Consider the following 134,250-nt stretch of genomic DNA (forward strand, 5'->3'; position numbering starts at 1 on the left):
ACGATCAAGAAAACGCAAATCTTCGCTATTTTCGATGTTGATGCCCGGGCTCTGAATCACACACACAGAGTTGTTAACATGAATTGCTGTGTCTACTGCGTTTGGATCTTCTTCACTATCATTTCCACCGTCATCAAAATCCGAAAAAAAAACCATCGAGCAAATCATCTACACACGGGAACTCGTGATCAGCAACGGCCATTTAGAATACCCATGGAATACCGTAGGCGACACTCATCAACGAAATTACGCAGTCCGCTTCATTGATTGTTTAGTTTGATAATTTATAAACATATATTCAGTGTGAGACTGTTGCTTTCAAGTTGTGTTAATACAAAGATGATTTAAACTTGTCCCTTCCGTTACCAACGTATTCAATGTACGGAAATAGCATGTGTGTGCGTTTGCGTGAGTGAAAGATGCAGGCGAAATTTCTCGTCATTTCTATACATTTCGAACGCGCGTGGTCGGCGCCTTTGATTGCGTTTATTTTGTTCTTTCATTCGCGAAATCTATCACTGGCACCGTTTATTTTGTCATGTTTCACAACTGAATGTCCAAGCTGACTTTGTTTTGGCTGTAGTTTTATGGACAAGGGAGGTCATCTTGGTTGCCTAATTAACTAATTAAAATACCTGTCAGGCATCTCTACCTTAACGAGAAATCGAAATAAATATTTAGTTAGTTAGTTTAATTCAGCTTAACCCTTTTCCAGGCTACCCTGCTACAATAAAATCGCTGGAGTCGCTTGTCCTTCCTACTATATTGTCTATGGTTTAACTCCGGGGTTACGTCCAAACGCCACCCTCTTGACTGGAGTTCTGTGTTAGAAAATAAACCTTTGTTGTTGCGGTGTACGCAAGAAGATGAACTACTTATGTTTTTAACATCACTTCACCTATTAACAATTCACCCCTAGACGTGATAATTTCATTTCAATAGTAAAAATCCGTTCTCAAAAATCCAAATAATCACAACCTCACCGAAATTCATTTTCTATTCTTACCCACAAGCCACACCCAGACCATTCATCAAAACGAGTGGTCTGGGGTATACTAGTACTCTGACCCATGCCGAGGACTTCCTGTTTGTAATGCTATATGATAAATCAGATTAACTATCACGTGAAACCAAAGACAATTGTCTTTGTTGAAACCAAATGAAAATCATTCTAAAATAACGTACTTATACCCAATTGATTCTGGAAAAAAAGGACATTCGCAATAATAATCGACGAGCAGGTACGGGTAGTAACGTTCGGTTGACGAAATAGACGATACAACAGTATTGATTGGACCTACATGAATGCTACTCTATTTCACATAACCAAATGTTGTTGTTTTTTGCTGTTGTACATTATCTTCGGTAATAACTCCGAAAGTGAAGTCTTATATCTTCAGCAGAACGTAGCCGTTAAAACTTGCAAAATGAGTCTGTTTCGATCGATCATCGCTTAAGCAGCATACAATTTATTTATTTTTTGACTCATTTAAAAAATACGAACGGTGTCAATATTTAAAACTGCATTTTGTCTGTCTCTAGCGTGCCTCAGAATGACATAGATCTTGGCCGATCGTATTTTTACAAAGGACCTGAATGTACAGCACTAATTTCACACAACCTCCTGCTCGCTTCTGCTTTTCGATTATCATTTTTAATCGCTTTTGCAACCGCCTGTTGAATAATTTTCGCTTATTTTTTCGACCGTGCGAACCCAGAAATATCGCCCGTCTGCATGCTCGCATTTTAAATACATGGCCGTGGCATCAATATGTTCCTGGTGTATCTGTTCCCTGCCCTAAGGAGTTAGCATTGCATGTATCACGTAATTGTCTCGATAATCATGTTGTTGAAACGATATAGCAGCCCTGGATTCAAACGGAACACAGTCCCGCTGTACGTTCGCGAACGAAACAAAGTATGATGGTTTGGAAGTGTCGTTCGAAATTAAATAATAGTTAATACTCATTGAATCTTCAAACTTTAGCACTAAAACAACCATTTCGACAACTCGTGTGTCAGTGTTCAGTGTTTGAACAAGCGGTCAGTGTTTTTAATAAGCGAGTGAGAAAAAAAGGGATAAAAACATGGTCGTGTTTCCGGTCGGAAATTAAGTGATATGTTATAAAATGTTATAAAAGCGAAATATTGGGCGAAATGAGTATTGATGCCCATTTATAGCTTGACATGCGTCACCAAATGGGGACATGGTTAGAGTTGGTAGTACCATGGAGGTAAAATGAGATCTCTTTTTAACTCCATGGTAGTACCATGGAAGGTACTAATCCATGGTAGTAACAGTACTAGTATACGCGGGGAGGGAGTCCAGAGAGGGAACAGCCAGCATCCCTTTTACGGGAAAACGTGAAATCTCGACGGATTTGTTTGGTTCTCACTTGTAATACTAGGTTTTGCGGGCTTCTGAGTTCAAAAATGATGACTAAATCAGCTAAAAAGCAAGCGTTTAGAAACATACCTATGCAGAAGTTGGTTTGCCAGTACTTAATCCATTTTAACACCTAGGCTACTCTATTGACATTGGTTGTTTATTTCATGGATTTGGCACTTGAGGTAGCTGATAAGCCGTGTCGAAAACGTGCACAAAACGACCATTCTGTGCACGTTTTCAACACGGATTAAAAACCAGTTGTAAGCACAATTTTTCATATGAAGTCGTGTATTACGTGGGGCATTTGTAATTGGTTTGAGCGGCGTTCCGAGGGGCTGGTAGTACAAAACGATTTTTTCCTTTTTCATGACATGCCCGGCATAATTCTCTTCATACTCGCATATCCCCACACGAAATATACTGAGTATCCAAGAATGATTTCCAAAATAGTAGTTTGTATGACAACCGGAGCCACATCTCCACCCACATTAATAGGTTGATTGACGTCACTCGTTCATATTCTCTTCTCTGAACGTGAACTTGAAATCAGCATGACCACGACAACTCTTTTTTGTTGTGGCCAGTGCTCTCTCTATAAAAATAATAACTCGAACAGTTCCTATTGAATACCGGTATAAGAACACGGGTACTTGTAACGATCTTTACATTTGCATTTTTGGCGAATTAAAAATAATTAGTTACCAAAAAATATAGGAATGTACTATCAGTCGAATATTTTTTTTAAACAAGGAAGCATAAGCCATTCAATTCAATGTAATTGGACTGTATTGCATAACACCATCCAATGACAATTACCGTATAGTAAAAATACAAAACACAATATAGCCTGGAAAATGATTCAATATTTAATAACAATATGCGACTTGCATGAAAATATAAATAAAAATATAAAACAGGATTTGGAGTTAACCGATGTGATTTTGTAATAAAGAATTTAAACTGTACTGTAAAATACTTTATTTGAGCTGGAATTATTTTTTGCTGAAAAGACATTTTGGGTGTTTTGTATGGAATTTATTTTCACTGATTTTTGACGATTTGGATGTAAAATATAAGAAAAAAAGGTATATTCGCTAATCATTCCTTCAGCGAAAATTAATTCCAAGCGAAAATAAAGTATTTCACAGTATTTACTCTCCCTGCTTTTTGTATACGCCGATTTTCGACAGCGCCGCCACAGTTAGCACATCTTATCACGTGATCAATTAAATCCTATTACTTATTCAAGTTTTTGTTGCGAACTTCCAGGAAGACATATAAGTTGTGTTTGGTGATTTTGAGCCAGAATCTGACGACTGTTAGCACTAAAATCGACGTCGAGGGCTCGTATTCACCACCGACATGACACGGCTGTCAATTCTGGTAATCGTGTGTCTGCTGAGCTACGTGTATTCAGGTAAATAGTGTCATGGTCATCGATGACGAACGGACTTGAAGTTGAGGAAACAATTTCCTGTTTCAATGTTTGTGTTTGCAAGGTTTATGACTAAATGATCTTTATGAGTGTGGGTGAGTGATCTGCAACAGAACAGAATTTGCTTGTCATAATGAACACTAGCTTTAAGTATTGTTATATTTATGGCAGTCAATGCACCGGGAAATGAACGTTCATATTTATTGTTGACAAACTTCCTCCTTTGAGTGGAGGGGGGGGGGGGGGCGCTATCGCGAGAGTGCTTTACTGAGTTTTTTTCTCCTTTGTGTTGTCATTGCCTTATTCATCAACGATATAAAAAGTCGTATTACTCAATTTTTTTTTTTCAGCATATATTGTTTTTGTTTTTTTCATATACAAGACTCTTCGCGGTGGGCGCCTTTCATGGTCAGTAATATTTACGAAAATATGTGTTCACAATATATAGACTGACTTGGCGATTCCCACCACCATTTACTGTAAAATACTTTATTTTAGATGGAATTAATTTTTGCTGAAAAGACTTTTTAGATGTTTTGTATGGAATTTATTTTCACTGATTTTTGATGAGTTGAATGTGAAATATAGGAAAAAAGGTATATTCGCTGAATTTTATTTTCACTGATTATTGACAAGTTGCATGTGAAATATAGGAAAACAGGTATATTCCCAGGATTTTATTTTCACTGATTCCTCCCTTCAGTGAAAATAAAGTACTGTAAAATAATTTATTTTAGCTGGAATTAATTTTCGCTGAAAAGACATTTTGGGTGTTTTGTTTGGAATTTATTTTCACTGATCTTTGACGAGTTAAATGTAAAATACAGGAAAAAAAGGTACTGTGGAATACTTTATTTTCACTGGAATTAATTTTCGCTGAAAAGGCTATTTGGGCGTTTTGTATGGAATTTATTTTCACTGATTTTTGATGAGTTTATTGTGAAATATAGGAAAAAAAGTATATTCGCTAGATTTTATTTTCACGGAATCATCCCTTCAGCGAAAATAGCGAAAATAAATTATTCTACAGTATATTCGCTGGATTTTATTTTCACTGAGTCATCCCTTCATAGATAGTGTCTCAGCATTTCGGCTATTTTTTTTTAACAAATCCTGAATCATCTCGATAATTTTGTTTACTTTGCATGTGTACTATGATTGCTTTTGAAGGTTTGATAATTTTAACAGGTGTACATATTTTATTAAAACATGCATGTATGCTCACAAAAATACCCATAAAATATTAATAAGAGAATTCATTATATAACCTTTATTTTTCCTTGTCATAATGATACATTTTTCCGATCTGTGTTGCTTCATGTGGAAATCCTAATAAATGAAATATAAAGTTCGTAACTGGCGGTTTTGTGATATTAGGGGTTGTCAACTTGTCCATGGGGTCTGCAGGAATTTTTTTTTTAAATATTGTATTCGCTGACATTTATTTTGTATTTACTTTTACTATGAAGTCAATAGTATGTTTTTCTTACTGATTTGACTACACTGTGTAGTGTACTCAACAGTTGTTTTGTTTTGTTGATTCTTTTCAGTCATTTGTTTTGTGTTCTTGGACTTTTGTACAATAAATCAACAATGGTTAAATAGGTTTATTATTCTATCTTCTATCTTCGGGGCCTGCTTTCGATTCAGAGTCTTGACTATGTCCCGGCCCGTTTACTTACTTACTGTACTGTCAATGTCAGACTCGTATATACAAAATGCGACAAAGAAAACATCAGAGCCACAGAACCACAACAATCTGTCAGCCGTCGCCCACAACAGCGATATGATTTATACATATAGAACTTGAGAATCGCAAGTGTAGAAATATTACATCCAAATGAACACTAAATACAGCTATCCCTGCCAGCAATCGAATCATCAATCTCTGTGAGTGATGTAACTGACATTTTCAGTTGTTTTTACTAATTGTAATATTTTTTTTTCAGACTCTTCCACGGGTGTACGGTTTCCCAGTGGTAAAGTTTTTGAACCGATCACATTGGAGGGAGACTTAGCAGTAGAGCATGCAGATCCTTTCAACACTGGGAGCGAGCTTTACGACTCTACAGGTGAAGAGAACTTCAGATTGTCTTTGAACTACCATGTTCGTGATTATAAATCCACTGCATCTCAGTATTACCGAGCACATCCAGTGTTGATGCAGTGCCTCCAGAAAGTACGTACTGCCATGTACAAGCAAGGAGAAAAGGTAGGTAATTTTTTCTTGTGCTGTTAAAATAATTATAAGCCGACCTAACCCTTGTGATTCTCTGTCAATATGATACAGTGAAGGGCAAAAAGCTGTGGTCATTATGAACATTTTATAAATATAGATTTTTATAAATCGAAGTGGATGTTAGAATTAAAATTGGCCACTCTAGAAATTGGATTTTATTATCATCATTCATTCTAATTAATAATAATAAGACTAATTTTCACATCAATAAATGCCTTTTTTTTAGAATTAATTGCTGCTTCTGAAAGTGGAAGAAAAAATAATCTACCCAAAAGTTCTCACCTTCCACCCCGAGCAGAAAAAATGGTCTGACCCTTAAGTGTGTACATTTATACCCAGTATAGTTAGATAAATTTGTTGACCATTGTTGCACATGTCTTGTAACTCCTTGACAAAAATTAAAAATTTTCATAATCACTAGGAATAAACCACATAAAACACTTATCGGTTAAAATATGCTATAATCATAGTGCAATTAATTCATTAATACTGTTATTGCAAAGGTAAATGGAAAAAGTTTATTCCAAAAGTGTACAGATCCCAGGTCTGTGCTCCCACGCTGTGGCATTGTGCCAAATTTACATAAATCATCTGATTTGTCTGGTCCTTTGTTCGTTGAACAGTAACGGGTGTGGTTCATTTTAATTGTTCTTATACATAAAAATACACACAATTTATTCATTATGCAATATATTGTACCCCAGAGCAATATACTGGTTTAAAAATTGACAAAAAATTATGGGGGTCACTAGTTTAATTTTCGAGAAAATGAGTTGTCCTTTAGTGCATAGTTGCCATTTTTGCAGTATTATAACGATTTTACCATAGGTTCCTATGGCAGAGATATTACGCCATATCTTAAAAATAATATATACTTATGCAATTAGCATATATTGGTAATAATGATGTACTTTTTATTGTACTGAAATATTTGAAAAATCTGGGTTTTAAAAAGTGTAAAAAAATGCAATTTTTCCCTGTTTTATTATTGTGTTCTATGAAATTGTTCTAAAAATAACAATTTTTGAAAAATATTAGAACATGTTTCTCAAAATAAGTCACTGTAACACAAAAAAGAATGCCATTTCATGGTTCCATGGGACAATAGCTTCATGATTGTACATAATAAACCAATCAGGAACATTGTCATGCGATTTATGACTGACTTTCTGTAACGTTATGATTAGGCGTCTATCTTAAACAATTCCTCTATAATTATGGAGAATTTTAATATATAGTTTAAGTAATATTACTCTTCATCAAAGATATTAATTAGTGGAACAGAATTCTATATATAATACTGTAAAATGACTAATTTTCACTGGGTTTAAATTTCACTGATTTACCATTTAAGGCATATTCAGTGGGTTTTAAATTCACGGTTTTATCATTTATATAATGTGTTCTATGCTAAATTTTACATATTCACTGGGTTAGCGCATTTTCCAGTCTGCGAAATAAGCAAAATTAAAACCCAGTGAATAATTAATCCTTTTACAGTATATATAATTTTTTTTAAGCCAATTCAGTGTGAGACTGTCTGTTTGTCTCTGTGGTCTCATTTAATGACATCAATTAAAAATTGTGCCTTTATATGTAGTTAAAGCCAGTTGTCAACACTGTACTCTGAAAAAATAACCTCAGACCAACAATTGATAGTTTAGCAAATCTTATTATACAACATCCATGTGTGGTATCCCAGAAACATGGCTGGGTAAAGTCTGGTCTCCAACAGATTATAAGATAATAACAATATTAGTGTTGCCTAGTAACGCTAACAATGTTGATTGTTCAAGTAAAACTTGCATACCTACACATACATTTGTACTGTAAAAGTTTTATAACTTAGGCTTCAGTTTTATAGCATTAAAATTTGTCTTGGGCATAAATTGTGGAAGGGTTTTATTGCCATCAATAACTTGATCAAGAGTATGGTGCTCTCCCACGACTGTGTAAATGATTTGATTTGATTTTGACAAAGATTCATATACTGAAAATACTCTGACATCCAATCAAGAAGGTGCATCACTCGTGTATATTTATGTATGTTTTTTAATTGAAAATTGGTCAAAATGAACTATTGTTCATAATTAAAAAAAATACTAGTCAATTGTAGAAATTGTAAGCTGAAACAAATAAGTTGGTAACACATGTCCTTAAATGATACTTACTGTACTTGATCTACTAGTAGCCCATGCACTTAAATAAATTACAGATCAAGATAAATAATATTTTAATGATTCAGTGTACGACAAATGCAATTATTGGTTTATATGTGCTTCAAATTGAGCAAATATGGTAGCACATATTGATTGATATGTTGCATAAAAAGTGAGAAAGTAATGCGTAAGTTTTTCAATTTTTTTTTTTTAATCATTTAATAGTATGGTATGACAATTAACATCTCTAAAATCCATGCAATATATACTTTACATGTTACCTCAGGCAGTTTAAAATTAATATCTTGTTTTTTTTTTTTATTTCAGGTGATAATTAAAAGTGGTTTTAGGACGAAGACTGAGGCATCAATATCAAGCGACAAACACATACAGTATCTACGATCAGGCTCAGCTGCTGTTATTGAATTCAAGCAGCCTGCTTCCAAAACAGTAGAAGATTTGTTGCAGAGCGTCGTGAAGAACTGTATAAACTTATTCCATGTGAGTCCATAATTTCAGTCTGATCTTTGTGTATTTTTCTCTATTTTCAAGGATCAAGGCATAAAATAAAATATTTGCTTTTTCCGAAGAGATTTACAATCATTAATTGTGGAATATTGGGCCCATATCACACATGATGTTATGTAATGACTGTGGAATTTTTCAAACTTGTCAAATTCTTTAGATATGTAAGGATCCATTGTTATGTTAAGTTGGAACAACTATTCAACAGAGATTTGATTATTAATTTCACGTAATTTGCATATTGATCTAATTAGAAAACCAGTTCAGCACAATAGAAATAATTAACCTATCAAGTTTCAAAGCCAAACATGGTAAAACTGGCAATGCTTTTGATGCCCGAAGGAAGAATTTTGGTTAGCTTGTACTGTATTCGCTCTATTAGTAGTATACACTGTATATGCTTACATTTCACGTAAAAAACAAGATTGAGTCTATGGTCAAAATAAGTCATACATGTATGTTAATAATAATCCAACATACAAGACATTTAATTTTTTGTTTTTATATGTGCAATTCTATTAGAGATACAATTCTGTAATAGAGAAAATACTGCAAGTACATGCAGAGCTCATAACTATAAACGTTTTTCACAAAAGATTAAGTAAAAGTTGACACTCCATTTGTGTAGTATGATATATACATGGTGTATTATAAAGTGTGTTTTGGTAAACAATTATATTTATGTACAAAGAGGAGCCAAGAAACATTGAGTGATCTAATATGATATATATGATGATTGCTTTACAAATATTTTATGTTTTACAACAACATGTATGTACATTATGTGCTGATTTTTGTTATCCTGCTATACCTGCATTAAGAAGTAAATAAATCAACTCTATTTTCGTTTGTTTACTTTTGCAGGCCATGCATCGAGACATTGGAGTGGGGTTGTTTGCTGATAGTGTACACGTTCATATACAAGGACGTGACGAAGATACTCCCTACTATTATGCATCACAAGATGCTGCAATGAATGTCAATGAATTAGAAGAGTTTGTTGCCGTAGTAACTGATGAAGTTTATGGTAAATATAAATGTTTACCCTTACCCTTGTCAGTTGGATAATTGTATTGATTTTACACACGTACATTGTATGCTAAGACAAAGTTCTATGAAAGTCTGTGCTACTCACAGCGACTTTAATAATTTCCATAGTTTTTGCAAATTCTTGAAAATTTGTCACTTGCTTTTAAAATCTAAAATTCAAATTAGTGAATTTTATAATACCGGGTATAGCTTCTTTTTTGTACTTTAATATTGAGTCAACTTTATCTACTGAATTTTCATCACAAAACCTTTGACTGCATTCTCTATTGGGAAAATTTGCATTTTTCAAAAATTACTGAAAATAAAATTTCAAGTTAGTGGCTCTTAGCATGCATACATACATATATATTAAAATGATATATGAAATGGTAACTTGGGGTTCTCCACAGACAAAAATTATAGCATATTTATTTGCATATAATTTGCATACCAATTTGCAATGCTATGTGAGATGAGCAATTGATTATTATTCTAAAATGCCAATTACTTTGTTTCTTCTTGCGATATAAAGAGCCGATGAAGACTCCCCAATGTGATGTTAATCAGCACATCTTAAACAATGGTGAACACTACCCAAGTCATTATGACTCCCCGGAAGCGGCTGTTGGCGCTCTAGATACAAAAGTCACTAGGAGTATGGAAGAAGATTTTGCAAGGTAATCTGGATTACGTTGACTCCAATGCATTTTTTACTGTTAATATAAACTTTTTTAGAAGATTTCAGAAATACTTATTTTCAGTCAGGAAAAAATCATCAAACTTACGGTAGTAGCTGCGCACGTTTAACTGGTTTTCTTAAGATTGAAGGAATTATGGCATTGTTGCTTTGGGGGAATTTTATTGTTAATTGTTTAATTTATTATCAGGGACAAGTTCTCTAATTGATTTCACATTGCTAACAGGTGGTGAAATATATCAGTAATCTCAAACACCCATTGAATCAATCATAGCTGCTACTTGATTTGACTGCAAAGGTCACATCATTTTTTTCTTGTCACAAAAAGCCGAATTTTCAGTTATTTTTCTTGACTATAATTGAATCATTTTTCTTGAGTAAAATCCAAATGACAACACAATGATTTGGAGCTATACGCGTATTGTTCCATGCCAATAAAAGTCAGTTTGCCTCTCGTCATATTACACAACTTAAATTTATTATGAACATGAATGAATGACCCTTTATTGATTGTTTTACTATACTGTGGAATACTTTATTTTCGCTGGAAAGGCTTTTTGGGCGTTCTTTATGGAATTTATTTTCACTGATTTTTGATGAGTTGAATGTGAAATATAGGAAAAAAAGTATATTCGGAATCATCCCTTCAGCGAAAATAGCGAAAATAAATTCCAAGCGAAAATAAAGTATTCTACAGTAACTGTATTTGAGTGATATGACAGCAATCATCAACACACTTTATTAAAATCATCGTCTTATATAAACACTACTGCAGCAGAAAAATCATAGGAATTTTGGTTAATGTGAACTTCATAATGACTCGTACTCTACATATTTTGATCATAAAAACATGATCCCGCTAAAGGCATGTAAATAGCATGTGTAGCTACATTGTGTTTGAAATGTTTACTTGAATATGAACGCATGCCATGCACCAACTATGACGATTACCAAAAGATTGGATGGTAACATGATACACATTGTTGTCACGTTAATCATATCCTAAAATATAGTCATATTCGGGTTTATACAGGCTTATACAGTATGCTGGTAGAAACGTGAAATTTGAGAATTCTGAGAAAGATGCCGATTGGTGTGGAAGTGAAGATCGTCAGTGTGTTGATTGCACAGATGGAATTAAAGGATCAACTCCAGCCAATACGTAATTATGATTTTTATTTTTCTATCCGATGTGTTACCATGGTTGCACTTGTTTTATTCTTCTTCTGAGTAAAAATATTTTCAACTGTATTGATAAAATATGTCATCAAATTACAAAATATTTCCTTTATGTGAAGTCAAGAAGTGTGAAAGAGGATCCAAATTCAACAAACAAAACCTGATCTCATTTTATGCTATATCAACCCCAAAACAAACAATATACTGACAATGCATTGTACTTAGTGTTTTTTTTTTCATATTTTGAACATTTGTACATGTAGTAGGAAAAATAGAGTTGGCTAATGTTACTTTTACATTTCAGCTAAAAATACTTTCTCTGCATTTTTAGCTCCGCTGTCGACTTTGTCGAGCCGAGCTTATCATATGAGTGATTGTTCGTCGTCGTCCGTGTCAATGTTTTACTTTTTCGACTTCTTCTTGAAAACTACAAGATTGAATGCTTTGATACTTGGTGTATATGTACCTTGGGTAGACCTCTCTCAGATTTGTTCATTTCATGATCATATCTTCAATTCTCTAATATTGGTGAATATTTTTGTCATTTTTGGTAAAATGTGATATTTTCAACTTCTTGTTAAAAACCGCAAGTCCAATTGCTTGTGGACCACTCTTAAATTTGTTCATTTCATGATGATATCTTGAATTCTCTAATTTTGATGAATATTTGTATCATTTTTGGTAAAAAATAATATTTTCGACTTCTTGTTAAAAACCACTATCATTTATGGTGAAAAATGATATTTTTGAATTCTTGTTGAAAACAGCAAGTCCCATTGCTTTGATACTATACATATTGTACATTTTCTAATGATATCTTCTGTTCTTTAATTGAAATGTGCATTGCTAACAGCGGAGCTATCTCAGCCGAGAGGCTGCTTGTTAGTGTAATTAAAGTAGAGATGCAGTTTACCTGACAGGTATTTTAATTAGGCAACCAAGATGATCTCCCTTGTCCGCAAAACTATATATTTTCAGAAAGCTTATTGTATGAATTTTAAAATTTTGTAAGTATTTTTTTTTATGGACACTGTAGTTTTAAATATGCACAAAAATTTGTTTTTTTTTGGTCAATGCCTCTGTTTCCTGTCAAACTAAAGTTCTGGGATGTGCACTAAAAAGAAGCTGAGATAATTGCTAATTTGCATATTTTATAGTTAAGTAAAAATATATGCTGATTTACATCGCCATTGGATTTAACAGAGTTCCACTTATGATTTTAATTTCAAATTTTTACAGAATACAGATGTTCATACAATGCAATAAAAAATAAAAAAAAAAGTGAAATTTGTCAAAATTTGCAAAATAAACTGCATCTCTTGTATATTCTTACTGCTTTTACAGTGATATATATATTTCCTCCATCAAATCTGTTTTTATATTAATCTTGTATAATAGTTTGAACTATAATACAAGCATGTTCACACATTGTGACCAACAGGGAGCTAGTTCACCTTGTATATATTTCTTATCACCGGACTAAACCAAAGGCAATAGAAAAGAGTTTGTTATTGTCTTTGGCTACACCTATGTTCTGTTCATATGTTGCAGTTGTTTTTCTATAGATTGAGCTCAGCATTATAGACTATTCTCTTACAATTGGGTCACTTTTAAAAGGCTTTGTTTCAACACATTACTCGTATCACAAAACTCTAGATCAAGCCCATGCATTCCTCCATTTGTATAATAGGGAGTTTGCACTTGTAGCAAAATGTGGGGTTTACTCCAGAATTAATTTTAACCCAATGTTGAAAACCATGTGTGCCCTTTCTGAACTGAAATGCTGATGATAATAGGCTACATCGGTGTCAAGACAGGCTAGTACAGCTGAGACTCAGCAGGCTGGTCTCAACCCTGAGTTCTGCATTACCCCTGCAATGGGATGTCCATGAATGATGTCTCAGGGTTGAAACAGTGCCCTCTAACAGTGCCCCAGTGGTAAATAAATATGGCATAAATCTGTGAATCACTGAGCTAAATATAAAAAACACTTCAATGTACGAGAAGAATGCAGGTTTAGCCCACTAATAAGAAATATTTACAAAACAATCTAACCCTCTGTATAAATAAGGCAATAGAGAAAATAATTCCAGATACACTAAAATCCAAATGTATCGTTTTCCCACCAGCATTTTGCATACATTTGGTGTATTTCAATAATTTCTGTCTTTGCAGGTGTGCAGATCGTATGATGAGTAATCGGTTAAATAGTGCTATAAAGTATCTCCAGAAAATGGTGCGAAATCAGTGGACTCCCGAAGGTGTGTAAATTAACAATATGTGTCAATTTGTATCTTGTTACATGCATATAGCTTAAAAGTTGGTACCGGTACTCATTGCAATGTGTTGTTATGTGGGTCCCATGCTTATGTATACAATGTGTGAAAAGTACATTGCTTGTTTGTCACATGCTCCCCAAGGACTACCACTTTTTAATTCTTTGAACAAAATTTCAGAAAAGGTATTACAAAAAATATGTGTTTTACAGGTGAGAGAAGTTCAGTCAGTGAAACTGAATGTTAAAATTCAAATATACATTCAAAGATCATAGCGTTGATGGTTGATAATATACACACCAATGAAATGGAAAAGAATGTTAAACATTTCGGCACATGTTCATAAAAATGGGCATTCTATACTTGTTAGTATCCATAGCAATACCTATTCATTTTGACTGCTATCATAAATGAAATTTTATATGTAAAACAGTGGTCAGAGAGTGTCTGGCTAAATTTGCATATTTGCACATATCTAAAAAAAATTATAAAGCACAAAGGTAATTGTGAAATATTAATAGAGCATTTATTTATAGGCTTTACCAATCTACTTATTTTTGCTAAATATAACAAATAATTGGCCAGAGAAGGTTTTGTTTAAAAAATCAGTGTAACAACTGTTTCATCTCTTAATGTGCAAAGTAGTGTTATCTTCATTCTAATTCTGCCACTAAAATTGATATTAAGGAAATCAACTATCATGCTTCCCTGTTTTTGTGATTTTGCTCATTTTTTTTAAATATTAGTAAAATTAAAGTTCAGAAACAAAAAGTGTCATGTGTGAATCTGATATGAAAACAGAAAATGATACAAGGGCGAGATTTAGATTGATGAAGTTGAAATGAAGTGCATAGTTTGTGAAGTATATTAAATATCGCTATTAATTTTCTGTACTAATTTTTCTCACAATTGAAATCATGTAAAATATGTTTATGCAAATTTATTTACTTTGATACTGTTGTGATTTTCACAATATTTGAAACAAGGTCTTTCCAAAAATATATTAATCTTGTTGGGTTTGAAGTGACATTTGTTGCCATGATAAACATTGAAAATATGTGCACCATTCTTTAAGGCGTTTGCATGTGAGTGTAGTACATTGTATTCCTTCATGTACATGTACACATTATTTTTTGTTTACTCTTTGTAGTTACGAAGGCTTAAAATGAAATATGTTTTCAAATTCAAATTCATGGTTTAACAAACCATTTTAACACATTGATTGCGGACTGCTTCAACAAATAGCTGTATTAACTGTAATAATAATAATAATAATAAATTCATTATTATAACTCATAAAAAAATTAAAATCTTCATTGGTTTGTATTTCTCACCCATCAAGATAAATTCACAGACACTGTGCTGTGTGCCTTTGCTTTTACAGGTCTGATCATTCATGTTAAGTATTCTTTTTGTCTTAGTGTACCTGAAGGTTTTGGACGCTTGGGATGAGGCATATGAGGGGGCACCTGATGGCGACCACCCAGCAGATTCTCTACATTATGAAGGAAGAGCTGCTACTGTAAAACTGGATGATAATGATAGCGACAAACTCAACATAGTAGCGTCACTGGCAATCTGTGCTGGTGCTGACTATGTGGAGCACAAAGGTGAGATTGTAATACTGTAAAAGGGTTAATTATTCACTGGGTTTAATTTTGTTAATTTCACTGACTGAAAAATGCGCTAAATTAAAACCCAGTGAATATGTAAAATAGAGCATAGAACACATTATCTAAATGTTAAAACCGTGAATTTGAAACCCACTGAATATGTCTGAAATGCTGAATCAGTGAAATTTAAAACCAGTGAAAATTAGTCATTTTAAAGTACGAGAATAATTCTCAGTGATGAAGAAAATTTGTCGTTTATACCCACAAACAAGTGTTTAATATAATTCATTTTTTTTCTCAGGTGACCATTTATTCCTGGCTGTCAAAAAACAGGCTGGTATCCTGCAACGATACGAGCATTTCCCTATTGCCGATCTACTATCATCGGAGTGTCCGGCTGGTGATGATGGTATTTATAAGTTGCCTGATGGTTATAGCCAAGATGAGAAGGACAAGATGTTGTTGTTTGATAGTGACCACAAAGTGAGTATCATAAATATACGAAAATATTGTGTCTTATAAATATTTATGTAATATTCTTAAGTTTTACAAGTTTATGTATTGTAGAGGGTGGTGTGCAGTGTAGTATCCAGCCCATTCAAATTTTACATATACATCACACATTGTATAGAACATATGCATTGCACACTTTTCAGATCAATTTCAGAATGACAAATATTGTGTTTCAAAGAATGCAATTCCGAATCCGGCATACACATGTACGTGGTCATATTAAGTTCAAAATGCACATCATATCAGACATATAAAACCAGAATTTGTTTCATCATGACTCCATCATGCTACCATTGACAGTTCAGAAAATCAGGAAAATACGTTTTCCATTGTTACACAGTGCAGTTGGTCACAATGTAATTCGTAGCATCTTCATATCCTTGCATACTTTTGTAAGATATCTCTGGGAGTCAGCACTGCAGTGTATGTCTACTCAACTTGTGAACAACATAGGCTAACAGACTCACAAACAACTTGTTATGAAATCACACCCCCTATTCTGTGATACGAAATACTCAGTACCTAGCATTCATGGAACTCACCTGGGGAACTTGAAACTTGCTTATAACCTTATTTTCTTTTATCTTTGTCACAGGTTTGGGGAGTTATTATTGTTCATACACGAAAGTCACGTTCAAGCACTCACACACAATAAGCACACTGTGGTACATTATATCATATTTATATACATAAAGCAAGAAAACAAAATTAACATACATAATGGTTATATTTCTGAATTATGGATTTAATATGCATATTGTTCATTTAAATACAATTGTACTCTCACACTCTACAGCCGTCTGGCTTTAGAAATAATTGCCCAAAGAACGTCACATTAATTATCAGTACTAAGTTCTTCCCACATTGCAAACCAAATTAATCTGTACAAATTCAATAATTACCCGGCCGGCCACGCTACCGTAACCAACAACTGATCATGCGTTATTTTACAATTACATAAATACAATTTACAATAAAATTACACAGAAACGCTATACACCACCACATACGGCTCAACACTGGACGGTTAATGTGCGTGGTCCCACACAGTTAGCGACAACTAGTGCGACGTAAACAGCTGTCTCTCTCTCTCTCCAACGTTTCCTGTATTGACCTTGCTAATATCAACTGCAGATATCCGCTCGTCACGTGCGTACATTCGCCATACAGTAGTTGATCTAGAGAAATGTAGACCCGACAGCAAGTTCCAATCTGAACCCCAGCATCTACAGCGTGCCCCAGTAAATCCTGCAGAAACCACCACACCTCAGCTAGGTTGTTTGTCAGTTACAACACAATGCGTTTCACACGACTTGCACAGGCTTCAGTTCATAACTTGATAACTGCCTGCATCGCATGGCTATGATTGCAAACCACTACCTGCTGCACATGATATTTAGTGTGCTCACTCGTCGCTGGTCCCCTGGCAAGTGACTAGCCAAAAGTCCGTCTTTCCTGTCTCGATGTACGAGCCCAGGTGGCCATTTGCTCAGCCAATCAAATTACATTACTACTCCACCAGGTGCTATTTAACTTAGCACAAGAACGACTGCCACCAAAATGTGACAATCGTCTGCTTTGGTAGATGTACATAATGAGTGAGTGACTTGCGAAGTATATTATACATCCCAAAAATCGGTAACTTAATGGGTAATCAAACTTAATTGTTAATTTTGTTACTGCTGCTCGTTCTAAATTGTTCAGTCGTTAATTGGTATAATTTTTTTTACACATCTGTAGGAAAGTAGGAAACTATCTGCCCATGCTTTGATTGGTGATATCAAATCACCAAGTGGTAGATATTTCAGAATCAGTCCACTTTTGATAGAATGCTATCAATCTATTGTGACTCGGGAAAACAAGGACAGAAAGGAAAACGGTAAGATAATTTCTTTCTTGGTACTTACTGTAAAAATCATAATTGAGGCCGCAGCTCTAATAGAAGCCGGAACCCTAACGTGAGACATTGTTTCTTGTTAGTTGTTTTCGAATAATAAACTGAGCATTGAAGAAGAATTTATCACTTTTTTACGATGATAACAGCTTATTGTTGAAACGAGGTTTACCCATTCAAACACCAGCAATTATAAACATCGTACTCTTGAATAGACGTCAATGACTACGGGAAAATCTACATTAGACTCTAATCTAGGCATCAACGAAAAATTACGCCATTCAACTTTGGAAATTCATGAGGTACTTTGTGGGAAAAGTAATGACAGATTAGCTGCACAATATGAATTTGATTGTACCTCCTAAATTAAACTAGATTTGTAAACGTTAGACTCTCTTTGAGCAGGAGGCTTCGTTTATTTTTGAAAGTCGCTTACAATAAGTTGTTTCACATCAGGAAATAAGGCTGGCCTTAGGTTAAAATTTTGTTGTGTGAACAAAAACCTTAAGTCATGACTGGTAAAGGTGCCAGGGCTGACCCTAATTTCAACCTTCAAATTACAGTATGAAACAAGCACCAGAGTATGTAATTACCAGGATGTTTACTTTTAATATATCATATTTCATTTGCCAAAACAGTATCATTTGAACGCATTTTTATCATAAATTTGAATGAGTGATTGTCCGTAGGCGTCCGTGTCATCTTTTTAGCTTTGCTGTCAACTGGAGCTTATCATATGAGTTATTGTAAGTCGTCGTCCGTGCCAATGTTTCACTTTTTCGACTTCTTGAAAACTACAGGTCTGAATGCTTTGATACTTGGTGTATATGTACCTTGGGTTGACCTCTCTTAGATTTGTTCATCTTATGATGATATCTTCGATTTTCTAATTGACTCCCGTGTGCGAAGCACAAAAGGGAGTCTTTGCAGTTACCCTGTCTGTATGTCTGTATGTATGTATGTATGTATGTCACTTTTTTTGTTCCACCGTTATCTCAAGAACCACTAATCAAATTTTGGTGAAACTTGGTACATAGATGCTCTGGGATAATGCGCAGAGTTGATTAGGTTTTGGTAAAAATCTATGAATATTAATTACCTAATTTGCATGATAATTAACTGATTTTAAGCTGTTCTATGACTGTTCCACTGATTTTTGAAGAACCACTCATTGGATTTCAATGAAACTTGGCACATGGATGCTCTGAACTAATGCGCAGATTTGATTAGTTTTGGGTAAAAATCTGTTAATATTATTAATTACCTAATTTACATAATGATTAATCAATTTTCGGCTTTTCCACTGATATCTCAAGTACTAATCATAACATTTCAATAAAACTTGGAACACTGCACATACCTGATAGTTTTTAGGGTAATATCAGTACATATTAATTACCTAATTTGCATAATTAATTAATTTTCAGCTTTTGATATTTCGAGTAGTAATGATCACATTTCAATGAAACTTGGTACATAGTTACTTGAGGACTGTGCAGAGACCTAATTAGTTTTTGGGTAAATATTTGTGCATATTAATCACCTTATTAGCATAATTAGTTAATTTTCAGCTTTTCACCTGATATCTCAAGTACTAATCATCACATTTCAATGAGACTTGCTACATGGATATTCTAGAACTATGCAGAGACCTGATTAATTTTGGGATAAATAATTGTGCCTATTAATTACCTAATTTGCATAACTAGTTAATTTTTTGCTGTTCTATGATGTCTAAAAACTACTCATTGGATTTCAATGAAACTTTTAAAAAGTACCCATCACATTTCAATGAACCTAAGACTATGCACCATATTAGTTTTTGGTAAATATTTATGCTTCTTAATCACCTAATTAACCTAATTAATTAATACTGATATCTCAAGTATTGATCATCACATTTGAATAAAACTTGGTACATAAATGCTCTAGGACAATAGACAGTCTGATTAATTTTGGGTTAAAATCTGTTCATATTAATTCTCTAATTAGTATAATAATTAATATTTTTTTGGTTCTAATCACATTTCAATGAAACTTGTACATTGTGCAGATCTTATTAGTTTTACACTTAAATCTGTTCATATTAGTTACCTTATTTGCATAATTAGTTTTCAGCTATTCCATCAATATCTCAAGTATAAGTAATTTTGAATTAATTTTTAATGTGTCTCCAAAACTCTCAGCACACGGGAGTTTTTTCGGCAGAGCTCCAGAAGGAGTACCTACACTTTATGCAAATTTTTTAAAATTATGCTAATTTATTCATGACGTAGCAGTTTCTGTGCTCATGAATATTCATTAATTTGTGGCTCAATACATTTTAAAAGGGGCGATATATTATTTTTGGGGGAAGAGTTAGAAAGGGGGATTAGCAATCCTTAGGGGGTCAATACAAAAGAAGGGACCCATTTGGCCATGCTCCTCGTGTCTGTTGTTCCACGTGACCTACAGCTGTCAACTGTGTTCGTTCTTCGACGACTTCGACTGGCTTCCATGTGGGGTAGTATTCTTGTGTTCTGTTTGACTTGAGTTTTTGAATCCGCTGTTTATGTTTTTAACGTCTTTCATGTCTTTTGTAGGAGTGTCCAATCCGTGATTCGAACTTGCGATCTTTGAGTTCCCAGCGCACTGTCTTGTCCTCTGTACCACGAGTGTCTTCACACAGGAGTTAGGATTTAAGTCCTATTCATAGGAGCACTGTCTTCACTAGCATTCAAAAATCTAACTAAACATACTGGATTCGAACCAGCGATCGCTCACATTGCTGACATAGTACAAATCAACTGAGCTATGTGGGTAGTAATGCAAATTAAATAATTTGTTGTCATATTTAGCTTTATTGCCAAATGGCGTTTGCGAGAAAAAGATGGGCAGGCAAGGTCATACCTGACCCGACCCTAACCCTAATGTCAAGACACGTTCCTGTTAATAATTCCGTTGCCCATACCTGACCCGACCCTTACCCTAATGCCAAGACACGTTCCTGTTAATAATTCCGTTGCCCATACCTGACCCGACCCTAACCCTAATGCCAAGACACGTTCCTGTTAATAATTCCGTTGCTCATACCTGACCCGACCCTAACCCTAATGCCAAGACACGTTCCTGTTAATAATTCCGTTGCCCATACCTGACCCGACCCTAAACCTAATGCCAAGACACGTTCTTGTTTATAATTGCTCAATAATGATACTCTGTTGTGCACTGTCTGCGGGTAAGGTGCATTGATGTCAACTGATTAAACAAGTCGCATTTAAGTAATTTCCACTATTAACAAGTGGTTAAATTGTGACAATAAATGTGTGGACAAATATTTTAGACTTATTTTGGTGTAGACAGCTCTCGTTTAATTATTTTACACCATTCCAAGTTGTTAAATTGAGAGAATAAATGTATGGACAAATATTTTAGACTTATTTTGGTGTAGACAGCTCTCGTTTAATTATTTTACACCATTACAAGTTGTTAAATTGAGAGAATAAGTGTGCGGACAAATATTTTAGACTTATTTTGGTGTAGACAGCTCTCGTTTGATTAATTCCCACAATTACAAGTTGTTAAATTGAGAGAATAAATGTGCGGACAAATATTTTAGACTTATTTTGGTGTAGACAGCTCTCGTTTAATTATTTTACACCATTACAAGTTGTTAAATTGAGAGAATAAATGTGCGGACAAATATTTTAGACTTATTTTGGTGTAGACAACTCTCGTTTAATTATTTTACACCATTACAAGTTGTTAAATTGAGAGAATAAATGTGCAGACAAATATTTTAGACTTATTTTGGTGTAGACAGCTCTCGTTTAATTATTTTACACCATTACAAGTTGTTAAATTGAGAGAATAAATGTGCGGACAAATATTTTAGACTTATTTTGGTGTAGACAGCTCTCGTTTAATTATTTTACACCATTACAAGTTGTTAAATTGAGAGAATAAATGTGCGGACAAATATTTTAGACTTATTTTGGTGTAGACAGCTCTCGTTTAATTATTTTACACCATTACAAGTTGTTAAATTGAGAGAATAAATGTGCAGACAAATATTTTAGACTTATTTTGGTGTAGACAGCTCTCGTTTAATTATTTTACACCATTACAAGTTGTTAAATTGAGAGAATAAATGTGCGGACAAATATTTTAGACTTATTTTGGTGTAGACAACTCTCGTTTAATTATTTTACACCATTACAAGTTGTTAAATTGAGAGAATAAATGTATGGACAAGTATTTGAAACTTATTTTGGTGTAGACAACTCTCATTTGATTAATTCCAACAATTACAAGTTCTTAAACTGACAGAATGAATGTATGGACAAATATTGACCATTATATTTGTGAGTAAATACCTGTTGTTTAATTAATTTCCACCTCTACAAGGTTGAGAGAATAAATGTGTCGACAAATATTTGATACTTATTTAGGTGTAAGAACTCGTGTTTGACCAACTTCCACCATTGCAAGTTGTTAAAATAATGAAATAAATATACTGGTATCATTGGATATTTGATTTAATTGTGAAACTTTCTAACAAAATGTTAACTGCTGGCTTCGAACCCTCAATCAACAATTCCGCAGACACGGTATAAATTCAACAACACCACAGAAGATATTCGTCTGTTGCCTGAATTGTTTTCGTAATATAGGGAACGCCATCGACACTTTAACAAAACTTACCTTGACTTGGGTCTTGTTTATCTCTTGTCACAATCTGGAAACTGTTGAACAAATTGCGCGTCGTCCAGTTTAAGACGTTAGTTATTTTATTATTTATTCATTCAGTTTTGTATGGTGGAGTTTTGTGAGGTTTATTATTTTTTTGCGACGTTCTTTGTTTACTTGTTTACGGTTTGAGAGATTTCAGTTTATTTGATTTACGTTTTTACGGTAGCTCTGAGCGGGACTCGAACCCACTGTCTTTTCAAGCTAATTTTGTTTTATTTTGATGGCACGCTTGTGTACCACGCCACGACGTTGGTCGTTAAGTGGTGTTCATTTTTCTAACTACTCCAGTGTTCCGATGAGTTGAACGGAAAAGCCAAAACGATTGCTGGTTTCTGATTGCTTCGGTTCTGGTGAGTGTGTATCTAGTGTGATTCGAACCAATGTCGTTTGTATTGGGCGTTTTTTTATTTCCCATGTTAGCTACGCCGTAATATGCAACCACTTCCCCGTTTTATTGTGATTTTGAGTGTTTAATGATGTCTTCCTCACGCGTCACGCCATGACCCAGTTTCAACCACACGGCCATTTTGCAACACAGTTCGTGACCCTCGGCGTCACCCGACTGATGTTCTCTTCAACTGTTAAGCTAGTAGGATTTATTACCGTTATTATCATTATATTGTCACGTGATTTGTTTTACCTTATGTGTAATGTCTTAAGTATCTTTATTGTAATTTGTATATACCAATTCGTATATACCGAGGAAACGACCCCGATTGAAGGTCATGTATTTTATGACGTCACCAATTCGTGTGTAGGTACTGCTTCTAGATCTGTGCCTTTTTTTCTAAGCTTTCTTTGATTTTGATGAATATTTTTGTCATTTTTGGTAAAAAGTGATATTTTCGACTTCTTGTTAAAAACCGCAAGTCCGATTGCTTTTATATTACGTATATATGTACTACATGTGGAACTCTTTCAGATTTGTTAATTTCATGGTGATATCTTCAATTATTTAATTTTAATGATTATTTTTGTCTTTTTAAAGTGATATTTTTGAATTCTTGTTGAAAACGGCAAGTCCCATTGCATTGATACTATACATATTGTACATTTTCTAATGATATCTTCTGTTCTTTAATTGAAATGTGCATTGCTAACAGCGGAGCTATCTTAGCCAACAGGTTGCTTGTTACTTAATCGACTTCTTCTTTAAAACTACAATTCTTATTGTTTTGATACTATACATATAGATACAATGTACCTCATTCATTTTGTGATATCTTCAATTTTCTAATTTTGATGAATATTTTTGTAATTTTTGGTAAAAAGTGATATTTTGATTTCTTGTTAAAAACAGCTATGATACTATACATATAGGTATCTCAGATTTGCTTATTTTCTAATGATATCTTCAGTTCTTTAATTGAAATGTACATTGCTAACAGCAGAGCTATCTCAGTTGAGAGGCTGCTTGTATGTTTTCAGATTGTTCTGAACAACATTTTTTATGTGTTTTCATATTCTGTATATTCCAAATCCAGTGACACTGCTTTTTACGGACTTGGTTTCCAGGTTATTTACCATATTTATCCGGGTATGAGCGCAGGGTCCTGAACATGGAAAATTGAGAAAAAATAGAGGTGGGCGTATGCCAAGACATCCCCTCCAAAAAAAAAAAAAAAAATTTACAATGCGCAGATCGAACTGCGGCAGGGAATAGAATGGCAAATGAAAACATGCTACAGAAATAAACGAACAATATGCGACATTAAAAGTATAACAAAAATAATTTATTGCTTATAATGTGACAAATAAACCAGAAATAATAAAAATTGACAGTGAGAAATTATTTCTCCACCGACAAACACGCTCAATACGCGTGAACTCAAAGTGAACTATAATGTCTGGGGTTAAACTGCGTAAAATTATTTCCGGTTTTGACAAATTATGGATCAACTGTCATACAAGATCAATAATATTTTACAAATTTACACAGTAAAAATTAGTTTATTGACATCTTCGTCGATGTCGTCGCACACAATTTGGACTTCGCACTTTTATTCCACGGATTTTGCTGTCTGCTAACTTGGCACTTTCAATTCATGTCTAATCACAATAAAGAATAAAAAAAAATGGGGTCACTCCACTATGTTAGTCAATTTATGTACCAGGTGACAGTTCTGGACATTGAATGTCATTGTTGTCTATCCTGAATTTTTTTATGTACATCTTTCTATCATAAAACAAAAACAATCATCTATAAGAACCTTAACCTAACCAAAATCGCATCCCTTACTGAATAAAACTCGGGCAATGGATTTAGCCTTCCCATTGAGTCTGTGGCAGACTCGCCCAGGGTAAGGATCAACTCTTTTGAATGTTCAACCCAAGGTAGGATTTGAACTTGGGTCTACCGATCATGAGTCTGATGCAACAAACTCTGTTATCGGTGAAAAATAACTAATTGTTTTGCCCGATATGATTGTGCTTTTTCATTATAATTATAAGTTTCAAGCTGAATTTATTCCAGCACATACTAATATGTAGTATTTGTGATTTTGTACCTGGTAACAAAGTTTGCATTGTTGTTGTCTTTTTATCAGTCTCCCTAAATTGTTTGGATGTACGTCTCTCACCATAGGAAATATTGATCTGCTTTTAACTAAAATCAATATTACAATCTGTCAGTATCGATCAAAGTTGATTAATTATGTATATCATGAACTCTGCTGACAACATGTGTTCTCAAATTTGTTTGGATCTAGGTGTCAATGGTTTCTCAGTTTGAAATTTCTCTTTTAAAAAGGAAACTCAATTAAAATGCATAGTTTCCAAGTAAATCTACCAAATTTGACGTGTTTGTTATTATCTATAGATCCGTTTATAAACATAATCATCGACCGTGCTTACCTGACCAATGATGACCAGGTAGTGATTCCCGACACTGATCCACGCTACAACCATCATGTGACCGGCCGAGCTATGCAGATTCGTTACAATCAATCCAGCGGTTTAGATGCCAGTGTATACACTCCATATAAATTGATCAAAAGAGCTATTCATAAGTGTGGATCTCATTTCACAGTAAAAGGTTACAGTATTGGAGCAGGTAAGTCGCATGCCATCTTCATTACTCTATGTTTCGTTAATAAATCTGTGATCCCCCAAAAAAGTTTGACCTTTTGTGACCTACACTTAATAATTTGTTTCTAATAGGTCTGTACCAAGATAGCGTATACATTGACATGCGTGACAATTTTGATGCGTGGGTGGAGTCTGATCAAGTTTTGCCGAACGGAGAAACAGAGGAAGAATTCAGAAACAAAATGGAATTGTGGCTGCAAAAATCAGTCGGTGAGTGAAATTTGCCATAGGATATTTGTCTAGTATATTTATTATAATTATTATAACACAAATTGCTAATATTTGGATTATGTGTTACTTCAGTCAACATCCACAAAGTCGACACAGCGGAGCTGTTAATATTACTGATTGTCTGTCGTAGCCGTCGTCGTCGACGGCGTCAACTTTACAATTTCAACTTCTTCTTCGAAACCGCAGGTCAGAATGTTTTCAAATTTGATATGCAAGTACCTTGGATGGTTCTTTCTCAGATTTGTTCATTTCATGTCAAAATTTCAAATTCTCTATTTTTGGTGAATATTTTTGTCATTTTTGGTAAAAAGTGATATTTTCAACTTCTTGTAAAAAACCGCAAGTCCAATTACATTGATATTACATATATAGATACTATATGTGGACCTCTCTCAGATTTGTTCATTTCGTAATGATATCTAATTCTCTAATTTTGATGATTATTTTTGTCATTTTTGGTGAAAAGTGATATTTTTGAATTCTTGTTAAAACAGCAAGTCCCATTGCTTTGATACTATACATATTGTTCATTTTCTAATGATATCTTCTGTTCTTTAATTGAAATGTGCATTGCTAACAGCGGAGCTATCTCAGCCGACTGGCTGCTTGTTTCCATATGGGTATACGATTATAATTATACACTTTCAATTCCACAATTTTTTCTCACAAACATTTTCATTATCACAGAGGGCCGTGTTATTGATCCTGACAACCCGGCGCGTGCCTGCCTATTCTCTGTACAACCCCAGAGACAATCACCAGATTACGAGCATGTCCATCCCGAGCCAGTCCGGCGACGTCGAGCTGCAGGTGTGGATCCTGATTCCTGCCAGCCAAGATCTGACACTCCATTTTGTTCTATTACCAAGAAACACAGAGATAAGCAGGTATATTGTCATATTTTTTTCACAAAAATAAATCTGCTATTAACAACATGTGTACCATAGTTACCTTAAAAACAGACCCAGCATGCATTATCCCCTGATTTTTCACATCTAAGTGCCCAGATGTAAATGCCAGCTTCTGTCGGTGTTCTGTGATTTCCTCGTTATAATAACTGACACATCATTTACAGGTTAAGATCATCTGGGAGCAGGTCACTCGGAAACATCTGTATCATGACAAGGATGAGGTTAAAGAAGCCCTGGATAATTGTTTTGGAGCTTGTGGTACTTGTCAACAAGGTAAAATGTTAATTGCAGCATATTTGCTACTGTCTATCTAGAGGGGAGAGCATAGATTAGTATGCATTCATAGTTTATAGCACTATTTTTATCTGATAATGTTCTATACATATATGTATATGTGTTAATATGACATTTTAGTCATTCTATCTGTGATCAGTTTGTGTACTCTGAAACTCAATCTCCAAACAATATTGGATCTATTTTCTTACTGTACTTGACCAACTTTTAGCACCCGTGCTTTTGAGTTTTTGAAGGTTTCCATTTTTGGGGTCAAGTTCAACTTAGCGGTCATCCCTTTCGAAAAACGCCCTTAAGTTTTGAACCTCAAGTCATAAAGTCTGGTCATTGGACATCATTTATCTTAATTACTACAGTGTCCATTGTGAATGTCTTTAATGGAATGTGAACAGGTTAACTCTGCTGATGTATAGGTGACCTGTTGACAACCTGGAAAGAGGATAAATACTTCTCCCATAGTTTACCATTAAAAATTGCAAAACAGAGTTTTGCAATAAAATCTCACTATTTTTAGCTCTGTTGTCGACTTTGTCGAGCGGAGCTTATCATATGAGTGATTGTCTGCCGTCGTCGTATGTGTCAATGTTATAATTTTTCGACTTCTTCTTGAAAACTATAAGCCTGAATGCTTTGATACTTGGTGTATATGTACCTTGAGTAGACCTCTCTCAGATTTGTTCATTTTGGAATGATATCTTCAATTCTCTAATTTTGGTGAATATTTTTGTCATTTTTGGTAAAAAGTGATAATTTTGACTTCTTTGAAGTATGATTGTTTTGATACTATACATATTGTTCATTTTCTAATGATATCTTCAGTTCTTTAATTGTAATGTGCATTGCTAACAGCGGAGCTATCTCAGCCGACAGACTGCTTGTTTTTAGCCTTCGCAGACGAAGTCTGCCGAAGGCTTATAGATTGGGTTCTGTCCGTCCGTCCGTCTGTCCGTCCGTCCGTTCGTCCGTCTTTTGCCTCCTATAACTTTGATATGCTCTGTCCAATTTTTTTCCAAATTGGTGCAAATGTATATCTCAATGCCATACATATGCACGCCAAGTATTTTTTTGATTCGCCAAAGTTTCATTGTGTTTTTCTGTGATTTTCAACATTTTACTAGTACAAATGCCGAAATTTGCCGGAAAAGTCCGAGTTTTAACGACATCTCGCAAGAGAACTGGCATACCGTATTGCGCATGCGCCAGTCCAACCGCTGAGGAAATCGTCGGCGATTTCGTCTGAGGATATTTTATTCCGGACTGTATCTTTCTTTGCACAAGGCTTACATAGATTAAATTCTATCTCAAAGGTAAGAAACTGTGCCAATGGTATTTATTATGAACTTTGATTTATCCTTTTGTGTCCTGACTTTAGTGAGAAACTAGCGATCGCACAGTGTCACATTTTGCCAGAAAAATAGTCCTGCTATTAGTTCAAGAACTGGTTATGAAACGTGTAAATCGAAAGTCTATCTCGTCATTTAGGAGGCTTGGGAATAACGTTTGGCATATAAAATACTGGAATAATAAAAACGTAAAAGTTTAGAACACGCTGATCGTGATTCTGTTATGTACGATTGCTATTTCCGTTGTTCATTGGCAACTGTAGCAGATTGAAACTTTGTTTCGTGACGACACATTAGACTAGAGTTATCGAGAAAACACAAGTCAAGTTCGGCCAACCGTGACTGCTTGAAAGCAATGATGAAATTGAAAAGTACTTTAATTCAATATCAATGAATCTATCATCACTTTTAAATTACCTTTGAAGTAAATATGATATCCGAGTGCGTTATTGCATTCGTGACCGGGACTTCCATGCTCCATGCGGTGTTGGAAGTTTATCGGTAAATCGAACCTCTGTCAACAGAGACACATTTTCCCAATCAGCTATTTATTTCGGTACAGAAGTCAGGGTGGCAATTTCAATGTTTAGCTACCATAATTTATCTCCATTATGAGCAGGAAAATAAATTACTGACCTCGATTGAGATGGATTTAACGGCGGCCATGTTTTTAAGGGATATGTGAAATAATATTAGGGAGGGGGTCAAATTCACGTAATCCTCAATTTTAATGATGTTGACTTAATATTAAAATTTTTTTTTTTCAAAACTTCGGATATTATTTTATATAATATTTTAATACAACTACAATATGTTAATTAGTATGCAAATTAATATGCAAATTAGCCAATCTGAGACAATGCAATCCAGTTCAAAGGAAATTTGACATACACTTAGGTTACATGATCACTACCTCTGCTGATTAGTTTTTTATGCACTTCTATCTGCTTTTATATTAAATATATTTTTTTGTATTTTTCTCAATAGTTTTTTTTTATTACTTTTGATAGCTTGGCATCCATTTGGTTCAGCTCAAGTGAAATTTTCGGCACAAGTACTCTGGCTTTTTGCACATTCTTAATATTTTATTTTTGCAGAATCCTGTGAATATTAATTTGACAACTTTGTAGAGTGGAAACTATTGAATTAGTTCATCCCAGACTTTGGTAGAACATGTTTAAAATAGTACAGTGTGAACTGCAATTTCTTTCTGGCTGGTATAAATTTATTAAGTAATATTTTTTCATACTAAAAAGACTCAAATATCTTTTTTAATTAAATCTTACAGCCAATGGGAGCACATATGCTACAACCTCTGCTTACTTTGGACTAAATGTTTTTTTTTTCAGGTGCAGAGCCAGATTTTTTTCTCAGAAAGCAAAGGCACTGGAACTACATGTATTACAAAAACATACCGGTGCTATTCACTGCGTGTCTGACAATTGTATAAAGTTTCGCAGGTCCTCTTTTTTTTTACTTTGAGAAGTTCTGTCAACCAAAGCATAAATATGTGTTTTCTCTGCACATAAAATTTCACACGATTTGTTAATATTAATGTATGATAATAAAAACTTGATAATATTCTTCTGGATTTTTGTATGAGAAGTAATCTTGTCCTTATTAGAGATATTGAAACTAATCCAGGGCCACAAACTAGTTTATCCAAACAGACACAAACACTGACTCTACATATTTGCAGATCTGATTTGTATACTTCCTTGTCATTTTACCTGTTGTACTGGTTTGGTGCTATCTGGTTTCCTTGCTGAGAATAATGCTGACCTGGATGGAGAGTGCTATAAACTTGAAAATGCCATAGAAATCATGTTTGCCAATTTATGTCCATGCAACTTTAGAATGACAACTAGCGAAGGCAGTGTCATTCATGACTTGTTTTATATAAATCAGTGTAAACAGATGTAGTACCTATTTAAACATTGCCATCATCAATTTTAGGAAATTCTCAGACTTGACCTGTACTCTGAGTACATTATTGCAGGTCAAATCATGAAGAAATGCATTATTTCAGAAATTACTTTGCATCAAGATGTTGAGTACAATCAAAAACATATGACGATGAAGATAATGATTTAGATTTTGACTTAATAACTGTTTTTCAACAGACCCTAATGATTTTTACATTTTTAATGTAATGTAAGTGTACTTATTTTTTGTAAACATTCCTGTTTTTTCATTCTAAAAGTGTTGTGAAAATCAGTGACAACACAACTCATTTCACAATTTTTATTTTCCCCAAAGAGATGTAATAATTAATTTCCTCCTAGTCTAGCATATGGTGAACGAAGCTTGGCATTTGTATAATTTTGCAAGAAAGTAGCTTGACTAAACTAAAAAACATTTTTTAAGCTGTATACCTTAAGTGCTTTGTCAAACAAGTGTGATAGTTATGTCTGGAGTTAATGAAGGTTTTTCATCAATTTAGTGTGCTTGTATCATTGATTTTGTTTATATGTGAGGGAAAAATAATGTCTTTCTTCATGTCATTGTCGTATTTTTCTTGAAAATTGCTACAATAACAGATAAATTTTATCCGATAATTTTAAAACCTAGAAATCTTATTATTCAATTTAAAATCTCAACCAAGTCCGATTTTTGTGGGTTTATTTCATTATCCATTCTAACACTAATTCTTAAGCGTAATTTTTATTTCATAGTGATGCTGCTTACTCACTATGAAATTTAAATAAATTATTATTATTATTATTATTATTATTATTATATATTGGTAAATCAAGTTATGATTTGTACTGTACTTAGGTGATATCTGGTGGGATAAAATTGAGAATTGTGACAATTTCCTCCACTGGGTTCCTTTCGATTTTTACGAGCAGCATGACGAGGTTGCTTTCTATGTGAGAACCAACACCAATCTGAAACCAGCCGCATGCAGAGGTCATTGCATCGATAAATCCCCACTATTTTCACTTGTTGGTGAGTATAGTAGCATAATGTTGTTTTGTTTGTGTGTGCTCGTGCATGCTAATGAGCTGATTTGCATACGCCAGGAGCGACTTCATTGTTGGAAGCCTGGACTTAAAATAGGAACTAGAGAAAATTCCCATATTCTCCAAATCATTAACTAATCATTAAATTTCCACAAAACCCAGATAAAAATATATGGTCATCAAACTACTTTTCACACAAAACACAGGTCAAACTATGGAAATGGAGCTTATTTACCATTGGTTTCTATGGTACACCAATCATCTCTCAAAATTTTGTTTGGTTACGTGTGGACATTTTGATTCTGTTATTTACTCGGGATGAACCCCGATGTTGCAATACTGAAATAATCCATATTTCTTTTGAGTACTAGTTTTCCAAACGGCAAAAATGTGATCGTCAAGTCGTGAAACCTGGTCATTGAACATCGTTTTACTTTCCCGAACAATCATGTCCATTGAGTCTATCGTGACTTAGGTGTGAACGAGCAAACTATTCTTTGACATGACTTGTTGGTGGCCGTGAAAGGTTTAAATACTTCTCCCACCCTCAGTTTACCTTTCGAAAATTGCGAATCAACATCTTTTAGGAAAAAAATCTTGTTTTTTTTGTCGAAATCAGTGTTAACAGATCGCATTTTAATATCATGGTAATTCACTTCCGCATTGCGTTGAAAAAATTACTTAGTCAATAATTGGAAAACTTCGTCTGTATGACACATCATTTTCATTGGTTAACGAAAGACGTGCCTGTTAGGTCAAAGGAAGTTGTTCAGGTCAAATCATGATGAAAAACACCATGGCGAAAATAGCTTTGTATCGAGAGTTTGTTTACGATCGAAAACATTCCACAACGAAGATAATGATAAAGATCTTGCCTTCAACCGTTTTCCCACAGACCCTACCCATTGTTGCACCATAAATTCAGATGGTATGTAAACCGTATTGTAATAAAATTTGTTTGTTTCTTCATTGTAAAAAGTGTCGTTGAAATCAATGACGACTCGTTTCACATTTTTTTCCGGCACTGTGAACGAAAAATGTAATTTAGATAATTTTTTGAGGTTGGGAAGATGGTTACAATTTCAAACCCACCAACAAATTTTCTTTTCTGAGGTCGTCCTCGAGTATAAGCCCACCCTCTAATTTTTCCCGATTTTACATGTTCAGGGCCCTGGGCTTATACTCGGGGAAGTATGGTAATAATGTTTTAACATGGCTTCCTATTGAAATTGTTCCAAAAAAGTTCATTTTTGCTTCGTTTACGCAGTTTTCCTCCAAACAAATATTTCATACTGGGATAAAAACCCCAACAAAGTGATGACAATCAATAATTATGTGACACTTATGTTGCCCTTATTTATTAGCTCTGCTGTTGACTTTGTCGAGCAAAGCTTTACATATGAGTGATTGTTTGTCGTCATCCATGTCAACTTTTTACTTTTTTGACTTCTTCTTCAAAACTACAAATCCTGTTGCTTTGATACTTGGTGTATATGTACCTTGGGCAAACCTATCTCGGATTTGTTCATTTCGTGATGATATCTTCAATTCTCTAATTTTGATGAATGTTTTTGTCATTTTTGATAAAAAGTGATATTTTCGAGTTCTTGTTAAAAACCATAAGTCTGATTGCTTTGATGTTATACATGTATGTACCTCAGATAGACCTCTCTCAGATGTGTTCATTTTCTTATGGTATCTTCAGTTCTTTATTTGAAACGTGCATTGCTAACAGCAGAGCTATGTCAGCCGAGAGGCTGCTTGTTAGGTTGAATACCAACAATCTACCTTAAAATAAGCACAGACGGATTCTCAATAAAGAATAACATCTGAAAATAATATTTTTGACCAATTTCCCTGTTTTGCTATATTATCAAACAAAAAAATAATTTAATAAGACAAAAATACATTATTTTCTCCTCCATGCAGCTCCATCCGTTGAACAGTTGTACAGACCAAAAGAAGACAGAAGTGTAAAAGAACCGCTTTACTCCGTGGCAAATAACCCCCTGCCGGTGTATGACCTGCTGTATAAGTTGTACGGTTTAACTGCTACTGGTTTAGTCAGGGTATATGTCAAAGATGAAACTGAACTCACTACTCTTAGGGGTCCTCTGCAGGTGAGGTTACTCTATATCAGTGATTGGTTGGTCATTCTCAATGGGAATGTAATCCAGTATTTGATTGGCTACTCGTTGCTATGTAAGAGGTGTTTACTTGACCAAAAGAAATTATGTTCAATAAAAAGTGGGCAATTATGTGTTATTAAAGTTATTATTTTTCCTAATTAGAAATGGGGATTTAAATATATATTCTCATGACAAATGAAGTCTATGGACCCCCCCCCCCCCTAATTCTGTCGAATATAGCCTTTTGGTTAGTAATTTTTAAAAGCATTATAAGCCAAAATAATTTGTCACAGTGAAAGTGGGTTTGGAGTGAGTATGGAGAAGTGGGTACATAAAAGGACAGCTGGTTCGCAGTAACTTTTTTCATGAATATCACCCGTTTAGTAAAAGTGGCTGATTTGCTCACCGAATATAACCAGCTGATTTGTTACTTTTACCGCAATATTGAGTTGTCCGTCTTTTCCACTCTTAGATGGCTATGATCTACAACAAAGATGTCACTCGTATAGAGTTTTATGTGGAAAATGAAAAGTCTGTAGAACCTGTAATCAGTGACCTAGAAGACATGCTGCTGGAATGGACTAAATCTACCTGCACTGATCATACTAGAGAATCTGTTCCTCCATTTACTGTGGAACTCATGCCAACAGGTGAGACCATTTTGAAATGATCACCAATTTATATGACTGTGGAATACTTTATTATCACTGGAATTAATTTTCGCTGAAAATGGAATTTTGGGCATTTTGTATGGAATTGATTTCCACTGTTTTTGATGAGTTTAATGTGAAGTATAGAAAAAAAAGTATATTCGCAGGATTTTATTTTCATGGAATCATCCCTTCAGGGAAAATAGCGAAAATAAAGTATTTTACAGTATACAAGTTCTCTTCAGCATAATTAATGTGTACACCCCCACCACCCCACCCCCCCTCACCCGCAATTCATTCAGTCTATACCTTTTGTCAAGGTCAAGATTATGGCTAAATCCTGACAGTTTACTCTGCATCCTTAGATATATGATAGTTTGAAGCTAGCTTTAGGCAAGGGCAATAGACACTGTATTTTATAGTGTTAGACCAGCAGCTGATGAGCTGATAAATGTTAGTTACCTTTGGACTATACTCTATCTTATCTAATCAAGTAACTATGAGGAAGGGGCAAGACAATGGAGTTCGGTATAGGTCAGTTTACAATTGAGTTCAGCTTTGCAGGCTAATTTATACCTGGGGTCTTGAGTTTCTAATGTTCACATTGGAGTAGCAGGCGTCTTGAATCCTGAAGCAATTTTTTTTTTATTATCCTTCATACATTGCAGGTATAAATAAAAGAAGTGCAGAGCACAATTTGAGAGAAGAGTTATTGGCCAAGCGTAGGAACTGGGAAAAGGATTGGTTAGCGTCGCATACATTCCTGTAAACGTGTATTAAAACTACATGTACTAATTTTACTAATTACTCAGAACTATTTACACAGATTTTATGCTAATGTTTTTAACAAAAATGAATTTGCAATGTAATATACTGTAGGTATTTTTATTCAAGAAGAACTTCTAGTAAGTTGTTTCATTGCTAAGATTAAGTGTCTTCCAAACTCACACATGTAGATTGTACAGAACATCTTATTATATAAATGGTATTAGATAACTAATAATAACCCATCTTGTAAATTTGCTTTTTAGTTTTGAACTATTTCCATCAATTGTCCTGCCAAACATTTTTGTCACTATCATGCCAGAGTCAAAAGCCAATTGTTCTGTATGTTATCACAATTATCTCAAAAGCCCAGGTGTGTCATTGCTGCTTAAATCCACCCACATGTGAACTTATACTACTTGTACTTGTCCCAAATACATGGATGTACATCTGATTTTATTTAAATAATAACTTCTGTTTGTGAGGGCAATAGCACGATTTGTTACCTGCTCAAGGGATGGTGGTCATTACCATAATATTATGATCATGACCAAATGATTTTTTGGAGAGGTATAGAAGTGTGTATATTGGGCTCCATCAACTTGTAATTATAATTATTTTGACATGTTTTGTTTTTTTCTCAGACCGTCCATACAACATTTTAGGATTAAGTAATAAAAAAGCCATTGAAAATAAGTCTTGGAAATAACAAACTAAAATCATTTTTTTAAGAGGCATGAGCTGTTTCTTTTTGACAGTTTTTTTTTTTCTATCAATACTGAACCAAAATAATTTGTTACCAAACAAGTAAAAACATTATAACGATTTACACCATGTTTATTTGTTTGGTACCAAAAAAGTCAGTTTGGCTTATTTCAATAGTTTGAAAAAAAAATGAGGAAAAACATTGCTCTGAGCCCATTAAACTGTTTGTGAACTGGGGCCAGTTTACTTGATTCAGACATAATTGTTATTTGGCATGTGATGTGACCTTGGTACAAACTTAATGTTCATACCTCTACAGAATAGAATAGAATAGAATAATGCTTTATTAATACCGTAAAGAAAGAGTTAACATTTCCTTTTAGGTTTTCAGATTAATAAAGTATATGTAAAATATATCAAGCTCTGTCTGCATTATAAGGCTTGTTAACATATTTTTTCTTTAAATAATGTACAAGATGGTCTACATTTGAAGCTTATATAATTGAAATGTCTTTCATTCCCTTTACGTTGATATAATAGCATTTCCAAGTCAAAAAATTAAAGGTGTAATATGGGTGAGTGTAATTTTTAGTATCATTATTTGATACTGGATACTGACAGATACTTTGGACTATGATTTATCATATTAAAAAACACATATTTTAGTATTCATTCAATGAAAAATTTAGATTCTCTAATACCCATATGCACTGGTTGTTTTGGTAGGTACATGTACAATAACAGTCGCTACACATTTGTTTTAGTTAGTTGCAAACTAAACATTTTTGGTTTATGATGAATCGTAATCTAATTTGTCTACATTATAGAGCATCGAACAACAATATTAAAGAAATATGTTTTCATCCATATTGCATCTTTCAGATAGATTGGCAACACACCAGGTACAGCCACTCCTCAGTGCTGTTTACACTTGCAATTGAGTTAGAGGGAATATATGGTTGTAAACACACACATGTAAATGTCATATGGCTATATGCAGAGTGATGTTTATAATGTGTTACAAAGTCTTGATCAAAACGTATTTTTTTTAAATGCACAGATCATGAGGAGCTGCATGCCAACAATTTAGACACTGCTATATTGGCCATTTAGGTGAAACATGAACAAGAGAACATTTCTTGTGAATATTTTGACATGCCTTCTATCCTAAATGATTTCATTCAATCAAACATCTTGTGTAGTCAGCTGTGATTGGCTGCTGTGCAAAGATCAAAGGTCATATGATAAAGTAAATGTGAGACATTTCATAATTGGAAATTTTAATTAGTTGCACGTGTATTTTAGTTTGCTTGCACTCAAAACTGTTTTTAACTGATTTTATTTTTTAATATTTTTGTTTTCTTAATTTTCGTATTAAAAAAAAATACATTTTAATATTCAAGAAATATTGTATTTACAATGCCTGGTGTATTAAAACTATTCTGCAATGAAATTGATTGATTGCTTGAATTTCTTTGAGAAATGGATGAAAACAGTTTTACACTAACTAAACATACAAAATTAGTTACAACAACTATGCAAGATGACATCAGGGTGGTTGCCGTGGTTAGTTGTATGAGATACAATCAGCATATTATTTAATCAAGATTATGTATGTTACAGCAAAATAATATTTCTATAAAATTGGGCAATATTGATTAAAAGCTTTAAAACTGAGCTCTACAGTCATTCCTGGTTCAGCATCTTGAAAATAAAGTGTTGGTTCAAATGGCACCTAATCCAGGTTTTGTCTAGTCAAAGTGACATCTACGAATTGTATTATTCCCATATGTTAGAAAATTGTATAATCCAGAAATAAACCATATTCATACTAAGTTTGAATAAAATCAGCAGAGTGCATGACCAAAAAATGATAAAAAAAACAACATTCAACCTCAGACTAGTAATACTAGTCTGAGATTCACCCTAGTCTTGTCTTGTACCAAATTTGTAAAAATTATTTCTAAGAAAAGGGGACTTGAAGAAATAATTGCTGTCATTCACTTATTTTTAATCATATGGCAGAACTAAGCACCATGAGTGATGTTCATGCCAAGCTTGAATGAAATCTGCATAGGATTGCTTGAGAAACATGTTTCTCATGATGATGACATATTCGATTTTTTTTATTTTATTTTTATTGACGGAAATGGCTGCCAGTTGGCTAAATTTCATCGAAATCCCGAAATAATGGACAATTAAACCCATTATGTTTCATACTTCGTTCAATTGAGACTAATTCGTGTTTCAAGGGACCTGGGATAGTATATATAACATCTATGATAGCCATAAATAAACGCATGAAGGAACTGAACAAGCACATATGGATAAGCATCAATGGGTAAATAAATACAGTATAGTGACATTCATTTATGACTTTTGCAAAATTTTAATAGTTACATCTTTATTACTTAACTTATCTACATATAATACTTTACTTTACTTACAATGATGTTAAAGCTGGGGAGTCGTCACCTGCGCATGCGCCGGATAGTTATTGTGTGTAATTGTTTACAAACAAGCGTCTACCCATGAGCCTTTGCGGTTTAGCGTGTGTTATTGTCGCTTGGGACTCGATTCCCGCGCGTGCGCAGGTGACGACCCTTCCGCTTTAACGTACGATAGTTATGTTATTTTTTAAATAACAAGCTGTTATTAATATTTCTACTCGAACCCATCGTGTTCAGATTACGGTATATTCTTTAACAGAACCTATCACATTTCCTCTACTGTAACAACAATTATGTTCGTACGTTTAGTCGTCATTTACATAGTGACGTGATAATGTTGCAATTCGTCATGGTAATGATGACAGGTACAGTCATTGTTCATTTGAAACGTTATTTTAAAATTGAATGTCTGGTTATGATGTATGTCTTCTCTTTCTCTTATGGGCACAATCACCATTGTCGAATAAAACTCAACACACGAGAAACTTAATCCCAACCTCCAACCATCATTTCCGTATCTGTCGGCCACGACGGTTTTACACTTAGAGCGCTACCACAACGATCTGTATACAGATGTATCCAGTAATGACAATGACGGCGATCGCCATCGCGATTAAAGTCGTGGTATCCATAAAAACTGTGAGGCATAGAACGGTCAGAGTTCTCTGTCGTTTCTCCATCGACTTTTTTAAAATAGGGCAGTCCGTATCGGTGACAGTGGTAGGGGTGTCCAAATTGTCGATGTTTTTCATTATTCCTGACGTTATTTACTTCGCCCGTCTCTGGGTGAATTTCCTTGTAATTCTCTCTAATCTCAGCCTGTGGTGGCCGATAACACAGGTGGCGTTCCCCTCCACCGTTCTTCACGGCACCGTCTTGTCCGTTATCTCGTGCGTTTGACAGCGAAGGCGGTGGGAACCTGTGACAACCCCACCTGCGTCTTCGTTCGCCGGCGCCAATGTGTTGTCCGTCTTCTTTTCCTACAGCTTGTTCGGTAGTTTTTGAATAATATTCCACATTGACATTCATTTCAATACCCTTGGCTGGACGTACTAGATCCTTGGTGTTCTTTAAGTCTGTCATCGTATTAACGCTGTACGGCAAATATTGAATACAAATCTGTGCTTTGAAACAGACGAATGGCCTCTTTATATTCGCTAATGGTGATGAAATGTTCTCCGGTTATTTCTATACGTTTGTATGATGCAAATTTGTGCCGTAGTTTCGTTGTTGTCGTTGTTGTTATTAACATTAGTCCCCGGCATTAGTCATACACGTTGTAACGTTCAGTCAGCATTGAATCATCGGGGCTTTTACTGCCGGTCGGTGCTATAAATAGAAACATGATGTCATCAACGGGGCTTTTTATTTTGACACATAGCAGTACACACTGACATCACTTGAACTCAAATGAAGGCGTAATAATGCGAATGATTTTATCTGAAATAAACGAGCAACTAGACTTCATTTACGTACCCCCAGGGGGGGGTGTACGGATATGCGCCGCCCTAATTGTAAGATTTATGCATTTTTTTTTGGCGAAACACGCAACCTTTTTGGCCTAGGTTCCAACTGACTGCGGAGCACACCCACTCAAAATCAAGGTGAGTACACCCCGGTAGGAAAACTGGAAATAATTCGTGGATTATTTGCACTTTACATTGCTTCTTTATCGATATCAAAAACCTGAAAACTGGGTGAGCTCTGCATTTGATGGTTAACAAGTCGTTGTCAACCATTGTGGTTCGACACGCGAAGAGTAATAACCTGATTTGCCAACGTGTCGTCATTTTAAATTTTCCCTTAGTATTTTTATGGTCCCTGATGTCAACTTGAACACATATCGACACGGGGGGGGGGTCCTTGCAAAACATCAAACAATTGAATGTGCACTTCTTCAAATTTCTGTGCGAGTTGAAAAATTCACATATCACGTAATTCCCCCATCCCCAAAATTTCAATTGGTTGCCCAAGTATAATGGCTTTAGCATAATATAGGCACAGACTCTCACGATAATACTGAATATATATAAATATCCACAAATTGATGATGTAATTAATATTGTATTCTCACAGATGAAGAAAACGTGAAAAAAACTTTAATACTAATGATATCAACGATTGTTCACCTTATTTAACAATCAGGAATGCACATAAGAACAACTCGCGGAAAGCACAGCAGCCATGTGATGTAAAAATAAAACCTGGCGAATTAATACAAATAAAGAAATGCAAGAAGAAACGAAAACTGGTCACGAAATGTAAAGAACAATACCAGAGTGACTTTTCAAACGTAGCTATATTTTTGTTAAAAAGAACACGACGCACGATTAATTTGGTTAAATTGTATCTTTATGATTCTACAACATATATTCGCAAGTAAATGTACAAGATTTGAAATATATTTAGACACTTCTAATTTAGACAGCTAAATCGGTATCTAGATTTTCTATCACTTAATCCTGAATGAACTTATTTGTCCTCCAGTCGTAGTTATAAATTCGTATGTATACTAGTTGTACACTGAACATATGACAACACACTTGGTGACCAGTTGTCGACTGATTCCATTGGCACGTATTGGTTGCAATAGCATTATTTGTTTTCACGACTCGTAATAACTGACTGACTCAGCAATACCATAACACAATTCCCAAAGTCTCTCGCACGAGCGGCTTTTCGGGTGCCCAAAGTCACAGTCATTGTGATAGCGTCACAGTCATAGCGGTTGTTGTGATTTAATAATTAAGTGTATTTAGGACATTCTGTATACGGAAACATAGGTTGCATAAAGCTATTCATGTCGCCCCAACACATTTCGGAAAGTTGACCTGGCCCTTAAGAGGGCATTATAGTATGGATCTCGTGCAATAACACATATTTACTTATTACTACTAAACAAGATGGGTGGATTTGTTTTCACACTTCCTTTAGTACTAAGCACAGGACGAAAAATAAACACAGATCAGAGGACAAAGTACTACCCACAGTCCCTGATAGAGGGACTGTGTACTACCTATCAACAGATTTGTATTCAAACATCTAGGTTCGGGTTTCTGTGGGCAAAACTGAAGTCTAAATTGCAAGCTTTATCAGATTTGTAATTCTGTCTTGAAAGAAAACTTTGAAAAATAACATGCCTACGGCCGATCTAACTGTATTACTACTTACTTTATTTTCGAGAAATTAATATATTAAGGATATTTTAAAAACATTAAACAAGTATTAAAAAAACGCATTAAATTTGGAAAACTGATAACAAAAAACCTCACATAAAACGCCATAGTCGTCGCATCGCGTTCTAATCGACATTAAAACCACGTGACATCAAAATAACCTAAAACACATTTTTTTGCATAGACACGGAGACTGAAATAATAACCACTTATTCACCTTCTAATTTGGTGCGATATTAACATTACACTTGCACTAGATTGGTTAACACAAACTTATTGCCCTGCAAACGGTCTATACTATTAATTCGTATATTATATACGACATGTTTAGACATAGATATTTTATTTCGGGCATATATCAATATACAAGTACCTTTTAATCTATAGTTACGTTCAAAGTACATAAATTTGTCACTATTTAGGTCACCACTAATTGAAACTTTGAGTTGCCATAGCACCAGCATAGTAGGGGGTACGTCAGTTAAGTAAAGTGTTTGCCGCAGAAACACAACTATGGCACGACCCTTGGAAAAACTAGTAGACGCAATGCCTGCTTAGTGACACTTCGTGTAAACTAAGTTTCCAACGAAGTTCATGGACTCCAGCAACTAATACAACCTATAACTCAATACAGATGTGAGTTGACGGTGAGTACTTCGGTGTGTTTTGGGTTGATGTTTGTATACCCTCCCCGGACAATTCTAACTTGGATATTTCACCATTTATTAATGCGCCAGACAAAGCCAAACGTACCACAGTACTACTAGCCTTATATATCATCTCGTGTTGGGCTAGTCTGTCTGTCAGTCTGTCATTAAATTAAAGCAGCGGCGTATATATAGTTTAGCTTCCCAGCGTACTGGTTTAGAGAAAAGACACAGGCGTTTTTGCAAACTGCCAATTCAAACTGTTATGTTAAAACATGCAATAAATAAATAAATAAGATAAATGTTGGCAATTTTTGTCTGGAAATGTTTTTGGAGTTTTTTGGGGTAGACGTGTGTAAATACACATACCTCGGTACCTATTTTAGCTTTATCAAGTAGGTTTGCACCAGACATGACCCAGTCAGTAATAACATTCCCATTATTCATAGTCGAGCACAATGGTGCACTGATAGGGGATCAATAAAGCCATGGTTTCATCTCTATCATTCGTTTAATTATTTTCAAAATATCAAGGTGTGTTTTGCTTTGACGCCGTGATATGCTAACTCGGTACCGTATCAACACAATTTAGATTTCCCCAAGACTCTGGTTAATTGCGTTACATTTATCTCAATATGGAATCCAAATAACATTGATTTCGGTGAAACATCGACTCTTCTCAAATACTAAGGATAGTGTATTGAATTAAAGTTGATTCAACGGAGAAGCGGAACAACATTTAGTCACATCTGAGCCTGAGGAAGAAAGATTGTATACATTTTTACATCACTCGGAGGAAGGTGCAGCTTATTTAGATTCGTATAACCGGAAATGTAATGCTTTACTGTTATGTGTGTGATAACGTCGTATACCGTACGTCGGGTGAGGGGGGGGGGATGTAACAGCCAACATTCAATTTCTGCGTTATGTTATGTCCTGGGGGGAGTTCCACTTTTAGTGGATAGGGGGGTGCAGCCCACCTCTTGTATTTCATAATCACTTCTAAACCATTTTTTTTTCTATTTATATATACCCACTTCTAAACACAAATGTGTCAGCGACCCCGCGACCCCCCCCCCCCCCCCGCGGCCGAAAACTCTCAGAAAACTTCACTTCTGGATAGTTGTTGAGACTCCCCTGAACAGTGTAACAAGATTACCCCTCTATGTGCAACAATATACATTTGGTTGTTCAGGATTAGCTCAAAGTTGAGTTTGTGCTGTTGTTTCGACTTGGCTGTTTTTACCGGCCTTCGACCGGAGTTCCATAGCAGCTTACACAGAGCCCATACATGGTAAAGCGTTGCGCGATTTAGCAAGGTAGAACGTTCTGTGACGTAGCTCCGCCCAAAGGAAATACTCTCATTATAATAGTAGTGTTCATGCTACACGAAGTACGGGCTAAGATTATTTAAGCTTATCTCACTTGTTTGCATTTTGGCTAGTTCCAATGGCGTCCACACACACATGGAGGGCCAGTCCTTAGCACCGGCTAAGGTGCGCCATCAGTCGGTGACCCTTGTTAAGCCGCGCTGTTTCGAAAATTCACATCACTTCTCATTTAGCTTGCATATCCTGGTATGCATTTTGTTCTGTTGAAGATTTCGCTGTCTTTCCATATACCCAGTAAAGCTGTTGTCTCTTCGTCGCTCCAGTTTTTGTGAGTGAACGAAGTTTCGTACACACTGAGTTCGGTTGCCATTTTGGAAATGAGAAAGTTGCATCTATATTTGATCACGTGCATAATATTCACACCCAAAGGTCTGATGTAAGAACTGCACACTGATTAGACTTTGGGAATGATTTCAATAATTTTGCACAGACCGACCCATATTCGAGGCGGAGGCTCCGTGTTGGGCCCTGTGTAGTACGTTGAAGGAACGGGTGCATGGCGTCGACTAACACTAACGTGTATACTATTTATTGTCTTCCCCCTGCGTCGTATCAGAGGTGAATTTGGATTACATAATTAAAATTAACATATAATCTATGTATGATCAACTACAGACTGCGTTATAAGTACATGTGTATCTATGCTATCCTGCGTTAAAATTGTGCCATGTTACAAAATAACACCTGTTCATACGCCATCAATCTAGTCCAGTGAACATAATCAAATTGCGTCATTTAACTGATCGCCATTGAACGGGATAAATATCTCATTACACCATGCAATTTTGATCTTGTTACTGGGTAACAAAAGTCCCTGGGTACAGTGTGTCTGTAGTTGCCGTGTTTCATGTTGATACAATGAATAATTACATTTCTGTTCCTGAATAACTTAGTTGTTCGGCAGTTAAATTTTCATGGAGCCAATCCACATTGTGCTAAAACTTAATGAATGTTATTTTAGGCTTAAACTCAAATTATTTAGACACTTAAATACACTTATATTACTGTTTTGATGTTCATTATTTGTTTGAACATTATTTTGATGTGAATTAATAAGAAGTCCAATGAAATCAAAATCAATAATTTGTGTACTACCCATATTGAAATATGTATGTCCTCAAACCAATTAATTCACACACATAATGTTGTAATTATATTTTAATGACAGGATGCAGATAACTCCGAGTTCTCAATATCAACATAATCCGTGCAACAAATATGGGCAGTGCAGCATCTAAAAACAAGAAAAACGTTGACGAACCAAGTCCAAAGTATGAAGTTAATAACAAAGGACTACAGGCAATACCCGATGAACTATTCGAAGACGATGACAGCAACATTAAGACGTTAAAATTGACACATAATAGGATAAACACGATTCACCAGGACATTCAACTAATGAGACACTTGAGATGCATCGATCTTAGCTACAATAACATTTCGTGGGTTCCATATGAGCTATTTGAGCTTACACATCTCAACACTTTAAAACTGAAGGGCAACAGACTCGAGGACATATTCGGCATTGAGAGTGCAAAGTATCTTCATCACCTCGATGTCAGTGAGAACAAATTCCGTAGTCTATCAGATGAGCTGTTCACATTACCTAGACTTAAACATCTCCTTGTTGCGAGCAACATGCTTGACATGTGCACATCCCGGAAACCATCAACCGTGTACAATTGTTCAGTCTTGATTGGAGTAAAAATGGAGTCACTGTTGTGGAGGAAAGAATACTGACAGGACAACCAAAGCTGAAAACTCTAAAACTTGGAAGCATGTGTTCACTTGATAGTAGTGTCAGCCTATCTATCCCACACAACTTGGGAAATCTTCTGAAAAGCGTTGAATATCTAGATATTAGCAACAACCACCTGGATATTGACATCAGCGAGCAAGAGGAAGGTATACTTGAAACAATCTGCCTTATGAACCGACTCACACATCTGAATGTGGAGGGAAACAATATCAAATGCATACCAAGCACTATTAATAACTTAACACAGTTACAACACTGTCTCCTACAAATTAACGAACTCAAAACGCTCCCCGTACTTGTGTTACGCAGTCTGAAGCATTTTAATTTGGACCATAACTCTCTTGGAGATGTTACAGTAGTCCATTTCAATAAGATGAAATTAGGCTATTTGTCAGTACGTTACAATGAGATTGAAATTCTGCCCGTGTCTCTTGCTCAACCATACCTGGAAGTACTCCATCTAGATGGCAATAAGCTGACAGATGTGTCGAATATCAACTTCAAGAAGATGGTCAAACTGAAGAAAATCTCTCTAAAAGGCAATAATCTGGAGTCACTTCCAACGGAACTGGTGAACATGAACTGTCTTGAAATAGTTGATGCCGAAGACAACAAGATCGAGAGTTTACCATCCACTGTCTCTTGTGAACAGTTAAAGGAAATGAAGCTCTCCAATAACAAGATAACAAAATTTCCTGACCAGTTGAGTGACTCTAAATGTCTTGAAATATTGGATCTGTCAGGAAATGAAATTTCTGATGTTAAAAATGTCGGTGATGATGTTGATGTAATGGAGAATCTCAAAACAGTTAACCTGAGTAACAACAAGATAGTTCGCGTTCCAATAGAGTGTTTACAGAGTCCGAACCTAGTGCATCTAGATGTGGGCGGAAATCAATTGGAAGCCGTACCTGAAGTTCTCAGTCTACAGAATTTGAAAGTGTTAAGTGTTGAAAACAACGACTTGGTTGTTGTGCCAGCTGCTGTTTTTCAGCATGATAATCTTGAAGTATTTCTTGCAAAAGGAAACCGAATCCACACCATATCAAATAAAATACCAACCCCAGAAGAACATTGTAGTAAAATCCACACATTTGATGTTAGTGACAACCGTCTCCGTTCAGTTCCCAGAACAATTCAAAATATGGAGAATCTTCAGAAAGTCAATGTATCAGACAACCAATTGTATTTCCTACCCGAGGGTCTGGCAGAACTTGAAAGCCGAAAGGCCACATCTGACATGGAGGCCCCAAAGGCACAAATCCTTGTAGGGGGAAATCTCTTACGGGATATTCCTGAGACGGTAGACAAGACTAAACCACTGACAGAAATATTAGGTGACATTCAACAGGCAGAGAATAGACCCGAACCACCAGATTTGTCAAAAATCAAAAGAGGGAAGATGTTCTTCATTGGTTCCCAGGGAGGAGGTAAAAGCACGCTTCTCAAGAACCTTCTTAGTAATAGTGTCCGACAACCTGGAATGTTTAAAGACACTGATGACAAAGTTAATAATAATGAGACTGATGTTGACAAGTGGTCAAATGAAGAAAGCTTTGGAAAGATTCAGCTTGGATATAATGGAGTAGCTTTCATGGATAGTGTTATCTGGCCAATAGCTGATGATATAGATATTTCCGTGACAGATTGCAGTGGTACCACCAACTTTCAATCTGTATACCAATTATTCTATGTACCAAACGCTTTGTATACCATCATTGTGAATCTCGAGCAATACTATCCAATCACAGATGAGACATTTCAGCTTCACATTGCATCCTGGATCAAAGACATTTTCACGTGCATTGGTGGTGAATTTATCATTAATATCATTGGTACCCATGGCGACAGATTGACTGAACAGCAAGTTTTAGAGCGTGCTTCTTTTATTGAAGAAAGACTAAAGAAAATGTTTAATGAAATGAAGAGTCAATTGAAAGGAGATTACTTGGTCTTTACATCTCCGTGTAAAGTATTACATAATCAGTATACCACCAGTGGTTTTGAAGGCAAATCTGCCATTAAGTATTGTGAACAGCAGCTGCTCGATACAGTTCAAAATCCAGATAACCGCCTTCTTCCTATTGATGATCAATCTCTTTTCAAAGACAACAAGCCTCCATCTATCACAAAAATGTTAAGATTTGAGAAGTTATTAGTGAACAAGAAAGAGGATCATGATCCACTGACAAGAGTTCGATTGACCTATTCAGAATTTGAAGCTATTGGAAAGAAATCTGGACTGAAAACACATGAAGTGGATGATGCAATTGAATATATGAGGAGAGTTGGTGTAGTTCAGTATTACTCCAAAATATATAGCCTCAACGAGTACATCTTTCATAACCTCGATTTTTTAACTGATATCCTTCAAACATTCCTTGGCAAAGACCAGAAAGATTTATTGAACCAAAACAACTTTCCACATGGGTATCGAGACATTACATTTGGTGTGGTACGGCAAGCATTCACACAGAAAGCTATTTTATCTGAAGATGTAATACGGGATTGCATCATCAATCATTTGGAACTTGATGAGGATGCTGTAAAGTTGGTGCTTGATGTGTTAGTAGGTTTTGGTATCTGTTATGACGTATCTCCAGAAGGCAACAATGAATCATTTCTTCATGTACTCGAGGATCATGAAGCTCCTCCCAGAGTTGTCAGATTCCCAATGTTTCTAACATCAACAATGAAATTACCGGTTAACTTCATGCCCGTGTTTGAAACCAAACTGGCATTTCCATGGGTGTTTCCAAAGAGGCTTATGAGTGAATTTGTGTGCATGATACACAAATATGTAAAGAAGGAATGGAAAGATGGATTCCACTGTGAAATAAAAGGAACGCCTGTGGTAGTAATGGTCCAAAAACCACGTGGTCAGAGTAGCAAATCACTGGTCATCCAAACACAATTAAAGACTGATTTGGGTAAAACCTTTGATGTCTTGAATGATGATGTTATTGGTAGACTGAGAGATCTAATACGCAATAAATGGCCACACCTGAGATTTAACAACCATTTGAGAGTGATCTGTCCCCGTGATACTGGATGCAGGGAAGAGTTAAACATGGCTGCACATGGTCAGTGGAAGGTATTTCCCCGAGAATTATCTGAGGTGCAAACAATGATGGATGATTGTGAATATAGAAAAGAAGGTTAGTGCAATGATAGCCCACCAAGAGGACAAAACTCTTGGCTCCTGTGCGTGTGCTAAGTTTGTAAATACAATGATGTTCGTTTGTATCGATGTTTAACAACAAGACAAAGCAACTTCCTGCTTTAAATAGATCGTACCTGCCATGTTTACAGTAGAATGCGAAGTGTGTTATCCTCGATTTTACATAGTGCATCCTCTACCGTCCACATAATCTCAAATTCAGGCAGTTAGTTCATGATCCGGAAACATTCATATTCTGTTTCAAGCCTCGACTTAATACTATATATTATATTATATTATATTATATTATATTATATTATATTATATTATATTATATTATATTATATTATATTATATTATATTATATTATATTATATTATATTATATTATATTATATTATATTATATTATATTATATTATATTATATTATATTATATTTGTGGAGTTAATTTAAAGTTTTAATCCACTCCATGTTTCAGTGATAGAAGAAGCTGCAATTAAGCGTGAGTATAACAATTGTATACGTCTCTAAATTAAAATTTCATTCTATAATTCTCTATATAAAATCTACTTAACAAAGTAATTGATATTTATATGATATTGACATAACTTAAATTTATTTCCTCTTAATACCAATTGAAACAGCATAGCAGTTGAGTTTATTATTGTCGTCCACACAAGATTACCTTACTGGTGTCTTAAAGGGCAGTGGTCGTCGCGCAGCGCGTGTTCGAATTTCATGTAAACATACAATGTATTTTACAGGCGTTGTATACGTCACTATGTGTCCCGTTTCGAACAGGACGCGGCGCGACGACGAGTGTCCTTTAATTGTGACAAATAAGCAGTGTATGTCTTCCCTGCACAGGACGAGAAGTGAACGTGGCTGTCGACATTGTTGTAGAGAAGCTGAAACCCGAGAAGTGGAAACTCCTGGCACCGAATTTAGGGATTCCACTCACGACCGTGAAAAGCATCGATGAAGAAAGTATGGACGATAAGCAGAAGTTATGGAAGTTGCTGCACATGTGGAAAGATAAATATAAAAGCAGCGATGCAATTATCAAAATGTCCCGTGAAAAAATGATCAATGCTCTTCGAGTGCATGGGGAAAATAGTTTGGCAGAAGAACTGGAACATCTTGGTATCGATAGCTGGGGATCTGTGTCGAGTAACTAATTGACATGATGACGTGGCACTGTCAGTCGTATTTGAGGTTTGTGTATAAGAAACGGTCGTAGTCGGCATACTGCACTAATTACTGCTGAATGAATTTGACTAAAAAAATCATGTTGAAATCATTGGACTTCGATCCGCGTCTTTTCGTGTCTTACACGAAAATCACATATAGCTATTAGAATGCAATTTCATCCAACATATACTGAGGTTGTTTACGAATGGGGAATTGTATTACACAATCCCTGTGCAGCTGAAAATATTCTTCGAAATTTTACAAAAGCTCTCGTGTGGTAATAAGACAGTCATCCCTGTACGTTCATGAAATCTGACATACAAAGATTTGTGAATATATTGACATTTACTGTATTTTTTTATTTCCATTTAAATTTCGCCAATCAAAGAGTCAAAATTACGGATGTAGTTGATAAAATCGGAGTTAAGCAGTAAACATGATAACTCCCATATTTGTTAAACTACATTTTTGTTCACTGCCGCCAGACATTCGCACATTCATGTGCTCATCAATGCACATCACGCGTAATAAAAAAAAAACGTCCATTTTTAAATTAATGCTCTAGAAATAACTAGTTGTGATACTGTCATATAAAATATATTGCATATTTAAATTGTTACCATTTTAATTTACATAAAACTTTGAAGGCTGCAAAGGTCAAAAATATGTTAATCGCACTCATGTTCGAAGTGAAGTATACTTACAAGTTCAAGGAAACCGGAATCTTAAAGTGGCGTTCCAGAAAGTGTTAGCTGTGCACTTTTAATATTTCGTCTCACAACTATAAGTGGAGCATATTTAACATATATATACTAAAATACCAAAACACAACGGTACACATGAATGTTAAAACTACTGTTAAAAACTAGTATTGTCATGATTTATATTCTTCAGTCGACACAAACCTAATATGTATATGCTAAATTTGTAAAACACAAGTTTGGAAAGGGAATTGTGAAAATTTGACAAACATTATAGCGACAAATTACATGGAGATTCCGGTATCGCAAATTACATTGTTCGCTGTGTATGACCTTGCAGTATGCAAGTATGCAAAATAAAATTTTTCACCTTTGTAAGCAAATTTGAGTGATTTTTATGTCCCTTTTATGTCAAATCTCCGAAATATTAATAGTGTGAATAGATCTTAAATTTCATGTACGGCATGGAGTGTCTTTCAACATGCATATATAATTTTAAGTATTAAAAGTGTATCTAATATTGTTTTTCACTCCACTTTTGTTCTACAATAAGACATGTGTTCTTTTTTCTATTACGGTAACCGTATTTATTATAAATTTATGACACGGCTTTAAGAAGTTGGCATGTTATTTTGGTGGATTTCTTATCGGTCTTAGTATGTTAGAGGAATGGTTAAGGTCACACGTCAAATCAGCCCAGGTATACCTGGTGATTTATTCCGCAAAGCTTGCAGTGTCAAGCGTGTGTATGAAGCCATGGAGTCCATACGCATGCTCGAAATCAACCAATAAGAAGAGAGTGAAGGGTGTTGCCTAAAACATGTCGTATAGTCAAAAACATATTTTCTACTTCAGACTAAATCGGATTATTTTTTTATATTATAGACTAAAAATGTTGCGTTTGCAGGTCACATAACAATATTCGTTAGATGGAAAATCAAAACCGCGAATACGCATGTGTAGTGATTGTTATTGTACGTACAAAAATAAGCATTGTTTCCTCAAATACTCAAATGTGTGCTATGTGAACAACGGTTTCGGTTATAAATCACAGTCCAATGTATCAATATCAACGTTGCATGAATTCGTACATATCGCATCTTGTTGGGGGAGCGGTATGGAGAAAATCGACGATGGGGCAGTTATTAACATTATTCGTTGCACATCTGAGCAGTACCGTCTCCAGTGAAATAGACAATCCCCAAACAAATCAAAAATATTCTCCAAGAAGGGATATGGCATTAAAAACGAAAATTATATTTCCGAATTTTGTTTGGTTTTGGTTTCATGGTGGAGGTAAATTCAAGAAAAGGTAATATAGACGAAAAATGTGTATTTTTGAAAATTTGTGTTAGATATTGAGTTCGAAATGGAATATGATTTATCGAAACATGTAGCTCGTTCAGCACTTTGTATCGTATTCGTCAACAGTACAACGCACACACATTTTTCATGTATATACCAACAAAAAGCCACGCACGTGCGTTTAGAGAATGTCATTGGTTTATCGAAAGAATATTTATCTGTGTTTTACAAGAATAGCATTTTAAATCATAATCCAATATATTCATCAACATATTTGTAACACTTGTATAACATTATGTTGTATCCGAGTTTGAATCTGATTGTTGTAACGTATTTATGTGACCAAATCACACGTTGTGTGACTGCTTCATTGCAGCATTTATATGCGCCATACTCGATAATGGATTTTTCGCGGCATGAGGGCGACCTGAGATTCCAAATAATGACGGGCGACAACTTGAAGGCAGTTTCGTATGAAGTGTATCATGACAAATTTTGAAGGTACACACATCGTCATTTTATATTTCTGATTTGACCCTCTGAAGCCAAGCTATCTCTGAAATGAAGTAGCTACGGAAATAAAATAAAAGGTCGTCAACCCAGACAACTTGGAATATACTTGTAATAACACGCGTGTAACGTGAATTTATATTGGGTTAATAATGTCTCTTTACATACATACTTGGGAAAAACTACGAGTTTACCCTGACAACTTAGCACACACACAACAACGGTAGTTCTTTTTTGAAGGATGTGGTGGCCCTGAAAAGGACCGTTTGATTTGTGTACGCCAAGGCATACGATTTAAGCACGCTCGCCACGGATACGACGGGCGAGTTGGATGTCTTTGGGCATGATGGTGACACGTTTGGCGTGGATAGCGCACAAGTTTGTGTCTTCGAAAAGACCGACAAGGTAGGCTTCGCTGGCTTCTTGCAGGGCCATGACGGCGGAGCTCTGGAAGCGAAGGTCGGTTTTGAAATCCTGAGCGATTTCACGGACCAAACGCTGGAATGGGAGTTTGCGGATCAGAAGCTCTGTGCTCTTCTGGTAACGGCGGATCTCACGAAGAGCCACGGTACCTGGCCTGTAACGATGAGGTTTCTTCACTCCTCCGGTGGCTGGTGCGCTCTTACGGGCGGCTTTGGTTGCCAACTGTTTACGTGGTGCTTTACCACCGGTAGATTTACGTGCGGTTTGCTTGGTACGTGCCATGTTGATGCAATAATTCTTCAAGACAACGGCTATTGAATTTCCAAAGTGGTGGCCGCTATTTATACCTGTCAGCAACATAAAAGGGATAGTCTAATTGGTTAGAAATTATTAGGCGAGGTGTGGTGATTGGTCAGAAATGAACAGCTGTGATTGGCTAGAATTAACGAAATTTAATTGGCTGAAACCCGGGAAGACTGAATCCGAATTGGAACTCAAGCTCAACTACACTATAATCGACAATTTTACTTGACTAAACATAAATTGTTGAATTGAGAAATAACGTATTTGAAAAAAAAACTTTCCACATTTTTACTGTAAATTCTATCGTGTTTGCCGTTATACTGATAAGTGTTATTATGTATACCAAACTTGACAACCGTTGCAAAAGAATTAACAAATAGGACATGCACGAGATACTAATATACCAAACCTCATTTGAAACCGTGAGAACTTCAACAATGTTCAACACTCGTCAACAACGACGAGGAAGCTGACGAAGTGTTAAACCCGAAACGTCCCGTTTTTCTGTTTATTCAAACAAATAATAGGTTTTGCCAATATTTATCAATGACCGCGTTTCACAAACCTTCGCCAAATACTTTCTTCTTAAATGGTGTTGGCGAGTTCCTTTTACCCTGGACATTCATGACTAAGGGATACATTTTGGATTTGGGAAATTAACTTGAAAACTTGATCTTCCATTTGCATTCGGCAACTAGCGGAATGATGATATGGAAACAAACACCATGATGATTTGGCACCATTTTGTGGCTACTTGTTAAAACGTTGACTTTCAATGGTAGTTGTAGGTACACGGTTGTATTGTTTCTGTAGTGATCGGCGTCTTAATCGTAAAGTCACGAACTATGTACTGACGATACGTACAATGTACCAGAAACCGTACATGAATGTGTCACTGTTCAAGGCCTTGACGATTAACGCCTATTTTCTGTACCTTCATGTTTTTAAATGTCCGGGAAAGACAGGGACACTCAATGAATGTTGTAAAAGTACTCATAAAGTATAAAACATTTAATGTTAATTTGTTGCATTACATATCAACGGTGATTTGGTGCTATTTTTTGTTACTTGTTGAAACGTGTACGCTGTGGACATGTGGGCATTGTTACCATGATTACTAGCTCTTAATTGTTATATCACAAACAATCGTGTCCAAAACGTACAATACACCGGCGAGTGTGAATGTGTTATCATTTCAAGCCTGAACGACCGTTTAACGCCCGCTTCCCAGGTACATCAGAATAACAAAGACATTCCGTTGGCAGCGTAGTTTAGTTGGGTTGATTTGATCTTTGTTCTATTCTTGATCAAAGCCATGATAGTGAAACAACCGAATGCATCAACTGGTTGGTTATATGTGAAATAAATAACACAGCGAATACTTTGGAAAAATAATATGGACGACTGTTAGTAACGATGTTTAAAAAATCACTTTTATTATTTTGTCTTGGTAGTGACTATATATGTTATGGCAGCGAACCTAGCAGTATTCGTAAATATTGTAAAGCGCAAATGCACGCAAATGCACGTCGGATTTTAACCACCATAGTTACAGGTAGAGCACGCATCGAACGAATACTGGTAAAATATCGGCGATTATTTTCTACTTTCTAAAATAGTTTATGATCAAATAGTATTAAATATTAATATTAATACCATTAGTATGCTGTGCTGTATCTGAATAGTAGCCATAGTCAGTGAATCCGTCGGCGAGGGCGCAGTAACTATCGTCGTCCATGTTGTTGTCACAAACTATAATTGCTTTGATTTGAAGAATTTACCATGCTGTATATTCGGTGTAGTTTACTTACACAACCCACGTTTTCTTAATACACAGCCACATTTCACATCTCGGCCATCTTAACAAATTCATCAAAATTTGCATGAAGTTATTAGAAAAACATCAAAGACCGCTTATAAGAGTCTAGTTGACTTCTAAGATTATAAAGCTATATTGATGTAATTCACTGTTATTTGAAAGATTTTTTGAAGAATCGGACGATAGTGCTGTGGTCCGCTGTATAGACCATTTTCCATCCATTGCGAGATCCTGCGTTATACGTCGAACATTAGAACAACGCAAAGGTCATAGCAGACGTTCGGTTTGCACCTTACGTGGAAAAAACTCTTATTGTTACTAGTAACGAATCGATTATTCGCTAGATTCTAATTTCGCCATTCTTCGCTGAGAAGTATAATTCACAGAATTAAATCAACGTGGACAATATAGAATAAACTGGAGGCCATCATCTTGAATCTCTGACGGACGGAAAAACTCTTGCAAATAGAAATAACACATGATATAGTGGTCCAATTCAGACAACAATGTCCATAGCAACGATATCTGCAAAAATAATTCATATGTGATCAGTTTTATTCCACAATGATATGATCTATATCAGAAATTTCAAATCATAACACAAACTTTGTCAGTTAGATTTAGTTAAACGTCACATAAAACATGACGAATTCAACAGAAATTGCGTGGAAACCAGGATATATTCATACCAGAATGAAGTCTGACACCTCACTATTCGTTTGATACAGTGGGTTTGTATTCACATTCCTTTATAGTGAAGAAATCATATTTTAATCACAAAACACAAAAACAAATTTGGCACCGTGTCGTGACAGCACCTCCAATTTGCATATATGCCTTCTCCGACGTTCGGAAAAATGTACATAAAAATCCCGACTCCATTGATAAATTTCATTCAACGCTGTTATTGTAGCGCCTCCTGATATTCCTATTCCGTCAAAGCATTCGTAGAACTTCGCCATGGTTGATTCCGCTTCATCGAAACCTGTCATGACGACGAAAGCAGTAGCAAGTCATCCTAAGACAATGGATATGGTTGTAGAAGCACTCACGACGCTAAAAGACAGAAAGGGAATTTCTGTACAAGCCATCAAGACTTATATTCTGACTCACTACACCACCGTTAGTCCTACTCACCTCACTTCTAGTCTACGCCGCGCTCTCAAAACTGGTCTTGAATCCGGTATGTTGGTACGTCCAAAGGACTCTCATGCCAATGGCGTAAGTGGTCGTCTTCGTCTCGGTAAACTTCCACAGAAACCTGAGAAGAAATCGGTTAACAAGACGACACCTAAGAAAAAGGCGGTCAAGAAGACCCCGAAGAAAGACAAAAAGCCGAAGGACAAGGTGAAGACAAAGAAACCCAAATCTACTACATCCAAAAAGATCAAGAAGGCTGAAAAGTCACCGAAACCAAAGGCTAAGAAAGCAACAACAAAGAAAGCCATCACGAAGAAAACTCCCAAAAAGATGGCGAAGCCAAAGAAGCCAGTCGCTAAGAAAGTGACTAAAAAGTAATAATGCATATAATGCATCTAAACAAAACGGCCCTTTTCAGGGCCATCACATCCTCCGAGAGGGAATACCGTAATAAGTCAATGTTGTGTTTTAATAAAGTTATGATTATTGTCGCAGTAACATGTTCACATAAGCTCAGTCGATTGCACGGGCGGTGTTGAAATAAACGTGTTATCAAACATGTATTCGTTCATATTCGTAGCTTCAAAATCGCGTGAGTTGCTACTACCGCGGTGCTCCAAACCCAAGTGTGTTGAATACTATGAATACCCGTGGGCAAAAAATCCTGGAATGGTGTCTTACCTGCCCGGATAAAATTTATTAAACGTGACTAAAATACCCCAGTGTAGTAAGTAATGTGATACACCATGATTACTTAAAAAGAAATACACATCGTATTTGTAGGATCACGTTTTGCAACAGGATAGTGTGTCATTATTACCACCTGGGCCACTTCCACTGTGACATTATTGCCTGTGCCTTATCCCCCGGTCACGCACAGATTATGGCGGAATTTCAGAATAAAATAATTAATTTGTTGGAACAAGTTTGACACTTCCACTTCTCTGTAAAATATGGGAAATATTTTATTTAAATAATTGAGTGTACTTTCAGATATGTTCACACCGCATCTCATATGCCCGAAATAAACACTAGTGATTATTTATTTGCATAGAATGATGTGGTATCGTTCATGAAGGCTATACCTGAGCGTTATGCAGTATTTTAAGTTGGTGCTACTGACTATGGAGGCATTTTTTTAGCTCCATGTACCAGAGTGTCATTCTTATTCTTGGCTATACACGACAGAGGCGTTAATGGTCTTTGAGACCCGCTGCAGTGACACGTTCGCACTTCATTGTGGTACACATTCAGAATTTGACATTTGTGATAGTGGTCTTAAAATTAGGACGCCAATCACCATAGCAACAATACCCATATACATACAACCACCGTTGGAAGTAAACGTGTGAACAAGTTCATTTGTATTCACAAAAAATGGCGCCAAATCCTGCAACTGATGTACTGTATACATGGTGTCAGTTTATATTTTTTGTGTATCAAATTTTGTTATTCACGATACTTCAAGACCATAAGCCCCATATATTACATACTCAGAAAAAAGATATCAGGAAACACAATCTACAAGTCATGAATATCTTTTCGTGATGCAACGAAATGAAACAAGTTAATAATTTATTAAATTTAGCAATACCAAAACCGAAACATACATCGTTCTCAAATGTTTAAAAACGAAGTAATACAAAATGTTATTCGTTATTTTGACAGACAAAAGTGGTCATATCAATGAACTTATTTTTTTCTGTCAATCTATATCTGAAGCCAGTGCGCCAAACAACAATAATGTACCGTCATACCGTATGGAAGTTATTTTCACGAGTGATGCGGTGTATCCTGTGGCCGTACTTTCACGAGCGAAGCGAATACACCACATCTCGAGTGAAAATAACTTCCATACGCAACGAAAGCCACGGGGAGGGTGTGGGGTTCTGTTATTATTACATATGTTCCATATTTGATTATTTCATATTAAAGAAAGAACGTGCAACAAATCGAATGGAATTTAGATCGGGGAACCACATTGTCCATTAATATGTTCCAAGACAGTGTTACGCCCTAGCAGCGCGTTCCAGTGTAGAACTCGTGTGGAAATAAAATAATTATATGTCTAATCTGAATCACTGTCCGAATAAATTACTCGTGGACGTTTAGTTGGGGCCACGACAGAGCCAGAACTTGAACTGGACGATTATGATACTATTACACAGTTTATGTTGAAGTTAAAAGTTCCTCCACAGAATTGTGCATTGGCAAACAAGCCGTGCAACTGGGTACTCCACAGACGGGATGACTTTCGTCGACAGCGGTCGTCGCTGAGCTGCAAGCTACAACTTCTTTTGTGATATTGCTTGCTGGTCGTGGATTGAATGAGTCTTGGTTACCGGTTAAAATGTTGCTCATTTGACGCTAATAATCTTTATTTGAAACTCAGTAACGCTGCAACGTCGCCAGCAGAAACCTCCTGGTATCTCGATGTTCAACGGTTGCGGCTCTATAGTAATCGCTGATTTTACTGCAGGTGGGTCTTTCCAGAGCCCTTCATGGTTTATATAACTCAATTTCCAGGTGATCAACATACACTAAGTTCTCCCAATCGTAGTATTTTATGTGATGTACATCTGACATGTTCATTTGCATATCGACCGTGAAAATACCGAAAACATTATTGCATGGGTGCTATGCAAATTAGTTTGACTCAAAATAAGTGACTGCCTAAAAGTACCATTACTGTTGTTCAAATTTCATTTCACTCGGCAAGTATATTCATGTACCCCAAGGGGAAAATATTGTACTTCTAAATATTGTTTATTTAGAAAAACGGTACTCCTGAAGGGACTACTTTGTTTGCTCTCAGACCTCATTTGCATATGGGTTGTGGAAATACCGATTTTGATTTCAGAGACGAATCAAAATAAACTGCAGTACATATGTAATATTGATTGAATATTGACCCTGCTTCTTTCGCAAATTGAATAAGCCGACATTTATTTTGCTACTCGGGCAATTCACGCTTCTCTTTAAATATTTGTTTATTGGTCAAGGAAGAATATCAAGCAGGACGCCATTTTGAATCTCTGACGGACGGGAAAACTCTTGCAAATAGAAATAAAACATGATATAGTGATCCAATTCAGACAACAATATCCATAGCAACGGTATCTGCGCACGTAATTCATATGTGAGCAGTTTTATTCCACAATGATATGAAATATATCAGAAATTCAAATCAGAACACAAACATTGTCAGTTAGATTTAGTTCAACGTCACATTAAACATAACGGATATATTCATACCAGAATGAAGTCTGACATCTCACTATTCGTTTGATACAGTGGGTTTGTATTCACATTCCTTTATAGTGAAGAAATCATATTTTAATCACAAAACACAAAAACAAATTTGGCACCGTGTTGACAGCACCACCAATTCACACATGTGCCTTCTCCGACGTTCGACAAAATGTACATAAAAGTCCCGTCTCCATTGATAAATTTCATTCAACGCTGCTATTGTAGCGCCTCCTGATATTCGTATTCAGTCAAAGCATTCGTAGAACTTCGCCATGGTTGATTCCGCTTCATCGAAACCCGTCAAGACGACGAAGGCAGTAGCAAGTCATCCTAAGACAATGGATATGGTTGTAGAAGCACTCACGACGCTGAAAGACAGAAAGGGAATTTCTATACAAGCCATCAAGGCGTATATTCTGACTCACTACACCACCGTTAGTCCTACTCACCTCACTTCTAGTCTACGCCGCGCTCTCAAAACTGGTCTTGAATCCGGTATGTTGGTACGTCCAAAGGACTCTCATGCCAATGGTGTAAGTGGCCGTCTTCGTCTCGGTAAACTTCCACAGAAGCCTAGGAAATCGGTTAACAAGACGACACCTAAGAAAAAGGCGGTCAAGAAGACCCCGAAGAAAGACAAGAAGCCGAATGACAAGGTGAAGACAAAGAAACCCAAATCTGCTACATCCAAAAAGATCAAGAAGGCTGAAAAGTCACCGAAACCAAAGGCTAAGAAAGCCATCACGAAGAAAACTCCCAAAAAGACGGCGAAGCCAAAGAAGCCAGTCGCTAAGAAAGTGACTAAAAAGTAATAATGCACATAATGCATCCAAACAAAACGGCCCTTTTCAGGGCCATCACATCCTCCGAGAGGGAATACCGTAATAAGTCAATGTTGTGTTTTAATAAAGTTAGTGTCTAACAAAGTGATGATTATTGTCGCAGTAACATGTTCACATATGCTCAGTCGATTGTATGGGCGGTGTTGAAATAAACGTGTTATCAAACATGTATTCGTTCATATTCGTAGCTTCAAAATCGAGTGAGTTGCTACCTCCGCGGTGCTCCAAACCCAAGTGTGTTGAATATTAGTACTATGAATACCCGTGGGCAAAAAATCCTGGGATGGTGTCTGGCCAGCCCGGATAAAGTTTATTAAACGTGACTAAAATATTCAGTGTAGTAAGTAATCCTCGCCATGGTTGATTCCGCTTCATCGAAACCTGTCATGACGACGAAGGCAGTAGCAAGTCATCCTAAGACAATGGATATGGTTGTAGAAGCACTCACGACGCTAAAAGACAGAAAGGGAATTTCTGTACAAGCCATCAAGGCTTATATTCTGACTCACTACACCACCGTTAGTCCTACTCACCTCACTTCTAGTCTACGCCGCGCTCTCAAAACTGGTCTTGAATCCGGTATGTTGGTACGTCCAAAGGACTCGCATGTCAATGGCGTAAGTGGTCGTCTTCGTTTCGGTAAACTTCCACAGAAGCCTAAGAAGAAATCGGTTAACAAGACGACACCAAAGAAAAGGGCGGTCAAGAAGACCCCGAAGAAAGACAAGAAGCCGGAAGACACGATGAAGACAAAGAAACCCAAATCTGCTACATCCAAAAAGAAGGCTGAAAAGTCACCGAAACCAAAGGCTAAGAAAGCAACAACAAAGAAAACCATCACGAAGAAAACTCCCAAAAAGACAGCGAGGCCAAAGAAGCCAGTCGCTAAGAAAGTGACTAAAAAGTAATAATGCACATAATGCATCTAAACAAAACGGCCCTTTTCAGGGCCATCACATCCTCCGAGAGGGAATACCGTAATAAGTCAATGTTGTGTTTTAATAAGGTTAGTGTCTAATAAAGTTATGATTATTGTCGCAGTAACATGTTCACATCAGCTCAGTCGATTGCACGGGCGGTGTTGAAATAAACGTGTTATCAAACATGTATTCGTTCATATTCGTAGCTTCAAAATCGCGTGAGTTGCTACTACCGCGGTGCTCCAAACCCAAGTGTGTTGAATACTATGAATACCCGTGGGCAAAAAATCCTGGAATGGTGTCTTACCTGCCCGGATAAAATTTATTAAACGTGACTAAAATACCCCAGTGTAGTAAGTAATGTGATACACCATGATTACTTAAAAAGAAATACACATCGTATTTGTAGGATCACGTTTTGCTACAGGATAGTGTGTCATTATTACCACCTGGGCCACTTCCACTGTGACATTATTGCCTGTGCCTTATCCCTCGGTCACGCACAGATTATGGCGGAATTTCAGAATAAAATAATTAATTTGGTGGAACATGTTTGACACTTCCATTTCTCTGTAAAATATGGGAAATATTTTATTTAAATAATTGTGTGTACTTTCAGATTTGTTCACATCTACACCGCATCTCATATGGCCGAAATAAACACTAGTGATACTTTATTTGCATAGAATGATGTGTATAATTCATGAAGGCTATACCTGCGCGTTGTGCAGTATTTTAAGTTGGTGCTACCAGGGAGCTGTAACTCATTACAGTTCCCTTGTGCTACTGACTATGGAGGCATTTTTTAGCTCCATGTACCAGAGTGTCATTCTTATTCTTGGCTATACACGACAGAGGCGTTAATGGTCTTTGAGACCCGCTGCAGTGACACGTTCACACTTCATTGTGGTACACATTCAGAATTTGACGTTTATAATAGTGGTCTTCAAATTAGGACGTCAATCACTATAGTAACAATACCCATATATCAACAACAACCATTGAAAGTAAACGTGTGAACAAGTTCATTTGTATTTACAAAAAATGGCGCCAAATCCTGCAACTGATGTACTGTATATTTTTTGTGTATCAGAATTTGTTATTCACGATACTTCAAGACCATAAGCCCCATATATTACAGATTCCAAAAAAGAAATCGGGAAACACAATCTACAAGTCATGGATATCTTTTCGTGATGCAACGAAATGAAACAAATTCAATAAATTTTGCCTGGGAAGGGAGATAGCGATACCAAAACCGAAACATACATTGTTCTCAAATGTTCACAAGCCGGAAAACGAGGTAATATCAATGGAATGCATTTTTCCTGTCAGTCTATATCTGAAGCCAGTGAGCCGAACAACAATAATATACCATCATCTGGCCAGGAGAATGTAAATTTACACCTATCAGATTATCTTGAAATCTCTCTGTTTTCGTTACCATGCATTACATGTTGTAGATTTGACAAAATAACATAATTCCGCGTGCCTAAGTAATTTTCATACAAAGTTTTAAAAAGCCGTATAAAATAGCTGAGCTAGAGTACAAATCCGGATTCTCTCTTCTCGAATGTCAGCCAATGACATTACGTTTATTATAACCAATCAAAGCTCCGCCGTCATGGCCCTGCAAGAAGCCAGCGAAGCCTACCTTGTCGGTCTTTTCGAAGACACCAACTTGTGCGCTATCCACGCCAAACGTGTCACCATCATGCCCAAAGACATCCAACTTGCTCGCCGTATCCGTGGCGAGCGTGCTTAAATCGTATGCCTTGGCGTACACGAATCAAACGGCCCTTTTCAGGGCCACCACATCCTCCAAAAAGAGAACTACCGTTGTGTTGTGTGTTTGGTTAAGAGTATAAACTCTTAGCTTAGAATTCCCCAAGTATAAAAGAAAACGCCCCAAAATAAATCTACGTTGTTCAGTTTTCCCTAAAAATAATCAAATTCCGTAATGCGTTTGCGACATTACTATTAGAACCGTAAACGAGGAACCCCATGCTATCACTTGCCACTGTAGAGGAATAACGACAACGAGGTAAAGCGTACGTACTGCGTACCAAACAGGCCAATAACGTTAACGAGGTTTTGACGTAGGCATATTTCATGAATATTGTTTGAAAGTATTGATCATAAGAAACCACAGTCACATATTCGGCCTCAACTTGCAAACTGACTATTGTAGTATTTAGAAGACTGTAAACGCTTCATATCATACATCATCGTAAGTCTTTATACGGGTATCAGTGGCAATCTACAAAGAAATTGTATACTAGTAGCTCAAAAATTGAATACTAGTAAGACGCGATCTCAAATTTACCTGAAATATTTTATTTGGCAAGTGTTGACCACGCTTCATACGGGCCATTACATTATTGGTATGAGATCATCGTCAAATATATTTAATTCGTTGCTAAAACGTAACGTTACGTCTTGGCTGAAAATTGACCCAAAGAGTGTGAAACCCGAAAAAAAAATGATAGAATATTTGAGTTTTCTGCTTACGGTTATGATAATAGATCATAGTGTAACAATGCGCCCTCTGTGTTTGACCATGGCATGCCACATAAACCCTAGTGGGCTTGGCAGTAACGAAATGAACACCGTAATAGTGTACTGTAGTACAAGCCTTCGTTCGTTCGATGAAACAATTAAATTCTAAATTCACGTTTGTGTGCGTGCAATAAGAATCATTGCACATGCGTATTAGTGATTTCATTACTTATCAAACATATATTCGTTCATATTCGTAAAAATGAAGCTATTTTTGGATAGTGCATTTTATTATCCTGACAGGGTGTCAGGCGACGTGCATTACACGCAGAAACGATTAACTTGCTGTGTGCCTGTGTATAAGGTGCTACATTCATTTTTCATCGTACCGACAAGGTATGCAGTGTTATAATTCAAATGCCGACAACAAACTTATTACTCTATTGCAGCTATTGGTTTGAATGGTTGTGTTGTTTACAAAGTTCTACGAATGCTTTGACTGAATACGAATATCAGGAGGCGCTACAATAACAGCGTTGAATGAAATTCATTACTAGAGTCGGGATTTTTATGTACATTTTTCCGAACGTCGGAGAAGGCATATGCTGAGGTGCTGTCACGACACGGTGCCAAATTTGTTTTTGTGTTTTGTGATTAAAATATGATTTCTTCACTATAAAGGAATGTGAATACAAACCCACTTTATCAAACGAATAGTGAGGTGTCAGACATCATTCTGGTATGAATATATCCTGGTTTCCACGGCAATTTCTGTTGAATTTCCAAAGTGGTGGCCACTATTTATACCTGTCAGCAACATAAAAGGGATAGTCTAATTGGTTAGAAATTATTAGGCGAGGTGTGGTGATTGGTCAGAAATGAACAGCTGTGATTGGCTAGAATTAACGAAATTTAATTGGCTGAAACCCGGGAAGACTGAATCCGGATTGGAACTCAAGCTCAACTACACTATAATCGACAATTTTACTTGACTAAACATAAATTGTTGAATTGAGAAATAACGTATTTGAAAAAAAACTTTCCACATTTTTACTGTAAATTCTATCGTGTTTGCCGTTATACTGATAAGTGTTATTATGTATACCAAACTTGACAACCGTTGCAACAGAATTAACAAATAGGACATGCACGAAATACTAATATACCAAACCTCATTTGAAACCGTGAGAACTTCAACAATGTTCAACACTCGTCAACAACGACGAGAAAGCTGACGAAGTGTTAAACCCGAAACGTCCCGTTTTTCTGTTTATTCAAACAAATAATAGGTTTTGCCAATAATTAGCAATGACCGCGTTTCACAAACCTTCGCCAAATACTTTCTTCTTAAATGGTGTTGGCGAGTTCCTTTTACCCTGGACATTCATGACTAAGGGATACATTTTGGATTTAGGAAATTAACTTGAAAACTTGATCTTCCATTTGCATTCGGCAACTAGCGGAATGATGATATGGAAACAAACACCATGATGATTTGGCACCATTTTGTGGCTACTTGTTAAAACGTTGACTTTCAATGATAGTTGTAGGTACACGGTTGTATTGTTTCTGTAGTGATTGGCGTCTTAATCGTAAAGTCACGAACTATGTACTGACGATACGTACAACGTACCAGAAACCGTACATGAATGTGTCACTGTTCAAGGCCTTGATGATTAACGCCTATTTTCTGTACCTCCATGTTTTTAGATGTCCGGAAAAGACAGGGACACTCAATGAATTTTGTAAAAGTACTCATAAAGTATAAAACATTTAATGTTAATTTGTTGCATTACATATCAACGGTGATTTGGTGTCATTTTTTGTTACTTGTTGAAACGTGTACGCTGTGGACATGTGGGCATTGTTACCATGGTTACTAGCTCTTAATTGTTATATCACAAACAATCGTGTCCAAAACGTACAATACACCGGCGAGTGTGAATGTGTTATCATTTCAAGCCTGAACGACCGTTTAACGCCCGCTTCCCAGGTACATCAGAATAACAAAGACATTCCGTTGGCAGCGTAGTTTAGTTGGGTTGATTTGATCTTTGTTCTATTCTTGATCAAAGCCATGATAGTGAAACAACCGAATGCATCAACTGTGGTTATATGTGAAATAAATAACACAGCGAATACTTTGGAAAAATAATATGGACGACTGTTAGTAACGATGTTTAAAAAATCACTTTTATTATTTTGTCTTGGTAGTGACTATATATGTTATGGCAGCGAACCTAGCAGTATTCGTAAATATTGTAAAGCGCAAATGCACGCAAATGCACGTCCCATTTTAACCACCATAGTTACAGGTAGAGCACGCATCGAACGAATACTGGTAAAATATCGGCGATTATTTTCTACTTTCTAAAATAGTTTATTATCAAATAGTATTAAATATTAATATTAATACCATTAGTATGCTGTGCTGTATCTGAATAGTAGCCATAGTCAGTGAATCCGTCGGCGAGGGCGCAATAACTATCGTCGTCCATGTTGTTGTCACAAACTATAATTGCTTTGATTTGAAGAATTTACCATGCTGTATATTCGGTGTAGTTTACTTACACAACCCACGTGTTCTTAATAAAAAGCCACATTTCACAACTCGGCCATCTTAACAAATTCATCAAAATTTGCATGAAGTTATTAGAAAAACATCAAAGACCGCTTATAAGAGTCTAGTTGACTTCTAAGATTATAAAGCTATATTGATGTAATTCACTGTTATTTGAAAGATTTTTTGAAGAATTGGACGATAGTGCTGTGGTCCGCTGTATAGACCATTTTCCGTCCATTGCGAGATCCTGCGTTATACGTCGAACATTAGAACAAGGCAAAGGTCATAGCAGACGTTCGGTTTGCACCTTACGTGAAAAAAACTCTTATTGTTACTAGTAACGAATCGATTATTCGCTAGATTCTAATTTCGCCATTCTTCGCTGAGAAGTATAATTCACAGAATTAAATCAACGTGGACAATATAGATTAAACTGGAGGCCATCATCTTGAATCTCTGACGGACGGGAAAACTCTTGCAAATAGAAATAACACATGATATAGTGGTCCAATTCAGACAACAATGTCCATAGCAACGATATCTGCGCACATAATTCATATGTGAGCAGTTTTATTCCACAATGATATGATCTATATCAGAAATTTAAATCAGAACACAAACATTGTCAGTTAGATTTAGTTCAACGTCACATAAATCATAGTGAATTCCACAGAAATTGCCGTGGAAACCAGGATACATTCATACCAGAATGAAGTCTGAGACCTCACTATTCGTTTGATACAGTGGGTTTGTATTTACTTTCTTTTACAGTAAAGAAATCATACGTTAATCACAAAACACAAAAACAAATTTGGCACCGTGTTGACAGCACCACCAATTCACACATGTGCCTTCTCCGACGTTCGACAAAATGTACACAAAAGTCCCGTCTCCATTGATAAATTTCATTCAACGCTGCTATTGTAGCGCCTCCTGATATTCGCATTCAGTCAAAGCATTCGTAGAACTTCGCCATGGTTGATTCCGCTTCATCGAAACCCGTCAAGACGACGAAGGCAGTAGCAAGTCATCCTAAGACAATGGATATGGTTGTAGAAGCACTCACGACGCTGAAAGACAGAAAGGGAATTTCTGTACAAGCCATCAAGACTTATATTCTGACTCACTACACCACCGTTAGTCCTACTCACCTCACTTCTAGTCTACGCCGCGCTCTCAAAACTGGTCTTGAATCCGGTATGTTGGTACGTCCAAAGGACTCGCATGTCAATGGCGTAAGTGGTCGTCTTCGTCTCGGTAAACTTCCACAGAAGCCTAAGAAGAAATCGGTTAACAAGACGACACCAAAGAAAAGGGCGGTCAAGAAGACCCCGAAGAAAGACAAGAAGCCGGAAGACACGATGAAGACAAAGAAACCCAAATCTGCTACATCCAAAAAGAAGGCTGAAAAGTCACCGAAACCAAAGGCTAAGAAAGCAACAACAAAGAAAACCATCACGAAGAAAACTCCCAAAAAGACAGCGAAGCCAAAGAAGCCAGTCGCTAAGAAAGTGACTAAAAAGTAATAATGCACATAATGCATCTAAACAAAACGGCCCTTTTCAGGGCCATCACATCCTCCGAGAGGGAATATCGTAATAAGTCAATGTTGTGTTTTAATAAGGTTAGTGTCTAATAAAGTTATGATTATTGTCGCAGTAACATGTTCACATCAGCTCAGTCGATTGCACGGGGGGTGTTGAAATAAACGTGAAATCAATTATAATAATATACTGCGTACATCGTTCGGCTTTGCCTGTCGAATCGCGTGAGTTGCGCCCTCGGCGGTACTCCAAACATAAGTGAGTGGGTTGAATACTTTGAATACCCGTGGGCAAAAAATCCTGTCTGACCAGCCCGGATAAAGTTTATTAAACGTGGCTAAAATACCCCAATGTAGGATAATTTTAAGTAATGTGATACACCATGATTGCTTAAAAAGAAATACAACCCGTATTTGTAAGATCACGTCTTGCAACAGGATAGTGTGCAATTATTGTCTTTGCCTTTTCCCCAGGCCACGCACAGTATATAGCGAAATTTCCGAATAAAATAATTAATTTGGTGGAACAAGTTTGAAACTTTCACTTCTGTGTAAAATATGGGAAATATTTTATTTAAATAATTGAGTATACTTTCAGGTATGTTCACATCTACACCGCATCCCATATGCCCGAAATAAACACTAGTGATACTTTATTTGCATAGAATGATGTGGTATAATTCATGAAGGCTATACCTGCGCGTTATGTAGTATTTTAAGTTGGTGCTACTGACTATGGAGACATTTTTTTAGCTCCATGTACCAGAGTGTTATTCTTATTCTTGGCTATACAAGACAGAGGCGTTAATCGTCTTTGAGACTCGCTGCAGTGACACGTTCACACTCCATTGTAGTACAAATTCAGAATTTGACGTTTATACTAGTGGTCTTAAAATTAGGACGCCAATCACCATAGTAACAAAACCCATATACCAACAACCACCATTGAAAGTAAACGTGTGAACAAGTTCATTTGTATTTACAAAAAAATGGCGCCAAATCCTGCAACTGATGTACTGAATACATGGTGCCAGTTTATATTTTTTGCGTATCAGAATTTGTTATTCACGATACTTCAAAACCATAAGCCCCATATATTACAGATGCCTAAAAAGAAAACAGGAAACACAATCTATAAGTCATGAATATCTTTTCGTGATGCAACGAAATGAAACAAGTTAAATAAATTTAGCAATACCAAAACCGAAACATACATCGTTCTCAAATGTTTATAAATGAGGTAATACAAAATGTTATTCGTTATTTTGACAGACAAAAGTGGTCATATCAATGAACTTCATTTATTCTGTCAATCTATATCTGAAGCCAGTGCGCCAAACAACAATAATATACCGTCATTTGGTCAGGAGAAAATAAATTTACACCAAGCAGATTATCTTGAAATCTCACTTTTCAGGGCCACCACATCCTCCAAAAAGAGAACTACCGCTGTGTTGTGTTGTTTTGACGTAGGCATATTTCATGAATATTGATCATTGATCATATTGAAACCACATCGACATATTCGGCCTCATCTTGCAAACTGATATCATACATATCATACATCATCGTAAGCCCTTTATACGTTTAGACACAGTTCCTCTATCCAGGGACTGTGGTTTAGAGTATCAGTGGCACCCTACAAAGAAATTGTATAGCTCGAAAATTGAATAAGACGCGATATCAAATTTACCTGATATGAAATGAAACAGTTACTTAATAATTTATTTGGCAAGTGTTAACCACACTTCATAGGAGTCATTATATTATTATTATGAGACATCGTCACAGATATTGAATTCGTTGTTAAAATTTTCGCTGTTATGTTTCATGAACATTACGTCGCCAGAGGGCGTTTGTACATTGTTTGGGTTGAAAATGTACCAAAACAGACTTACAAAAAAGCCCGCCAATTTATGTTAATTACCAACGACAAAGGGTCACTTGCGGGTCACGAGACGCGGTCACTGACCTCTACCGGTTGTCATCAATACGCAACACACAACATAAGAAATCATAACACTTACCAAAGTCACTGAAATTCACTCATTCAAATGTGCATTCGGTTGTTCTGTTCCTGGAAGTATAAAATAGTGTGGTACGCCAAAAAAATGAATGAAACGCGCTGAATTTGACGTGTTAATAACTGAGAACAATGGCCTGCTTTGGTGTCATGGGACGCGACCATCCACTTCTACCAGACATCATCAATGCATCAGAAACAAATTTGCATAGCGTTGCAACTATTTGTAATACTTGTGTATGAACTGACTTATTTCGTACTTGTGTTGCACATATGGAGCATATGTCTCGTTTTGAAAATGAAAATTATCGAAGCCTGCCTTTTTAATGCAAATCTGCGTTAATCAACGGAACAAAACCCACATTGTCTGTACTTAGACATATAAATAAACACACTGCATATACACATATGCATGTATAAAAACCAAGATGTAAGAATCAGAGATGAATGGGCCCGTCATTTTAACGCCATAAGTAGTGTGAAATTAAGTGTGAAGCAGGACGCTGGATGGCAGCGTCAGACGCGCCGCCTCGATTAGCAAGTATTGTTTGAGGTGTTGTGAGGGGGAAAATCTCTCTCTCGGGGGTTCTCCACACTTGCCAGGGGGGAACTCGTCTCGTCTCTCTATCTCGTCCCCCTGAGGTACGGGATCGGGAAAGTCACTTTAACTTTACAGTCAAATAAGACACACACAACGAAATACGTTTCAGCTCTCGTCTTAGTCGGTCAATCGAGCACTCTATCAGACACAGCGCCCTGGGGAAAAATCCCCAAGACTCTCGCAAGGCTGACCCAAGACTCGCCCAAGACTGGACTGCCTCAAGGCTCGCCCCTGGACTCTCCAGGACTCTCAGACTGCCTCTCTCGTGGAGTATTCGCCAAGACCAACTCAAACTCTCTTTATTCATTTTCAAAACTCTAACCAATTACAAAGCAGTAAAAAGACTCTAGGGCGTAACCTTCAATCATAAAGCCAATCACACTAAGTACTGAATACGTCATATCTTTTGATTAATCGTTCACTACATTAATAACTACGGATGTCAGAATAGCGACGGTATCTTGTAATTAGTTCCAAATCACTGAGCCAAGTTCCGTCCAAAACTTCAAATAGGCCTACACGATGACAGACATAACACAGCAATTCGCTAATAATCAGTTAATTAAGTCGGTCAACAGATACGCGAAAACAAATTCATGACAGTGTTATGTTCTTTGTTGGAGGTGTTACATTCTTTGTTACGTTCATTTTTTTTCAGTCATATCGAAAAGGTAAGTTATTTTCACGGGAAAATACCGCCAAAGACATTGATAAACAATTACTATTGGTTGGAAAGAGTAGTACCTCCATTGCCATATATAAAAATGTATAAAAATGCAAGTTTGTCACATTACCATCATTGGTCTGTTGACCTTCTTCGACTCGGGTACTCCTAGTAGCAAACACGCTCGTTTATTTTCCTGGCATACTTTATTATTATTATTTATTATTCAAGTTCTTTATTCCATTCTACTACTAATTCCATAACTTTTAATTCAATTCCACTCGGCTTCAGGTTTGCTATTTAATTCAATTTTAAATTTGCTAAATTCATTTCTATTTCGTTTAGTTCAATATGGCCTTTTATCGACAGGCTAGCGCAATCCGTGGTATTGACGAAACCATACCATTCCTCAAGGAACATAGGCTTTTGGCAACGGAACAAAATTGTCTTTCTTGTGTTCGGCCTATGGTTTTGTCTCCCGCTAAAACCTGTACTGACGGATTTAATTGGCGATGTTTAAATAGGGATTGCGAAAAATTTCGAAACCGATTCTCAATTAGACATGGATCTTTTTTTTCCAAGTCACGTTCACGTTTGGACGTTTTTTTGAAAATAATTTTAAAATGGGCTATGGACTATCCGACAAAGAAGATCAGTGCTGAGACTGGAGTTTCTCGTCAATCACTTGCCAATTATTGCACCTGTTTACGTGAAGTCTGCAGCACCAAGCTAAAGAATGAAGACACAGAGATGGTCGGTCCAGATGAAAGTTATTCCAATAAGGTCAAGGGGAAGCTGAAGAGGATGAAGGGAGTTCCTAAGCATATGTTACCAGGCTATTTGCACGAATTTAAGTGGAGGAATCTATATGGAAAAACCGATGATGAGGCAGTTATTAACATCATTCGGGACATTTCTGAACAGTACCCTCTCCAGTAAAATTCCTATACTTCAACCAAATCAAACGGCCCTTTTCAGGGCCAAAACACCCTTCAAGAAGAGTTATACCGTTACAAATGACTGTGTCCTTGTCTTAAAAATGTGTATTACATAACGATCCATTATATGGAAACGGCAGCAACAGGATACATACTATTCATATTTGTTAAAATGGTAATGCTGCGGTCAGCTGAAATACGCCATTTTCCGTCAGTTCATTTCGAGATCCCGCGGTATGCGTTAAATCACACGTTACATAAAGCATAGTAGACATTTGGGCTGCGTCGTTCGCACAATACGCGAGATTTCGCAAGAATAACGACAACGAGGTAAAGCGTACGTACTGCGTACCAAGCAGGCCAATAACGATAACCAGGTTTTGACGTAGGCATATTTTATGAATATTGTTTGAAAGTATTGATCATAAGAAACCACAGCCACATATTCGGCCTCAACTTGCAAACTGACTATTGTAGTATTTAGAAGACTGTAAACGCTTCATATCATACATCATCGTAAGTCTTTATACGGGTATCAGTGGCAATCTACAAAGAAATTGTATACTAGTAGCTCAAAAATTGAATACTAATAAGACGCGATCTCAAATTTACCTGAAATAATTTATTTGGCAAGTGTTGGCCACGCTTCATAGAGGCCATTACATTATTGGTACGAGATCATCGTCAAATGTATTGAATTCGTTGCTAAAACGTAACGTTACGTCTTGGCTGAAAATTGACCCAAAAAGTGTGAAACCCGAAAAGAAATTATAGAATATTTGAGTTTTCCGCTTATGGTTATGATAATATATCACAGTGTAACAATGCGCCCTCTGTGTTTGACCATGGCATGCCACATAAACCCAAGTGGGCTTGGCAGTAACGAAATGAACACCGTGATAGTGTACTGTAGTACAAATCATCGTTTTTGGATATTGAATTTTATTACCCTGACAGGGTGTCGGGCGACTCCCGCGTAACTCATTGTTAATACTTTAATTTCTTGGTCAAGGACGAACATCAAGCAGGACGCCATTTTGAATCTCTGACGGACGGGAAAACTTATGCAAATAGAAATAAAACATGATATAGTGATTCAATTCAGACAACAATGTCCATAGCAACGGTATCTGCGCACATAATTCACATGTGAGCAGTTTTATTCCACAACATTGTCAGTTAGATTTAGTTAAACGTCACATAAAACATAACGAATTCAACAGAAATTGCAACGGAAACGAGGATATATTCATACGAGAATGAAGTCTGACACCTCACTATTCGTTTGATACAGAGGATTTGTATTTACTTCCTTTATAGTGAAGAAATCATATCTTAAATACAAAAGACAAAAACAAATTTGGCACGGTGTCCTGAGAGCACCTCCAATTCACACATATGCCTTCTCCGACGTTCGGAAAAATGTACATAAAAATCTCGACTCCAGTAATGAATTTCATTCAACGCTGTTATTGTAGCGCCTCCTGATATATGATATTCAAACATGTATTCGTTCATATTCGTAGCTTCAAAATCGCGTGAGTTGCTACTACCGCGGTGCTCCAAACCCAAGTGTGTTGAATACTATGAATACCCGTGGGCAAAAAATCCTGGAATGGTGTCTGACCTGCCCGGATAACATTTATTAAACGTGACTAAAATACCCCAGTGTAGTAAGTAATGTGATACACCATGATTGCTTAAAAAGAAATACACATCGTATTTGTAGGATCACGTTTTGCAACAGGATAGTGTATCATTACTACCACCTGGGCCACTTCCACTGTGACATTATTGCCTGTGCCCTATCCCCCGGTCACGCACAGATTATGGCAGAATTTCAGAATAAAATAATTAATTTGTTGGAACAAGTTTGACACTTCCACTTCTCTGTAAAATATGGGAAATATTTTATTTAAATAATTGTGTGTACTTTCAGATATGTTCACATCTACACCGCATCTCATATGCCCGAAATAAACACTAGTGATTATTTATTTGCATAGAATGATGTGGTATAGTTCATGAAGGCTATACCTGAGCGTTATGCAGTATTTTAAGTTGGTGCTACTGACTATGAAAGCATTTTTTTAGCTCCATGTACCAGAGTGTCATTCTTATTCTTGGCTATACACGACAGAGGCGTTAATGGTCTTTGAGACCCGCTGCAGTGACACGTTCGCACTTCATTGTGGTACACATTCAGAATTTGACATTTGTGATAGTGGTCTTAAAATTAGGACGCCAATCACCATAGCAACAATACCCATATACATACAACCACCGTTGGAAGCAAACGTGTGAACAAGTTCATTTGTATTCACAAAAAAATGGCGCCAAATCCTGCAACTGATGTACTGTATACATGGTGTCAGTTTATATTTTTTGTGTATCAGATTTTGTTATTCATGATACTTCAAGACCATAAGCCCCATATATTACAGATTCCGAAAAAAGATATCAGAAAACACAATCTACAAGTCGTGGATATCTTTTTGTGATACAACGAAATGAAACAAGTTAAATAAATTTTGCTCGGGAGGGAGATAGCGATACCACAACCGAAACATACATCGTTCTCAAATGTTTAAAAACGGGAAAACGAGGAAATATAATATGGTATTCGTTATTTTGGCAGACAAAAATGGTCATATCAATGAACTTCATTTTTCCTTGTCAGCCTATAAATATAGCCAGTGCGCCGAACAACAATAATATACCATCATTTGGCCAGGAGAATATAAATTTACACCTAGCAGATTATCTTGAAATCTCACTGTTTTCGTTACCATGCATTACATGTTGTAGATTTGACAAAATAACATAATTCCGCGTGCCTATGTAATCCAACAATTTTCATATACAGTTTTAAAAGCCACAAAAAATTGTCGAGCGAGGGTACAAATCCGGATTCTCTCTTCTCGAATGTCAGCCAATGACATTACGTTTATTTTAACCAATCAAAGCTGTTCATTACTGACCAATCACCACACCACGTTTAATTATTTCTAACCAATCAAATCATTTCTATTATGCACACTGAATAATATAAATAATGGCCGCCTCTTTTCAAGTATATTTTCAAGAAGTATTGCATCAATATGGCACGTACCAAGCAAACCGCACGTAAATCTACCGGTGGTAAAGCACCACGTAAACAGTTGGCAACCAAAGCCGCCCGTAAGAGCGCACCAGCCACCGGAGGAGTGAAGAAACCTCATCGTTACAGGCCAGGTACCGTGGCTCTTCGTGAAATCCGCCGATACCAGAAAAGCACCGAGCTCCTTATCCGTAAACTACCATTCCAGCGTCTAGTACGTGAAATCGCTCAAGATTTCAAAACCGACCTTCGTTTCCAGAGCTCCGCCGTCCTGGCCCTGCAAGAAGCCAGCGAAGCCTACCTTGTCGGTCTTTTCGAAGACACAAACTTGTGCGCTATCCACGCCAAACGTGTCACCATCATGCCCAAAGACATCCAACTTGCCCGCCGTATCCGTGGCGAACGTGCTTAAATCGTATGCCTTGGTGTACACAAATCAAACGGCCCTTTTCAAGGCCACCTCATCCTCCAAAAAGAGAACTACCGTTGTGTTGTGAGTTTGGTTAAGTTTCAGAGAATAAACTCTTAGTTTAAAATTCTCCAAGTATAAAAGAAAACACCCCAAAATAAATCTACGTTGTTCAGTTGTTCCTTAAAGTAATCAAATGCCGCAATGCGTTCACGAAATTTCAAATTAGGACCGTAAACGAGGAATTCTATAAACCCCATGCTATCACTTGTCACTGTAGAGGATTTTAATAAAGTGCCTGAGAAATGCCTACTATCAACTTTTGTTTTTAAGCCCTGACTTGCCCATATTGATGATTTATGCCACTTTCACTTTTATAACTCGCGCGCGTATCGGGAAAACACGGCCCCGCATTCAGTAATTATGACACGCCTCTTTTTCGTTTTGGTCGACTTTTTTCGGCTGTACGAACATTGCCGAGAAATTGTTTACACAGGATGTGTACTGACTTCTGAGATTGTAAACAGTATTACGCAGTTGGGTGTCAGTAAGCCGATAATCTGGTGAGACGGTGCGCTTTCGGAGGCTGTAACAACACGACCAAAGATGCAACCTTGTTTTCATTCCCAAATGAGCCGAGGAGACGTCAATGGACGCGTGCCGTACGATCAACGCGGAAAAATTGGGACGAACCAAAACCTTATAATGTTGTCTGTAGCGATCATTTTTCGAAAGATAGCTTCGTGAACCCACTGTCCGACTACATTAGAGAACAGATGGGTTTTGGTAACAAAAAAAAGTTGAAGCCAGACGCTGTTCCGACCATTTATAAGCAGCAAGAATGTTCCGCAAAACTACGGTCTTCATATGCAAAAAGAGAGAGATGCCGGGTAAGTTTTCTTGTCGATTTGTCGTTTCTTCTGTTTTTTCTATGGGTGAAAATATACGTTTCGGCGATAGTAGATGTATATGCATAGTTATTTTATTTTTGTTGAGTTTCTTATTAGTGGAGTCGGGAGTTCCGGTCGGGAACTGAAACACGCGACTTGTTTTGCAACTGCTAGTCCAAAAATGCAAAACAAAAACAAGCGGTTGCGTGAATCAAAGTGTTTTATTGGTCAACTAATTTGATGTCTGTCAATTGAGGACAGTATAAAAAAATCGTTTTTTGATTCGGGACTGGCTCTGCGTCAATAATACCGGGGGACGTAAGTTTATGAGTACGTAATTTTGGTCCCGGTTCCCTTTTTTGAATGCTGTAATCGTCAAAAGTAAAATCAGTGCAACTTTTCTGGTTCGTTTTCTCTGCGCCATGGTGTACTATGTGTAAAGTAACGTAGTGGGGTGCGTGTAAATTGACCGGCTTTAGCTGTGAACAGCGGATGTCGTTCATCCGAGCTATGGTTGAATGACTATCGGAATCAACAGTTCTGATCACATCCGGTCGTGAGTATGTGTTTTTTGGGTAATTGTAATTGTGTGAAGTGGCTATAGTTTTTGTCTGAAAACCAGGGAAATACACGACCGGGTCTGTGGCCGTCCCAGCGTCAGCCGATAATTCTCTATGATGAGATCACCGAAATAAACTGAAAGTGAAAATAACCCACCAAAAATCTGTAATTTTTATAATAATTTTATTGAAACAGAATATGCCAAAAAACCGTACAACATTTTTTGAAAGAGGTGTTTTTAGTCACTGTGTTGAGAACTATACTGACCCAATACGGTATAACCATGCTTGTCCGCGTGGTGTCGTAGCGAGTTGTCGGTGCTATTTTTTCGAACTGATTGTAAACAAATAATTTTGAATATGTCTGTACTGAATTTTATTCGTCCGATTTTTCCGACAACAAATGTATTCACTGAGAAAACGCGAGGCTTGTGTATCGCGTCGAATGGGGTCCGCGTCGAATGACCTAGTTTTTTTATTTTGGTAAAAATCCCGCATTCAACATTTTTTCCTGGTTTTCTCAGGTGATCAATGCTATGTTAGATAATCCGAGTCAATCTGTGGATATACCGCCAAATTTGTTGGGAGGCATCGATGGAAACATTGACACGGTGCTGGGCTGTGATTCCGATGTTGTTGAGATGTCAACAGAACCGGCTTATAATCAACCTGAAAATGGAGACCGTGTTACAACAGGAACACAGGCTTTGATTGCCACCAATGATGTCCATGTACAAACAGGAATTATATCCCGTCAAAATGTAAGTCGTCGTAATCAGTAGCTATTATGATGGAAATATTCTGGTATACACAGTTGTGTTTTATTCATAACGTACCTTTATCAACAGTCATTGTTTATTTATTTATATTTCAGTGCATACAGACCAGGACAGTAGGCTGTCAAACTAATATAACAAAGACCAAATCAACATCATTTCAAACACAAACTGTAAAAACTAGAACCAGAGGTGAGTTTATCAATGGATTAATAATAAACATATTGAGAAAGTTTATGTTACCAATTTGAAATCTGGAAGAGAAAATGAAGTAATTTGGTAATATGCACATATTTTTACTCTTCGTTCTTCTGTACAATATTTCATTTCAAATACCCCTTACATAACTTTTATGTTTTGGTACTAAGCAGCAATAAATCTAATATTTTGAATATTCATATTTGTTCATTTTTGTGTCTAGGTCAACAGACAAACATCAAACCAAAATTCTCAACACAGTCCATTCAATGCAACATGCATGCAGAAAAACCTGCACTGTGTACATCTACCCCTGTAAATAGTGATGATGAATCACTGGAAAGTGAAGATGACAATGATGATGAGAAGAATCATAGTTTGTACCATCCAAGTGAATTTGATGGAAGTGAAATGGAAGATGACTACAGCATGAATACTACTGCTACCTCAGATCAGTAAGTCATCAATAAAAGATATATTCTGACACAATATCAAATGAATATTTAAATAAATTGTAATTTGAAATTGCAGCAAAAACTGATAGTTTTTGAAACCAATCTTCTCCAGCTATTCAGCATATGTGTTGCATGTAGAAGTGAGACCAGTGGTACTGTTAAACAAACCATTGGTTCATGTGTGGTCATCAACCAGCAATGTGATTCCTGTGGGTATTTGAGAGAATGGTGTAGCCAACCATTTATTCAAAATACACCAGCTGGAAATATCCTCCTCTCCGCAGCAGTTCTCTTTGCCGGCGCCAACATTGGGAAAGTTTTGAAAGTATTCCGACACTTCAACTGCAAGGCCATTACAAGTCGGACATATTTTAATCCTCAGAATGACTACTTGCACCCTACCATACTCTCAGTCTGGAAAAAACATCAAGACAGACTGGTTGGGGAGTTCAGGGATTTTGATCCCCTAGTAATTGGAGGTGATGGTCGCGCAGACAGCCCTGGACATTCTGCAAAGTATGGGTCATATACTACCATGGAACTTCAAATGAATAAAGTGGTCGATATCCAGTTGGTTCAGGTTGGTGAATATTTTTTTATTGCTCAATTGTTTTCAAATATTTCTTGTTACTGGTAATGTAATAATGTGAAAGTTTGTTGAATATCAGTACATTTTAATTCTGTTTTTTTTGCATACCAAGTCTAATGAAGTAGGTGGAAGTTACCACATGGAGATGGAGGGACTGAAAAGGAGTGTTGCATTTCTCAAGGAACACGCTGACATAGGTGTGGTGATAACAGACAGGCACAGACAGATTGGAAAATACATAAGAGAGGAGATACCTGAGGCAGTGCATCAATATGACGTATGGCATGTGGCCAAAGGTAATAAAATATGATTATTGATATGCTCCAAGTGGTAAACCATTAGAAACTGTGAAAATGTGAAACATTTTGAAAAATGTGAAATGTTTCTCATTTCCTTCTATGCTATCGATAAAGAGCCATTGTTCGAAACGTCTAGCTATTTTTAATAGATTATTTTACTAAAAACAATGTTGCTGTAATTTGTTAAAATAGTTGGACCAACACAGTATATTCCCTTTGCCATACCCTCCTCCAAAAACACAATAAATATCAAAACTACATTACACAATAATATTTTTTATCAGGTTTGAAGAAAAAGGTCAATGCCCTGTCTAAACTGAAAGGATGTGAAGATGTTGGTTTATGGAGAAGGAGTTTGGTAAATCATATGTATTGGTGCTCCTTGTCAACTCCGAGTGGAGACGGGGAGATGATAGCAGCCAAATGGAAATCTATAGCAAACCATGTCCAGAATAAACATTCAGGTCATGGTGAGCTGTTTCCAAAATGTAGGCATGGACCATTGCATGGAAGAGACAGACAAAAAGAATGGTTGAAACCAAGTAAGAATTTATTTTATTACAAATTAAAAGTAAATGACCCATCACAACAGTTAAAACAGAGTAGTGGATCGACAAATTACAAAATTAATGTTCTCATCATCATATACCATATGTGACGGTCGATTTATTTCACTCACTAGGTACAAAGGCATGTGAAAAATTAGTAGATATAATTACAAATACACACCTGTGTAATGATGTAAGAAAACTGTCGCCGCTGTACCAAACCTACAGTTTAGAGGGATTCCACAGCTTGGTCATACAGTTTGCTCCAAAGATGTTGGCATACTCTTATAATGGAATGTTGTCAAGGTGAGGTATTAGAATGGAAAATCCTGCTATTAGGAATAAAACGAATTGCTTACTTTTGGACTGGTATTTCCATCATTAGCCATTTCAATTACAAAAATTACATTTAATATTGTACCAGAATGTCAGTACCAGTTTGTTTATTTTCATAAGCCAGTTGACATGTTTTTTTCTTTTACAAAAATAGGTTGTTATTAGCTGCTATGCACTTTAATGAAAACAGTAATAAAGTGCAGGCCAGAACCAGGACCGGAGAAGGACAGTTTTCCATTAAATATCCAAAATATAAAGGTGGTGATTACATTGTCAGGCAAATTAATCAAAATAGCACCTATGGTAAGTGTAATAAATAAAACATTTATAAATAAACACAAAAGTGTGTACAATGCTGTAAATACAAAATCAGAAGGCCTCCTTACACATAGATTTTAGAAAACAAATTAACCAGTATTTTTTTTCTTGGCCTAAGAAGTTGACCATTAGAATCCACACAAAGAACATTTTTGAAAAAAAATAACAGTAAAAAAATATATATGAAAAAAATTCCCACACATACTCAAACTATTTTTTACAGTGACATCATCAGAAAAATACAATAACTAACAGTAGTAAACTCTTTTTCTATCTCTACAGGTTATGTGGATGAGCTGTTATTGGAAATGGACCAGTGTGTGAGAGGCCAGATTATTTTACCACGTCTTGGTGCAGTGCCTGAACCACTAAACAGCCAGTTTACCAAACCTAAAAAAGATGATGCTGTTCAGCAACACATCACAAGATATTCTAAATAAAATTATAATGGGCATTGTTGTCTAGTGTAAATAGCATTTAAAACATTGTGTAATAAATATTTTGTAAATAATTTTGTGTAGCATCATACACCTTTATGCACGTAGTTGTGGCAACTTAAACCCTCTGTAAATTTTAGATTGAAAAGTCTGTCTTATTTTTTGAACTGCACAGGCTGGTAATGTCACTCTTACATCTTTTCCTAAGTAACCCCAACACCATCTCACTAGTTGTCGATATGCAATATATCTGTATTTTCTGCAATAAAGAAAACATATTTATAGTGAGATAAATTTAATGTTAGGAAATTTGTGTTTCATGGTCAAGGAAAGGAAAATAGAACAACATTTTTGCTATTATCAGCTACTAATATTGGCAGGCCACTGGGTCACATTGTGTGTCAATAAATAAATATATATACTTTTGTCAAGTCAAAAGTTTTTACTTACTCATGAATCCTATTTTCGTCTTCAGTTTGTGTCCCACCATATTGTTGCATATACTGATAATATGCAGTTTGTAACACCCACACATCAAGACACACAGATACAAACCCCGGATGCCCTACAATACAACTGACTTCATGCTGACACTCCTCCATCTTGAGTGTAACCTGTGATAAGCCACGGCAACAAACGCACTCTATTGCAGTAGGCATAACAACACAGTTACTACAAGTGCACCTATTTGGATAAAACAAATAAATTGACTGTACTATTACAACCGCCAGACGTTCGTTCTTTTTGGAGGATGATTTCGGGAAACAAAATTTTGAACATAAAATTTTGTATGTAAAAATAAATATAAATATATATATGCCAAACATGCAAAAACAGTCGACAGCTATGTGGACTCCTCTCCAATCGCACTAGAACTACGTATTGTGGCCTTTATTTACATGTTTGATTATCAACTCAAGTGTCTCCCGTTATTACAACAAGTACATAAACTATTATGTAAACAAAATGGCTGCTGTCGGTACAGGCCACGCTTTCCAGACAACGCTCACATTAACCCCGGACATTAGCATGCGGAATAACCACGTTCGGGACAATCATTCCTTCCCAAACACGAATGAAATTCTATTACTGACCCATGAAACCGGAAAATGGTGCTTACCAATGCGTATTTTCTATTCTGTGCTGAACGTCATCGCTTTCATTGTCGCTGGAGCCAGCCTCGCTGGCAGTAGAGCCGTCGTCAGAATTTCCGCCTTTTGTGTAAGGTTCAAACCTATATGGCCCAACTTCACCCATCATTCCCGTAGACCATTGATCATTCTCATAATCTAAGAAATTTGAAGTGTCTGTGTCATCAGACAAGGACGAAATCGACGATGAAACACTGCTTGGACGAACGACTTCCATTGCGTGTTGCCAGTACGTTAGCACATGGTGACGTCACCATGGTATTTTCGTTAAGCAAATGTAATGAATATTTAATTAGCTCAGCGACCGTGCAATAGGCTGTGTGGCAAGGGGTAACTAAAAAGCACTTTTGGGCGTTAAATTTATTTTCTGTGATCATACAACTACTAAGATTCATACTAGTATATATTTCAAGTGTAATATAAGCCATAAAATAGTAGGCATTTCACAGGCACTTTATGAAAACGCGGTAAAGCGTACGTACTGCGTACCAAACAGGCCAATAACGTTATCGATGTTTCGACTTAGGCATATTTCATGAATATTATTTAAAAGTATTGATCATAAGAAACCACAGCCATATATTTGGTCTCAATTTGCAAACTGGCTATTGTAGTAATTAAAAGACTATAAACTCTTCATATCATATATCATCGTAAGTTCTTTATACGAGTAGAGTATCAGTGGCACCCTACAAAGAAATTGTTTAGCTCGAAAATTGAATGAGACGCGACAAAGTATTGATCATAAAAAACCACATCCATTATTCGGCCTCAACTTGCAATCTGACTAGTAATTAGAAGACTGTAAAAGCTTCCTAACATACATCATCGTAAGTCCTTTATACGAGTAGAGTATCAGTGGCACCCTACAAAGAAATTGTAAAGCTCCATAATTGAATAAGACGCGATCTCAAATTTACCTGTAATGAAATGAAACAGATACTGAATCATTTATTTGACAGGTGTTGGCCTCACTTCATACGGGCCATTGCATTATTGCTATGAGATTATCGTCACAGATATTGAAAGATGAATTCGTTGCTAAAATTGTCGCTGTTATGTTTTATGAACGTTACGTCGCCAGTGTCAAACCCGAATATGAATATGCATAGTGCATGCATGATATGGGTTTGGCAGTAACGAAATGAACACCATAATAACATTGCATACTGTACCCATGTGTATTCCATTCTACTACTAATTCCATTTCAAACGTATATAATAACAATAGAGCTCATTGTTTCCAAGTTTGTGAACTTAAAACCGAGGTTTGACTATCAAAGTTATGAAATGAAAGAACAGTGAAAATAAATGGTTTTACAGTATTTGTCACAGGAGATACTTGAAGACATTGAGCATACCGGTGTGACTGAGTAACATTCAAATGCATTAACAAATGAAATTCGAGCACAAAATCAAGCGGAAATTCGGCCAATTCAGACCATCAAATATCCTGGGATGGTGTCTGACCAGCCCGGATAAAGTTTATTAAACGTGACTAAAATACCCCAGTGTAGTAAGTAATGTGATACACCATGATTGCTTAAAAAGAAATACACATCGTATTTGTAGGATCACGTCATGCATCAGGATAGTGTGCCATTATTACCACCTGGGCCACTTCCACTGTGACATTATTGCCTGTGCCCTTTCCCCCGGTCACGCACAGAATATGGCAGAATTTCAGAATAAAATAATTAATTTGGTGGAACATGTTTGACACTTCCATTTCTCTGTACAATATGGGAAATATTTATTTAAATAATTGTGTGTACTTTCAGATATGTTCACATCTACACCGCATCTCATATGGCCCAAATAAACACTAGTGATACTTTATTTGCATAGAATGATGTGGTATAATTCATGAAGGCTATACCTGCGCGTTATGTAGTATTTTAAGTTGGTGCTACTGACTATGGAGGCATTTTTTTAGCTCCTTGTACCAGAGTGTCATTCCTATTCTTGGCTATACACGGCAGAGGCGTTAATCGTCTTTGAGACCCGCTGCAGTGACACGTTCGCACTCCATTGTCGTACACATTCAGAATTTGACGTTTATAATAGTGGTCTTAAAATTAGGACGTCAATCACCATAGTAACGATACCCATATATCAACAACCACCATTGAAAGTAAACGTGTGAACAAGTTCATTTGTATTTACAAAAAATGGCGCTAAATCCTGCAACTGATGTATTGTATACATGGCGTCAGTTTATATATTTTTTTGTGTATCAGAATTTGTTATTCGCGATACTTCAAGACCATAAGCCCCATATATTACAGACTCCGAAAAAAGATATCAGAAAATACAATCTACAAGTCATGAATATATTTTCGTGATGCAACGAAATGAAACAAGTTAAATAAATTTAGCAATACCAAAACCGAAACATACATCGTTCTCAAATGTTTAAAAACGAGGTAATACAAAATGTTATTCGTTATTTTGACAGACAAAAGTGGTCATATCAATGAACTTCATTTTTTCTGTCAATCTATATCTGAAGCCAGTGCGCCAAACAACAATAATATACCGTCATTTGGTCAGGAGAAAATAAATTTCCACCAAGCAGATTATCTTGAAATCTCACTTTTCAGGGCCACCACATCCTCCAAAAGGAGAACTACCGCTGTGTTGTGTTGTTTTGACGTAGGCATATTTCATGAATATTGATCATTGATCATATTGAAACCACATCGACATATTCGGCCTCAACTTGCAAACTGACTATTGTAGTAACTAGAAGACTGTAAACGCTTCCTATCACACATCATCGTAAGTCTTTATACGTTTAGACACAGTTCCTCTATCCAGGGACTGTGGTTTATAGTATCAGTGGCACCCTACAAAAAAATTGTATAGCTCGAAAATTGAATAAGATGCGATCTCAAATTTACCTGATATGAAATGAAACAGTTACTTAATAATTTATTTGGCAAGTGTTGACCACACTTCATAGGAGCCATTATATTATTGTTATGAGACCATCGTCACAGATATTGAATTCGTTCGGTTGCTAAAATTATCGCTGTTATGTTTCATGAACGTTACGTCGCAAGAGGGCGCTCATACATTGTTTGGGTTGAAAATGTACCCAAACAGACTTACAAAAAAAGCCCGCCAATTTATGTTAATTACCAACGACAAAGGGTCACTTGCGGGTCACGAGACGCGGTCACTGACCTCTACCGGATGTCATCAATACGCAACACACAACATAAGAAATCATAACACGTACCAAAGTCACTGAAATTCACTCATTCAAATGTGCATTCGGTTGTCCTGTTCCTGGAAGTATAAAATAGTGTGGTACGCCAAAAAAATGAATGAAACGCGCTGAATTTGACGTGTTAATAACTGAGAACAATGGCCTGCTTTGGTGTCATGGGACGCGACCATCCACTTCTACCAGACATCATCAATGCATCAGAAACAAATTTGCATAGCGTTGCAACTATTTGTAATACTTGTGTATGAACTGACTTATTTCGTACTTGTGTTGCACATATGGAGCATATGTCTCGTTTTGAAAATGAAAATTATCGAAGCCTGCCTTTTTAATGCAAATCTGCGTTAATTAACGGAACAAAACCCACATTGTCTGTACTTAGACATATAAATAAACACACTGCATATACATATATGCATGTATAAAAACCAAGATGTAAGATAAATCAAAAACACTTTCCTAGTGTCTTTGGGTAAATGTACGATTTCTCGATTGAGGCTCACTAAACGTAGTCAGAGATGAATGGGCCCGTCATTTTAACGCCATAAGTAGTGTGAAATTAAGTGTGAAGCAGGGCGCTGGATGGCAGCGTCTGACGCGCCGCCTCGATTAGCAAGTATTGTTTGAGGTGTTATGTTCTTTGTTGGAGGTGTTACATTCTTTGTTACATTCATTTTTTTTTTCGATCATACCGAAAAGGTAAGTTATTTTTGCGGGAAAATACCGCCAAAGACATTAATAAACAATTACTATTGGTTGGAAGGAGTAGTACCTCCATTGCCATTGGTTCGAAGGGTGTATAAACATGCAAGTTTTTCACATTACCATTATTGGTCTGTTGACCTTCTTCGACTCGGGTACTCCTAGTAGCAAACACGCTCGTTTATTTTTCCTAGCATACTTTTAGATTTATTATTCAAACTCTTTATTCCATTCTACTAATGATTCCATAACTTTTAATTCAATTCCACTCGGCTTCGGGTTTGCTATTGAATTCAATTTTAAATTTGCTATTTTCATTTCTATTTCGTTTAGTTCAATATGGCCTTTTATCGACAGGCTAGCGCAATCCGTGGTATTGACGAAACCATATCATTCCTCAAGGAACATAGGCTTTTGGCAACGGAGCAAAATTGTCTTTCTTGTGTTCGGCCTATGGTTTTGGCACCCGCTAAAAACTGTACTGACGGATTTACTTGGCGATGTTTAAATAAGGATTGCGAAAAATTTCGAAACCGATTGTCAATTAGACATGGATCGTTTTTTTCCAAATCACGTTTACGTTTGGACGTTCTTTTGAAAATAATTTTAAAATGGGCTATGGACTACCCGACAAAGAAGATCAGTGCTGAGACTGGAGTTTCTCGTCAATCACTTGTCAATTATTGCACCTGTTTACGTGAAGTCTGCAGCACCAAGCTAAAGAATGAAGACACATAGATGGTCAGTCCAGATGAAAGTTATTCCAACAAGGGGAAGCTAAGGAGGATGAAGAGCGTTCCTAGGAACATGTTACCAAGGTATTTGGACGAATTTAAGTGGAGGGATCTGTATGGAAAAACCGATGATGAGGCAGTTATTAACATCATTCGGGACATTTCTGAGCAATACCCTCTCCAGTAAAACCCCTATACTTCAACCAAATCAAACGGCCCTTTTCAGGGCCAAAACACCATTCAAGAAGAGTTATACCGTTACAAATCACTGTGTCTTAAAAATGTGTATTACACAACGATCCATTATATGGGAACGGCAGCAACAGGATACATACTATTCATATTTGTTAAAATGGTAATGCTGCGGTCAGCTGAAATACGCCATTTTCCGTCAGTTCCTCTCGAGATCCCGCGGTATGCGTTAAATCACACGTTAAAGAAAGCATAGTAGACATTTGGGCTGCGCCGTGCACGCAATACGCGAGATCTCGCATTGAACTAGAAAACAAGTATTGTAATTATTATCCGACGGTTTATAATTTCCCAATATCGTTGATGTTACATTGTAGTGAGTACAATTTACATAAACATATATAATAACAATAGAGCTCATTGTTTCCAAGTTCGTGAACTTAAAACCGAAATGAAATAAAATAAAATACCAGTGAAAACAAATGGTTTTATAGTATTTGTCTCACAGGATAACTTGAAGACGTTCGATCAGTATACGAACGGCGCCTTAAAAAAATGCGTTCGAATTTCACGCGCTACGAAACTTGTATAGCTACACTAGTTTACTATTTTAGTATGAATAAATTACTCATTCCAATAAAATTATATTACATGTATTTAAAAAACAATGAACCCTTTTTATAATACAAAAAACTCCCGCATAACTGATTTGTTAATAATTTAGTGCTCTATATGTCAATACTAGTATGTTTCGTGGACTCCACGAGGCATAATATGACAGAACCCCACACCCTCCCCGTGGCTTTCGTTGCGTATGGAAGTTATTTTCACGAGTGATGCGGTGTATCCTGCGGCCGTACTTTTACGAGCGAAGCGAGTGAAAGTACAGCAGAATACACCACATCTCGAGTGAAAATAACTTCCATACGCAACGAAAGCCACGGGGAGGGTGTGGGGTTCTGTTATTATTACATATGTTCCATATTTGATTATTTCATATTAAAGAAAGAACGTGCAACAAATCGAATGGAATTTAGATCGGGGAACCACATTGTCCATTAATATGTTCCAAGACAGTGTTACGCCCTAGCAGCGCGTGCCAGTGTAGAACTCGTGTGGAAATAAAATAATTATATGTCTAATCTGAATCACTGTCCGAATAAATTACTCGTGGACGTTTAGTTGGGGCCACGACAGAGCCAGAACTTGAACTGGACGATTATGATACTAGTACACAGTTTATGTTGAAGTTAAAAGTTCCTCCACAGAATTGTGCATTGGCAAACAGGCCGTGCAACTGGGTACTCCACAGACGGGATGACTTTCGTCGACAGCGGTCGTCGCTGAGCTGCAAGCTACAACTTCTTTTGTGATATTGCTTGCTGGTCGTGGATTGAATGAGTCTTGGTTACCGGTTAAAATGTTGCTCATTTGACGCTAATAATCTTTATTTGAAACTCAGTAACGCTGCAACGTCGCCAGCAGAAACCTCCTGGTATCTCGATGTTCAACGGTTGCGGCTCTATAGTAATCGCTGATTTTACTGCAGGTGGGTCTTTCCAGAGCCCTTCAAGGTTTATATAACTCAATTTCCAGGTGATCAACATACATTAAGTTCTCCCAATCGTAGTATTTTATGTGATGTACTTCTGACATGTTAATTTGCATATCGACCGTGAAAATACGGAAAACATTATTGCATGGGTGCTATGCAAATTAGTTTGACTCAAAATAAGTGACTGCCTAAAAGTACCATTACTGTTGTTCAAATTTCATTTCACTCGGCAAGTATATTCATGTACCCCAAGAAAAAAATATTGTACTTCTATATATTGTTTATTTAGAAAAACGGTACTCCTGAAGGAACTACTTTGTTTGCTCTCAGACCTCATTTGCATATGGGTTGTGGAAATACCGATTTTGATTTCAGAGACGAATCAAAATAAACTGCAGTACATATGTAATAATGATTGAATATTGACCCTGCTTCTTTCGCAAATTGAATAAGCCGACATTTATTTTGCTACTCGGGCAATTCACGCTTCTCTTTAAATATTTGTTTATTGGTCAAGGAAGAATATCAAGCAGGGCGCCATTTTGAATCTCTGACGGACGGGAAAACTCTTGCAAATAGAAATAAAACATGATATAGTGATCCAATTCAGACAACAATATCCATAGCAACGGTATCTGCGCACGTAATTCATATGTGAGCAGTTTTATTCCACAATGATATGATCTATATCAGAAATTTCAAATCAGAACACAAACATTGTCAGTTAGATTTAGTTCAACGTCACATTAAACATAACGGATATATTCATACCAGAATGAAGTCTGACATCTCACTATTCGTTTGATACAGTGGGTTTGTATTCACATTCCTTTATAGTGAAGAAATCATATTTTAATCACAAAACACAAAAACAAATTTGGCACCGTGTTGACAGCACCACCAATTCACACATGTGCCTTCTCCGACGTTCGGCAAAATGTACATAAAAGTCCCGTCTCCATTGATAAATTTCATTCAACGCTGCTATTGTAGCGCCTCCTGATATTCGTATTCAGTCAAAGCATTCGTAGAACTTCGCCATGGTTGATTCCGCTTCATCGAAACCCGTCAAGACGACGAAGGCAGTAGCAAGTCATCCTAAGACAATGGATATGGTTGTAGAAGCACTCACGACGCTGAAAGACAGAAAGGGAATTTCTATTCAAGCCATCAAGGCGTATATTCTGACTCACTACACCACCGTTAGTCCTACTCATCTCACTTCTAGTCTACGCCGTGCTCTCAAAACTGGTCTTGCATCCGGTATGTTGGTACGTCCAAAGGACTCGCATGCCAATGGTGTAAGTGGCCGTCTTCGTCTCGGTAAACTTCCACAGAAGCCTAAGAAATCGGTTAACAAGACGACACCTAAGAAAAAGGCGGTCAAGAAGACCCCGAAGAAAGATAAGCCGAAAGACAACGTGAAGACAAAGAAACCCAAATCTGCTACATCCAAAAAGATCAAGAAGCCTGAAAAGTCACCGAAACCAAAGGCTAAGAAAGCAACAACAAAGAAAGCCATCACGAAGAAAACTCCCAAAAAGACAGCGAAGCCAAAGAAGCCAGTCGCTAAGAAAGTGACTAAAAAGTAATAATGCACATAATGCATCCAAACAAAACGGCCCTTTTCAGGGCCATCACATCCTCCGAGAGGGAATACCGTAATAAGTCAATGTTGTGTTTTAATAAAGTTAGTGTTTAATAAAGTTATGATTATTGTCGCAGTAACATGTTCACATCAGCTCAGTCGATTGCACGGGCGGTGTTGAAATAAACGTGTTATCAAACATGTATTCGTTCATATTCGTAGCTTCAAAATCGCGTGAGTTGCTACTACCGCGGTGCTCCAAACCCAAGTGTGTTGAATACTATGCATACCCGTGGGCAAAAAATCCTGGAATGGTGTCTGACCTGCCCGGATAAAATTTATTAAACGTGACTAAAATACCCCAGTGTAGTAAGTAATGTGATGCACCATGATTGCTTAAAAAGTAATACACATCGTATTTGTAGGATCACGTTTTGCTACAGGATAGTGTGCCATTATTACCACCTGGGCCACTTCCACTGTGACATTGTTGCCTGTGCCTTATCCCCCGGTCACGCACAGATTATGGCGGAATTTCAGAATAAAATAATTAATTTGTTGGAACAAGTTTGACACTTCCACTTCTCTGTAAAATATGGGAAATATTTTATTTAAATAATTGAGTGTACTTTCAGATATGTTCACATCTACACCGCATCTCATATGCCCGAAATAAACACTAGTGATTATTTATTTGCATAGAATGATGTGGTATCGTTCATGAAGGCTATACCTGAGCGTTATGCAGTATTTTAAGTTGGTGCTACTGACTATGGAGGCATTTTTTTAGCTCCATGTACCAGAGTGTCATTCTTATTCTTGGCTATACACGACAGAGGCGTTAATGGTCTTTGAGACCCGCTGCAGTGACACGTTCGCACTTCATTGTGGTACACATTCAGAATTTGACATTTGTGATAGTGGTCTTAAAATTAGGACGCCAATCACCATAGCAACAATACCCTTATACATACAACCACCGTTGGAAGTAAACGTGTGAACAAGTTCATTTGTATTCACAAAAAATGGCGCCACATCCTGCAACTGATGTACTGTATACATGGTGTCAGTTTATATTTTTTGTGTATCAAATTTTGTTATTCACGATACTTCAAGACCATAAGCCCCATATATTACATACTCAGAAAAAAGATATCAGGAAACACAATCTACAAGTCATGAATATCTTTTCGTGATGCAACGAAATGAAACAAGTTAATTAAATTTAGCAATACCAAAACCGAAACATACATCGTTCTCAAATGTTTAAAAACGAAGTAATACAAAATGTTATTCGTTATTTTGACAGACAAAAGTGGTCATATCAATGAACTTATTTTTTTCTGTCAATCTATATCTGAAGCCAGTGCGCCAAACAACAATAATGTACCGTCATACCGTATGGAAGTTATTTTCACGAGTGATGCGGTGTATCCTGTGGCCGTACTTTCACGAGCGAAGCGAATACACCACATCTCGAGTGAAAATAACTTCCATACGCAACGAAAGCCACGGGGAGGGTGTGGGGTTCTGTTATTATTACATATGTTCCATATTTGATTATTTCATATTAAAGAAAGAACGTGCAACAAATCGAATGGAATTTAGATCGGGGAACCACATTGTCCATTAATATGTTCCAAGACAGTGTTACGCCCTAGCAGCGCGTTCCAGTGTAGAACTCGTGTGGAAATAAAATAATTATATGTCTAATCTGAATCACTGTCCGAATAAATTACTCGTGGACGTTTAGTTGGGGCCACGACAGAGCCAGAACTTGAACTGGACGATTATGATACTATTACACAGTTTATGTTGAAGTTAAAAGTTCCTCCACAGAATTGTGCATTGGCAAACAAGCCGTGCAACTGGGTACTCCACAGACGGGATGACTTTCGTCGACAGCGGTCGTCGCTGAGCTGCAAGCTACAACTTCTTTTGTGATATTGCTTGCTGGTCGTGGATTGAATGAGTCTTGGTTACCGGTTAAAATGTTGCTCATTTGACGCTAATAATCTTTATTTGAAACTCAGTAACGCTGCAACGTCGCCAGCAGAAACCTCCAGGTATCTCGATGTTCAACGGTTGCGGCTCTATAGTAATCGCTGATTTTACTGCAGGTGGGTCTTTCCAGAGCCCTTCATGGTTTATATAACTCAATTTCCAGGTGATCAACATACATTAAGTTCTCCCAATCGTAGTATTTTATGTGATGTACATCTGACATGTTCATTTGCATATCGACCGTGAAAATACCGAAAACATTATTGCATGGGTGCTATGCAAATTAGTTTGACTCAAAATAAGTGACTGCCTAAAAGTACCATTACTGTTGTTCAAATTTCATTTCACTCGGCAAGTATATTCATGTACCCCAAGGGGAAAATATTGTACTTCTAAATATTGTTTATTTAGAAAAACGGTACTCCTGAAGGGACTACTTTGTTTGCTCTCAGACCTCATTTGCATATGGGTTGTGGAAATACCGATTTTGATTTCAGAGACGAATCAAAATAAACTGCAGTACATATGTAATATTGATTGAATATTGACCCTGCTTCTTTCGCAAATTGAATAAGCCGACATTTATTTTGCTACTCGGGCAATTCACGCTTCTCTTTAACTATTTGTTTATTGGTCAAGGAAGAATATCAAGCAGGACGCCATTTTGAATCTCTGACGGACGGGAAAACTCTTGCAAATAGAAATAAAACATGATATAGTGATCCAATTCAGACAACAATATCCATAGCAACGGTATCTGCGCACGTAATTCATATGTGAGCAGTTTTATTCCACAATGATATGAAATATATCAGAAATTCAAATCAGAACACAAACATTGTCAGTTAGATTTAGTTCAACGTCACATTAAACATAACGGATATATTCATACCAGAATGAAGTCTGACATCTCACTATTCGTTTGATACAGTGGGTTTGTATTCACATTCCTTTATAGTGAAGAAATCATATTTTAATCACAAAACACAAAAACAAATTTGGCACCGTGTTGACAGCACCACCAATTCACACATGTGCCTTCTCCGACGTTCGGCAAAATGTACATAAAAGTCCCGTCTCCATTGATAAATTTCATTCAACGCTGCTATTGTAGCGCCTCCTGATATTCGTATTCAGTCAAAGCATTCGTAGAACTTCGCCATGGTTGATTCCGCTTCATCGAAACCCGTCAAGACGACGAAGGCAGTAGCAAGTCATCCTAAGACAATGGATATGGTTGTAGAAGCACTCACGACGCTGAAAGACAGAAAGGGAATTTCTATACAAGCCATCAAGGCGTATATTCTGACTCACTACACCACCGTTAGTCCTACTCATCTCACTTCTAGTCTACGCCGTGCTCTCAAAACTGGTCTTGCATCCGGTATGTTGGTACGTCCAAAGGACTCGCATGCCAATGGTGTAAGTGGCCGTCTTCGTCTCGGTAAACTTCCACAGAAGCCTAGGAAATCGGTTAACAAGACGACACCTAAGAAAAAGGCGGTCAAGAAGACCCCGAAGAAAGACAAGAAGCCGAATGACAAGGTGAAGACAAAGAAACCCAAATCTGCTACATCCAAAAAGATCAAGAAGGCTGAAAAGTCACCGAAACCAAAGGCTAAGAAAGCCATCACGAAGAAAACTCCCAAAAAGACGGCGAAGCCAAAGAAGCCAGTCGCTAAGGAAGTGACTAAAAAGTAATAATGCACATAATGCATCCAAACAAAACGGCCTTTTTCAGGGCCATCACATCCTCCGAGAGGGAATACCGTAATAAGTCAATGTTGTGTTTTAATAAAGTTAGTGTCTAACAAAGTGATGATTATTGTCGCAGTAACATGTTCACATATGCTCAGTCGATTGTATGGGCGGTGTTGAAATAAACGTGTTATCAAACATGTATTCGTTCATATTCGTAGCTTCAAAATCGAGTGAGTTGCTACCTCCGCGGTGCTCCAAACCCAAGTGTGTTGAATACTAGTACTATGAATACCCGTGGGCAAAAAATCCTGGGATGGTGTCTGGCCAGCCCGGATAAAGTTTATTAAACGTGACTAAAATATTCAGTGTAGTAAGTAATCCTCGCCATGGTTGATTCCGCTTCATCGAAACCTGTCATGACGACGAAGGCAGTAGCAAGTCATCCTAAGACAATGGATATGGTTCTAGAAGCACTCACGACGCTAAAAGACAGAAAGGGAATTTCTGTACAAGCCATCAAGGCTTATATTCTGACTCACTACACCACCGTTAGTCCTACTCACCTCACTTCTAGTCTACGCCGCGCTCTCAAAACTGGTCTTGAATCCGGTATGTTGGTACGTCCAAAGGACTCGCATGCCAATGGCGTAAGTGATCGTCTTCGTATCGGTAAACTTCCACAGAAGCCTAAGAAGAAATCGGTTAACAAGACGACACCAAAGAAAAGGGCGGTCAAGAAGACCCCGAAGAAAGACAAGAAGCCGGAAGACACGATGAAGACAAAGAAACCCAAATCTGCTACATCCAAAAAGAAGGCTGAAAAGTCACCGAAACCAAAGGCTAAGAAAGCAACAACAAAGAAATCCATCACGAAGACAACTACCAAAAGGACGGCGAAGCCAAAGAAGCCAGTAGCTAAGAAAGTAACTAAAAAGTAATAATGCACATAATGCATCCAAACAAAACGGCCCTTTTCAGGGCCATCACATCCTCCGAGAGGGAATACCGTCATAAGTCAATGTTGTGTTTTAATAAAGTTAGTGTATAATAAAGTAATGATTATTGTGGCAGTAACATGTTCACATAAGCTCAGTCGATTGCACGGGGGGTGTTGAAATAAACGTGAAATCAATTATAATAATATACTGCGTACATCGTTCGGCTTTGCCTGTCGAATCGCGTGAGTTGCGCCCTCGGCGGTACTCCAGACCTAAGTGAGTGGGTTGAATACTTTGAATACCCGTGGGCAAAAAATCCTGTCTGACCAGCCCGGATAAAGTTTATTAAACGTGGCTAAAATACCCCAGTGTAGGATAATTTTAGTAAGTAATGTGATACACCATGATTGCTTAAAAAGAAATACAACCCGTATTTGTAAGATCACGTCTTGCAACAGGATAGTGTGCAATTATTGCCTTTGCCTTTTCCCCCGGCCACGCACAGTATATGGCGGAATTTCCGAATAAAATAATTAATTTGGTGGAACAAGTTTGACACTTTCACTTCTGTGTAAAATATGGGAAATATTTTATTTAAATAATTGAGTATACTTTCAGATATGTTCACATCTACACCGCATCCCATATGCCCGAAATAAACACTAGTGATACAGTAACTTTATTTGCATAGAATGATGTGGTATAATTCATGAAGGCTATACCTGCGCGTTATGTAGTATTTTAAGTTGGTGCTACTGACTATGGAGACATTTTTTTAGCTCCATGTACCAGAGTGTCATTCTTATTCTTGGCTATACAAGACAGAGGCGTTAATCGTCTTTGAGACTCGCTGCAGTGACACGTTCACACTCCTTTGTAGTACACATTCAGAATTTGACGTTTATACTAGTGGTTTTAAAATTAGCACGCCAATCACTATAGTAACAAAACCCATATACCAACAACCACCATTGAAAGTAAACGTGTGAACAAGTTCATTTGTATTTACAAAAAAATGGCGCCAAATCCTGCAACTGATGTACTGAATACATGGTGCCAGTTTATATTTTTTTTGCGTATCAGAATTTGTTATTCACGATACTTCAAAACCATAAGCCCCATATATTACAGATGCCTAAAAAGAAAACAGGAAACACAATCTATAAGTCATGGATATCTTTTCGTGATGCAACGAAATGAAACAAATTAAATACATTTTGCTTGGAAAGGGAGATACAGATACCAAAACCGAAACATACATCGTTCTCAAGTGTTTAAAAACGGGAAACCGAGGTAATACAATATGTTATTCGTGATTTTGCAGACAGAGGTGGTCGTATCAATGGAATGCATTTTTCCTGTCAGTCTATATCTGAAGCCAGTGCGCCGAACAACAATAATATACCATCATCTGGCCAGGAGAATATAAATTTACACCTAGCAGATTATCTTGAAATCTCACTGTTTTCGTTACATGCATTACATGTTGTAGATTTGACAAAATAACATAATTCCGCGTGCCTAAGTAATTTTCATACAGAGTTTTAAAATGCCGTATAAAATAGCTGAGCTAGAGTACAAATCCGGATTCTCTCTTCTCGAATGTCAGCCAATGACATTACGTTTATTATAACCAATCAAAGATGTTCATTACTGACCAATCACTACACAACGTTTAATTATTTCTAACCAATCAAATCATTTCTATTATGCACACTGAATAATATAAATAATGGCCGCCTCTTTTCAAACACAATAAATATCCTTCGTCTTGAAATAGAAGAAATATTGCATTAACATGGCACGTACCAAGCAAACCGCACGTAAATCTACCGGTGGTAAAGCACCACGTAAACAGTTGGCAACCAAAGCCGCCCGTAAGAGCGCACCAGCCACCGGAGGAGTGAAGAAACCTCATCGTTACAGGCCAGGTACCGTGGCTCTTCGTGAAATCCGCCGATACCAGAAAAGCACCGAGCTCCTTATCCGTAAACTTCCATTCCAGCGTCTAGCACGTGACATCGCTCAAGATTTCAAAACCGACCTTCGTTTCCAGAGCTCCGCTGTCATGGCCCTGCAAGAAGCCAGCGAAGCCCACCTTGTCGGTCTTTTCGAAGACACCAACTTGTGCGCTATCCACGCCAAACGTGTCACCATCATGCCCAAAGACATCCAACTTGCCCGCCGTATCCGTGGCGAACGTGCTTAAATCGTATGCCTTGGTGTACACAAATCAAACGGCCCTTTTCAAGGCCACCTCATCCTCCAAAAAGAGAACTACCGTTGTGTTGTGAGTTTGGTTAAGTTTCAGAGAATAAACTCTTAGTTTAAAATTCTCCAAGTATAAAAGAAAACACCCCAAAATAAATCTACGTTGTTCAGTTGTCCCTTAAAGTAATCAAATGCCGCAATGCGTTCACGAAATTTTAAATTAGGACCGTAAACGAGGAATTCTATAAACCCCATGCTATCACTTGTCACTGTAGAGGATTAATGAAAACGCGGTAAAGCGTACGTACTGCGTACCAAACAGGCCAATAACGTTATCGATGTTTCGACTTAGGCATATTTCATGAATATTATTTAAAAGTATTGATCATAAGAAACCACAGCCATATATTTGGTCTCAATTTGCAAACTGGCTATTGTAGTAATTAAAAGACTGTAAACTCTTCATATCATATATCATCGTAAGTTCTTTATACGAGTAGAGTATCAGTGGCACCCTACAAAGAAATTGTTTAGCTCGAAAATTGAATGAGACGCGATCTCAGAGTTGGCCACGCTCCATAAGGTTTATTAAATTATTGATATGAGATCATCGTCACAGATATTGAAAGATGAATTCGTTGCTAAAATTGTCGCTGTTAGGTGTTATGATCCTTACATCGCCAGAGTACGCTCATACATTGTCTGGGCTGAAAATGTACCCACAGAGTGTGAAACCCGAATAGGAAATTATAGAATATTTGAGTTTTCCGCTTACAATATGGTAATAGGTCATAGTGCATGCATACACCCGGATGGGTTTGGCAGTAACGACATGAACACCATAATAACATTGCATTCAGTACCCATGGGTTTAGCGAGAATAATACGCATGAGAAAGTGTGATTTGTTTTATTATCATATACCTCGTATTGCCCGTCCTCGTACCCCTATGGGAAGTGCGCCCTCACATCAGGGTAATAATGCCCAGTATCACGCCTGGCCCAGCGCGTCCGGATTTCATCATTCAAAATAAAACGCGCCATTCTAAATAACGTCGCGTGTTTAAGGTCACGCCGCGGGAGAATTGTAATTACACCTATATTAAAGGTATATGGTATAATTTTTATGAACTGGATCTGGCTTATACTGCCCTCGGTCGTACAGGCTGACGGGACCTCGCAAGCTCGGGTGCTTCTGCCGCACGACTTCGGGCCGCAAAAGCCGTATTCAGTCCATAAAGAATAATATCGTTTTGTACTGTATGACGATGATAGCATTGGATTAGCTAAAAAAAACTTCGTTACTGTAGCACACTGCAATACAAAACTACTGTAATACAAGTCTTTGTTCGTTCGATGAAACAATTCAATTCTAAATTCGTGAACGCTGAATGTTTGTGTACGTGTGATAAGAATCAATGCACATGCATATATGTCTTTTCATAATTCATCAGACAAATATTATTTTTTTGTTCACTATAAATCATAATCCAATTTGGCCAGCAGCATTCAGCATCACACACCATATTACATACGTTTTCGTTATATTCGTATATTCAAAATATAAAGCTATTTTTGGATAGAACACTTTAGTACCCTTTCATAATGTTGTTCGTGTTGGCTTACCTCGTGGGATTATTTGGAAGTTCTCAAAAATCAGAAATAATTATAAACAGGTGACAGATACTGGAAACAATGAGATAAGATGCCAGTCCCGTTATAACATTTTTAAAATAGAAGATGAACAACAGCATGCTTTAGACGCAAACATGTTTGGAAAACTAGTCGCTGTATATGAATATGTTGATCATTTTAATTCAAAATGGCCGCCGCCATCCCATATTTTTATTTACATTATCATGTTTTAATTTAATCATTCGCGCAGCAAATATAAAAAAAAATATGCTGCAGTGCATTTTGCCAGTTCTTAGTACACCCAACCTACGACACCATTTTGTTATCAAGAAACATCGACGATTGTTACACAAATTTTGAATTAACGAAGTACACTTCAATGCAACCAGAGTGGATTCCCAGGTCACCGAAATCAAACCTGCGCCGTGAGTAGGGTACTTCGTGAATGTGCCATAAAAGGAAACCACGAGTCTTCAGAGCCTTTAATATGTTCTCATTTATTGCATTGTACATTTCCTCTTCATTGTCATTTCCTATTGCAAATATGTGAAACTCGAATGCTAGTTGTTTCACGTTTTCTAGAGACCCGGTTTGCAACATCTGTGGGATTGTGGCGTATTCCGATTTCTCGATGTCCAACTTCAAATAGTCAATGATTCTCTGTGTAATGAAATGTATTAGAATGGTTTCATAATTAGATCTAGTTGACTTTCTTCTGTCTAAGTATGTGTGTTTTCAAACACTAACTTACCCGATTAACACTTTCTGTACAATAGTTTTCCCGCCAAAAATGTTGTGCAACATTTTACATTTTTAAGTATTTGTCTATAATACTTTTGAATTAAATAAACATGATTTCCTATTGTCTATAGGTCTCAATCACATTTCTGAAAAATAAATATACTTAAAATTTGAGTTCTATTCGTCAAAGGTAACAAAATCTGACTCGAAGAATTATATTCAGTGTTTTCCGGAGTATTTTGGACTGGATAGTGGTATATTTGCATAACAATATAACCCAATTTATTATAATGGTCTTCATTAGAATAAGAATAACTTCCATTGTTTTCTTGAAAACGGTGAACCGTGCTTAAAGATGCGTAATGTTGGTGTTTCAGATATAATATGTTTAAATGAGTTTTGCATAATTATCCTGATATGTATGCCTACTTGAAATGTCACCAAAAAATCCGTTTGAACAAAACTGTACACAAATACACAACACATGTATGATTGGTCGTTCGATGATCTACTTAATGAATGAATGTAGTCATGAGCGAATAAATGAACCAATCTCTTACATTGGTGTGACCGTTTTCTTTTAATATCTCGTCAAAGGATCGCATTTTCCAATGATGTTGCTGGCCTTTAAGGGTTCGGATGACGTCATCCGAGTTGTATGCATCGAGGCCAGTATTGTAGAACCATACTTGTTCAGAGTGCTTGTGATCAGGTAGACCAATCCTGAAAAAAACAATTTCAAATAACGTGGGTATCAATGGTATCGTGGGTATGTAACCCGGTAACTGTTAGGAATTCATGACACCTTTATGAGGCAGTGTGAATGTTGACTTATGTATAAATATTTTTGTCGTGTTAGGAACAATAAAGTATGCTATATTATGAAATACAATGTATAATAAAACATGTTTATGACAATTTCAATGAAAGAATGTAAAACGCAAATGCGCATGCGGCTGGTGTACCTGTATATGAACTGTTCATTCGAAACGCGCAAGCATAAGCATTTTCATTTTCATACTTTCGTTTTTTAATGTTGACACAAATATTGGGGAAACGCTGCCTTTGATTTTTCGTGTTCCGATTAATCACTTCTTTGTAAGTTTACATTGAAAACGTGTATTTTCTCAGTATTTTTATTTGTGTAGTGTGTTATGATTTATCATCACTAAATAGTTGTCGTGATCCCAAAAGTGGTCTATGTTGTGATCGGCTGCAAAATCGCCTAATGCATTAATAAACTACGCATGCGCATATCCGCTGTTCGTTTATAGTATGCTATTTATAAAAAAAATACATGCAGACGAGCGTGGTTCGTCATTTTATGGAACGAATACTAACGTCAAGGAAAACAATATACCTTGCGATAAATCACAATTCCAAGTATTTATCAGTATTTAACATGCAGTTAACACATACATGTATTTTGATTGGGCAAGGTGCTGAGTACTGGATTTCGTTTTCTGAATCGCTGTTCTATGTGCAATGTTTCGATGTATTTTGTATGTGAATACTTACGATGGATCATGCGAATATACATTACAACCATAGTTTGCCATCTCTTCGTCAAAGCTCCAGTCTGTTCTGATTCTATCAATGAAAAAATCAAACACATAACATTCAGTTACAAGCCCACCTTGTTATTTCACATAACTATCGAATATGTGCGACACAGCGACCGCTTTCCCTGACATAAATGCAAGGCAAGGCATATTACTGACATAGAATAATCTAACTGCGAATAGAATATTATTCTAGAGGAGCAAAATCTTGTGGTCCCCTCGCTTTCAACGAGATCTCGACGGCCATTCACTAATTACCGTAACCTTACCCGAATGAGTACACAATACATTGTTGATTGGAATCGGTTGGTCGAATCTTATCGTCAAAGCAGACAAACCAGCCCCCGTCTTTAGGTAGTTGACTTCCCACTCTTCGGAAACTGTTGCAATAAAAACGCGGTTTTTGGAACACATTTAGGTGATATATTAAACGCATGAACTCCTTCGCTGAATCTGACTTCATATATCGTACTGCCCGTGTTACTGTACTGGACTGTCGCGATGAATCATATGAAATGACGCCATAATTTGTATTTGGCTCATATTTGACATCATGGTTTTCATTGATCTGTAAAAAAAAATATGTGGCCACTGGTCATTTGAATAGGCGTCATGCCGTTAACTGTGAGATCTCGCATATTGCTTGAAATGCGCTGACCGAGACGTCTGACGCAGAAATAGAATGATTTAATTTTGGATTTGATAACTAAATGTTGAAATGCCGATCTTTCAGAAAGGAAATAGAGTTGATATACCCTTAATTCTTCAAAACTGACCATAATTAAATGTGTAAAGCACAATATTGAACGTGGAATTACCCCAATACGTTTTTGCTTGTCAGTCGTACACAAAGTTTTGACGCCAATAAGACGACAAGGCCTTCGTTTCTTCTGTTTTCAAGTTGGATTTTACGGATAAATCAGAATCTCACAGGGGAATGGTCTATGAATCTTGGAAGCAAATGGGTGTCGAGATCAAAAACGCCTCGAGACTTGTTTTTTTATTTTCACTCATCGTATAGTATTCTGTTTTCTCCCGTCAACACGTCTGCTGATCTACGTATGTAACTGTACAGTGGTATTTGTAACAGTGAATGGAACACTTTTTGAGTTGAAAAAACAAGTATAGCGACTCTCTCGCTCTCGCCATTTACCAAATCACTAATAATTATCATAGTCTTGCACATGAATAATTTTGGCGCAAGACGACTATATCACTATTAATCCAATTATTGTTTCCATGGCAACCAGGCCGACATCTCTACCAATAATAATAATACATCTGAATCTCTACCAAACTTTGGCTGATTGGTTCCTACCAAGGATGACTCAAAAAATCATGTTATCGTTGTCCACATCTGTAACAAAATTCATTCGATTGCTCCCTATGTTCATGTCACTTTTTTCTGATAATCCATTCATAACCTTAATTTAATCGATTCGTTCGCATCAATTTCATGAAAATCCATGCTAAGCCTTACGTTTTCGAGTTGTAAATGAAAAATCATTCCCAAAATTGTTGTTTCAATGACAACCGTACCCATGTCTGTTCTACAATTTAATGGGTTCATGCTTGTATCAAAGGAAACCTCTCCTAGAAGTTCTTGAGAACTAACTACAATTTGTTTAGTTTATCCTACCAACAGACAAACAAACACATGCTACCGAAAACATAAATTCCTTGGCGGAGATAACAATAAACTAATTCTGAAAATCGTTATACTCGCACATTCGGTAACTGACTGCGCTGAAACTTTTGTAGGCAATTGCTTTATTGTCGGTGGAAGTAACCTTTATGTTTATGCCTTCACACTGCAGCATGGCGGGCAAATCATTAATATTAATCAGGCCTGGTGCATATGTATTATCTGACTAACATATAATTTAGCCGTTCACCCGGGCGTACAGACTGAGGAGCAGACCGTTGTTGTTTCTGAGAAATACAAAATCATCACTTGTTTCATTGGATTATCTTGTAGCAAAACAATCCCCTCTGTGGGAAATTTACCTGCAAATCATAACTTGGTGTATATTTCTCTTCTTGTTTTGGAGTTTCACACAGACATGTAACGTTTCTGCGTCTAAAATCTGTGGGTGGGTACGGGAGAAATGTACATAAATTAGTAAATGCTACTAAAGGTGCTACGTGTCCGCGCCACTAATTTTTAATGTTGTGGAGCAATTGCAATTATTTCAGTATGTTGGGCACATGGCATAAATTATGAATTTGATTTTATATTTAGAAGTATGTTGAGCGTTTTTATTAACGGTTTTCATCGTATATCTCTAAACTGAACAGTTGAAATAACGACTATTGCGTTCAACTGAGAGTGTACACGAATGCTCATTTGAAATCAGGTAGAGGGGCTGGCGGAATTTGGTATTTTCAAATATATGTTTACACTATCTGAAGACAAATGTTTATTTACGTTTTCCCCAATTATTTTAAGGGATTTTTTTCTTTACCCTTTTCTTTAACGTTTTCAGCATTTAGTTGTTAATTAGTGAAGTACTAGCATGTGTTGAACATTATGTTTCGGTGGTTAGTATGACATGATTTGAAACATTGTATACACTATAAAACAGTCAGGAAATTACACTGCGATATAAACACTCAGCAGCTTTGATAACCGATACCTGTTTTGTCGTCGTGACAACATCCCGATTACATTAGCCATGGTTTCATCGTGGGATTAATTTATGTCCGTACCATATGCGCGCGTAGCAGATTTAATATTTAGTTATTAGGGGCAAATCTCATCACGTCGTTGAATGAGTGTTTGCAGCCAGTACAATGTACACTAAAATTCCAATCATACGCCGCATAACCAAAATGGAAAAAGGATACTTAGCGTCAATACAAAGCTGGATGTGATGTACAACAGCCCAATATTTGTGGTTACTTATTGATCACCTTCTTTTAGCTGTGTCATTGGAGATTAAAAACGATAGTATTATTAAATATAATACCAACACGTGATAGAACTAGTACATATATTACTAACTCGTTCAACATTTTTTAAAATAAAGGAGAGACGAGTTTATGTTAAGGTAAAATGCTACTTGTCATTTTTTAAGCATATAGCAGTGACAATATCTCATTTCAAAACAATACTGTAATTAACTATTTATTATTTATTAATCAACTGTATGTGAACTATCAAACTGATTTTTGAGAAAAAACGTTACGCAAAAAATACTTTTACCAGCAGATTCATAGACAATGAAAACAAATTTCCTCGTCAAAAATCAGTAAAATATTGTATATCTCTTAACGGTTCTAAACATAAAAAAGGACATTGTAACACATACATTTTTTCACCGTTTGTAACCGAGCAAAATTATGAAATATTGAGATATATCCTTGCTATTTTAACTGTATTTTATTGATTGGTTTGCTCTAGATTGATTACAGTAAATCCCATATTTTTAATTAATTGTCTTCATCCCTGTCACACGATTTATCAAGTATGTAAAAATGAAATAATTTTACTTTTTGTTAGGATACTACCTTAAAGCACAGGGTCACTCTTTGTAACAATAATACAGCTTCTCACGAGTAATTAAAATTTGATGATGTTATATGTTATCAAGCCGACTCAATACGTGGCCAGCAATTAATCCCTTTAATGTGAATTATGTTGCAAATGCATTCACCATAGTAATACAAAGACGACTGGCGAAGTAGAGCGTCTTAAATGTCTGTCACCCTAAGCGATACATCAGCTGATAACTATTTCTGGTGCACATCCACGCGACTTCGTTAGGTAGTAAATAACACAACTCGATCTTGAATCACTGTGTCAAAAATGTGATTTGAAAAAGACGAACGAACGAATTTTAGACGCTATCATGCACTCTTTTAGTGAGAATGAAAAATGTAGGTGACACGATGAAGAGCGTGTTCCATGTATATCTGGTATATATTTTTTCGCTAAAAAGTGTTTTTAGATTTTCAGATCGAATCGAATACGTTGCCTGGTATTTTGTCTTCCATACACACTCAATCTCAATATAATATGCACACCGGTAATAATAAATACCAGATGTAAGAGAAAATAAGTCGCATTTAATCTCCCACAACATTACCAAGTGGACACGCAAATAAAATAAAATTGAAATAGCATATTAAAAAACTTACCGATTACAACTAGTAACAGAATTGTTCCAACCAGGGCAAACACCAGTACAAACACATTTGTGCGTATGGTCATATTTTTTTCGCCGCACAATAGATATTGTGATTTCTAACGCAGTGACACCTGGTTTAAGCACGTGATGTCAAACTGTTTTTACAATTTAATTAATGTGCATTTTTAAATTTACAATTTTGTCAGGTGACTGAATTTGTAATTAAGCACAATAGTAATTTTGGAAATACATGTATATTTCATTTAAGAAGAAACATCGTTGAAACTATGTCTGATATATTCATAAATTTGACAATGTTGGTAAATGCAATGTACCCTGACAGCGTTGTAAACCGGAATTCACTGTGGTTTCAATGAACTGGAAATAAATACCGTAATTTCGATGCAGTTGAAAATATCAGCATTCTGGCTACATCATAAATTTGAAGTATTATTAAATTAAAATAAAACATCTAACAACTAATCCAGTCCAGGAGGTACTAATAGTCACTGTGTATGGCGAGTCATGAACATTTAAAATATACAAAGTCGACTGTGTTGTGGTTGCATGGGTGATTCGCCCTGTGATAGCATGTCGACTGTTAGTTCATCCGGCGGGTGACGAGATCTCGTTGGGAGAGATAGCGCCAACAGCTTTGTTTTTGCACCTGAAACAGTGTTTCATTTTTTTACATTAGGTCTGGGAAACAGTGTGAAAAAATCATAATGACAGTACTGTTGTTCTTTTTTGACAAACATCAGTCAGTTAAACTTCGAAATCCAAAAATTATACGACGAACTCATGAATCCCATCGCAGCAAATTCAGACAAATTCTGTTAAAGTGAAAATGGGTGGAAATAAAAAGCGGGGTTTCAATACCAAGTTTGAATGAAACCGGCATGTGCAGGTTCAAATGTTCTTGTTTTTTGCTGTGTGATTTTTAGGGGAGGGTGAACAAAAAAGTCCGCAAATGGACATGCACCAACTTTGATCAAAATAAGTTTTCAAGCTAATTGATAAATGACGTCGGGTGTACTCAAATACGGACTGCTAACTTATACTTTTGCAACTTAATTACCTCGTAGGCGGTTTTACAATATAAAATTCTCTTCGTCATTGCATATTGACTTGCATAGAGTGGATTAATGTTCGTCATTCTATGTCATGCGTTTCCCCCTATGGAATATGACAGGATTTACATTTTTAATGTTTGTTGATTACTGTCTTTATTCAGTGCAAATGATTTGTATGTAAACTATTCCTGCGATTTTTTGAAAACATTTTAAAAACGTGCATAAGCCACGTGCGTAATAATCATGCCATATCCTTCTATTCATACTCTGATTAGATTTTTTCACCCAGTCACTACAATCTAAGCATTGAAAATTCCAAATACGTATAAATATGCAAGAAAATGAGGTAAAATTGCGTGTGTGTGTTTTCATCGAAGCCTTGTTAACGCAGATTTCCGTTCGATTAAGTGCGAATGACAATATTAAAAACGACACGCCACCCAGTGGGAGGATTGACGGGTTTGTGATCACCATTAAGTAACGTCAGCGGCTTGACACCGGTATTTTAAAGATATATTATATATTGCGCGAGTGTTTGCTGTATACACGACAAGGAAGGCCAAGGAAGGTCGCGTAAGTTCACGAATGAAGCACGGATTCCGATGATTACTTCAGTATTACGACGTGTTTTTACGAGCAGCATATGGAATAGGATATGCGTCTTCCAAGGCTCCCGTCAGGTTTAGCATCACTTCTATTCACGGCAAATGAAGGCGATAACTTTTCGAATAAAATCTCCGTTCAGTGGATCACCCAGCTGTTGACACGAGTGGTAGATGTAGTTAACAACGTCCGGATCCGTCTGGGCCCTCACATCTTACATAAATTTGCAGCAGCCTGATTGCTCACATCGATTGTGTTAGTACGCATTTTAATACTGTTTAGTTACAGTTAATCCTTACTTTAAACACATACTGTTACTATTGTAAAATTATGTAATAACACAGCGTTTGAAATGCGAGAAAGTTTTCTCTTGGGGCACGTACCTTCAAAATGAAATGATACCTAAGTGACCTCGTGGATAAATACACTGGGAGTTATGGTGCGTGAAATGTCATTAAGGTCACGCTAAACTGAAATAGCAAACTTTGATAAACAGTTCTGTCTTCGAGCGTTCAGATAATCAATCAGTTGCAGTTTTTCACTGTGAGCCAACAGATTACTTCGACTTTTACTCCAAGGTGATGTTCGTTCTCAGTATGGTGTGGCCACTTCTGGCGTTGGTCGCTTTCAGTGTTGAAGAAAACGGTAAGGAAGTTATGTCTCCGCATCGTATACGTAACATAATTTGTTAAAGTTAAAGTTGGTGATCTCTTGGGTGCAAGTGGTAAACACGTCTGAAAGTATCCCACGTAAATGAATATTACGTTATGACGTAACAAACTTGAAGAACGTTCTAACTTTATTCAGTATTCGATTGTTTGTGGCATGACGACCATTTCTTAATAATGTGATACATTGTGGTGCAAATACTCTGTATTTTGTAAATATTATTTACTCTAGGCTTAAACAAATTATGCTTCTGGTCAGCGGGCACCACCAAAAATGGTGCGGAGCGATCTTTTTCTCACTTATTTTGCAATTGCACTGCGCGCTCTTTTGACGAACTGATGACGTTTTAAAATATAAAAGCAAATAAAAAAAATCGCCTACCGCCCTATGTTGAGAGACCGTTTGACTACAACTCCATACTCTAGGTAAATGTGTTACATATTAAGTCGGTGGGAGCCAACCAAGATGACCCCAAGAGGCTCGTTAGTTATTGCGATGGTCGTGATGGTCTGCGTGACTTGACAAAGTTAACGCCCGATTATTTTCAGCTTTTTTAATACTATAAGGCTTCTTGTTTAAATCTCAGCTTATATTTAATCCGGCAATTAAGAACATTTGAGTATTTTTGATTATGTTTAAATAATTGATTGATAATATACAATTATACAACATAGTACTATACATACTGGGTCGTTCTTACACTTTTTTTATTCAACTTTTCATTTGGTTCAATCGTGTTTTTTCATCTCATACAGTGCCGTTATTTGTTTGTACGTTATTACACAAGACGTTACGTGTTTGTATACGGTTGTATAAATGTTAGGGCTTTTGTTTTATGTTACCCGTATTGGCAGCAAACCTTCGAATATCGCCTACCAGAAAAAGATCGATTTTTTTGGAGGGGCGGTCAAACAACAATATTAGAATACGTAAGTTTTCGTCCAAATTTCGTCTTTAATTTTATCAAGATGTTGAAATATAGTATTTCACAATGTCACCTAGCATATCCAAAGTCAAAGTATTCCCACAAATATAACATATTAAAGGAAATTCGTTTTATTCACTGAAATATTGGACGCTTATGATACAGGTTGAGTAATAGTTCATTTCCATATCATTTCGATTGAGACCGAGTCACATAACTGTCAAAATCACATAACCCTGTCCTGTACTAGAATACATTATGTAAGCTGTATTAAAAATAGTATGGATTTGTTTATACAACTCAAGTTATCTAACACGATACGTTATGATACGCGTTCTCCTTGGGGTAGAGCATAGCGTTAATAAGTATAATGACGTCATATTTAGGAACATCGCCCTCATTATGTATCAATGTTTATCCGCCTGGTAGAATCGCAGAATAACAGGTGAACAACTATATGAACACCAAAGTGAACATCGAAGTGAACACCCATATGAACACCAAAGTGAACACCCACAAATTCTCAACTTTTACAGAATCACTAACAATCCGACAATTCGAAGGACAATATGAATTCACTACTTGAGGGATAAAGCAGAAGTTATTATCAGAAGATTGCAGCTTTCATTTTATTTCCTTTCCAGAAGCGGTCCCTGGCCGAGCACCTCAAATCCATTGTAAATGTGATCCGCCGTGTAGACGATTTGGGGATACGTGCAGAACACGTGGTCAGTGCTATGGTAGCACTGGTGCATCTGGACAGCTGATCCAAGGATGCTTGTCACCGGGCAAAGCACGGAAATTATGCGATGGTAATCGGCCCATGTTGGTGAGTGGGATTTCAATTATAGTTCCATGTTTATTTTACGGATTGTTACCATTGGAAATCTTTATTTTATTTCAATAATTTGCGTTGTTAAAAGGTTGACTGGGAAGTGACCAAATACTTGCAATAGCAATAAAAAAAGAACTCATTTATGTTTTCTAGGACTTCTTCTGCTGTGCGGAGGACATGTGCAACGACCTAACGTGGACCACTTTATTTTAGTCTGTTTACACATGCTTTAATGGAATGGACCCCGGAAGTGGCTGAAATACTTACTAGCGGCCGTGAATAAGGCTATGAACATTTAAATACACATTCACTCAGACATGATTATTACCATGATTGTAATATCTGATAATAGAAATATTGCTACAGCGTTATTTAGGTTGAACTAAATCATAATGTTATAGTTTATGGTTTGACAAACTCAACGCCCGAGTGATAACGTCTGACAATAAAGATAAGTAACATAAGATGCGAGTTTGCGATAAAATGATAATTTTATGGAAACTGTGTCGATAGATTTAAATTTAACATGCGGAAATGTAGGATATGTAGAAAATCTAGGTCAATTAACATATTAATAAAGGTTAAGCCAATTCTATTGGATATATGAATAAACATACAGTTCTTAGAAACAATTCTAAACTCACAGCTTTGAGTACTGAAAATGTATAGAGTCTGTGTTATATTATGCAAATTGCCTAGTTTTTCAAACCATCGCGCTTTGTACACTTGGTCGTAATCACATCAATATAGTTTGTTGATTTTAAAACGTATTTGTATTTTGTTTGTTCAATAAATAATGTGAATGCTCAAACTTTATGTTTTATACATCAGAATTTTATAAATCAATTTTATGATACATTTGTATTTTTCTAACAGTCGGAAACTGTTGACTGTGTGCTGTTCGATAATGTGATCGAATTTCACTCCATATATTTTTCATACATGCTGCAGACCAGGTCAAAACTTTAATTGCGGGTATACCTTTATCCGAATTATATGGAGTCACAAGTCAGTATATTTTTTTAAATTTGTGAAAATGCACGACACGTCCCTGCAACTAAAACACAGTTCTGAAAAATATCTGTGTTTAAATGAGCAGTCGAGTTACTGTAAAATTGTAACTTCTCTTTTCATTTTTTTTTAATTTCCGCAGTTTTAATTAAGACCTACTAGTAATCGCACGATAGCCGGACGTAGTTGTAATTATAGGGTAAACATAAACCCTGCAAAACATTGTAGAAATTGAGGTATTCCCTTTGTCGTAATACTGCTGATGCTAATTGAATGTTAATTAGTGGCAATGATCTTGACATGCACTTTATCTTCTTCCTGTTCTATTGCAAATAATACAAAAGCAACAAAACCGCCAATGTGCAAACGTCTCATATTTAAAAAAGAGTCTCACGTCAAGTGTTTATCGTACATAAATTATCTAAAACACAGATAATGAATCAACGACACATCAAGAAAGATACAACATGAAAGGTTTACACGTACATGTTTTGTTTTGTTTTTAATGGAAATTATATGTTTCTTGTTTCGTAATTATGCATACATTTTACTACTGAAAATCACCTTATCGTACGATGTTGTTATTAAATAATTATGCACACCGGTAATGAAATATTTTGAGGATTTTATTGTTGCAGCCACTGTTCGCTGCTCACGGTGGCTCTTCTGTTGAATCTACGCTAATCAATTGCGAAATCATTACAATGTACATGGTAGAGCAAACGCATATATATATATATTATCTTTGTTGTTTAACCATAGACCTTATAATTTTCTATGGTACATGTATATGTTTCCCTACTTCCAACCTCTTTTATGTAATCTATGGCTACAAGTATTCCTTGAAACGAACATATGTGAAATTCTATCTCGTGTTATATATAGGGCAATTTACAATGACGAGGACTGTCTTCACTTGTCTGATTTTTACGTGATAAGATTTTGATGAAGGAACACATCCCCTCGCTTTGAATATTGGCATGTTCATGTTCCATATGTGGAGGTTTTTGATGAACTGATTTAAATTTAATTTACAGCCTACTACTCCAATCTCCAAAAATCGAGATTTGTAAGTATATCGCATGTGTAAATTGGAAATTTTGCATTGGGGAGGGGTCCTGCTCAACATGCCCGTCGGTTCAAGTTTCCGCGATTTTTTGTGGGCGACCTCTCCCCTTCCGGTGCCGCCGTCACTGATGCATATAATTTACACTATTGACGCTTAGTGTGGTGATATACACGCAAGACGTCACCAGTCACTGTTTGCTCGAATTGTATGTCAAAAAATAAAATCGTGCTACGATATACTGTTTTTATCGCTGTGATATGTGAATTTCTGACTAGAAAACAAATCATAATAAACAAAAATATTGCTAAGAATAGTAATATATTTATGAGCATTTCGTATACGTCACACCCAATTAGCATAATAGGATATGATTCGACGTCACTCGTTTCAATCTGCTCTACAAACAAATGATATGTCAGGTGATATCCTCAGAATGTTACTCGTGTTGTCGAACATCGAACACGTACCACTCTAATCAATGTTTGCAATAATCGATACATTCTCGATTTTCGAAATGCCTTAAGTTAATTGACACTGGTCGAATACGTCAAAAAAAAATTCTATGTTAGAGCGAGGTATAGCTTCTTCCACGTTCAAAATGGCTGAAATGGCTTGAATGGCATCGTTGTGCTACTTTACAATAATTATATATGTAAAACAATAAAATTGCAATAACAAATAAAACACAACGATTATGTCAAATAAAGTATTCCACGATCATGTCAGTGTTGTGAGTGCCGTAAACTGTGGCGAGAAGCAATATCTACGCGTGTTTTAAGAAGCTATGTTTCTTTAGTTCAATGTAAACATACCCCCACCCATAAACTCCTGCGTGATTCTGCCGAGAGGTCGTGTATTTGACCTCGCTAAAATACATAGATTTGGCGTAGCTCATGGCAGTGGGAATACAAACACAAAGGGCAAACTTTAAAACACACTGAAATTGTAGGCGAATATGATATACATATTTTGTAGTTAAATAAAATAAAAATGTATAAATATCAGAAACATGTTTTAAATAATAAGTTTATACTGAGTTCACTCCGCTTGGGGGAGGGGCTCGTATGTATCTGTGTCACGTGATCTCAAGCCTCAATACTCCAACAGTTATCCCCCCCATTGTTTCTAATACACGATGTCAAACAAACTGATTCTATCTAGCACTTGAGTATCAAATTTACCTAGTCGTAAATAAGGTTTAGTTCATAACTCTATATGGCACCAATTCTAGTTTAATTAAGGTCAGGTTCCATCAGACATTGTACGTAGTATGTACTTCCCTCTAAACACTACTACTCAGCTCCCCCCCCCGCAACCTCGCTTGTCTTGCAGCATGGTTCATAGAAGCCAATAATTGTTGTTTGGAGTAATTTTATTTTCGTTTCAACGTTTCTGTTGGCATGGTTAAAATATTTCACACTATAATTTGTGGGGATCTCTGTAAGGCGTGGTCAGATACCGAGATCCTCTACCGTCTCCTCCCGTTCTCTTCTTTTCTATTATTGGTGAATCCACTAATTTCTTTTGTCTATGTTCATTTATATTTTAATTGAGTCGGCATGCGTCATTACGCGTGCGTCCATTCTAATTCAGAGAACCAGTATTTTAAATTTGTGATTGCTAACACCAGGGCCTACTCTTAAATTGCGGTGAAACTTATGCCCGAATGATCTGGTTCAAGAGTGTCGGTGGAAATGACGACTTATTTTGAAAATATGTGTTTTCAAATAAACAACAGAGTTTCGTTAAAATTCCAATTACTCGAGCTCATTATAATTTTTCAATTTCCGTCGTTTTAATTACGGGCACTATACCTGACCTCTAATTGTAGGCTAATTAACATCGCTTCCGTTTGGAATCGTCTACATGCTTTAATGCAATGGACAACATTACATATGGGAAATAGTATCGGGACTTTCTCACATGTAGCGACTATTTATACGCCTTTTTTCAACGAAGACTTTGTTTACTTATCCATATTTTGAGTTCCGCAAACATGATTTGAATAGAGTTCAGTTGTTTCGACTGAACCACTTCACAACCACACCCTCTTCCACTCTGATTAATTTGCAATTTAAAAGCTGTATTTATAATTTTGATAATTACCATTGTACTCATCGACTATAAAACGACACGTCAATATATTGCACTCTTCATATCTTGTCAACACGAAGCCATGGCGTATTATATTGTGTGTCTGTCCCTCCTTGCGATTTTACAGTGTTTAACCGCTGAAGGGAACTTTCTGAAAAAAGGTAACTTGAAATGTTTTTTTCTGTTATGTACTAATCGTAAATAAAATCGACATTGATATTCGTGGTCGTTGCACAACGCGTTTGATTGTTGTGAAAACAAATGCGTCTTGTACTTCGCCTGGAATACACGTTGAATACGTCGAACGTGGCACCTAATTCAAAAGTCACTTTATATTAATATTTTCCATCCACAGTTAGGGATACCAGGGACTGGGAAAATGAAGTGCTTTCGTCCTCGTATGAACCACCGCCACCGTCAGAGCTACCGTACAGCAGCAGCACGCAAGATTCGGATGAATTTGAATCATCCTTTGAAGGTTCTGGTGGCCGCCCATTCATACAACCGTCTAAGGTGATCTGCAAGTGCAATCCACCCTGTTATGACCAGGATACCTGTACCGTCTATGGCTCGTGTTACATCAGTTACGGGGGGTCATATAACTACTTACTTGGGTGCCTCGGTGAGCAATCCACCAAGAATATGTGCAATAATCAATACATTCAGGTAAGTCTGTTTTTCAGTGACGTCACAATTTATCTATACAGGATGTTGGAATTACGGAAAATCGCAGAATACAAACTGTGTTTTCAAGTTGTATGCTAATCAAATAGTATTGGTGTTATGGAATAGTAATTCAACTATTGGCACGCACGTCACAATTTTTCTATACTTGATATTTGATTTATGACACGTCGAATTGAAGTCAATCGCGAAAATGATATTAGAGAATAATAAATTGCGCTTATGCGCATGCGCGTTCAATTATTGGTACGTACTATTTATTTGTTAGTTGAGTGTTTCCTTTTCTGTGACATATTGATTGGTTTTAACATTTTTGATCACTTTATAGGATATATCGTGCTGTACTGGTGATTATTGTAATGATATATGGATTCTAGAAATACCATATAAAAGCGATTACTCTCCTTATTATAATTGTGGCGATGAGGGTCAATAGTCAGGTAGAGTTATTATGTTTATCATTTCCCTACCGCCCACGTTCTAGTAGTATACATGGACACACTCTGTGGTCTTTTTGTTACCGTATTGTTTATAGTTTACAGAGAAACCGTGCGAAGCGTGTAGACGAACTAGTCAATCTAATATAAAGTCATGTATCCGTTCGTCAACGACTCGTGAGTTTGGGCGTATATCCTGCCATGTGATAAACACATATATTCTAGTTTATAAATATATGTCGACTGAGCGTAGCCTTCTCATGAGTTTTAAAACTTATTAACTACGTACGTAATCTGTCAATGACTGTAACGATTGGCGGACAACACATTTACTTCGCCGGGCCTAGATGTTTGTCGAGAAGTGTGAGTGTCATACACTCGATATCCCGACATCGTTGCTCTAGGGTGTGACAGTAATAATGTTGAATTATGTGTGAGGAACTTTTGGTGTGCGTTTGTTGGGTCGATTCAGCCAGTAACTCTAGCCTTCAAAGCTAGTCGAGATTTCCTATGTCCGACACGATCCACGCACGTAACCGTAACGCAGAAATACCTTAAATAAATAAACAATTGACATCGTGAAACGTGTTTGTATTACAAACACGTTGGAATGTCTTTCTTATTTGGAAAATGTACATCAAATTTCCTAACAAATTTCGAACTTATTCCTTGTATTCGTTACACGTCAGTCGATACGATTACCGTACTGACTTTGCGGTATAATATTATTATACATCTGTCACCGTAACGCCATAAGTTACAGCGTGCCGTAATTTTGCTGTATTGCATTGGGTATTTTCATACTACCATATTAGGAAACGCGAATTCCAAATATGGAACGATTACTCGCGTAAACGTCCTCTAATAATAATAAAAAAACATGGTTGCCCCCAGGGTTTGACCGGACTCCACACAAAGAAGTTCGCTAAATCTGTTCTAAACTTTTTGGATTTCAGCATTCTCATGATGTATCCCTGGGAGGAAAAGATGTATAATAATAAGTTTATTACGAGAATACTGCAAAGTATGAACTAAGACAGTACGCGGTCGCATCGACCTCCGCTGCGCGTCGGTCGATACTCCCGCTCTACTGTCTTCGCGCATACTTTGCAGTATCCTCGTAATAACCTCATAGTATTATATTACTATTCGTTTATTGTGCAGTACTGTCTTATCTACAGACGTGTGTTGTCCATAAAAAAAATGTGTGTTCTCAATAATACCATACATAATAATGTATTATAATAGAATTGCTTTCTTATAAGTAGCGCCCTCTAGCAGCGTCAATGTTGTATTTATCGGCATTCGTCCGTCAAAAATACCGATAATGCTTTCATGCAACTGCGTCATTATCGTCGCTGACGCGTTTTGTCAATAAAGGGCGCGATGTATATGAAATATTTGTCGAGGGTTATGTAAACCCCTCGAATTTTTTTTTTATTCTATAAAATTACCCTTGCACATCTCACTGACAACAACACAAACATAACAATTTCTTCTTCGAATATTTTAAATCTCAATGTATTGTTCTTCACAGAGTATTCAAATCCATATATCCAATATGTTACAACTTTGAAGATTGCGGCGCTATACACCTGAGACTGGACGAGATATTAATTTATTAATATTTGAAAACGTAGTTACAGTCGAACTTTTATCTCATAAAGTTCGAATTTTATTTGAAACGACAAACAATTGTAATATTCATATCAGGTAAATAAATGATGAAATAAAGGACCTCATATATCGATGACGTATTTGAGTGATGTACGTTACTCTCCGTGTTTAATTTCATGCGTATTTTGTCGCCCTTTTTCAAGCCATGCAGATCTGTGCTATGCCTTTTGGTGACTACTCGACCAATCAGAGTGCTTCATTGTAAGACTTTTCACATTTTCAATCTCCTGATTTCGTATCTGAGCAATCAGGAACACGATTTCGGTCATAGCTCTTGGGATTGCAGAATTGTTTACAGGAACCACTCACCGCCTTTAAGAGCTCTTATGAGCATTTATGGGCGGTGGTTTTTAGTCAAAAGCCTGCTGCCTCGGACTTTCCATCCAAAAAGAATCCCAATACTAGTTCATACTTTATCCTATGCTTGGTACTGGCTTCTCTATATATCACTTGTGTTACACAAGAAAAATGCTCTTCAATGCACTTCACACTGTATATTGCAAAAGACCTATCAGATTTCAAAACAACAGTCTCTTCATTCTAATTAACCCCCGGTCAGTATGACCTAGGCTTTTCGGTGCTCTATAAAAAATAATAAATAGACAAAGTTGCCTAAAATCAATTCAAAACTAAATTATTTTATACACCAGAAGTTTAACAGTTCTTACCACGGGCGTGAAACCATTTTAACCATACAACAATGAACAGAGATCAGAAGTCAGTTCGCATATTCAAACCGAGGAACAATGAAACCACATTTGTTTGCACGCTATGGCACAGATCAGTACCCAAAACCACATCATATTGGCTGTCCCGCAAAAAATATCAACGTATGAACAGCAAGTGGCCTTTTAAAACAATGATGTTGCATAATACCTCTGGAAACTGTCAACAGACTCCATTCGGAATACCGAACATGCCAATCAGTCAGAGTGACCATGATTTTTGTAATAGCGCCCTCTGCGCCAAAACAAAGCAGAAATAAAGAAACGGATCTCAACTGTAGAGGGCTAAAACCACAATAGAATTATTATTCAGAGAAAGATCTGATTTTTATATATTTGAAACAAAAAAACAAACAATCAAACGTGGTCCTTCAATTCATAGTTGGGTGAGCGGAGCGGGGATTGCCTTTTTATCTATGTTGAAAGTTTGACCAATCAGTTTGCCTTTCACAGTGTTCATTTCCACATATACAAATGCACCCGCCAATGTCAGACTTGACTCCCCTATCTATAGTGTGGATCTGTGAAACAAGTGTTAGGGTAAATATCCCAATCCCAGGAGCAATAAGATCACCACAATCTAGGCAACATGTATAAGTTTATGTATGAGGTCAGTGAATTTGAATAAAATAAAATAAATTGACAATTGCCGCACTCCCTGGGGGTGATTTGGATGGTAAAACTCATCCAAAATATGCCACACCTGCCACATATCGCTCGAGAAGGGAATGGGGAGTCAAGAAACAGATCGAGTGAAACATAGAAAGGAATAGCCTGACGAGTCGCATGAGTTGCGCCCTCCGCGGTACTACGCCTACATGTCAGACTAAGTAAGGAAATGAGTTTTTGTTGACCCTGACCATGCAACCATTCTCTTATGGAAAAACCACAGGTCATAACTTCAGGAGCTAATCCCTTCCCCGGTTTAAAAAAAACGCCCTCATCAATAGGTCTAAAGTCTATATTTTGATGTTTCCAAGGCCCAATGAATGCATTTGGGAGAGATAATTCTAGACCCTATCACAATAGCAATTAAAACAGCTTATTTCATATCACAAGTATCACTTCCTTGTCAAATTACAGCAATTCCAGGCACTGATTTGACGCTGAAGTAGTGCTAGATGTTGATAACTTACTACAATAGGTTACACACTTTGTTTTCATATTTACATAAGTTGTAACTAGAAATATAAATATCGGCTGCAAATCAGAGGAATGATTGACAGATATTGCCCACAATGTTTTCTATTTTTGCTACAAAGTCAGGTACACCTAAACTTTGAGGCGCGTCTGCCTTTCATTCACTTTTGGTAGGCCATCGTGTCGATTGCGTGTCTACAAATCGGCATTTGTCCAAGTTTTTTAAGCACCACGATGGAGAAGCAAGGAGTCAAAAAACCAGTTGAAGTGAGAACAAGAGTTGTCAATTTGTATTTTCGTGGACTGTCATTTGCTGAGATTGGAGATCGAAGTGGTGTTTCAAAGCAGACAGCTTATAATATCGTCAAACGGTTTGTTACCATCAAGAGTATCCTGCCAGGAAACTGACAACGTTATAGACTATGTCGAATATTATAAAACATTGCGACAGCGCATTTACGGACGGGAAATTCGACAAAAACTACTTGTGTACACAACTGCAACCCTCCCCGGACGTGTGATCGTGTGTTGCCAGTGATAAGCTTTTTAAAGCGATTATTTGGTGGCACATCAACCTTTTGGTTCTCATCGTCGAGAACTAATAATCGAATAACACCCATTCTACTTATGTATTCAATTTCATTATTGATATAGTGGATGAAGTCTTCATAGGACATTTGTTGCAGGCGTGATACGGATATTTCCATAGTAGGAATAATGTACTTTGATAAATAATTCTGTCATGATCAGTCGGTCAGCTGGTTCTGTAAAATAACGTTCTTTGTGAGTGCCACCACTTCATGCGCCCCTCTCACTGAAATAACATGTGACGCAAATTGAAGTACTGAAACTAGGTTGAGAGCCTCGATCGTTTATTGGAAGAAAAATTCAAAACTAATGAACCGCCACTTTTATGGGCGGAGCTTTCTTCCGATGCGCTTCAAATTGCAGACAGCATGTCTGCATTATTTGTAACAACTTCTGTAAATTTGAAAACAAAGTGTGTAACCTATTGTAGTAAGTTATCAACATCTAGCACTACTTCAGCGACAAATCAGTGCCTGGAATTGCTGTAATAGTACATGTGTATGCGTATTTGAATATGAAGATAATACCCCACAAATGCTAGAGGGCGCTATAGCTAAATATTTGTCTTGCTTCACATCATTGAAACTGAATGCCCACAGTAATGTTTGTAGTTGTAATCCGGGTTGCTGTCCATAACATACTCAGTGCACAGCATATTCAAATAACAGTTACTTATGTAGCCCAAAACACACGAGTGGCTAATTAACTTGAAAGCATCCTGCTACAAGACATGGCTAAAATCTGAGGGTTTTATAGTAAAATTCTGACCAGGGTCTAAGTCATTGAGAAAAATAAAAAATAAAGAATTTAAAGAATTTGACGGTATGCGAGAAGCAAACAACTCCAGGAATGAAAAAAACCTTGCTAGATTCAAACTTCCATCCAATCAAAGAATTCCAAACAAGGATGAATCCCCAACAAATGCTTGGGGCGCCAGAACTAAAAATTTTTACCCGTTTTGAGAGAAATATTCGTTGTTCAATTTTTTTTATTTTTAACTCGAATCACACTACTTTGCAATAACGTTTGGGTGTTTTAGTTAGGCAAATCAGTGTTTGAAAGTGTCTGAAAATCACCCGAGACCAGAAATGGCTGCGGCAACGAACTTTTTGATCAACATTTTCTTAATTTTGTTTTTGAGATCAAATATCGCATAACGCACCCTTTACCTCTTTGAGCGTTTTGAACATCAGTTAAACAAATATTACGCGGTCGTTTACTGTTTTTGTAGATGTCTCTCCTAATAAGAATATTGCAAATAATCAGCTTTTAACTGTTTTACGAACATTAACCACTAAGATGGGTATTATGGGTGACTAATATTTATTGTCAAAATAATCTACTAGTCCAGTCAATTTATGGTTTGACCCATCACAAATTGCAACAGAAATAATTTCTTCACAATACATTCCGGGGAGGTGCCTAGATTGACATACTAAAAGTCTAGGAAAATATAGGCTTCCGAAATATACCTAATTTGCATATATTAAAAATGGCTGTTTGGTACATTTTTACAACATGGAAAATATAACTATTAGGACAAATCTTTAATTCTAGCCCACATTTTTTAGATATTCAAGTTGCTGCGATATGGTTTAGTGTGTGTGGATGTATGTGATTGTGAAACATTTGATTGAATAACAACCATTTGCATAAATCCAATATGGCCGTCAAAATAGTATCATTTAAATGTGAAACCTCGAGCGGCCCCTCAGAGTCTGTTCCTCATATTGACTCTGTGAGCCACGCCATGGGTTGAGGGGGGAACACGGATCCTAGTGATCGGATGTTCAACCCCCCACTCCACCCCACCCTCGATCCTGAAACAGTCACTCTCGGTAGGACTGTCACTTCCGGCATCCAGAGTCCTGAATTCGGTATTGCTTTGGATCCCGCCGAGTGCTGGATGTAGGGGGGAAAGCACAGATGGTGTTGATGGGCGGACCTTGGTCCCCCGTGGGATAGAGGCCTATATCCTTAGGGTAGGTAAATTTTATGCTCAACCTTTTTTGCGGGATCAAGCGCTACCTGATCGAGTGGTATTTGAGACCGGAGCCAGCAGAGTCTGAGGTCAAATCTTGTGCCTTGATCGGATCCTTCGGTTCCTCCCCCAACCCTGGCACCACAAATTTGTTTGGTTCGGTGGGACGGGCAAAGGGGGTGGCGGCGTTCATGGAATATTTCGACTGGTTAGTCGGAAACAATCCACACACTGAGAGCAGAGTGGCGATCATCAACCTTCGAGTTGTGGCCAGCCCATTGGAACGCCGCAAGCACTCTGAAGTATCAATGGCGGAACGCACCAGCCTCCTAGACCAGCAGACACAGCCATTGGTGGGACACCACACGGCTAAGCGGGGTATCATGAAGTGTCATCTGGCTCTCGTGGCAGAGGCTGCCTCTGTACAGTGGAATGCAGTTTTGGCTGTTTTCACTGGGCGCACCACCACCTCAGTTATACAGGCTGGACCTCCCCACCCTCTTCTTTTTTGAGGATGGAAGAAGCAGTCTCGATGCTTCGGGATCCCACTGACCAGTTGGTACAGGTGAGACCCATGAGCCAGTTTGGCTTCTGCCAAGGGTAAGCGGTAAGGCCCCAAGCTGAGAAAACGTAACAACTAAAGTTGGCACCCACTGGCCAGAAGTAGCCAGTAACGAGGAGGGAAGAATGGCGACGCTCCCCCAGGAAGAAGGGATCAGGTGGTGGTCTCCCCCTCTTCCTCTGGGGTCGCCTACCCAGCTCGCAGGGGAAGCAGGTTTGATGCTTCCACTTGTGACAAGGGGGAGGGGCATATGTTCGGCAGGAGGCAGAGTCAGAATCTATTGACTTCTACAGGTCTTGCAGGGTCTCACCTCAGTGGAGGAGAGATCACCCTGATGTGGAACCGCCAAACCAACACATCTCTGTTGCAATGATTGCGCCGGTTCGGAGGCAGGGCGTAACCAATCCCTGGACTCTCCAGGTGGCGATACATGGTTACAAGATGCCACTGCAATCTCCACACACACACACACCCCCCCTGGCACCAGCCCCCATTCGGGGCACTACCAGGGGACCCCCGCAAATTGGGAGCAATTCGAAAGGAGGTGGATAATTTGCTTACAAAGGGCGTTATACACAGGATAGGGGTCCCGGCGTTAAGTTCGGGCTTCTACTCGCAAGTATTGGTGGTTCCAAAGACTACAACTGAGACTACAGGCGGCTGTGCCCCGTTCTGGACTTAAGCAGACTAAATCAGTATGAGCTTCCTGGAAACGCAGAGCACCATATTATTCTCTGTGCTCTGTTTCTACTGGTTAGCCTCGCTAGATTTGAGCGATACTTACCCGCACATACCAATACACCCAGTGAGTCAGCGACTCCCTCGATTCGCCCAGTTGGGCCAAGTAGTTGAGCGTGGGGTGCTCCCCTTCAGGTTTTGTATGGCTCCATACGTATTCACTAGAGTGTGGAAACCGGTGATGCTACTGCTGCACCGGTACACATCACATTGATACACATCATTGTGTACCTAGATGGCTGGTTGCTACACAACCCAACAAGGGGTGGTTAGTCAAACAGTAAGGCTAACACCAGATTTTCTAGACCCGTTGTGCTTCCTAGTAAATCGAGCAAGTTCCACCCTCAACCAACACAGTTGGTGTTCCTGGCCAGGGAGTTTGACACGGAGGTGGGCTTGGTATGGTCGCCGCAGGCCCGTTGCCTAAACGACCTAGCCAAACACCTAGTCAGCGTTCCCTCTGTGTCCTTCTGAGAACTAATTGGTTTGCAGGGTAGTTCCCCCAGGCTACGTTTCAGCACACTTTTGTTGCAACACCGGGCTCTCTTATGGGAACTGGAGAGGCGAGTAACACTCTTGGACTAAGCGAGGGATGCCTTGCCCTGGTGGTCGGCAATGGCCAACCTCAGGGAGGGGGTCTCCTTGGATCCACTCGCCACAGCTATGACTCTGAAAACGGATGCCTCCCTCACATGTTGGGGAGTACACCTATTGGACGAACAAGCTAAATGGAAAATATGGCCCCTGCATTAGATTCAGGACTGCCATATCAACTGGCTCGAACTGAAAGAAATGCGCTTAGCACCACTTCACTTTCTACCCATAGTTCGAGACCACAGAGTCTTGTGTCGCACGGACAACACAGTGGTGGTCTCCTATAGCTACAAGGAGGGGGGACGAGATCCCCATCGTTGTCAGTCCTAGCGGAGCAAATTCTCCTTTGGCACCTGGAATACAATGTGGAGCTGGCCGCACACCACCTTCCAGGGGCAAGAAACAGTCAAGTGGACGCCCTCTCGTGGCAGTTCCGTCTCCAGAACGCGGAGTGGCGGATATCCTCAATGGGTAACCTCCAGACTGTTTCGGCGATGGAATGGTCCAAGGTTAGACCTATTCACCACACCCCGGAACACCAAGCTCCCGACATACACAACACTCCTGGACCAGGGCCAGGGACACTTTGTCGAACCCTGTGGACCCACATGGACGTGTATGCCTTTCCTCCCCTCCAGCTATTTACCGGGTACTGGAAAAACTTTGATAGAAGCACATCTGCACTTTGACGCGGGTGGCGCCCAACGGGCCATGCAAGGTCAGGTTTCCACTACTGTTTGAAATGTTAGTCGAAACACCATGGGTGCTTCTGGACTTTCGGATCTGCTGTCCCAACTGGACGGCGCACTGCCTTTGAGCCAAGTGGTTTACCACTTGCACGCATCAAGGCTCCCAGTTGACTCACTCAGATTTTTTCTGAGTGGGCTGCCAACGTCCTGGCCAGGGTGAACAGGGATCCCACCAACACAGCCTAAGCCTCGGAATGACGTGCGTACACTGATTGGTTTAGTGGAAGGGAGATTCATGCCATCCCTTTGTTGGCCAGACAGCTGACTTTTCGTCCATCGTTTGAACGAAATGGACTTGTCCTTCCAACAATTGTTGACTATAGGTCAGCCTTGTCACCCACCATTTAAATTCTCTGGGGACAAGGCTAGCCGGTTGTCCTACCATTAGGAGACTGTTATACTGTTTAATCAGAGGCCTAGAACCTGAACAAGGGAACCAACCAGTTGGAACTTATCGGTTGTGTTGGCAGCTGTAAGCAGACTGCCCTTTGAGCCTCTACAATCAGCACCACTCAAACTTTTGACGTGGAAAACAGTCTTCCTACTCACCCTCGCCTCAGGTAGGCATCGGGCTGAACTAGGGGCCCTGTTTTTCTCGGACTGGTGTGTCGCCTTTATGGACAATCAAGTCGTGATAAAGACACGAATCGGGTTTCTTGCCAGGAAGCAAATTCCAGGACGCGATCCACAACCGATCATTTCTGTAATGACTGACAAGGAGCCAGCATCTGAATTTCTCTTGAGGATAGTGAGATGCAACTGCTCCACAGACTGTTTCAGTCTCAGATGTACATGTAGAAAGCACAACTTTGAATGTTCTGCAGTTTGTGGTCAATGTCGAGGATCTGGATGCACAAATTTAGTTCAGATATCTGATGAAGATAGCGATGACGATTAGCAATTACATTTATCAAACAATAAACTTTTGGACTATATTATAACTATTTAATACAGTTTGTTAAATCAAAAATATAGTTTATAGAGTTGAAAATTAACGTTTAAATGGTCTATAATGTATATAGTATAGCAGATTTATAGATCCAACCAAGGTGTTTCATTCCTCTAGTTTTTCTTTTAGATGTGATGGCCATGTTGGATTTATCCAGATGAAGCATCCATCTACTCAGGAAACCATTTATTTACATATTTTCTGTACTGTACGATTCTGTTTAAAATTGTATTCTAGCATCTTAAACTTATTACTTATGCTACATAGAAGAGAAGCCGGAAGAGAAGTTACGATAAATAATTATATTATCGCGGCCATATTGGATTTATGCTTATTTTCATCTACCCAATCAACACATTGGCACTCTCATACCTTCTCCGACTCAAAACAGTACCATAACATCATGAATTTTTAAAATACCTCATCTAGAATTAAATATATGTTCAAATAGTTATATTTCCATGTTGTAAAAATTTGCAAAACGGCCATTTTGAATATATGCAAATTAGGTATATTTCGGAAGCCTAGATTTTCCTAGACTTTTAGTATGTCAATCTATATACCTTTCTGAAGAGAACTGTGAAGAAATTATTTCTGTTGCAATTTGCTAGAATGACTGGACTATACAGAACACAGCATTATTCCACAATGTACTGATCATTTGGGTATATGGCCATGGGTATTCATAGTATTCAACCCACTCACTTGGGTTTGGAGCACCACGGAGGGCGCAACTCATGATTCGACAGGCAAAGCCGAACGATGTACGCAGTATATTATTACTAGTATAATTGATTTCACGTTTATTTCAACACCGCCCGTGCAATCGACTGAGCTTATGTGAACATGTTACTGCGACAATAATCATAACTTTATTAGACACTAACTTTATTAAAACACTTATTACGATATTCCCTCTCGGAGGATGTGATGGCCCTGAAAAGGGCCGTTGTGTTTGAATGCATTATGTGCATTATTACTTTTTAGTCACTTTCTTAGCGACTGGCTTCTTTGGCTTCGCCGTTTTTTTGGGAGTTTTCTTCGTGATGGCTTTCTTTGTTGTTGCTTTCTTAGCCTTTGGTTTCGGTGACTTTTCAGGCTACTTGATTTTTTTGGATGTAGCAAATTTGGGTTTCTTTGTCTTCACCTTGTCTTTCGGCTTCTTGTCTTTCTTTTGGGTCTTCGGACGCAATTTTTAAGGCGCCGTTCGTATATTGATCGAATGTCTGCTATTTTTAATTAATTTTCTCCTATTCGCCAGTATACTTTAAATTTATATGGATTTGGGGAATATTATGTGAAATATTTGATGGTCTGAATTGGCTAAATTCCCGCTTGATTTTGTGCTCGAATTTCATTTGTTAATGCATTTGAATGGTACTCAGTCGCACCAGTATGCTCAACGTCTTAAAGTTATCTTCTGTGACAAATACTGTAAAAACATTTATTTTCACTGGTATTTAATTTCATAATTTTGATAGTCTAACCTCCGTTTTAAGTGCACAAACTTAAAAACAATGAGCTCTATTGTTATTATATACGTTCATGCGAATTTTACTTACTACAATGTAGTATCAACGATATTGTGAAATTATAAACCGTCGAAAAATAAATGCGTTTACAATACTTGTTTTCTGGTTCAATGCGAGATCTCGCGTATTGCGTGCACGGCGCAGCCCAAATGTTTACTATGCTTTATGTAACGTGTGATTTAACGCATACCGCGGGATCTCGAAATGAACTGACGGAAAATGGCGTATTTCAGCTGACCGCAGCATTACCATTTTAACAAATATGAATAGTATGTATCTTGTAGCTACCATCCCCATATAATGGATCGTTATGTAATACACATTTTTAAGACAAGAACACAGTGATTTGTAATGGTATAACTCTTGAGGGTGTTTTGGCCCTGAAAAGGGCCGTTTGGTTTGATCTTGAAGTATAGGGATTTTACTGGAGAGGGTACTGCTCAGAAATGTCCCGAATGATGTTAATAACTGCCTCATCATCGTTTTTTCCATACAGATCCCTCCACTTAAATTCGTGCAAATAGCCTGGTAACATATTCTTAGGAACTCCCTTCATCCTCTTCAGCTTCCCCTTGGCCTTATTGGAATTACTTTCATCTGGACCGACCATCTCTGTGTCTCCATTCTTTAGCTTAGTGCTGCAGACTTCACGTAAACAGGTGCAATAATTGACAAGTGATTGACGAGAAACTCCAGTCTCAGCACTGATCTTCTTTGTCTGGTAGTCCATAGCCCATTTTAAAATTATTTTCAAAAGAACGTCCAAACGTAAACGTGACTTGGAAAAAAAGAACCATGTCTAATTGAGAATCGGTTTCGAAATTTTTCGCAATCCCTATTTAAACATCGCCATTTGGGTATATGGCCATGGGTATTCATAGTATTCAACCCACTCACTTGGGTTTGGAGCACCGCAGAGGGCGCAACTCACGATTCGACAGGCAAAGCCGAACGATGAACACTACAAATCTGTAGAGTTATTCCACACTGTAGGCTTTGCTGAACAAGTAGGTCTTAAGTTTCTTCTTAAATATATTGAAATCAGTAACTTCACGAAGATCAAGTGGAAGGTCATTCCAGAGTTTTGAAGCAGCATATGAGAAGGCACGTCCACCATATGTTTTCTGTCTGTAGTTAGTGTTACGGAGCAGCTTCTTATTGGAAGAACGAAGACAGCGACTGGGTGTGTACACATGAAGTAGATCAAGAATGTAGTTTGGAGCAAGTCCATTCAGAGCTTTGAATGTCAACAGCATAAGTTTGTAGTCAATCCTATAACGAACAGGTAGCCAATGTAACTTCTGTAGAACTGGAGATATGTGATCATATTTTCTAGTGCGGGTGATGATTCTTGCAGCAGTATTTTGAGCATGTTGAAGAAGATTGATGCCATTGTCCGGCAGTCCAAATAATAATGAATTCCTATAATCAAGCTTAGCAAATAGAACAGCATGAATGAGTATTGTCAAAAGTAACTCCCATGTTACGAGCAGATGTGACTGGTGCAAGTGAACTGGTACAAATGGTGATTTTGTCAATTGGATCAGGCAACTTGGTAAACTTTGAGCGAATGAGCAGTACTTCAGTCTTAGAGTCGTTGAGTTGGAGGTTGTTTTGCGTCATCCAGTGTTTAATATCAAGCGTACAAGCCTCAATTGAGGCTACAGCCGAGATGGAGTCCTTGCGAGTGAAATCGTGATAGAGCTGGTTGTCATCAGAATATTGGTGAAAGTCTAAGTTGTGTTGACGAATGAGTTTACCCAAGGGGGAAATATAGATGGTGAACAGAATAGGGCCAAGTACAGAGCCTTGTGGTACCCCAAAGTGAAGCTGAGATGGCTCGCTAGTGACACTTGAAACTGAAACTGATTGACATCGATGTTGAAGATAAGATTCAAACCACTGGAGAGCCATATCAGTAACACCAAGATTGGACAGTCTGTTGAGCAGAATATTGTGATCGATGGTGTCAAATGCAGCTGATAGATCCAGGAGACAGAGTAATACGTAGTTACCAGAGTCGATGAAAGAACAAATGTCATTATGGATTTTCAGAAGAGCTGTTTCAGTGCTGTGGTACTTTCTATATGCAGATTGTAGTGGTTCCAGAAGTGAATTTGCAGTAAGATAGTCCGTCAGTTGAGAAGCAACAATCCTCTCTAAGACTTTGGAGAGAAACGGCAAGTTTGAAACAGCGTATTGTGATCAAGTGAGGTCTTCTTAAGTAGAGGGGTGACGATTGCAGACTTGAATAGTGCTGGCACTTCACCGGATTGAAGAGAAAGATTAATAGTCATTGATATAAATGGAAGCAGTGAATCGAGACAAGGCTTGAGTAGTGATGTAGGAAGAGGATCCAGCAGGCATGACTTGTTAGGTGACTTCATGATGAGCTTACGAATATCAGATGGATTGGCAGAGGTGAGTGAAGGCAGGGTTGTTGCAGTATGAATTTCCAAATTGGTGAACTGAGTACTAATATCAGTAGTGTCCAGGTTGGTGCGAATATCCTTGATCTTTGTAGTGAAATATTGACTGAAACGTTTGGTGAGTTCATGGGTGGAAGTGTGGGTTGGTAGAGCAATAGATTTGCTGAACAGTGTAGAAATGGTGCGAAATAGCTTGCTCTGGTCATTGGCACATTCTTTAATGAGGTTGGTGTAGTAACTGCACTTGGTCTCGCGAATTAGCTTGTTGACATGGCGACATGCGTCTTTGTAGATTTGATGATGGATTTCAAGCCTAGTTCTCGCCATTTTCGCTCTGTGGCCCTACGATGTTTCTTTGCCTGGTTTAATTCAGCAGTATACCACTTGGTGTCTGGACGAACAGTGATGATGCGCTTCTTGATTGGTGCATACTTATTGAGAAGACAAGAGATAGCAGAATTGTAACTAGTAACAGCGGAGTTCAAATCAGAAGGTTGGTAATGTAGATTCTGGATGGTAGCAATGTCCTTAGAGAAATCAGCAGAAGAAATTGATGATATGCAGCGATAACAGATTTGGCGTCTAATAAGTGGTGGCTTCTGGAGTAACAGTTGTGCATGAACTGGTCTGTGGTCAGAAAGACTTTGACTGTCGATGGAAATTGAGTCAATGACATCTGAGTTTGTGATAACTAAGTCCAGTATATGTCTGCGAATATGAGTAGGGTCATGGACCCACTGCTTAAAGTTGCATGAATCAATAATGTTGGTGAATTTATGGGTAGTGGAATTAGGTTGATCGTCGATATGCAAATTAAAGTCACCAACAATGAACAGATTACCATTGTATGTATGTATGAACCATATTTCTCAAGCATGGCCCCAAATTCGAGGAGGAACTGTGACACAGTGAGTTTGTTCTTAACACTAGGTGGTGGACGATATAAGATGACTAATTTGAGGGCGATTCCTTGATGTATCAGCGTAGCCTCTGTAGCTTCAAATGATTTGATGTTGGTGATAGGATAGGTAGATAACTTCAATGACGATTTGTAGATGAGTGCAATACCACCGCCAGATGACGTGTTGCGTGGATTATGCTTGAAGGAATATCCATTAGGAGTGCATTCAATAATGACATGTTCATCAGTATTTTCTTTCATCCAGGTTTCAGTCAGTGCGATAATGTCAATGTCCTTGTCAGTGATGTGACAGGTCAAATGTATTCACATTCTAATTAGCCTTGTAATTTACTTTGCGCATGCGCAGTGGTGCTCAACTTGACATCCAGTCAGTTGGTCACTGAGATTTGCGGCGTGAACATCGCTTTGAAACCACTGAGGGACGACAACCCGTGCAGTACTTCCCAAACTACTTTCCACGTTTATGAATTCACTTTCGGTTTCAGTTGTGTTAACTTTTATAGCTGCTCATATTGGAAATTAAAGGAATGCATGGTGACTTCACATCTGCCTGGTGTCATATTTTCTGCGTTACATTTGGCGTAGTCGGCAGGATTTCCAATCAACAACCCCGACTATGGAGCGACGTCACGGAGATACTGTGAGTACATGTTCAAGAAAGTGAGAATATGGTTTGAGTGTTGAAGTTTGCCCAGTGAAGACGAATTTGTGGCAAAGAAGGCGTTAAATATATATCTGACTGAGTTAGCGTTAAGCTAGCATTTTAAAAATGTTTATGATATAGTATATATTTTTGTATTGGGTGATATATATTTATAGGTGTATATGCTGTATATTCATCAGTGCCTACTGCCGAGAGCCATGTGGTGGGTGGATGTGAAACGGAAGGCTCAGTAATACACAAAGTTGTGGGACATTGTCCAGAGCTTACTGTGAAGTTGGGACAGACAGAAATCGGGTGTTTGTTGGATACTGGTGCTCAGGTGTCTACAGTTACAGAAGACTTCTTCAAGAAGCACTTCGCTCATGAAGGACAGTTAATAGATGTAACATCCTTCATCCGCATATCTGGTTCCCAAGGTTTGGAAGTACCCTATTTAGGTTATGTTGAGCTCCCACTGTCAGTATTTGGACAAACATTCCACAATTTAGGATTCTTGGTTGTCAGTGATCCTGTCAATACACCCATTGCAGAGCACAAAAGGATGATCCCTGGTGTACTTGGTTCTAATGTATTTCGTGACATAAGACAGAAATTAGTTAACAAATTTGGCAATAATTTCGTACCAATTTTAATGCAATCAGTAGACGAAGAAGAGCGCAAACTTTTACATGTACTTGAACTTTATCAGTCAATAGCATTGAGCCAAGAGACAAGAATGGTTGACACCGAGGTAATGTATGTGAGAGTTGCTGGAAAGAAACCAATTTTAATTCCTGCTCGCACTCATAAGGTTATTCAAGGGTCCGTGAGGCCAGCAAAGAGAGGGCAAACATATCATGCCTTACTTGAGAGAAATGTTGCTCGGGTTGCTGAATTACAGAATGGGGTTTCCATGGGAGCAGCGTATGTCTCTGTGGATGATAATGGAAGAGTACCAATTCAAGTTGCTAATTTTAGTGATACTGATGTACATTTGTTACCCAGAACTCCGATTGGAGAACTAAAGTCAGCCACTGTGGAGCCCAGACTTCAATTTTATACCATAAATGAGAATGAAGTGGAAGTGAAAGATGTGTCTGCGGATAACCCTGCCTTGTCATCGATGACTGATATTCTGGCAAGAATGGATCTTGGTAATTCTCTTGATGACGCCAGACAGAAAGAGCTGCACAAGGTGATAAGCAAGCACCGACACGTCTTTAGCCAAGATGAAAATGACATTGGTTATTGTGATGTGGTGAAACATAGGATAGTCACTATCGATGATAAACCATTGAAAGTACCATATAGAAGAGTACCACCACACCAGTGGGGTGAAGTGAGGGATTACCTCCAAAAGTCATTGGAAAGAGGTGTAATCCAAGAGTCGTGTAGCTCTTATGCCTCACCAATAGTTCTAGTCAGAAAAAAAGATGGCAAGTTGAGATTATGCGTAGATTATCGTGCGCTTAACTCCAAAACTCGCAAGGATGCATATCCTTTGCCGAGAATTGAAGAAGCACTCGATGTTCTGAAGGGGGCAAAATATTTCTGCAGTTTAGATCTTGCCCATGGATACCACCAAATTCCTATGGCAGAAGAGGATGTGGAAAAAACAGCCTTCAGAACTGGGACGGGAGGTCACTACGAGTTTTTACGTATGCCGTTTGGCTTATGTAATGCAAGTGGCACGTTTATGAGGTTGATGGACAAAGCATTTGGGGACCTAAATTTTCAAACTCTTCTAGTCTACCTTGACGACATTTTAATATTTGGTGCAACTTTCGAAGAAACACTATCAAGACTGGACACTGTGCTTTCCCGCTTGGCTAGTCTAAACTTAAAAGTTAAACCTGAAAAATGTCAACTCTTCAGAGAAAAGGTGAGGTATTTAGGTCATGTTATATCAAGTGACGGCACTTCCCCTGATCCAGAGAAACTATGCCCAGAGACGGAACGTCAACTTCGTGGGTATCTTGGCCTCTCTCGTGGGTATCTTGGCCTCTCCGGATATTATAGAAGGTTCATCAAGGGGTATGCAAAGATAGCCGCCCCACTACACAACTTGTTGAAAGGAGGGAAGAATGACATGAAGTATGGAAAGAAAAAATCCAAGGATTCGTCAATGAAAATCAAGCTGTTATGGGACGCTTCTTGTGAGGAGGCTTTTGTGGCAATTAAGAATGCCCTAACTAGTGCACCCGTACTAGGTTACCCAGACTTCCATAAACCCTTTGTAGTCGAAACAGATGCCAGCTTGAATGGCCTTGGTGCTGTACTTACTCAAAATCAAGAGAATGGAACTGTAGTCTTGGCGTATGCCAGTCGTAGCTTGAAGACGAATGAAAGAAATATGCAAAACTACTCCAGCATGAAGTTGGAACTTTTGGCATTAAAGTGGGCCATTACCCAGAAGTTTGGAGACATATTAGTTGGAGCAGAGTTCACAGTGTATACTGACAATAACCCACTAAGTTACCTGCAGACGTCAGCTAAATTGGGTGCAACAGAAACTCGGTGGGCAGCCGAACTAGCACAATTCAATTTTGTAATCAAGTACCGATCAGGCAAGAGCAATACGAGTGCTGATGCTTTAAGCAGAAAAAATGACCATGGCATTGAACCACAAACCGTAAGGTTTGAACAAGTTAGTGGTCATGTTATTCATAGTTGCATCCCGAGAGAATATGTATCCACACAGGTTCCAAGTGAACTTCAAACACAGATGTGTCAGTTGACATCAGACCTACTACTTGATGAAGTTCGTGTACGGTCGCAAGTAATAGAGCCGGAGTCAACATCTACTTACCCCTCTATTTCGAAACATGATCTGTCAAAAATGCAGAGGGTAGACGAAGTGATTAGTAGGTTCCGTCATTATTGGGACAGTAAGCATCCCCCAACAACAAGACAGCTGATGAAAGAGTCAAGACCGACTAGAAAACTACTTCGAAACTGGAAGAGGTGCAGGGAGGAAGACGGTGTTCTTTACCGTGTTGTGCATGATGCTGGTCAAGAGGTCAAACAGCTGATACTTCCGGAATCACTGAAGCCCCAACTATTTGCAGCCATTCATGACAGCGTTGGTCACCAAGCCACCGAAAAAACGGCAGCCCTCGCCAGAAGTCGATGCTATTGGCCAGGCATGCTGGCAGAAATTGCTGAATACTGCCAGAATTGTACTCGATGTGTCCTGGCCAAAGCAGGTAAGAAAGTCCATCCTACTATGGGATCTTTAACGGCCAAGAAACCCTTAGAAGTTCTTGCAATGGATTTTACTGTGCTTGAACCTGGTATTAATGGTTAGAAAATGTATTGGTATTAACAGATGTATTTACGAAATTCACCCAAGCAATTCCTACGCGTGACCAGAAAGCCAGTACAGTTGCTCGTGTGTTAGTTCGAGATTGGTTCTTGAGGTTTGGAGTTCCACGCAGAATCCACAGCGATCAAGGTCGCAATTTCGAAAGTAAAATTATACAGGCGTTGTGTGTACTTTATGGAATTGCAAAGAGTAGGACTACTCCCTACCATCCAGAGGGTAATGGCCAATGTGAAAGATTCAATAGGACATTACATGATAGACTCCGCACTCTTCCTCCAGAGAGAAAGCGTCGATGGCCTGAGTTGTTACCCGAAATCATTTACGCCTATAACTGTACTCCACATTCCTCAACTGGGTATTCTCCACATTATTTGTTCTTTGGTAGAGAGCCTGTTCTCCCTGTTGACCATTTTCTTGGCATAGAAAACAGTGATGACATTGGAAATGGTCAAGTTGAGGATTGGATTTCCAAGCATCATGAACGATTGATGGGTGCATTTGAGAAAGCGTCCGAGAAAAGCGAGAAAGAAGTGTTGCGAAGGAAAGTTAGAAATGATAGAGATGCAAAAAACACTGATCTACCAATTGGCGCGAGAGTTTTTTTACGCAATAGAAGTGTTAAAGGTCGCAACAAAATACAAGACGCATGGAACTCGACACCCCATAAGGTGGTGAAGCGATTGGATACTGGAGGCAACACCTATGTGGTAGAGCCACTAGAGGGAGATGGACCAAGAAAAACCGTGCATAGAGGCGAACTTTTAGACTCCCGAAGCCTGGCGAAAGATGTACACACAGAAAGTGGTAATGGAAAACATGACGTAACAGATGAGTATGGTGATAATGTGAGTGAAGATTCGAGTGAGGATGAGTATGACATTGGCATAAAGGTTAGTTGTCTGGATGGCGGCGGCGGCAGCGGTGGTGGTGCTAGACGTCATGACAATCAAACCAACAGATTTGTACACGGTAGTGATCGTGCCATAGACAAAGTAGGGAAGCCTCTTTCTGGATCGTTCAAAGCACTTAAACAACCAATTGTGGAAAAGCCAGAAGGTATTCCATTACCTGTTGTATCGGGTGAGGATAACCCTGAAGAGTTAGTTGAAGAGCCTCCCACTGTAGCTGCTGCTAGTGAACCAGTAAAACTTAGACGTACAACTCGTGCAAATGCTGGAACACATTCGAATCCCCACCATCTACCCAAATCCGCGATCCAAGAAGTTAAAGTTACTCCACAAGTTGATCCACAAGTTATTGCTGATATTGCCAAATCAAATTTACTGTTTATGCAAGTGCTGTCAGGAATGGCACATAATGTTAATACATAATACTAATTCATAAGATTTGTAATTTTGGGCAGTGGACAGGTCTGACGGATCTGTATGGGAAATGTAAGACACTCCCACCCTCCACAAGCCTTGGGGTCACACCTTCGACAAGTGAGAGTAACCCCGCAGTCGCCCTTACTGGGGATACAGTTATACATAGTTACACAACATAATTACATAGCTTTGTAAATCAACTAAAACGGTTGCTGAGGACATCAACCACTTAGGTAGGGAAGTGTGTGACAGGTCAAATGTATTCACATTCTAATTAGCCTTGTAATTTACTTTGCGCATGCGCAGTGGTGCTCAACTTGACATCCAGTCAGTTGGTCACTGAGATTTGCGGCGTGAACATCGCTTTGAAACCACTGAGGGACGACAACCCGTGCAG

General features: G+C 37.4%; 17 protein-coding genes, 1 long non-coding RNA gene and 1 pseudogene across 18 annotated transcripts; 15 read left to right on the forward strand and 4 right to left on the reverse strand.

The window, feature by feature from the left end:
• Positions 1-3,637: 3,637 nt before the first annotated feature.
• On the forward strand, positions 3,638-37,213 carry LOC102808574 (uncharacterized). The gene is made up of 18 exons (XM_085502252.1): positions 3,638-3,806; positions 5,774-6,036; positions 8,550-8,723; positions 9,612-9,774; positions 10,309-10,453; positions 11,507-11,635; positions 13,828-13,913; positions 15,350-15,538; positions 15,843-16,024; positions 17,795-17,933; positions 25,498-25,731; positions 25,839-25,976; positions 26,685-26,884; positions 27,073-27,181; positions 31,324-31,497; positions 33,441-33,631; positions 34,113-34,290; positions 34,959-37,213. The coding sequence occupies exons 1-18, from the start codon at positions 3,752-3,754 to the stop codon at positions 35,057-35,059; spliced, it is 2,850 nt and encodes a 949-aa protein (XP_085358378.1). The 5' UTR covers positions 3,638-3,751; the 3' UTR covers positions 35,060-37,213.
• LOC146739339 (uncharacterized) lies at positions 28,365-30,128 on the forward strand. The gene is made up of 2 exons (XR_014930156.1): positions 28,365-28,509; positions 29,895-30,128. It is a non-coding gene; the product is annotated as an uncharacterized LOC146739339 (long non-coding RNA).
• Positions 37,214-44,642: 7,429 nt separating the features above from the next.
• On the forward strand, positions 44,643-49,522 carry LOC102808464 (uncharacterized; annotated as a pseudogene).
• A 2,823-nt stretch (positions 49,523-52,345) lies between these two features.
• Positions 52,346-52,756, reverse strand: LOC100376530 (histone H3). The gene has a single exon (XM_006820236.1). The coding sequence runs from the start codon at positions 52,754-52,756 to the stop codon at positions 52,346-52,348; it is 411 nt and encodes a 136-aa protein (XP_006820299.1).
• Positions 52,757-55,577: 2,821 nt separating this feature from the next.
• Positions 55,578-56,114, forward strand: LOC102808350 (histone H1.8-like). The gene has a single exon (XM_006820242.3). The coding sequence runs from the start codon at positions 55,587-55,589 to the stop codon at positions 56,112-56,114; it is 528 nt and encodes a 175-aa protein (XP_006820305.3). The 5' UTR covers positions 55,578-55,586.
• Positions 56,115-59,269: 3,155 nt separating this feature from the next.
• On the forward strand, positions 59,270-59,800 carry LOC146739340 (sperm-specific protein PHI-2B/PHI-3-like). The gene has a single exon (XM_085502714.1). It carries the CDS (start codon positions 59,327-59,329, stop codon positions 59,798-59,800), a length of 474 nt encoding a protein of 157 aa, XP_085358840.1. The 5' UTR covers positions 59,270-59,326.
• A 407-nt stretch (positions 59,801-60,207) lies between these two features.
• Positions 60,208-60,738, forward strand: LOC146739341 (histone H1.8-like). Its single transcript, XM_085502715.1, has one exon. The coding sequence runs from the start codon at positions 60,217-60,219 to the stop codon at positions 60,736-60,738; it is 522 nt and encodes a 173-aa protein (XP_085358841.1). The 5' UTR covers positions 60,208-60,216.
• A 6,069-nt stretch (positions 60,739-66,807) lies between these two features.
• On the forward strand, positions 66,808-67,338 carry LOC146739342 (sperm-specific protein PHI-2B/PHI-3-like). Its single transcript, XM_085502716.1, has one exon. It carries the CDS (start codon positions 66,853-66,855, stop codon positions 67,336-67,338), a length of 486 nt encoding a protein of 161 aa, XP_085358842.1. The 5' UTR covers positions 66,808-66,852.
• Positions 67,339-74,682: 7,344 nt separating this feature from the next.
• On the forward strand, positions 74,683-75,093 carry LOC100366593 (histone H3-like). Its single transcript, XM_002733052.2, has one exon. It carries the CDS (start codon positions 74,683-74,685, stop codon positions 75,091-75,093), a length of 411 nt encoding a protein of 136 aa, XP_002733098.2.
• A 5-nt stretch (positions 75,094-75,098) lies between these two features.
• Positions 75,099-80,499, forward strand: LOC146739343 (uncharacterized). The gene is made up of 11 exons (XM_085502717.1): positions 75,099-75,174; positions 75,676-75,980; positions 77,065-77,301; positions 77,415-77,508; positions 77,738-77,955; positions 78,046-78,549; positions 78,671-78,854; positions 79,142-79,399; positions 79,540-79,711; positions 79,896-80,044; positions 80,342-80,499. The coding sequence occupies exons 1-11, from the start codon at positions 75,099-75,101 to the stop codon at positions 80,497-80,499; spliced, it is 2,355 nt and encodes a 784-aa protein (XP_085358843.1).
• On the reverse strand, positions 79,387-81,882 carry LOC100367272 (uncharacterized). The gene is made up of 3 exons (XM_002736833.3): positions 81,617-81,882; positions 80,947-81,180; positions 79,387-80,755 (listed from the first exon to the last, which is right to left on the reverse strand). Exons 1-3 carry the CDS (start codon positions 81,862-81,864, stop codon positions 80,593-80,595), a joined length of 645 nt encoding a protein of 214 aa, XP_002736879.2. The 5' UTR covers positions 81,865-81,882; the 3' UTR covers positions 79,387-80,592.
• Positions 81,883-89,126: 7,244 nt separating this feature from the next.
• On the forward strand, positions 89,127-89,657 carry LOC146739344 (sperm-specific protein PHI-2B/PHI-3-like). The gene has a single exon (XM_085502719.1). It carries the CDS (start codon positions 89,172-89,174, stop codon positions 89,655-89,657), a length of 486 nt encoding a protein of 161 aa, XP_085358845.1. The 5' UTR covers positions 89,127-89,171.
• Positions 89,658-92,818: 3,161 nt separating this feature from the next.
• LOC100376481 (histone H1.8-like) lies at positions 92,819-93,358 on the forward strand. Its single transcript, XM_085502720.1, has one exon. The coding sequence runs from the start codon at positions 92,819-92,821 to the stop codon at positions 93,356-93,358; it is 540 nt and encodes a 179-aa protein (XP_085358846.1).
• A 407-nt stretch (positions 93,359-93,765) lies between these two features.
• LOC146739345 (histone H1.8-like) lies at positions 93,766-94,296 on the forward strand. Its single transcript, XM_085502721.1, has one exon. It carries the CDS (start codon positions 93,775-93,777, stop codon positions 94,294-94,296), a length of 522 nt encoding a protein of 173 aa, XP_085358847.1. The 5' UTR covers positions 93,766-93,774.
• A 1,781-nt stretch (positions 94,297-96,077) lies between these two features.
• LOC100374139 (histone H3-like) lies at positions 96,078-96,505 on the forward strand. Its single transcript, XM_085502920.1, has one exon. The coding sequence runs from the start codon at positions 96,095-96,097 to the stop codon at positions 96,503-96,505; it is 411 nt and encodes a 136-aa protein (XP_085359046.1). The 5' UTR covers positions 96,078-96,094.
• Positions 96,506-98,301: 1,796 nt separating this feature from the next.
• Positions 98,302-104,669, reverse strand: LOC102805592 (putative methyltransferase-like protein 24). The gene is made up of 6 exons (XM_085502921.1): positions 104,585-104,669; positions 102,452-102,531; positions 100,714-101,012; positions 100,401-100,472; positions 99,443-99,605; positions 98,302-98,801 (listed from the first exon to the last, which is right to left on the reverse strand). The coding sequence occupies exons 1-6, from the start codon at positions 104,655-104,657 to the stop codon at positions 98,487-98,489; spliced, it is 1,002 nt and encodes a 333-aa protein (XP_085359047.1). The 5' UTR covers positions 104,658-104,669; the 3' UTR covers positions 98,302-98,486.
• Positions 104,670-106,758: 2,089 nt separating this feature from the next.
• LOC146739346 (uncharacterized) lies at positions 106,759-109,490 on the forward strand. Its single transcript, XM_085502922.1, has 3 exons — positions 106,759-106,895; positions 108,489-108,673; positions 108,833-109,490. The coding sequence occupies exons 1-3, from the start codon at positions 106,832-106,834 to the stop codon at positions 108,890-108,892; spliced, it is 309 nt and encodes a 102-aa protein (XP_085359048.1). The 5' UTR covers positions 106,759-106,831; the 3' UTR covers positions 108,893-109,490.
• A 3,357-nt stretch (positions 109,491-112,847) lies between these two features.
• On the forward strand, positions 112,848-115,727 carry LOC100371811 (uncharacterized). The gene is made up of 4 exons (XM_085502923.1): positions 112,848-113,014; positions 113,209-113,519; positions 113,866-113,977; positions 115,512-115,727. Exons 1-3 carry the CDS (start codon positions 112,936-112,938, stop codon positions 113,971-113,973), a joined length of 498 nt encoding a protein of 165 aa, XP_085359049.1. The 5' UTR covers positions 112,848-112,935; the 3' UTR covers positions 113,974-113,977; positions 115,512-115,727.
• Positions 115,728-126,186: 10,459 nt separating this feature from the next.
• LOC144344701 (uncharacterized) lies at positions 126,187-128,800 on the reverse strand. The gene is made up of 4 exons (XM_085502722.1): positions 128,480-128,800; positions 127,985-128,165; positions 126,791-127,374; positions 126,187-126,642 (listed from the first exon to the last, which is right to left on the reverse strand). The coding sequence occupies exons 1-4, from the start codon at positions 128,798-128,800 to the stop codon at positions 126,187-126,189; spliced, it is 1,542 nt and encodes a 513-aa protein (XP_085358848.1).
• Positions 128,801-134,250: the final 5,450 nt, after the last annotated feature.

This window comes from Saccoglossus kowalevskii, chromosome 8 (assembly GCF_978046115.1).
Source record: "Saccoglossus kowalevskii chromosome 8, keSacKowa6.1, whole genome shotgun sequence".
NCBI classification, from domain to species: Eukaryota; Metazoa; Hemichordata; class Enteropneusta; family Harrimaniidae; genus Saccoglossus; species Saccoglossus kowalevskii.

Excerpts from the sequence above, each read along its gene's own strand:
- LOC102808574 (XM_085502252.1), top strand. The coding sequence starts at position 3,752 with ATGACACGGCTGTCAATTCTGGTAATCGTGTGTCTGCTGAGCTACGTG. Across the intron at positions 8,724-9,611 it reads ACTGTATAAACTTATTCCAT|GCCATGCATCGAGACATTGG; the intron begins GTGAGTCCATAA and ends TTACTTTTGCAG. Across the intron at positions 16,025-17,794 it reads TGTTTGATAGTGACCACAAA|GAAAGTAGGAAACTATCTGC; the intron begins GTGAGTATCATA and ends ACACATCTGTAG.
- LOC100376530 (XM_006820236.1), bottom strand. The coding sequence starts at position 52,756 with ATGGCACGTACCAAGCAAACCGCACGTAAATCTACCGGTGGTAAAGCA.
- LOC102808350 (XM_006820242.3), top strand. The coding sequence starts at position 55,587 with ATGACGACGAAAGCAGTAGCAAGTCATCCTAAGACAATGGATATGGTT.
- LOC146739340 (XM_085502714.1), top strand. The coding sequence starts at position 59,327 with ATGGATATGGTTGTAGAAGCACTCACGACGCTGAAAGACAGAAAGGGA.
- LOC146739341 (XM_085502715.1), top strand. The coding sequence starts at position 60,217 with ATGACGACGAAGGCAGTAGCAAGTCATCCTAAGACAATGGATATGGTT.
- LOC146739342 (XM_085502716.1), top strand. The coding sequence starts at position 66,853 with ATGGATATGGTTGTAGAAGCACTCACGACGCTGAAAGACAGAAAGGGA.
- LOC100366593 (XM_002733052.2), top strand. The coding sequence starts at position 74,683 with ATGGCACGTACCAAGCAAACCGCACGTAAATCTACCGGTGGTAAAGCA.
- LOC146739343 (XM_085502717.1), top strand. The coding sequence starts at position 75,099 with ATGCCTTGGTGTACACAAATCAAACGGCCCTTTTCAAGGCCACCTCAT. Across the intron at positions 78,550-78,670 it reads TCGATATCCAGTTGGTTCAG|TCTAATGAAGTAGGTGGAAG; the intron begins GTTGGTGAATAT and ends TTGCATACCAAG. Across the intron at positions 78,855-79,141 it reads CGTATGGCATGTGGCCAAAG|GTTTGAAGAAAAAGGTCAAT; the intron begins GTAATAAAATAT and ends ATTTTTTATCAG.
- LOC100367272 (XM_002736833.3), bottom strand. The coding sequence starts at position 81,864 with ATGGAAGTCGTTCGTCCAAGCAGTGTTTCATCGTCGATTTCGTCCTTG. Across the intron at positions 81,181-81,616 it reads AGAATAGAAAATACGCATTG|GTGCACTTGTAGTAACTGTG; the intron begins GTAAGCACCATT and ends TTATCCAAATAG. Across the intron at positions 80,756-80,946 it reads GACGAAAATAGGATTCATGA|AAAATACAGATATATTGCAT; the intron begins GTAAGTAAAAAC and ends TCTTTATTGCAG.
- LOC146739344 (XM_085502719.1), top strand. The coding sequence starts at position 89,172 with ATGGATATGGTTGTAGAAGCACTCACGACGCTGAAAGACAGAAAGGGA.
- LOC100376481 (XM_085502720.1), top strand. The coding sequence starts at position 92,819 with ATGGTTGATTCCGCTTCATCGAAACCCGTCAAGACGACGAAGGCAGTA.
- LOC146739345 (XM_085502721.1), top strand. The coding sequence starts at position 93,775 with ATGACGACGAAGGCAGTAGCAAGTCATCCTAAGACAATGGATATGGTT.
- LOC100374139 (XM_085502920.1), top strand. The coding sequence starts at position 96,095 with ATGGCACGTACCAAGCAAACCGCACGTAAATCTACCGGTGGTAAAGCA.
- LOC102805592 (XM_085502921.1), bottom strand. The coding sequence starts at position 104,657 with ATGACCATACGCACAAATGTGTTTGTACTGGTGTTTGCCCTGGTTGGA. Across the intron at positions 102,532-104,584 it reads TCTGTTACTAGTTGTAATCG|ATTTTAGACGCAGAAACGTT; the intron begins GTAAGTTTTTTA and ends ACCCACCCACAG. Across the intron at positions 101,013-102,451 it reads CACCAAGTTATGATTTGCAG|ATCAATGAAAACCATGATGT; the intron begins GTAAATTTCCCA and ends TTTTTTTTACAG.
- LOC146739346 (XM_085502922.1), top strand. The coding sequence starts at position 106,832 with ATGTTCGTTCTCAGTATGGTGTGGCCACTTCTGGCGTTGGTCGCTTTC. Across the intron at positions 106,896-108,488 it reads TTTCAGTGTTGAAGAAAACG|AAGCGGTCCCTGGCCGAGCA; the intron begins GTAAGGAAGTTA and ends TTTCCTTTCCAG. Across the intron at positions 108,674-108,832 it reads ATGGTAATCGGCCCATGTTG|GACTTCTTCTGCTGTGCGGA; the intron begins GTGAGTGGGATT and ends TATGTTTTCTAG.
- LOC100371811 (XM_085502923.1), top strand. The coding sequence starts at position 112,936 with ATGGCGTATTATATTGTGTGTCTGTCCCTCCTTGCGATTTTACAGTGT. Across the intron at positions 113,015-113,208 it reads AGGGAACTTTCTGAAAAAAG|TTAGGGATACCAGGGACTGG; the intron begins GTAACTTGAAAT and ends TTCCATCCACAG. Across the intron at positions 113,520-113,865 it reads GCAATAATCAATACATTCAG|GATATATCGTGCTGTACTGG; the intron begins GTAAGTCTGTTT and ends ATCACTTTATAG.
- LOC144344701 (XM_085502722.1), bottom strand. The coding sequence starts at position 128,800 with ATGAAAGAAAATACTGATGAACATGTCATTATTGAATGCACTCCTAAT. Across the intron at positions 128,166-128,479 it reads GTTCATACATACATACAATG|GACATTGCTACCATCCAGAA; the intron begins GTAATCTGTTCA and ends GATTTCTCTAAG. Across the intron at positions 126,643-126,790 it reads TCAACGACTCTAAGACTGAA|CTTGATTATAGGAATTCATT; the intron begins GTACTGCTCATT and ends CTATTTGCTAAG.